The sequence below is a fragment of the Ictalurus furcatus genome, chromosome 24 (assembly GCF_023375685.1).
Source record: "Ictalurus furcatus strain D&B chromosome 24, Billie_1.0, whole genome shotgun sequence".
Taxonomy (NCBI): Eukaryota; Metazoa; Chordata; class Actinopteri; order Siluriformes; family Ictaluridae; genus Ictalurus; species Ictalurus furcatus.
The window spans coordinates 4570012-4687511 of record NC_071278.1 but is presented as its reverse complement, the minus strand read 5'-3'; the positions used below and the strand labels follow the sequence as shown (position 1 = coordinate 4687511).

General features: G+C 39.4%; 5 protein-coding genes across 9 annotated transcripts in view; 1 reads left to right on the top strand and 4 right to left on the bottom strand.

Moving 5' to 3' along the window:
• zgc:63863 (uncharacterized protein LOC393372 homolog) overlaps nt 1-15138 on the bottom strand; it is a 31305-nt gene extending 16167 nt beyond the window's left edge. Inside the window, exons 1-6 of the mRNA XM_053612975.1 lie at nt 14943-15138; nt 12013-12198; nt 11806-11886; nt 10531-10717; nt 9215-9316; nt 3104-3245 (exon numbers count right to left, since the gene is read on the bottom strand). Of these exons, the coding sequence (XP_053468950.1) occupies nt 3104-3245; nt 9215-9316; nt 10531-10717; nt 11806-11886; nt 12013-12198; nt 14943-15006 (762 nt within the window). The 5' untranslated portion in view covers nt 15007-15138. The remainder of the gene's footprint in view (nt 1-3103; nt 3246-9214; nt 9317-10530; nt 10718-11805; nt 11887-12012; nt 12199-14942) is intronic.
• Nucleotides 15139-18766: 3628 nt separating this feature from the next.
• Nucleotides 18767-45121, top strand: dgat1a (diacylglycerol O-acyltransferase 1a). The gene is made up of 17 exons (XM_053612859.1): nt 18767-19073; nt 22132-22219; nt 30062-30102; nt 31750-31835; nt 33044-33096; nt 33215-33320; nt 34802-34930; nt 37262-37336; nt 38793-38896; nt 39869-39907; nt 39997-40038; nt 40694-40738; nt 42010-42122; nt 42563-42628; nt 42765-42852; nt 43749-43811; nt 43905-45121. The coding sequence occupies exons 1-17, from the start codon at nt 18865-18867 to the stop codon at nt 44070-44072; spliced, it is 1515 nt and encodes a 504-aa protein (XP_053468834.1). The 5' UTR covers nt 18767-18864; the 3' UTR covers nt 44073-45121.
• On the bottom strand, nt 40202-50170 carry cfap20 (cilia and flagella associated protein 20). 3 transcript variants are annotated; one of them, XR_008384559.1, is made up of 7 exons: nt 49664-50168; nt 48346-48425; nt 48151-48262; nt 47008-47196; nt 46127-46237; nt 41501-45368; nt 40202-41392 (listed from the first exon to the last, which is right to left on the bottom strand). XR_008384559.1 is itself a non-coding variant. In XM_053612860.1 (6 exons), exons 1-6 carry the CDS (start codon nt 49745-49747, stop codon nt 45787-45789), a joined length of 600 nt encoding a protein of 199 aa, XP_053468835.1. In that variant the 5' UTR covers nt 49748-50170; the 3' UTR covers nt 45520-45786. The 3 variants fall into 3 exon arrangements, 1 of the variants encoding a protein (XP_053468835.1); XR_008384558.1 differs by having other exon boundaries at nt 40202-41558; nt 42518-45368; XM_053612860.1 differs by lacking the exons at nt 40202-41392; nt 41501-45368 and adding an exon at nt 45520-45810 and having other exon boundaries at nt 49664-50170.
• A 1156-nt stretch (nt 50171-51326) lies between these two features.
• oxsm (3-oxoacyl-ACP synthase, mitochondrial) lies at nt 51327-54608 on the bottom strand. Its single transcript, XM_053612979.1, has 3 exons — nt 54321-54608; nt 52314-53339; nt 51327-51927 (listed from the first exon to the last, which is right to left on the bottom strand). The coding sequence occupies exons 2-3, from the start codon at nt 53306-53308 to the stop codon at nt 51525-51527; spliced, it is 1398 nt and encodes a 465-aa protein (XP_053468954.1). The 5' UTR covers nt 53309-53339; nt 54321-54608; the 3' UTR covers nt 51327-51524.
• A 2997-nt stretch (nt 54609-57605) lies between these two features.
• On the bottom strand, nt 57606-84498 carry LOC128600458 (hemicentin-1-like). 3 transcript variants are annotated; one of them, XM_053612976.1, is made up of 14 exons: nt 83491-84498; nt 81652-81744; nt 80326-80580; nt 79896-80225; nt 78666-78884; nt 77800-78033; nt 77361-77624; nt 71488-71751; nt 71052-71369; nt 70692-70925; nt 65140-65403; nt 62090-62425; nt 61701-61949; nt 57606-60443 (listed from the first exon to the last, which is right to left on the bottom strand). In XM_053612976.1, the coding sequence occupies exons 1-14, from the start codon at nt 83567-83569 to the stop codon at nt 60337-60339; spliced, it is 3246 nt and encodes a 1081-aa protein (XP_053468951.1). In that variant the 5' UTR covers nt 83570-84498; the 3' UTR covers nt 57606-60336. The 3 variants fall into 3 exon arrangements, with proteins under 3 accessions (XP_053468951.1, XP_053468952.1, XP_053468953.1); XM_053612977.1 differs by lacking the exon at nt 57606-60443 and having other exon boundaries at nt 61839-61949; nt 62112-62425; nt 83491-84496; XM_053612978.1 differs by lacking the exons at nt 57606-60443; nt 61701-61949; nt 62090-62425; nt 65140-65403 and adding an exon at nt 67224-68461 and having other exon boundaries at nt 83491-84490.
• Between the last annotated feature and the right edge of the window lie 33002 nt (nt 84499-117500).

The window sequence follows — 117500 nt, the reverse complement described above, 5'->3', positions numbered from 1 at the left end:
AGTGCACTTAGTCTGCGTGGTCTAGTCAGAGCGGCTCCTCTGAAGCCCTGCTGGTTTACCGCCAGCCCTCAGGGAGTTAAAGTAACCTAAAGAGGCAGGATGAACTACATTTCCTGCACGCTTTGTTATCCGCACTTCAAACGGCCCTGGCCCCCTTTCGGCTCACGCGCTGCTCTCTGGCAAGGCAGAGTCTTACGGCGAGGCGGGAAAGAGCGCCAGCTGAAGCAAGCGAGCACAAAACCCAGCCAGCCGCTTCCCTCAAACCTCCACTGAGTTCATTAGAGATGTTTAATTAACTCGTCTCACTACAACAAAGTGCCCTGGATTCATCCAAAACAGAAAAACCAACACAGACCTAGTACACGCACACACACACACACACACACACACACACACACACACACACACACCCTTTGCATCCTTTGTGTTTTTGTGATGAACCAAAAAACTTAACACAAATATATGTATTCTACACTCAGGTCAGCACATGATAATCAGCACACGAAAATCAGTATGCGATTATCAGCACGCGATTATCAGCACGCGATAATCATCACACGATAATCAGCACACGATAACCAGCACACGATAATCAGCACACGATAACCAGCACACGATAATCAGCACACGATAACCAGCACACGATAATCAGCACACGATAATCAGCACACGATAACCAGCACACGATAATCAGCACACGATAACCAGCACACGATAACCAGCACACGATAATCAGCACACGATAACCAGCACACAATAATCAGTATGCGATAATCAGCACACGATAACCAGCACACAATAATCAGTATGCGATAATCAGCACACGATAACCAGCACACGATAACCAGCACACGATAACCAGCACACGATAACCAGCACACAATAATCAGTATGCGATAATCAGCACACAATAACCAGTACACGAAAATCAGTATGCGATGATCAGCACACAATAACCAGCACACAATAATCAGTATGCGATGATCAGCACACAATAATCAGTATGCGATGATCAGCACACAATAACCAGTATGCGATAATCAGCACACAATAATCAGTACGCGATAATCAGTATGCGATAATCAGCACACAATAATCAGTATGCGAAAATCAGCACACAATAACCAGTACACGAAAATCAGTATGCGATAATCAGCACACAATAATCAGTATGCGAAAATCAGCACACAATAACCAGTACACGAAAATCAGTATGCGATGATCAGCACACAATAATCAGTATGCGAAAATCAGCACACAATAACCAGTACACGAAAATCAGTATGCGATAATCAGCACACAATAATCAGTATGCGAAAATCAGCACACAATAACCAGTACACGAAAATCAGTATGCGATGATCAGCACACAATAATCAGTATGCGATAATCAGCACACAATAATTAGTAAGGAACAATTAACCCCAGTCCGTTAAGTTATTAGAAAACAGTGCACACCCCGGGGTGGTAATGCGGCCATGACACGAAACAGGATTTTTTTTTTTTTATTACTCCAGAAAATACAACGAATAAATAAATAAATATTGCTACTTGTTCAGCAGCTCATCACACATGCTCTCTCACACTCTCTTTCTTCTCTTTCTCGCACTCTCGCTCCCTCCCCAGTAACTGCATATCAATGGCTGAAGCCTCTGCTTCTCCTCGTGGCCGCACTACCACCTCGGGTGCGCGTTATTTCTCTAATGGTCCAGCGTTGTTTGTTGTTAGATGCGTGCGCCGTGGTGGACGGTAGGCGAACTTTTCCGTTGGTTCAGTTCACTCGGCGAACTGATATGGAACTGTAATGCGGTCGAGACCTGACTGGAACTACTTTATCTGTGCATTTACTGAAAAATAATTGCACGCCTCAGAACGCCAGTCAGCCAATCAGAATCGAGAACTCAACAGTGCTGTGGTATAAGTGCACAATAGTCAGTGTGTCAGTTATTACTGCACATCCTAATGGAGCGAAAAGCCTTCATTATTCTGTTCATTATGTCCAGAAAACACTTCAGCAGCTTTCTCAGGGAAACCAATCACGGACTCGCTAATACAAACACTCTCACATATTCTCAATCTGAGAAACCACAAACAGGAAAGTTCACCATGTCACTTTGAATCTGCACGAGAGGGGGGGGGGGGGCGAGAGAGCGTGAGAGAGTAAGAGCGCACGAGAGAGAGAGCGAGAGAGTGCACGAGAGCGAGAGAGCACACGAGAGTGAGAGAGAGCGCGAGAGAGAGCGCGCACGAGAGAGTGAGAGAGATAGCGCACAAGAGAGAGAGAGAGAGAGAGCGCACGAGAGAGTGAGAGAGATAGCGCACAAGAGAGAGAGAGAGAGAGCGCACAAGAGAGTGAGAGAGATAGCGCACAAGAGAGAGAGAGAGAGCGCACAAGAGAGAGATAGCACAAGAGAGTGAGAAAGATAGCACACGAGAGAGAGAGAGAGAGAGCACAAGAGAGAGAGAGAGAGCACAAGAGAGTGAGAGAGATAGCACACAGAGAGAGAGAGCACAAGAGAGTGAGAGAGATAGCACACGAGAGAGAGAGCACAAGAGAGTGAGAGAGATAGCACACGAGAGAGAGTGAGAGAGATAGCACACGAGAGAGAGTGAGAGAGAGCGCACAAGAGAGAGAGAGAGAGAGCGCACAAGAGAGAGAGAGAGAGCGCACAAGAGAGAGAGAGAGCGCACAAGAGAGAGAGAGAGAGCGCACAAGAGAGAGAGAGAGAGAGCGCACAAGAGAGAGAGAGAGAGCGCACAAAAGAGAGAGCGCACGAGAGAGAGTGAACGAGAGAGAGAGCGCACGAGAGAGAGTGAACGAGAGAGAGAGCGCACGAGAGAGAGTGAACGAGAGAGAGAGCGCACGAGAGAGAGTGAACGAGAGAGAGAGCGCACGAGAGAGAGTGAACGAGAGAGAGAGCGCACGAGAGAGAGTGAACGAGAGAGAGAGCGCACGAGAGAGAGTGAACGAGAGAGAGAGCGCACGAGAGAGAGTGAACGAGAGAGAGAGCGCACGAGAGAGAGTGAACGAGAGAGAGAGCGCACGAGAGAGAGTGAACGAGAGAGAGAGAGAGAGGTTTCAGTATGCAGAAAGAGTTCTCACCACGGCAGCAAAGTAAATGGCCATGAGCGGATGGGAGGCCAGGAAGAAATCGTAGAGTCGCAGAACGTGCCGGAACTCCGAGAGGACATGACCGTACCATGTGATCAGCCAACTGAGGGCGAAGATGGTGCCGACCTCAGCTCTGTAACACACACACGAAGGAAGAAATCTTGATCACTCTCTCTCTCTCTCTCTCTCACACTCACTCACACACTCACTCACTCACTCACTCACTCACACACTCACACACTCACACACTCACACACACACACACACACAGATACCCAGCAAAAACTATATTTGACTAAATGAATGTTTCATGAATATAAGCTTACTTACTTATTTATTTATCTATTTATCTCTCTCTCTCTCTCGCTCGCTCTCTCTCTCTCTCTCTCTCTCTCAGGACAACTGTGTCTGGAGTTTAGACAGAATGGCATGAAAATTATCTAGATCTCAAACCCAAGAAATCTGGTCTGCTATGGTGCATCTAGTGACTGTATAAAGCTGCTGTGTGTGTGTGTGTGTGTGTGTGTGTGTGTGTGTGTGTGTGTGTGTGTGAGAGCACATTTCGCCGTTTTGTCAGGGTGACACTAGTTGAGCTGCACTGCCCGTGGCTATGGAGCCATGTAAACATTGTCAATGTGCAAGAAAATGGTTCTGCACATTGCTCTCTACATGGATGACGCAACAGCGGACCCGGGCGTCTCAGTCACGCGTGCTCTCCTCCTTAATCACGCTTCAGCGCTTCCGGCCTGCGGCTGCTGCGTCTCCTCTCCGACTCTGCAGTTAGCGGGCAGGACTTTCCACACAGCCTGCTTCCTGTCGTGCAGCAATAACAGACTCGCCATATTAAAACGAGAAGTGGATGACGACCATGAGCACAAACAGAGGCTAAATTTGACAATTTTATCGCTGTAGAGTTCTTTCGGCCAAATAAATCGTTTTTAGCAGCGCTGTTTGGGACGTTTTTACAGCAGGCCTAAATGCTCACAAATCATCTCACTGATCGCACAATTTTATCCACCACTTCTGCAGTTTTTACAACACTGGAAACAGCAGCTAAACCGTTGTACTCGTTTGTGTGTGTAATCAATGTGCGATTTCATTAGTGTCTATTACTTTCACATGAAGAGTTCCGAAAAAAAACCGCAAGCTCCTCCGAGTACCGATACAGAGTTTGCTTGATTTTGCGTTCATTTCTGCGTTCACAAAATGGTGACGTCCTGGAGGGACTGTAAATGGGAAGTAACGCGAGCTAACTGCGTTACGGGGACAAGCCGCTGGAAGGAGTCTCCAGTGTCAGCACTTTGTAAAAGTCAGAGGTTAAACCCTGAAGACAAGAAAGTCTTTTGTCTTTATGACCGAGGGCGACAAAAACAAGAGGATATTTTACAGACTTCGATAACATGAAATGTGGAGAAGATGGACAATGCAAGGGGGCACAGTGGCTTAGGGGTTGGCATGTTTGCCTCGCACCTCCAGGGTTGGGGGTTTGATTCCTGACTCCACCCTCTCGCCGTGTTCAGGGGTTTCCTCCGGGCACTCCGGTTTCCTCCCCCAGTCCAAAGACATGCGCTGTAGGCTGTCCAAATTGTCCGTAGTGTGTGAGAGTGTGTGATGGTGCCCCGTGATGGGTTGGCAGTCCGTCCAAGGTGTGCCCCGAGTTCCCTGGGATAGGCAACAGGCTCCCCGTGACCCTGTGTAGGATAAGCGGTGCAAAGGAAAGGAAAGAAGGATAAGTGGCGCAAACGCAAGGAAAGAAGGATACGTGGTGCAAAGGAAAGGAAAGACGGGTACGTGGAGGAAAGAAGGATAAGTGGTGCAAAGGAGGGAAGGGAAGGAAGGAAGTAAGGAAGGAAGGGAAGAAGGGAGGGAGGGAGGATGGAAGGATGGATGGATGAAGGAAGGAAGGATGGAAGGAAGGAAGGATAGAAGGATGGATGGCTGGAAGGAAGGAAGGATGGAAGGATGGATGGAAGGAAAGATGGATGGATTGAAGGATGGATGGAAGGATGGATGGATGGATTGGGCTCCTGAGTGGCAGAAAAGCATCACCAGGTGATCATGAGTTTGAATGCAGACGATGCTGAGAACCGGCTCAAATAATAATAAAAAATAATAATAATATAATAAAAATGGGGCGAGGTGCGAATGTTAGAAATCCATGATATAAGAATTCTATGATATTAATTGCTATAGTACAAGAGGAATAATACGTCTTTTTTGCAACGTAAACAACTTTTCCAACAACAGCATGCTCTCTCGTGTATCATTCCTTGCTTATAATCCCCACATATCATTCTGCTATAGTAAAACACCACATAATCCCGATATCACCTTTTTGTCCATATGGTGCATATTTAGTGCCCGTCAGCGCATGAAGGCTTTTCCTTACATGTCCTGAAAGTAAACAGAAAAAAAAGACGGGACATGCCACATATACGTTCTGAAAAATCTACTTAAACGCACCAAAGTGCTCTAAAGTTTTTAAACTTCCAGAGTTTGACTACACTGAGACTGAGCTTGTTAGCTTGGAAAGTGCCCTGAGCAACAGCACCTGAACGAGCTCAACCATTAAACCTGAAGAGCTGCAGTGCACTCGATGGAAATCCCAGGACACACACACACACACACATACAATATTTATCCCCAGTCTCTTATTTGCTCCATTTTAAATGACAAGCCATTAAAAACAACTTCCCTTTACATACAGGGCTGGGGAACAAGCGCGAGTCCTCTCACGCACACATTCTACAGCACAGCCTGCATCTCTTATGCATGAGGAATCGAATGCTAAGAGCACGAGGGTTTAAAAGCAAACAAAACATCACGGATGAAACAAACCGACATTTTCACTTCGTTTCAGCTTTGAGGCCGACTCTCGTCTTTTGCTGTAATGTCAAATAATGAAAAATAATTAGGAAATATTAGTAACGAAAAATAAATGTGTTGTTGGGTTCATTATTTCAAAAGTTAGGGCGTGCAAACTATTGCACGCGACTGCACCTCATGCAAACAGAGTCTCGAACGAACGTTACACGGTCAAGATTCGGATGAGTGCAGAATTTAAAAAGAGTTTGTGTCCTAGAGCTCACAGAATTGCACAAGTTTACAGAGTGTGAAGCTAATGTTGCGCTCTGCTGCCTCCTAATGGAGAGAATTACACATTGCACTCTTCTTAACGTCACTAAACTTGAAATTCCAGTTCTTAGGGTGTGTCCCAAAACTGTAACCAGCGCCTGATTGGTTCCTTAATCCTGCATCTGACCCGGAAATATATCGAAGTCTGACATATATATATGATGATTTTATATATATATATATATATATATATATATATATATATATATATATATATATATATATATATATAAAGAATTCTTAAGAATTTCACTTACAGAAGCAACAATAAATAATTCAATAAACAATGGGTATAAATAATAAAAAAAATCTTCACACACTGACTAGTCAAAAAATATGCCTTGCTTTAAATATAGAGAAATAATGAGAGGATTTTGTTTGGAATTTTTTATACAGTAAGGACACCACGTCACCAATAAATCACTTTAAAGTGCCACTTCTTCAGTGAGATTTGGTAAAAAAAATAAAATAAATAAAGCTTATTCTTGCTTCCTCCTGTCTTTGTTTACATTTCTCACACTTACTCCGTTTCCTCAGAGGAAGGATCTGAGAAGCGCAGATGGCATGAAGCGCAAAAAAAAAGCAAACGTGCTTAAAGAAATGTTAAAGAAACGAGCAGCACATGTTGACGCTGCATTCGTACAGAAGTGAGAAATGTTTTTCAAGCACGAGGCTTTTCCGATATCATTTCCATCCAGACGTTGAAAAAATGACCAGTTGAACCAGACATTTTTCATAAATACCTACCTGAAGTAACTTTTATGCTGCAAATGTAAACGAAAGGTCATATGTTGGATCTTCGAAGAGTTCGGGAGATCACGATGTGGCGATGCCACAGCCATCCATGGCTGGGAGACCAAAACTAGTCGTGCTCTCTGGGTGGGAGAGATGGCATACGTTCTCTCTCTCAACAATCAGAGTGACACTAGCCAATCATGGGCATCTCCAAGCTCATGTATGCGGAAGGGGGCGCATAACGCTTTCCTGAGAGTGTGTTACACTGTCCTGTGATGGAGCAGGAGTAGCAGTTGAAAATGATTGTGGTTGGCTAGCTTCAGATGTCTTGGAGGAAGCACATGATAGCCATAATCCTCCCTGGTTCATAGCTTCATAGCTATTATAACACAGAGGAAACCTAACTGGTGGGTGGGAATTGGTGGGGAAAATCTATGGGGGGAAAAACAAGTTGGAACTTCTAACCTTTAGATCGACTAAGGAGAAGAAAGAAAAAAGAAAAAAAAAAACACCCCCTCAGCTTGGAATTCCTACTCGGAAAGTTGGCAACATCTCCTCGACCTTGAAACGTACCACTTCTGGACAGTAAATGAGACTGAGAAACCGGGAAGCACAAACTCCTCTTTCCCGAAGACTCGGGGCACAAGGTGGGGGAGACCCTGGACGGGGCGCTATCCCATCGCAGGGCACAATCGCACACCCCTTCACACACACAACGGATAATTTAGAGACGCCAATCAGGCTAGGAGGAAACCGGAGTACCCGGAGGAAACCCCCAAAGCACGAGGAGAACATGCAAACTCCGCACAAACGTGGAAACGCCCTTGAACACTAGCACAGGAAGTGGAGCTTTTCGAACTGACATACAGTCTGAAAGACATGTTCGTAGAATCGCCTCCTTCTGATTGGTCGAACGTTGATGATCCACTCCGAGAAGACGTAATTTACTGACAGATGATGAAATGTGACAGGAACTTCGCCAAATCTAACCCAAAAAAAATAAAAATAAAAAAAAGTTCTGACTTAAAAATCGTTCTAAGAAAGCCTGTCGACTGGTTATTTATTCAAGTTTTTTTCCATGAACTTTCTTCGTCGAATATTTTTACATCGTGTCCCGCTTCCTAAAACGATCGACAAGACAATGGATGCTACGGCGCTGCAAACCGACCTTCACTCTTTGTACTCGTTTCAGCGAACTCTGAATGTCTTAAAAAAGTACGTGTTTATTCCGCTGCAGTTTGAGGTAAAGATTTCCTGTCAGGTGGAGATTTCTGAAAGAGATAAACACCAGTTCCGTATTTCAGAAGTCATCAATCTCGCACAGATAAGCAGCGGCCGTATTAAACCCGTACGCCTCGCGCATGTGAACTCTCCCGAACGTTCGCTCGATCTCCACCGGTAACATCGAAACGGCCAATGGTTTGATTTTGATCTGTTTTCGAGCTTAATTCAGAGACTAATGGGCTACTAATGGGTTTGAAAGATTTTCCTTGTGTGTAGGTTTCCGCATGCAAGCTGCCTGTGTAAAAAGCCTATCTAAATATATACCACTCTCATACTCTCTTTATGAAGAGAGAGAAAACAGAAGAGGATGGTGAGGGAACTAACCTGTTTCGTGGACGCACCACAACTTTAAATGTAGAGAGACAGAGAGGAAAAAAAAAAAAAAAAAAAGGACGTGTTATTTTTTTAAATACATATTATAAATATTTGTCATTGTCAGTAAAATTGTAGTGGTATGAGAAACTAATAGGAAAATAATGGACTTCATAGTTGGAAAGAGATCACACCACCCTGTCGTTGATTGTTTTTCTATAGCAGCATGTCCAAGTGTGTTTTACTCCTGACTTAAAGTGCTCCTAAACCATTACAAACAGTCTGGGTAGAATAACATGCTGTCTACTGCGTCTTATGGAGTAAGTGCATCTCTACAACTTTACCCTCATAAAGGCTCAAGAGATATAAATATGCATGATGTACAAACTGGAAACCCAGTTTATAGATCTAATCTCTAATCGCGTTAAAGCAAAGCGGACGTGATATTTTGTACGATTGCAAAGTCGCTCTGGATTTCTTTTTTTATTGTAGCACTGAGATGTGAATTTAATCTGATTAAAAAAAAAAAAAAAAGCTCTGAGTAGAGATTTTTTTTTTTTTTACACAGCCCCCAGTTTGTGAACTGCCGCTTTAAAATAAACCAACTTAACCCCATCCACCCCAAAGCAGTCATACCTCAGCATGAAGTCGTGTAGCTCGGGATCGACCTGCTCCAGAATGGGCATCAGGTAATTCAGGATGTGTTTGGTACTGTCCATGGTAGGGTCCATAAAGTCCCTGCACAGACACACGACACCACAGCAAAGTGTTAACGCTGATGTTTACGGGTCCAAACATCAGAAACTGTTTACAGTGGCTGAGTAACCGCATCGAACCTTATAAATCCTTATATATAAAGATTTGCTGCGGAGAAATAAAATAAAATTAAAAAACACGGACTGTCATCACTTTCTATAGCTGTTTTTTGTTAATATGGAAATAAATACACGGGTTTCTAATAGTTTTTTCCTTCCAAATACATTCAAAATGCAACTTATGTTGAAAACAAACCAAACCGTTTGTCTGCAGGATATATTTTAAGCCTTTAAGACTAATTTACACTTGCTGTAAACTACGTGTACACAAGATGGCCACCGCAGAATAACCTGCAGTCATTTACATTACCAATGTCAATAGTGGAGGTAGCATAGCAGCATGTGACTGTGTCCCCACCGATATAAATAAACTACAAACTAATCCTCCAGACACTCTATATTTTATATATTTATATACACACACACACACACACACACACACACACACACACTCAGTTCACTTCAGTCATTGCTGTGCTACTCTGTCAGTATGTTTTTCCTCACATGATCAAATGATTGATCTGACTAACGCTCTCTTCTGTGAAAACTCAACACTTCTCTCTGCAGAGAGACGGATAATCTATAGTGAAAACTTCCAAACCTGCTAGCAAATTCTTGACACTTAGAAAATACTTGATACTTTTGCACTTATTGTGCAAGAAAAGTGCCTGTTATAGGAACTTTTTCCATGACAAATTTGAAAACATTCTAAATCATAGCTATTTTTTTATTAGTTTATAAATAATAAAACAATTATGAAAACCCCCCCAACCCCCCAGGGCAAAACTGGCAGTGATCTCTGAGTGGGAGGGACGGCATTACCATCTCGCCCCGGTCAATCATAGAGACACTAGCCAATCACAGACATCTGTAACGCTCATGTGTGCGGAAGAGGGCAGATTGCGCTTTCCTTGGAGTGGGACGCAACATAAGCGGGAGTTTTAAATCATGTATCTCAGGAAGAAGCATGTGTTTGCCCCGCCCTCCCCAGTCACGTCATACAGGAGACCTGGCTGGTGAGAACTGGCAAGCGCAAACTGGGGACAAAACTGCGAAGAATCGACACTTATTCTTTGAGGGGGGAAAAAATGAACATTAAAAAGGACAACACCTTGTTACTCTGCAAAAGACACAAACCTGAGGTGATGATTGGACAGCTTCTCGACCATCGCGATGGCCATCCGCTCTCCTACCACCAGCAGGAAGGTGACCACTATATCGTGGTAGCCTTGGTAGTAGTGCAGCTGAGGGTTTCTTCTCAGAACGTCCAGGATGATGTCAATCAGCTGCTCCTGCAGCACCTCCCTCTCATCAGCCCGCATCCCTGACACACCGAGAACGAGAGAGACAGATGAGCTACAACCTGTCTCACATTCCAGATTTGGTAGCTGTACTGACCTATACATGATTATTCTGAGAGAAAAAGACTAGAGAACTATGAAATAGTTATGAGATTTTTATTTGGTCCTCTTGCATGGCTGATTGATTAATACATAGAATTATTCTTTGAGTCTTTTTAACCTCAAATCTACTCTGTCAGAACTTCTGGAAAAGTTTAATATGAATTCAGTTTGTGATATTACCAAAAAAAAAAAAAAAAAAAGAGACCCATATGACCACATATGATATGGAAATACCTTTTGATTCTTCATTTCCGACACACACACACACACACTAAAATCACACTCCTAACTTATTTAATGTCAATATTTATAAAAATGAAAAATGGTTCAATATGAATATATTTAATAGTAAATTTTCTTAGACCATCCATCCATCCATCTTCTACTGCTTAATCCTTTTCAGGGTCACGGGGAACCTGGAGCCTATCCCAGGGAGCATCGGGCATAAGGCGGGGTACACCCTGGACAGGGTGCCAATCCATCGCAGGGCACAATCACATACACACTCACACACCCATTCATACACTACGGACACTTTAGACACGCCAATCAGCCTACCATGCATGTATTTGGACTGGGGGAGGAAACCGGAGTACCCGGAGGAAACCCCCGCAGCACGGGGAGGACATGCAAACTCCACACACACAGGGCCACGGTGGGAATCGAACCCCCGACCCTGGAGGTGTGAGGCGAACGTGCTAACCACTAAGCCACCCCTTAGACTAATTAATATTAATTCTATATATTAAATCTTTTAATTATATTTCATAGCTTACGTGTTCTGGGAAAGCTCTCACTATTACAATAATGATGTAATTCCATATAGACAGGAAGTCGCTTTTGAGTATTTTGTGGTTTTCAGACCTCAGAATGACCTTCGCTTGCTATTCCCAAGTGTCTCAGACATTTCTAGACGTCCCGGTTACACGACAACTCGAAGACTTCGTCGAACGCGATCATGAGAAAAGGGATGAATCACATCGTCTGATCAAAAGCAGAGAAACGCTACCTCTCGGGAATCGGCGCATGGAGCGTCTGACGTCGAGAAGCACCTGGTTGTAGTCTTTGTGGTTCTCTCTGATATTTTTAGCTGTTTAAAAGAAAGGGAAATGATGAGAAACAGTAGGTGAGGAATACAGAACAAAGTGAAACAGATCCTTGTGTCTGACGTGTTTCAGTTCACTCATTCGGGCTCTTGTGTGTTATACACACTCACCAGGTTTGGCAGGAAGGTCAAACACGTTGACACTGAGGAGCTTGGGCCAAACTTTTCTTCGCACCTCGTCCGTCAACAAGCCTCCCTCACTGACAGCTGCACTCCGCAGGGTCTCGATGTCCACGGGGTCACTGTTCAGCGCCTGCTGGATGTCTACAAGCTTCTGCTTCTTCCACGACATGCGATCTGCCGACGGAAAAAGAAAATCTGAACTGAATGGCTAAAGGTTACATCTAATAGAACTGGACAGAGCTCGAACTTTTCTTATGCACAAGTAATGTTTGTGTAATGTGGCTTGGCTCATGAGCCTTGTTTCCAAATCGTGGCCATGTAGAAATATGTCGTGAAACTGACTAGACAATAAGGAATTATGTGCATTAAGTGCATTTTTGCAATTGGTGTAAATTATTATTATTTTAGTCTTCTGGAAAACATGTATATATTATATATCTTATGTAGGGATGTCACGAGGACCTATAATTCGGTACCAACATTGTTAAAACGTGACGGTACTTGTTTTTCTGCAGTAGCGTTGGTACCGCTTCTAATGAAGCTTGCAATTCTTCCGGAACTGAAGGGGGCAGCAAATACGCGCAAGTGTTTTAATCGGTCCACAAGTGGTGAAGAAGAAGAAGAACGCCTACAAGCACACGGGAACTACTACAGAATATGGTGACAAGTTTAGCTCCGCCCCGACTCGTTGAGAGGAAAGGTGGTAAGACTCAAATATGGAAATACTTCGCATTCGAGGCAGATGACGGCAAACATAGAATTGATGCTCTGAAGACGGTGTGCAGCCGATGCTATCGTTCATTTCAAACAAAGCGAGGAAACACCTGGAATTCCGCGAAGCACCTGAAAGACTGTCCCTATATTATGTTTGTTTGAGGCAGCTGGCATTGTTGGCATGAAACCAGCTAACGTTATGCTCCATGTAATGTTAGCGATAGCCAGTTATTTGTTAACGACGCTAACGCATTGCAATGTTATAAACTACCTCCGAATGGACCACCATGCATCGCCATTCAGCCCGTGTCCTGTCAGCAACATGTAGCCTAATGTCACTAATAATAATTCACATGTTCATGGTGTTAATAAATCGTTTTGGCCTGCCACCATATCAGAGAATTTAAACTAATGCTTGCATTCAGAGTATAAGGTGTGTGTGTGTGTGCGTGCGTTTAGGAGTGCAGCTTAGCACTTGTAGCCTCCACTGTTTTATTACTCATTGTTAGACAGGGTTTGATAACTAAAATATCCCCCCTCTCTCTCTCTCTCTTTTTGCCAGTATCAGCCAGAGGAGGATGTCCTCCAGGAGAGTTTTTAATTTTTAAAAAAATTTATTTTTAAACCACACCGTGGTATCGAGTATCATGTATTTTTGGTGGTATCGGTACCGACTCCTAGATTTTCGGTATCGTGACATCCCTAATTTCGATCACCTTCTTCCTCATCATCTCTGGGATTTCTTTCAACTTTGCCATAATGTGTTACTGAGTAAGACCTTTTAACCAATGTCATGCTGTTGAGAAAGTTCTATTTAAGCGCTGATGTGATTGAACAGGGTTCGCAGTAATCAGGCCTGGCTGTGTCTAGTCCAGCTGAACCCCATTAGGAATGCAGTTTCATAGATTTGGGGAATTAGTAACTCACAGCACTGTATATCACACACTGTATATTCTAGCATTCAATATGTCACTGGACTGATTCAAGTGAAGGTCATTACCACATCAGTGCATACCTAACACAAATAATGAAATTTCCCAATATTGATTTTTTTTAAAATAGTGAAAAATAGATTTCATGAGTATAGCACTGTTGAATCCTCAGCTCTGATTGGTCAGAAGGTGGTGAACAGTTTCCTATAACTGCAGCTCTGAAAGTAGTTCCGGTTGCTAGGCAAATCACAGGTTTATGTATATTAACACAGTCGTTGTAATAAGTTATTGCTTCTACAATATCATATGGCAGACATACCAGATAAACGGATTTAAAATGTATGTAATAATTAAAAGAGGTACCGGTTTCGTTGAGGAAACTCTTATTTATTGTTTATGGAAGGAGTCTTCAGTGCCGGTCGTGGATAAAAACCGTAACTTTAACCCTTCTGACGCTGGAAAGTCTTCAGTTTTGCAATTTCTTGATAACATGACAATGCGTGTTTTTAATTCAATTTTTTTTGGTCTTATTAACTTCGAGAGAGAGAGAGAAACACGACGCTGGTGAAGGAGCGACTGTTTATAGCTGCTATAACGGAAGTGATATCCTTGTTTCACAGGCGTTCCACATCAAATGTAACTATAAACGGATATAATCGCAATCACTGGAAACTTTCAGTGGTATAACAGGAATTATACACTCTGATCCATGCGGTTATGGGAAAATAAACAACATCCAGGTGGTAACAGTAACTCACACCACACACACACACACACACACAATTTTCTCACACCACCCAGTTATTGATCATTTTCTTTTAACAGCACTACCTCCAAGTGTATTATTCATTACGTCATGTTCTCCTGGACAATTATTTTTGGGCGTCAGTGGTTCAAATCCATATTTCTATGTCTTCATGGTATAAAATGCAACAAGTCTTGAAAGTTTTGGCACCGTGGCACACAGCCAAATGTTTCACAGGGGATCATTGATATTTAAACACTGTGCAAACGATAATCTCCAAGTATGATCATTGTAATGGTGTCTGTTTATGGTCAAAAGATTTGGAGATCGAGATCTCTCTCTCTCTCTCTCCCTCCCTCCCTCTCCCTCTCTCTGTGTGTGTGTGTGTCTCCACGTAGCTGGACACGTCAAGACCTCCTCCCTAGTTACATAACTTCCATGATTAGACTGAATTCATCACTGAACCTTATTCTAATATTCAATATTAGAATATTATAAATCATGTTAAACCCACCCATCCTGCTCACCTTCATGTCTGCCAGGTGTTGTTCTGCTCCCATTCAGCGGGTGGCGTTTTTTCACCTTTTTCATCTCTTTTAGCTCTAAAATATGTTACTAAATGATAACCATGTAGATCATTAAACTATTTCAACTCTGTAATTAAAATAAACTGCAATTTGTTCGAGTTCTCCACTCCGCTGGTAAAACAGTTCCGTTTCAACGCCGGTGGCTCAACCGAACATGATTGCAGGAATTGATTCCCCAGCGTTGAGCCTATTGGTTGACAGGCGTTAAAAGCTCGAATCCGATTGGTCGGTTTTCCGTGCGCTACTCCAGCAGGAGCGCTATAAACAAGGGAGCATGGTCGTGTTGCCAGGTTTGTAAGAAACCCTTTAAAAATCCTAAAGCTCACCCATTATTGTTTTGAAGCGTGCTTAATTTTGTTTTAGAGGTCTCATACAATAGATTTACACGCATCCGAGGTCAAAAAACACTTTAATGTGCTCATAATTTAAACTGCAGCATCAGCTTTTCCCCAGTGTCATAAACGACTCGTTAAATGATCCGTTCTAAAGGATTCATTCGTAACTCGTCCAGAGAGCATACTCTGCTCTGATTGGTCAGATGTCCCAGTCTGTTGTGATTGGTCTACCGCTGTCAGCGTGTTTCAAAAAGGAAATGCCCACTGCCATAACAAGTTTCAGCTCCATCGGAAAAAATTAAGACCAGAGGCGTGTTTTTTTTTGTTACAAACCTACGTAGGTTAGTACAGGAAGTAACTCTGGAATCACTAGCGAGTCATTTCAGCTGTTCAGAATCGGTTCCTTGTTTTGGGAGTCAGTAACTCTGTTTGTTGTGCACTTTGATTTGTGAAACTTTGCAGACTTTTTACATTCACAAACAGCTCTATAACACACTACATGAAAGGTAATATCTGAAAAACCATAATAGGTGCACTTTAATATTGTAAATAGATATACTGTGGTTACGATTAAAAATGTTGCATAAATAAAATCAGTGTAAACAAGAATATTTCAATATTCTAGAGTAAATTCATATCAAATAATTTCATATGAAATCTTAATAAATTAGTTTCTTTGACAGATATCCTATTATTTCATTAAGATAAGACTCTTTAACTTGACATAACTTTGTTGAAGGAGCTCTACGGGGAAAGTGCATATCATTTTTAATGCTGATTTGCTAAATATGGATTGTCTCACAGTAAAGTTGTATTCTACTGAGTAATTTTCAATAACAGTAGCAATGACAGCTGCAAGGCTTATATTAATGTACTTGTTCTCATACATTACAGTTTCTATAGTGTGTATGTACACGGTGACTTGTATAAACGATGATCCACGCAAACAGATTAAAAAAAACAACAAAAAAAACATGTTTAACTATAGATATGGTGAAGTTTTCTGTGACATGCTTTTTTTTAAGCATTTTTGGAAGGAGTCTCCAGTGTCAGTGTTTTGTAAGAGTCAAAGGTAAAGCTGTAACTGTTACATTTTTCCAAGTTTTCTGTTGTAGGAAAGTCTTCAGGATAGAAGAGTTTACACTTTCTTGTTTCTGGTGACATAGCAAGCTGCATTTTCCTTGCCTTATTAACTTCAAGAGCTAGTGAAGAGAGAAGCTGGTGAGGGAAAGATTGTTTATACAGTTGCAATCAAAATGATTCAACCCCCCATTGCAAATCAGGTTTATTGGCAAAATGTACAGACTTTCAGCTGTTTGAAATGAACAAATCAAACAAAAGCACTTGGAATAGTTCAACACAACGCATGCTTCAAGTGGTTTCCCCAAATTCAACTGAAAATGAATGAGAGAAAGACAGGGGAACGTGCGCGAGACAGACCGAGTGTCTGCGCGAGAGAGGCCGAGTGTGTCCGAAAGTGCGCGAGAGAAACCGAGTGTGTCCGAAAGTGCGCGCGAGAGACCGAGTGTGTCCGAAAGTGCGCGAGAGAAACCGAGTGTGTTCGAAAGTGCGCGAGAGACACCGAGTGTGTCCGCGAGCGGGAGAGAAAGTGCGCCAACTGCTCACACACTCGCTCATAAAGCCATACAAAGGAAACGCCGTGGAAAGACTGAAAGCTGGACTTATTAAATTGCCAATTGAAGGCAAGAAAATGTTTGCGCATGCTCTTTAACCGGTTCACACGCTCTGTAGTAGAGTGTGAGAGTCAGTTAGGTGTGTTCACGCATAGCAGCTGCTGTCTATGTGCGCGTGTCGTACCTGAAGGTGTACACTAGGGGGCAGTGTTACCATGCTGAAAAAGAACAATAGAAACCTTAATATAGATTTACTGGGTTTTAATGGTTATAATGGGAATTGTATTGGTTTTAATGGAAACTGTAATGGTCCCTGTGGGTCTCTACTGGTCATTTGTTGCCTTCGGTGGTATATTATGTCTAGTGGATACCATTATTGACCAATAATGGTAATGTGTATGGTTTTAATGGTTAGCTGATGGTTTGTAATGGTATTTGTAGTGGAAACATTAGAATTTTTGTGATTGTTTCTAGTGGGTTTTTTTTTCAGCAGGGACATAGTCCAAACATAAAGTTGTTTCACTGTAGCATGGAGAATGAATAAAAGAAGCAAAGCACAAGAAAAAGGGGTATTTTGTTTTTCATGTCACATTTGATCATTTGATGCAATATTACACTCAGATTTGTGTTTGTTTTCCATGCACCTCGTTCACCCTAGGTCTCCATCTCTCCCTCCAAGCATTCATTTTGCATAATTCATTCTTTTAAATGACGAACTTGGAGTATTACACTGCGCATGCACATCTTCTATTTAAGTCCATGCAGTAATATAATTCTGTCCTAAAGTCTGCTGCCCAGTCTGCATGGCAAGTCAAAGATATCTATTCAAAACAGAAACTCAGCTCCTTCCAAACAGCTCCTTCAATGTGTTGATGTAATTTCCACTGCAACAGGAAGTCAGGGCTGGACATATCGAGTGGCGCCTCCTGCTTTTTAAATAGCCAACAGTGTTTGGCTCACCTCACAACCCAGGCTAAGCCGTACTTCACAGAGTACCATGGACGTGAGTCAGAGCAATAACGATGCGTTGGATTCACTTGTGGAGGATTTTTCTCCACCTCCTTCACCTGTTCCAGAGGACCTCACAGAATCTTCTACCCATGGAGTCGGGCCGTATCAAATCGAGCCAAAAACAAAGGGTGACGGTTCTAATGAGGAGGCAGGTGGTCATTCAAGCCATTTCCTTCTGAATCAACTTAAATTTGGAATGAACCGTACGACCCAGGCTTGCTGATATGATTTCTCTCGCTCAACAATGGCAACTTCGGCAAGGTGATTTTTATAATGTTGGGTGCGGGACACTTCAGGTTCTAGAGAGCATTTGATTGGACAGAATATCTGATGAGATGCTGAAGTGCAGAATGATGTCATCAAAATTGTTGATCCCTATATTTACATTTATGGCATTTGGCAGACACCCTTATCCAGAGTGACTTACATTTATATCATTTTATACAACTGAGCAATTGAGGGTTAAGGGCCTTGCCCAAGGGCCCAACAGTGGTAGCTTGGCAGTGCTGGGGCTTGAACTCCTGATCTTCTGATCAGTAACCCAGTGCCTTTAACCACTGCATATCTTTTGGAGTACACAAGCTTATAGACAACCTGAAGGCTGACATGAACATACTAAAAGCCACAAAAGGTTTACAAAAATTTTGATTTCGAGGACTTAAATATCCTTCCTCCATCAGGCCACTCCCACTACTGATCTGTCGCGCACCATGTGCGGAGCATGGGCTTGCGTTGACCCAAGTGAACACACCCATCTCTCTCTTTTCTTCTTCCTTTTCTTAAACACGACTCACGGATCTCAAAGATGAGTTCCTGCATGAGAGTCTGACCCAGTCCTGCATCATTCACGATGTCTCGGTCAGCCCTGTCCTAGATGGAAACATGGGCGACAGGCGCGAGAGAGGCGCCGTGACGCGCAGGCGGAGAACCGTGACGATCTGCAGCGAAGCCGCAGCGGCGGGCGCGAGCTCGAAACGCACGGACAGGCGCGAGCAGAGCGGCGGTGACACCTCCCGCAACGCGATCGCCAGCTGCGAGCACGTGCACGAGACGGCCAAGAGCAAAGAGGATGGCCTTAAGGACAAGATCAGGTAAAGTCGGAGGTTAGATCGGATACAGAGAGTCCATTCGCTCCAGTCTCGCAGGTGATGAATAGTTAGTTGCATGTGCAGGAGCTCTGACAGTGCTCGTGGTTATAACATCAAGACGTGACATATAACAGCCATAAGTGATTATAATGCATATCAGAAGCAAATATTGATCACCAGCATTTATGATATTAATTGACTCATCTGATCAATACTTTAATTTTAATGCATATTTCTGATCTTGGTGTTTTCCCTGCTGTAAACTAACCCCCCCCCCCTCCCCCTCCCCAAAGTGTAATGAACTGATTATTAACTGATGGAAATAACCAGGTCTGGAATTAATACTCCTCTAATCAGAAGCTGGGATCAATATTTTAATGAGGTCCAATTTTCTCCTTTTATTTATTTATTTATTTGTTTGTTTGTTTTAATAAATCAAATTTGAGTTTAAGTATTTTTTTGCCATCTTCAAACCTTCAATCAGCCTTCATTTGTGAAAATATTGAACTATAATCAAAATCTGTTGTGTAAATCAGTTCCATAGCACTGTCATGTCCACTGACAACGACATTAAAGAGTATAGCTGATTACAGAGTCAACTTTGAGAACATGAAAACTCTTGCCTCTATCTGGCTTGATCTAACAGGAAGGACAGGATTCTTCACGTTACAGATATAATATCGCCTGATCTACATTATATGCTGATTTCTGAATGATGTCGTGTAATATTACGTCAATAATAGTTAACAACGGACTTTCCCATGCTCATAGTATGTTTTCAGTGAGTAAGGTCACAAAACTATTAATGTGTTTGTTGTAGCCAACTATGGGTTTGTCACTGGCAAATTTTTAGTGTCCTCATAAACACTCATATTTATATGTTCTCGCATGTACGTTTATATCATAGCTACACTTTATGGCTAAAAGTATGTGCACACCTGACCATCACACCCATATGTGCTTGTTGAAGATTTAGCCCTCCCTATAATAACCCCCACTCTTCTGGGAAGGCTTTCCACTAGATTTTGGAGCGTGGCCTCTCAAAGAGATTTTTTTTTTTTTCCCCATTTAACAACAAGAGCATTAGTGAGGTCAGGCCCTGATGTTGGGCGAGGAGGTCTGGGGTGCAGTCGGTGTTCCAGTTCATCCCAAAGGTGTTCAGTGGGGTTGAAGTCAGGCCACTCGCGTTCTTCCACACCATCCTTGGCAAACCGTGTCTTCATGGAGCTCACTTTATGCACAGGGGCATTGTCATGCTGGAACAGGTTGAGGCTTCTTGGTTCCAGTGAAAGAGAAATCACAATACTCCAGAATACAAAGACATTTTATACAACTGTGTGCTTCCAACATTGTGGCAACAGTTTGGGGAAGAACCACATGTGGGTGTGATGGTCAGGTGTCCACATACTTTTAGTCATGTCAGATGTTAGCCTGTAATATGTGATATGTTCGTTGCAAATCTCTCGACAAGAAATCAAAGGCTGGCAGTGTAGCGTCTCGGGGATGTAAGCTAGATAAAACATATAAAAGAGATACAAACATAAGGAGTGAGTAAATCTATGAGTACAACCAAAGTGTGTCCTCTGAGATCAGTTGAGATCAGATTGGGGTAGTCTCGCAAGGCAAATCGGTTACTGTATAATCAGGTTGTTGTTTTTGCCATGTTGAGTTTGATAATGTGAGGGGTTCGACACAAATCTTCCAAAACTCAAGGTCGGAATTTTAGTGTCCTTATAGATAATCACAGCCGTGTCTGAAGTGTCTAACGAAACACAACAATCCAATCATAGATCAGAACAGTTGACGGTTAAGCGCCTTGTTCAAAAGCATTCTTTTTAAGGCCATGGTTGTGTTAGGATTTAACCTCACAACTTTTTAGTAATAATCACAGAACCTTAATCACTGCCGCTGCATATCGTTTCTGGGCTTCTATTAAAACTGTAGACGTTAAGCTGCCTTCATGTGCTTGTTAGACCGAGATCTTTCCTATTTTTAAAGTTGTAATTATGACGTGCACTGCACCACTAACCCTATGGCCTAGTTGGTGAATACTTAAAATAAAATTGCGTCCAGAGAAATAAAGACCATCATTGTGTGAAGCTGGCTTTCCTTTCACATGAAGAAAGAGTAAATGCATGAATATTGAAAATTCTGGGCCAGGCTCTGGGTTACTGATCAGAAGGTCACGGGTTCAAGCCCCAGCACTGCCAAGATGCCACTGTTGGGCCCTTGAGCAAGGCTCTTAACCCTCTCTGCTCCAGGGGGCGCTGTATCATGGCATCACGTCTCACACTATATGACCGTGTGCTCTGACCCCAACCTCGTAACATGCTGGGATATGTGAAGAAATTTAAAAAAAAAAATTTTTATGTGACCTCAAGTTTTTATAGGTGACCAATAAATAAAGAAAAGAAAATGCGCATGGACAAAATTGGATTTAATTTCATCATATTTGATGAACTTATTAAAACATATTTATTAAAACAACTTAGCAATTCCCATTATTAAAACAACAGACTTCAGTGATTTCCACTATTTTATGTGGAAAGCCGGCATACAAGTGGTCCTGTTATTAAATATTTAATTGTATTATATAATAGTATAATAATTCCATAATAGTATATATACATAAACTATCAAAATGCTGTAAAATCTAAATAAGAGAGATTTGTTATGTTAGAAATAAACACAATGTAGCATGCCGTTATAGGAAATTCATTCAGGCATGTCCCCAAGTGTTTTATTCCTCTTTTACCACGGCGGTTTGATAATGATAACGATATTTATTTATTTAAAAAACTACATTATATTTACATTCAATGTTGTGGAACGTCCACAAAACAAGTTAGTTCCTGTTATCCTGAAAAACAACAACAACAACAACAACAACAACACAATATTTCATGCTACCAAGAACCTGCAAATTGCAAACATCACCATCCTTGAACAGTTGAACAATATCACAGCATGGCTTGTTGTTTTCACAGTAAAAATGTCATCTCCAATCGGGATTTTACGAATGTTCCACGCCTAAACCTTTTTGCCCTTGTTGTCTCTTCAGCTGCCATCGGCTCCAGGAGTCACTGCTCAGCTCGGAGAGCGGCTACAGCAACTACAGAGGAATCCTCAACTGGTGTGTGGTCATGCTGGTAAGAGCTCCATCATGGTCAACAAACCGTTTCAGCTTCAACGCAGACACAAAGGAAATGCTGCCGCACTGTTTCCCTTTTCTCATCTCTTTTAGATTAGTGTTCTGTTTAAGCAATATCACGTTGCTTTTATACAGCAGGTCTACAAACACGAAAGTAATTTTTAGGAAGTGAAATTTCAGACACAATACGGCCAAAAGTTCTGGCTCTGTTAGCAGAAATAGGTCTTGAAGAAGCCTCAGTCAGTTTATAGCATGTCGGCTAGCTCACGTTGGTTTGTACATTCACTTTAAAGGTGCTTCTGGTTCCCTTCTTCCTTTTCATCTTCATCTGATGATCTTTCATATTTTAAGTCAAAAGCTGTATTTCTTCTCAAATACATCTTATGGATGCATGCTGGAATGCATAATCAGTGATGTTCCTGGGGTTTGTGGGTATTTCAGGTCTTTCAATATCAAACACTCTCGCTCAGGTGACCCGGTTGTTGGGTTAACAGTCCCCGGCCTGCGTCCCAGCAACAGTAGACCAAGGGCCTGCCTTCTTACTCGAAAGCCAATGTGTGGCTCTCTCTGCGGCATCAGTAGTAGATTTCATGGCCCTCATTTTTTTCCAGTCCTATTATGCCTAGCTGGGTCAGGACTTTGCCTTGTGCCCGATGCTCCCTGGGATAGGGTCCAGGTTCCCCGTGATCCTGAAAAGGAGTAAGTGGTAGAAGATGGATGGATGGATGGATGGATGGGTCAGGACTTTACAGAATGAGTGGTCTGCAAAGCCTCGTCAGCCGACCTCTGTTGGTTCACAGCAAGTGTCCCAGTCCTATTCTTGGACTGCTCTACCAATTCCTGGTACTTGGCACGCTTCTTTTCATATGCCTCAAAATTAGTCCCATGTGCTTTATCAATCCACACATCCACTCAGTTGCACAACAAACAACTGAACTCTGGTCCACTAAGCGCTTGAGTTCTCGGTCCTCGTCATGTTTCAGTTTGTTAACGGTGAAAACACAGCTTTATGAAGGTCCACACCAAAATGTGCTTCTAGCATCGCGGTAACACTTCATTTCAGCTCTAATACAGTAAGCATTAAGTTCCAGTAAAGGCTTGCAGATCTAAACCAATAAGACCACAGGGAATGCTAATAACGCGGAAATGCGAAATTGCTAATAACACATTATACAGAAGTGTTTACTAACCGTTATTATCCTGCGATCTCCGGACTGGATATAAAACCACAGAGTCAAGAAGCGTTTAAGAGTGCGTTCTATAAAGGATCAATCACAGGGTTAGATGGGAGGAGACGCAGCACAAAACACAGCTTGATGCAGCTGGAAATTGCACTTGTAATGCTGCAGGAATGAACGTTTCACAAACTGCGCCTGTACCTGGCTACTAAATTCTCAGTGCAAACTGTAAACGCTGCCGTAAAGCCAAAGTCCTTTAATAAAATCAAATAAATTGAATAAAGGTGATTGAGTCAGAATGAGTGTGGATGGCATTAATATGGCTGATATGCTGATTTGATTAACGTGGTTTTAATGAAAAGACCGCTACGTACAGAATAATTTATTTCATATTATTAAAAATCGATATTTTTTATAAATGTTCTGACATGGGGGCACGGTGGCTTAGCACGTCTGTATAATAAAAAAAAAAACAGGCCCTGGACAAGCAGAATCAAGAGATGTCATTTCTCTAAATAGTTCTTGCAAGGTGCTGAAATGGCTTTGTATCACAGATCATTTTTTTTTGTATCATTTGTGTCATAAATTTGGGGAATTAGTAACTACGGGGGGGGGGGGGGGGCAAATACATTTTCACACAGGCCCAGTTGGTATTGGATAACTTTTTTTATTCAATACATAACATTATCACTCAAAAAAACAGTTTTGTGTTTACTCAGGTTGCCTCTGTTTTATCTTTGATATTGTTTTAATTTAGTATGAGATATACGCAAAAACAGAAGAAATCAGGGCGAATGCTTTTGCACAGCACTGTATGACGAAGAGAAGCACAGATTGTGCTTATCAGCAATGCAAATGCGGAGATGGCGTCACTCTGCTTTGCACGGTTATTGTGAGAACGTGAACTCGGTCATGAAAGGAGTGACTTGGATGAAGCAACAGTGACTTGGCTTTGTTCCACTGCTTGCCACATTCATCCGAGTCAAACAGACAACTTTCTTACCCTCTGTCTCTCCTCACCATCGAACTCACTCCTCACACTCCAGGAGTCGTCTTTATACAGTCGTACATCAGCCGTGTGCTTGTTTCTCTCACCCACGTTCTTATGATAGAAATTAAACTTGGCTTCCTATGCAACGAGACGGCTAATTTAAAAACATTTCCCATTATTGTGTAGTTAAATGCGTTGATGTATGAAAAGCAAAACCTGCAGCCAAATCCAACCTGATCACTGGTGTAATTTACTTCCCAGTATAAGTATTTAATCTGTGATGGATTATGCTGAAACAGGGTCTGGGGTGCTATGATTTAAAAATGGAATAATATAAAAAAAAAAAATAGTACATTCGTGTATATATGTATGTACAGTTGCAATCAAAATGATTCAACCCTCAGTGCAAATCAGGTTTATTGTCAAAATGTACAGATTTTCAGCTGTTTGCCAAGAACAAATCAAACAAAAGCAGTTGAAATAGTTCAACACAACGAATGCTTCAAGTGGTTTCCCCAAATTCAACTGAAAATGCAACTTATAATGACTTCTCCAGTCTCAAAATTATTCACCCCTTCATGGTAAGCATCTTTAGAACTTAGTAGAGCAAACTTTTGCTGTTATGACCTGCTGCAAATGAGATGCATAGCTTCTGGTAGCGTTCCTGAGGAATCTTAGTTCAGTCCTCATGAGCAATGGAGTCCAGTTCAGTAATATTCTTGGGTTTGCGTGCTGCAACCACCTTCTTCAAATCTCACCAGAGACTTTCTATGGGGTTCAAGTCAGGTGACTGTGATGGCCCTGTAGAATCTTCCAGGACTTCCTCTGCAACCAAGACTTGGTGGAATTTGAGGTATGCTTGGGATCATCGTCCTGTTGGAAGGTCCAATGACGCCCAAGCTTCAGCTCCCTCACAGACGGCATGAAGTTTTCTCCTAGGATTTCCTGATACTTCAATGAATCCATCTGGTTCAACTAATGAAGCCCTTGATTAGTTGCATCAGGTGTGCTTGAGACAACACCTGTTTTGCATATTTATGCTGTTGTGAGGGATTCTGTGGAGGGGGTTGAATAATTTTGAGACTGGAGAAGTCATTATAAGTTGGATTTTCAGTTGAATTTGGGAAAACCACTTGAAGCATTCGTTATGTTGAACTATATCAATTGAAAGAGTTCAACTGAATGTCTGTAAATTTTGACAATAAACCTGATTTGCAATGGGGGTTGTATAATTTTGATTGCAACTGTATGTATTTACTTATTTATTTATTTCCAAAACACTGGTGTCACCAGTCCATTGCTGGCCTCCATGCACACACATAACCACACCTAGGGGCAGTTTATCTTAATAATAATGAGTCGTTATTATTGAGTCTTTAGCCAGTTCACTTACTGGCATCTGACAGTGGGAGGAAACCTTAGAACCCGGAGGAAACCCACGTGAACAAGGGGTGAATGTATGTTGAAACTCAACACAGACAGTAAACTGGGGACCAAATCCTGGACCCTAGAGCTGTGAGATGGTAATGCTGCCTACTGTGCCACACCATGCCGCCCAAAACGATACCATTAGGAGCGAATATTTGCCAATGTGCTAATAATTTTACCACATAGGTTTTTAACAGACAATAATACAATAATCTTCTTGGAAAAAAATTGCCTTTGAGTGGAAAGATACCCAGTACTAGAAACTCAATGCTGCAATCTGTTAGCGTACTGGCATCATACTAAAGCTACACAGCCTTAAACATCGAAGACCATCATTTTATATGAGTTGCTTGGAGAATTGTTTTGTCCGTAGGTTCCAGGACCTTTTATCTCCTTGGCGACTCATTGGATCATAATACACTTGGTGTCCTGGGACTTCCTGCTTTACAAATTAGCACCCAGGGTCCTCACCCTCACCCCCACTCTTTACCTTTTACCCTGTTCTCTCACCCACTGACCTCTGGACACACTCACATGGAGCAACTGGCTCTGGTTCAGCCTTCTGAACATGCTGTCTATGCATGTCGACCGTGGTGTCCGTGCCGGTCTATCCAGCAGTGACTAAAGATAGTCTACATAAACAAAAATGCAGCATATTTGAATGACTTCATCATTACCTTATCGACCTGAAATGTCTCTAGGTAAATTTGATTTATTTATGCACCCTAATCAAAACCCAACCTTTTCACTTTAATTCCGATGAATGAATTCTTGGAAGTATCACATGTTCCGTTTAAAAATAAACACCCATTTCTCCTGCAGCTCAGAGGAAAACTAGCGAGAGAGAGAGAGAGAGAGAGAGAGAGATCAAAAGACCATCAAAAGTCCTCTAGTGTCTTTTAGGGATTCGTGTTAGAATTTGGCTGAAAATATTCTAATCGGTAATTGAGCCGATTGCCCTCTATGCCAATGAGGTGTGGGGTCCACTAACCAATCAAGAATTCGCCAAATGGGAAAAACCATCCGGTTGAAACCCTGCGTGAAGAATTCTGTAAAAATCCAATTCTGGAAACACCTAAAACCACACTGACACCTCAGACCAGAACAACAAAGTCAAACAAATCAGATTAGACCAAATTACAATACAAATGAAACTAAACTATTGGGAAACCCACCTATTGGGAAACCCAAACACAACAACAGAGTAAAATGCAATGCTATTTGGCCCTAAAAAGACAGTACACCATGGCAGACTATCGGTACACAGTGACAGATAAAAAACCAAGAAGCCACTGACCCCTGTCATTGTATTTAAAAAAACATTGTTTAAAATCACGTGCTTGCTTTCGAGAATAACTTCTTGAGTATAAATCTATATAACTATATAAATATGTGTACCACAGAAATACATATATATATATATATATGTATTCCGCTGTTGAATTCTCAAATCTGATTGGTCAGAAGGAGTTGATAAATTTTCTATAACAGCAGCTCTGACAGTTGTTCTGTTCACCAAGCAAAAATGCGCTCGTTGTAATACACAACAATAAAGTATATGTAATGTGTAATAAATCCTTTCTATCATAGCAATGTACAATCTAAGTCTAATAATAAACATGTTAAAAAGTTTTATTTTTAATACGGTGAGTTTGATGTTTTCTGACATGGGAAAGTGTTCAGGACATAGGAGTTTGCAGGTTCTCTGTAACATGACTTTCTATAATCTTATTAACTTCAACAGAAGGGGAAAAAATAGAGGCTGATGAAGAAATGACCAGTTGCTACAACAGGAAGTGATACGTTTTGTAGATGTTCCAGATAGGGCTGGGTGATATGGACAAAAATCATATACCACAATATGGATAACTTCATATCTTGAAATGATCTATAATCACGATTTCTCTCAAATGGATGAAAAAAAGTTCTGTACAAAACAAAATGCATGTATTTGCGACCGCTTTTTGGTTATTCTTTGAACTAAACACCGGTGAAAGGCACTTTTTCTTTTCCCCTTTTATTTGGAAATGGCATTGAACAGGACTATCACAAATGAGAACAAGAAAAACGTAAAGCAGAGAAAACGGGAACAATATGAATACAAAATAGTATACAAATACAAAAAATTCCTCATCTTTTAGTTGCCTGTTCTGTGTCAGTGTGTTGTGAGGAGTTTCGCTCTGAGTCACACTCCTCCATGCTTGTTTTTGTTATAGCGCATTGCTAGTAGATCCTAGCGCCGACCTTAGTGACATAAATTGGCTGTCGAAAAGTGGATTTTGCGACGCTGGTGATATAGATGATATAGGAAAATATCTATCAACAGACTTTTTCTATCGTCTATACCCTCTCTCCTTCTGTCGAGCCACACATGATTTTATGGAGATGCCAGAGATCCTGACCCTTTCTGCACTCCGGACCTGCCCGATCCATCCTGATGTCCTACCTCTGGATGGAGCTCTCATCAACTGGAGACTACAGTCTGGAGATTGCTGAGGACGGTACCACTTGAAGTACCATGGGAATGGTTTTGGACCTGAATTCCACATGGACATTCTCGCTGTGGTTGCTGGGACTACGGTTGCTACTTTGGCCTTGGGACTGCAATTACCACATGCAGTTTTACACTCAGGTCTCCTTTAGTGAACAGTGGACTAGTTCAACAAACAGACTTCATATAAAACCATAATGAACTTTCTTTTACGTTCACACTATCCGTTGTTACCCAGATGAGGACGGGTTCCCTTCTGAGTCTGGTTCCTCTCAAGGTTTCTTTCTCATATCATCTTAGAGAGTTTTTCCTCGCCACCATCGCCACCGTCTCGCTCAATAGGGATAAATTCACACACTTAAAATCTCTATCCTATGTTTATATGTTTCTGTAAAGCTGCTTTGAGACAATACGCTATACAAATATTTTTCAACACACACACTTATCCAGCTTGAAACACACAGAGTTGTTTCCATCCCTTGGATTTTTGGTTTGACTCCGTCCAGGTACTAGAAACTGGATCACGTCTGACTCCACCCCCTGGACTTTTCGTTCTGCAGTGAGCGGTACTCGCTTGAGGTCGGGAAAATACCTCTCAAGTCTTCTGTACATCTGCGCTAAGAAGCAGTAGCTCGGACATATTTTTTGGGATGGAAACAGGTGCGAATATCCCAATGAGCTGGTGGATTTTAAAATGCCACACCCCATTTTTTGCCACTTTAACACAGCATGTTAACTGATGGTGGTGAAAATAGCAATAGATGGGAAAATTGACTTGTGGCCAAGCAATATAGCTGCCTTTGTAAAGGCAACATGGACGCATTTTGGTCAATGTTTGGACCAAAACAAGCATGAAAATCAAATCCCACTGGACTGGTGGATTTGAAAATGTCACACCTTCTTTTGCACTACTTAAATTTATGATGGTGAAATAGCAATCGGTGGGAAAACTCAGCTTGAGGCCAACCAGAAAAGCAACAAGTTGGTGTTACCTAGCAAACTGAAAAGGCAGGTCCATCAAATAATTGAGTTGCTGTTATTTGGTCATGGCTGCCATGTCAGTATCTGCCTACAGCGCTCTGAAGAGTGGTACTGTAGCAGCGCCAAAATAGGTCAGTGTGTCCAAATGCCCTTATTTGTGTCTGTGTGAATGACTTGTTGCTTAGTAACCATGCTTCTTTTTTGCCTTGCTGTAATAGTGCTGGGGGTGTTAAGAAGGTGTAGACAGCACTCCTGGCCATTACGGGTTACTTATTGTTTACGAATACATGAATATGTGAATATGTGCATGCAGATTCTTTATCTGGACAGGAAACGTGAGTAGGGCGCGAATGTGAGGCTTGCAGAGGGGCTCATTGTGGCAAAGTTCCTCCAGTGGAAAGCGTCCATATGAGCGTCGTTGTAATGAGGTCAGGCTGCAGTTTTGCAGCATGCTGTCTAAAACCAGTCACATTTTTATGTACTACATCTGTGATGCCAAAAAGTCGCATAAAACACAGTACACCATGATGTTTTCCAAGAGCTCAATTGTTAACACCCTTCTTTATTGACCTATAAAGGAATTTACTGGTAATCCAGTCTGGTATCTCATGGCTAAAGACTTTGATCCCCTGTGATAGCAGTTTTGTTTTGTTTTTACAACCCTATAGATCATGTGGTTAATGGTGATCATTGCGATACAAAAATCTTCCAATTATTAACTATAACATTGTCGAAACAGACAAATTGACACGTCTTTCTTTGTTTTTGAAGGTTTTGTCCAATGCACGCCTTTTCCTGGAGAACCTCATAAAGTAAGTGCATGGTACATGGTACCTTTTAGTATCTTGGTTATCTAAGTGTTACTTTCACAATACTGACAATGAGTCGCCTACATGCATTACACTGGATAAATTCAACACCAACAGAATCCAGGAAGAAGAGAAGTTAGCGCAAATGGTTAATGCATTAACCATTACAGGCTACAACAGCAGAAGACCACATTGATCCCACCGTAGATGTAGCTCATCCAGCTCAAGTTTCAATGTATTGTGTGTTTTGAGATGCTTTTCTGTTCGCCACAGTTGTAAAGAGTAGCTATTTGAGTTAGCATAGCTTTCCTGTCAGCTTGAACCAGTTTGGCCATTCTCCTCTGACCTCTCTCATCACCAAGGCGTAAATCACTGGATGTTTTGTTTGTTTGTTTGTTTTTGGGAGATTTTTTTTTGCACCATTCTGTGTAAAATCTAGAGACTGTTGTGCATAAATATTCCAGGAGATCAACAGTTTCCGAATTACTCAAACCAGACTAACTGGCACCAACAACATGATTTTATTCATTTCACTGCTGCCACATTATTGGCTGATTGGATAATTGCATGAATGAACAGGTGTACAGGTGTTATTAATAAAGTGGATGATTACTGTTTACACAGATGGGTGACATTAAAGGGGGGGGGGGCACGGGGGCTCTTTTTTGCTTTGGGGCATTTATATATTTTTGCTAGCACAGCTTAGCCACGCTCGTCCCCTTACAGAGAAGCATGATTGAAAAATCCGTGACCTTTATCCTGTGACGTAATATTCCTATCCTGATGGGAGCGGTCTCTTCCAAAGATGACCCCGCCCCCTTCCACAGGGCACAAGATTAAGTAGTAAATTTAACAAGTGTATAAAAAGATAAAGATGAGTATATGAGGTGTATAAAACAGATAAAGATGAAAATATGAAGATAAAAGAATAAAGATCAATAAAGAAGGGTATACGCTAAGTGTACTAAGGATATAACACGGTGCCGTTATCTGTATAGGTTTAGTGCTCGAAATATTCATATCTGCTTTCGTATTTGGACTCAAAGTGGAAGGATTAAGGAATAGTGACTCTCGTGTTAATATCATGTTAATGAACTTGGCATTTGTTCAGTGAGCAGGGTTGCCAGGTTCTGCGTATAAAATCTGCATATCTGCATATATAAGAAATGTGCACTACTGTGAACTTGTTTTCCACGGACAGACTGAAAAAAATGTCTACCTTTTCATACGCCTAAACAATGTGAGTCGGTTGAACAAAGTCTTTTTTCTCATAATTGCATTTTTTGACCGTGCAGTACACGGTTATAGAAGGGAATTATTTATATTCGTACTATTCAATGTCACCCAGATGAGGATGGATTCCCTTTGGAGTCTGCTTCCTTTCAAGGTTTCTTCCTCATGTCGTCTCATTCTGGGGTGTGAATATTTTCTGAAACCTGGCAACCGCATAGGATTTTGTGTCATCCTTTGTGTTCCCAGTCTTGCTGCACACCTAGTCTCAAGCTTCTTGTAAAAAAAAAAAAAAAAACAAAAAGAAAGAAAGAAAGAGTAATTTGTTTACTGTCCGTACCTGTGTTCGTATTCGTTTAGGACACTATGTCTGTTTGCTTCAGTGGTTTCATCATGTTTATTCTCTGTTCATCTGTACAGATATGGCATACTTGTGGACCCCATCCAGGTGGTCTCCCTCTTCTTGAAGGACCCATACAGCTGGCCCGCTGCATGCCTTATCATTGGTAATTGATAGTTTTTAGCTTATGATTTAGCAGTTACAGTTTGCAGACCTACTTTAGGCACAAAATCTGTTCATATTATACGTTTCTGTCACTATATATTTCACATCTACTCTTCTGTCATTATTCAGGCAAGAAAAAAGGCCATATTTTCATTCCCTCTTTATAATAGGCACAAAAACATTTTATTTCATTTCATTTCATTCCTCATTTAAACACAAAACCTACCATATTGTACTTTTTCAAAGGTTAATTTAGGCAAAAAAAAAAAAAAAACTATTCACATTTTGCTTTTCTGTTCTTATTTATGCATAAAACTTATTATATGTCACTCTTCTAGTCTTATTTAGTTACAAAACGTATCACATTTGTCTTTTTACTTTATTTATGAACCTAAAACATGTCAAAAACTGTCAATATTCCACTCTTCTGTCTTTACTTAGGACACGAAATGAACCTTGTCTCATTTCTGTTCTTATTTAGAGACGAAACCTAGTCACATTACAGGCTTTTACACCTCATGACAGGCTTTATGCTAAAGAAGGACAGAAAACTTAAAAAAAAATATCCATGACGTTTAGAATCGAAATCATAGAGAAAAGAGTGGAATATGGACTAAATGAAAAAGACAGAATCGGAGTACATCCAGAATAATGACGGAGGAGTAGAATCAGTGAGTGCGTTAATAAGATCAAGGAAAGGTGCCTATGTAAAGACAGGTTTAATAGATCGAATGCCTAAATAAGGACAGTGGAGAGAAATGTGTACAGGTTTGTGCCTATATAAAGGTAGAACGAGTACAATACGGACAGGTTTTATGCTAAAGAATGCAGAAAATCAAAACATGAATACATTTAATAGAACTTAAATGAAGAGAGAAGAGGACAGGTTTCGTGTTTTAATCAAAAAGACTTTGAAGAATCAGAGTACAATGAGTAAGTGCAGTCTTATCTCCTTATTTAAGTGCAATACTTTTTTGTCCTTTTGGCACTAAACTTCTCATATTTACGCCAAAGAAATGGTCATACTGTGATTTTCGCTTTTCAGTGTACATGCTTATATTATTCAGGCATGAAACCGGTCCATATATCATCCGTATATCCTTATTTAGGATATAAATAGATCATGAGCTGCGGTTTCCTAATCGATGTTTCCTGCTGTCGCACTACAGTAAGGTTGCGCGGGTCTGATTTGCGGATTTGTTCTTTCAGCATCTAACGCGTTTATCATGGCAGCTCTACACACGGAAAGACAGCTGGCGATGGTGAGAGTCGCACTGCACGAATGCTTCAGGAGAGTTTCGAACTAAAGTCAGCTGTATAAGTACGTAGTAATGATAATCGTATGCACAGATGTATTATATTTTCGTCACTTGCTTTCAGGGCAGAATCTCAGAGAGCACTGGGACGTTCCTTTACTGCATCAATCTCATGGCTGTTTTGTGCTTTCCATCAGCCACCGTCCACACACTGACCTCTATGACCCCAGGTACCGTTTCCTTCATATACGTACACAAGAGATGATCTGTTAATGCTGTAGGCCTCTGGACATATCTTAATCTGTATTGTAAAGTGTGTCACTCTGAGAACTGCCCGGTTTACACTTCCTCAGGAAGAGCACTTGTTTTACTCCAACACCATTTTGGGCTGTGATTAAAAGTTTCAAATCTATATTTCGGTCCAAACAGGATGCTGATCCGTGTCAGATTTTCTTAGAGCTGTGCGAACCGCTAATATTCTTAGATTAGATTTTTATATGTGGACCTTCTGATCCTAATTTTGAGAGCTGTAGCTGACCTCTAGAGCAAATAATCTTTGTTTAGGACATCTCCTTTCTTTCTTTCTTTCCCTCTCTCTCTCTTTCTTTCTTTTTTTTTTTCTCTAACACACGTAGCTATAAATGTACCAGCCTTAGCCTTAGCCTTAGCCTTGGAGTTTTGTTGGACTTTTGTATGGACTAAAGAAATAGCTTTCGGAAATATCTTTTCTTTGAAGCTTTTTCTTGGTTCGTTTACATTTCTCTCATTTCTCTTTAGCCTCTGCTGGATTTTATTCATTTGTGTCCTGCTTGATTTACAGATTTCTAAAATAGGTTTTTAAAAATCTGTAACATACACTCCTTGCGTAACATAAACTGCTTGTGGTACGGGCCATTTTTTTTAAAAAAATGACGGTTATTTAATTTGTTTGTTTGTTCGCTTGCGAATTCGTTCGTTTTTATTTACGTATAGTGCCCTCCACTAATATTGGCACCCTTGGTAAATATGAGCAAAGAAGGCTGTGAAAAATCCTCTTTATTGTTTTATTTTAGATAAAACTGTGTTGTGTTGGCAGCTGTTTGATATCCATGAGAGCAGAGTGTTTTTCTGAATTTTTTTTTAAACAAAAGATCAAAAAGTTCAACAATAAAGATAATTTTTCACAGCCTTCTTTGCTCATATTTACCAAGGGTGCCAAAAATTGTGGAGGGCACTGTAAGTATTTTTTTTATATAGGTATTTGATTGTTTGTTGGTTTATTTCTTCTTCCTTTTCTTTACTCTCTCTCTCTCTCTCTCTCTCTCTCTCTCTTAAGTGGCATTAATGTCTATTAAAAAATTATATATTTCTAACCAAGTGCTTTTTGTCCCCTAGTGGGTGGATTGGTGTATTTTAAATTTAATTTTTTGTAGATAATATATTTGGACTATGAAGGATTATGGACGGTATTGATTTGGAAAATGTGTCCATTCAGATTACGCACAATTACATGCACCAATGTGAAGCATCAAGACATTTAATTAATGAATTTTCATTAAATTTATTTAAATCTTTAAATTACTCTCATTAACAATGAGAATATTGTAGTTTTCGCTCTGTTGTTGTTATTATGCACTGGTTGAAATTTCCAACATTAACCTAATTGTACCCTGTGTGTGCACATGTGTGTGTGTGTGCGTGTGTGTGTGTGTGTGTGTGTGTGTGTTTGCAGTGGGTGGAATCATTGCACTATTAGTATACACAGTCCTCTTTCTGAAGCTCTACTCCTACAGGGATGTGAATAAATGGTGCCGGGAAATCAGACACGTCCAAGCCCGAAAACTGTCTCGCTCCAACTCCTGTGAGTACAAACATCACACACACTGCACACCGCACACGTCCGACTGCTGCGTGACTAGTTATATGAAATAAAATACTCGACTCGGTGTTCAACAATATGTTATTTGAAACTAAGAAATATCCTAATTTGATTGAAAAATGTCTCAATATCAGTGTTTATTTTTAATTATTTTCCCCCAAAGTGTTACAATTATTATTCTTTTTGCCTTTTAATGAGTTACACTGTTAGTGTCCATGTGATTGTAACTCCTTAAGAACACACTTTTTAAAATGAACATTAGTAAATAATAGAGATGCACCGATTCTAAATTTCTCAGCCGATACGATAACCGATCATTCAGAGCGATATCGGCCGATACCGATAACCGATACCGAGAGTTCTACCTTCTATATCTTCTTTTAAATGAATAATAATTAATTCCATAATTCTGAAAGATAAACTAAAACAAACATAAACAAATAAAAAACTTTATTCTCTCCATTTCAACAAGTTGTTTGACAGTAACTGGTCTCATAAACAAACACACATTAATTAACATGAACACATGGACTCAATTCTGAAGATTAAAGTAAGATTATTAACTTATTGAATGTTATTAATTCATATTAACATTGACTGAATTGTAAAAAAAAAAAAAAAAACCTCCTGTTAGTCTCACATTCACTCTCCACAAACACAAACATTTCTACTCCATCATTAACATCAAACTGGTCATATATAATATAAACCTTTTTATATATTAACATTAACTGTATATGAAATATACTACTCTACAAATATATTGTTCTGTGCAATATATATATATATATATATATATATATATATATATATATATATATATATATATATATATATATATATATATATATTTGTCAACTCATCTTCATTTAAATCTTTCAACAGTGTACTGGAGCTCTAATTCAGCGTGAGCAGAGCAGCAAAATAAAATAGACCCGACACCGAAACTCCCGCTTCACTGCTGCTCACTTCCGGTGTAAAAGTTGATCAGTGCAGAGATTACAGAGATTACAAACTGCAGTTTCGTCGTTCCACACAAGAGACATCGTCTTTACACACAGCACGAATCCGATGCGTTTTCCCGCCCTCTTTTGATCGACAGGATATAATCATCGGATGATACCGATTATTGGCCGATACATCGGTGCATCTCTAGTAAATAACAGTGGAATCTCTAACAAACAATACAAACAGAATATGGCATGTAATCCTACAGCACGGTTTCTCTGTTTGGGATGTTCACTGGCACATGATGCAATGTCTGTCTTTAACTGTGGCTGCATTCAGTAACGTCACACATGCAGCTAACGTTCCCTTGAATCTCTGCCTCTAAAGCTACAGAGAAGAACAACAACTTCGTCATCTTACTCAGTCTTTTGTTTTATAGTCTTTATTGGTTGTTGCCATTTTTGCACACTGGTATGGAGCTCGGTCTATGAATTTCTATTTCTGTTCATTTTTCTTTCATATAGTTCCTTTATAGTTTTTTGTTACATTTCTTTTGGTCTCTGCTGGATTTTAATGTGTGTTCTCATCTCCAATTTTTTTTTTTCGTGGGATTGAAAAAAATCTGCAATTCTGAAATATTTTTTACAAATATGGCACAATATGCATAAACAGTGCAGCTAGCCCCACCCCCAAGTACGATTACATTTCAGTTCCAAAACCCATACAACTCGTGGGGGGGGGGGGGGTAAATGATGGTACTGGCTGATAAAAAGGACAGTTTCAGTACTCGGAGCAGTGAAACAGACCCTACTGTGTCCCAGCCTGCATTTCCTCAAGGGAAAAGAGGTTTTGTTCTGTCCCAGGAACACCGGAGTCAGGTTAACGTTGTTCAGGCTGGAGTGGATAAACATGAGTGCGCTTTAATTGTTGACTCATTTAATCCAGCTGACCTGGAGTAACACGAGAAAAACTGGAGTGTGAAATAACAAGGCTTTCGTGTGTGTGTGTGTGTGTGTGTGTGTGTGTGTGTATTCAGTTTACTCTAGTTTACTCTGGGTATCTATGCTTTTGTTGACTTTTGCTGTGTGATATTCATCATTGATTATGCTGCCATCTGCTGGACTGCTATAATTGTAATGAAATGTTTTATAAAGAAGGCCAACATGTGACACTTTTAACATAGAGAAGATTATTACATCTGTTTTTTTTTTGTTGTTGTTCTTTTGGCAGCGTCTAATGTTAGATGATTAAGGTACTGACAGCTATACACCGCTCAGATCACAAGCTTCTGATTGCTTGATTCGGGAGATGTTTATTTCTTTTTTCTGACCCTTTGCTAATCTACTCTTCTGTCACCGGCTGCAGGTCCGTCTGTGCAGAGAGCCAACGGGAACGCGGCACACAGTCATGTGACCTACCCGGGCAATCTCACCCACAGAGGTAAGAGATCAGTAACTGTAAGAGATCAGACTCGGAGAGAGACAGTTAGGATCCAAGAACAGAGACACACACAGCATGAACGATCAGAAGTATTACAAGACCTCCTGCTGCATTCAGTTAAAACTCATAACTGTAGGAAATAGACTCGGAAAATACAAATAAAACGCTCCCTCGACTTCCTATTCGGATAAAGTCAGGATTCAGAGTCAAAACGACAGTAAACACGTGAGCCTTTCTTTACTTTTAACCGAGTTATACCGTATCTACACTACCGGTCAAAAGTTTGTGGACACTCGACTGAAATGTTTCTCATGATGTTAAAAATCTTTTGATCTGAAGGTGTGCGATTAAATGTGTGAAATCGGTGTCGTAGACAAAAATATAATCGTGCCGACGTATTCGTGTCTTTCATTAGAAAACGGACTTTTTATTTACATTTAAACGGACGACTCGGAGCGGAATATTCCGAAAAGCAGCCGATAAGAGTCCGGCGTCGGTGGGAACGCCTTTAATACTGTTTAAAAAGCATCTCGGGGAAATTCCTCAAGAGATCTGGTGAGAAAACGCCAAGAATACATTTCTGGAAATTCTAGGCAAAAAGCGTGTCTACTTTGAGGATGCTAAAATATTAAATTATTTTGATTTTGGATTTTTTTTTTTTATCACATCATAATTCCCATAGTTCCACTTGTGTTACTCCAGAGTTTTGATGACTTTATTATTATTATAAAATGTGGGGGAAACAATAAAATATAAAGTATATAAAATATAAAGAATGAGTGTTTCTAAACTTTTGACGGGTAGTGTATAAGTATCCGCTTTAGGTCACTCAACATACAGACATATTCGCTTGGGTTAGGGTTAGGGTTAGGGTTAACCCTATCATTAAGGGTTAGGGTTAACCCTAACACTGACTATACAGTTTGTGTGTTGAGGAGGCTGCATTGATGCTAACAAAAGACGAACATGGAGGCATCTATGCCCCCCCACCCACCCACCCCCACTTTGTAGCTTGAAGAATAATAATAATCATAATAATAATAATAATAATAATAAACTCTCTTTTATAGAGCGCCTTTAAAAGCAGCTTCTGAAAGCGCTGTACACAAAATAAGCAGTACACAGAAAAAAAGAAAAAATGTCTCTCTCTCTGTGTAGGTCATCTCTCTCTCTCTCTCTCTCTCTCTCTCTCTCTGTAGGTCATGTCTCTCTCTCTCTCTCTCTCTCTCTGTGTAGGTCATCTCTCTCTCTCTCTCTCTGTGTAGGTCATCTCTCTCTCTCTCTCTGTGTAGGTCATCTCTCTCTCTCTGTTTAGGTCATGTCTCTCTCTCTCTCTCTGTGTGTGTGTGTAGGTCGTCTCTCTCTCTCTCTATCTCTCTCTGTGTAGGTCATGTCTCTCTCTCTCTCTCTCATACCACTCTATTCATGTCCTGTCCCATTTCTCCTTTTTCGGTAGACATGTATTATTTCATTTTTGCCCCAACGCTGTGCTACGAGCTGAACTTCCCCCGGTCCCCACGGATACGGAAGCGCTTCCTGCTCAGGAGACTTTTTGAAATGGTGAGTTTGAATCGCAAATCCAACCAGACCTGACTGTGTGTATTCATCTGTTAAAAGTATCGTCTATAAACCATATACAGATATAAATGGTCCACACTTATATAGCACTTTTATCCAAAGCGCTTTACACTGTGTCTCATTCACCCATTCATATACACACACACACACACACACACACACACACCAATGGTAGCAGAGCTGCCATGCAAGGCGCTAACTTGCCATCGAGAGCTACTTGGGGTTCAGTGTCTTGCCCAAGGACACTTCGGTACGTGGAGTCACGTGGGCCGGGAATCGAACCACCAACCCTACGATTAGTGCACAACCCGCTCTACCACCTGATCCACAGCCGCCCCAAATACACCAAAATATAAGTGTTGGTAACATTTTCATATAAGGTGTATAAGCAAGTATTCGAAGGTTTACTCGATAGTTTATATTAACGATTCATTAAATATGGAATAAAACAGTGTCATGCTGTTATCGGGAAAATATCATGTCCTGCCGCTATGAAGTGGTGTGATGTGGCCAGAGTTGATGATTTTCCAACAGCGTGTCCCCAAGTGCTTTATTTCTAATACCAAAACGATTTTCCGATCATTTCCCTGTGAATGAACTGTTAGTATATCTATAATAAAACGCATCTTCATATAAACATAGTCATTGACCGAGTTATATATAGAACGTGAATCAACATCTCATCATCTTCGAACTAACGATCATCTATTTTTATATTTCTTAAAAGATCATAAACGATTAAATGCTTTCTTTCTTTTTTTTTTTAAATCATCATATTGATTATGAGCCTCACATTTGCTAACGTTTCACTAAGATTTACTCAAATTTTGAAGCCATAGTTAACTAGTTAACAACTTATTACTTGCTTATAAATAATTTATCACCAAATGACTGATCATTTGACACTTATAGGTCCAAAATACTCATGCCACACCATATCTGTTTTAATTACAGCTCTTTTTGATGCAGTTACAAGTCGGCTTGATACAGCAGGTACGTGTGGACAAACTCGGGCTCGTTTTTTTTCTCCATTTTTACTCATTTGTGTATTTCCTTTAACGTATAAATGATCGGTCTTCTAGTGGATGGTGCCGACTATCCAGAACTCCATGAAGCCTTTTCAGGTAAAGCTTTTGCATATAGTTGCATTCATTTGTTCTTAGGGGTTTTTTTTGTTTTTGTTTTTTTAATCCAACGTGTCTTATACATTAAATAAAATCCAATCTACGCATAATGCTGTTTAAAGGTAATGTTCTCAGAGTCACAATTGAACATGAACAAACCACAATCGGTCATAGACTGGTTTTAATGAATAAACACTTTACATTACAGTTCTGTTAACTAACATAATATACTGCATTAGTTATCATAATACTACAGTGTTGTTGAAATCATGCTTTTACGTTTACTTTTATGGCATTTGGCAACCGCCCTTATCCAGAGCGACTTCCATTTATCTCATTTATACATCTGAGCAGTTGAAGGTTAAGGGCCTTGCTCAAGGGCCCAATATTGGCTACAAACCCCCGAGCTACCACTGCCCTATCCAGTCCGTCAGTGCGTGACCAAACCCACTACATATTTGGCTTTATTAAAATGGTTTGCATTCATAGAAACTAAAAAAGGAAACCTAGAAAATGAAAGACTGTAGTATAAATAGTATAAGCACTGCTCAGAGAAACGCTTACTTGTTCTGTGTGGTTTTAAAAAAAAGAAATACAGCGTTTTGTGATATTTTGATGAATTTGAATAGATCTCCGTTTGGTTTTTTTGTCATAGGACATGGACTTGTCCAGGATGGTGGAGCGCCTCCTGAAGCTTGCTGTGAGTACAGGATACTTGTAATTGTCCTGTTCATATTTCCTTCTGTCCTCACTGTAAATGATATCATTCGGTACGTTTACATGAACAACAATAATCCGATATGAACCCGATTAAGAAACTAGCATGTAAACAGCGATTATTGATGACCTTAATCCGATTAAAGTCACACTCGAAGTAAACACAAATGGAATTAAGACATGTGGAGTATTCCTGTTTTAGCCGCGTCATTGACGTGCGTTACAGACACGTACACACCTTAATCACGCTATTAACATCGTGTGGGAGTTTTCACCGCATTCTATGACATGACACATAGACACACGGCAATGCTCAACCATTTGACGGCAAACAAGAGAGCGCGGCTGCGTCCCAAACCGCGTACTTACCTACAACAGTATATAATAGGAGATATACATGTATTTCATCTAATATATAGTAGGTAAGTATGCGGATTCGGACACAGCTCACGGCTTCAAGCAGTCGTCTATTTGCACGTATAGCACGACAAATAATTAACCGCACTTGAAGCTTTCGTGAAATTAAAACGGTACCATAACGAAGATGAACTGTACGTCGATACGTGAAATTCTGGAGGGAACGTCGGACGGCGTGGCGCGGGGACGTAATGACGTGTGCCGTTAATCCATGTATGTTCTATAACATGTAAAAGAGGAACATGAAAGGAGTATTCTAAAAGCGACTCATGTAAACACCTTAATCAGAATATCATCTTATTCGGAATAAGATCAATAATTAGATTACTGCTGTCCATGTAAACGTAGTCCGTGTCTCAATATCAGGCCAATATCAGCAGAAACTTCTGGATCGGATCAGAGGGAATTAAAGAATAAATCCAGTCACCGTATTATAACATGCTCTTTATTTCCATATATTTTAGGGGCATTTTACTTTTTTACATTTAAAAAAAAAATTGTTTTATGGAAACAGTTTTGTTTACATACTGATTTCGTTATATTTGGCATAAATAAGTATTGCACTGGAAGCACAGCGCTTTTTAAATAGCGTCATTTTGCACACATTTATGTTGTAATATTCAGATTTTTTCAAATAATAAAAATTTATATACATCATGTTGATGGCTATGAATTGTTCCCTGTAGGAGAGTAATGATGCCCGTCTTAGGTGTTTGAATAAACATTTTTTATTCTAAAGCTTAGTTAAAAAGGTTTGGATTGTGTTAGATTTTTTTTTTTTTAATAAAAAATCTCTCCTCCTCATCTCCTCATCAACCCGGTCCTCTTCTCCTACAGGTGCCTAATCATTTAATATGGCTCATCTTTTTTTACTGGTTATTCCACTCCTCCATGAACTTTGTCGCTGAACTGATGCAGTTTGGAGACCGAGAATTTTATCGAGACTGGTGGTGAGTATCGTACATGTTGTTGTTGTTCTAGACCATCTACCCATCCATTTACAGGTCCCTCATTAACCGCATCAAAGAAGCCATTTTTAACCCTTTGGTGTCTGGGTCATGAAAACGTGTTCGTCTTACAAGCCACACCACTACGACCCGTGCGTAAACTATGTCTGCCTTGTGCACTACATTGTAAACAAAACATAACATGTTCTGGCGGGGGGTGGAGCTAATTTCTGGGCCAGAAGAGCATAAACAAAAGCACTAGTGGAAATGAAGGCACTACTCAAGATCCTACTGCGAATGATAATACCGTGAATCACAGTTTTTCTAATGCAGCTTTAAAGTTAGACGATTATTACACGTCTAAACACACTTTTAAAAAAAAAAAATACAAGCTGCACCTTTAAGGTAATCCAAACTGCAGAGTTTGTTTCTTTTATTTGTAGGAACTCAGAAACAGTGCCATATTTCTGGTCAAACTGGAACATCCCTGTCCATAAATGGTGCCTGCGGTGAGTCCGAGCTACGTTCGGTTATTACGATTTCCCAGAGTGCATCAGATTTGGGGTTCAACAGCCTCGTTAATGTCAGTCACACATTTGTATTGCCTAATGAATCGGTTGCTTTCTGTTTCTTCTCTGCTCTCAGGCACTTTTATAAGCCCATGTTGAGAAGAGGTTTGAACAGGCTGACAGCTCAGATCGCCGTGTTTTTTCTCTCCGCTTTCTTTCACGAGGTGTTAACACTTAACACAATATAATTTCACGTATATGTCATAAAGGGTGGGTTGCACCAATAAGGATTACGCTTAAATCTAGATTAAACCAAGGTTTATATATTTCAAAATAAGCAGTCTTACATTTAAACCATCACGTTAATCCTGGATGTAATTTCACAATAAACCGGGACAGACTATAATCTTTTCATTTTCTCAACCTGTATGCGAATGAGCGGTTAATAACGGCAGTTGAATTTTTTTTTGTTTTTATTCAAAGTTTAAAGTTCACGATCCTTCTGTTTAAAGTTCACTGAACATCATTGCTGTTTATAGTTACACTGGAGAACTCAAGTATTTCCACGTTGATGAAATATCGTCAATGGCGAATCCGTCATGACGGAGAAAACGAATCGTAAATGGAGGTTTTAATCACGGGTTAGAATTCTAATCCCCTGATTTGTTAATCTGTGTTTAAAATTGAAGTGGTGCAACACAAGTCGATTTAAAATAAAGCCCAGATCAACAAATCCTAGATTAGCTCTAAACTGTGCCGAATTGAATCCTTATTGGTGCAACCCACCCAAAATCTCTGACAGTCTATGATCCTGATCATTAAAGATATTTGCGATCCTGCTAAATATCGCAAACGTATACAACAAAGAACGTTAAAGAAGGTACCTTTTGTTACAATTTTTTTACAATTTTCAAGTATGTATCATTTTAGACTTGTGGCACATTGAGCCATTTTAATGGTTTTCCTAGTGAGGTTATTTGTCTACAATTCAAATACAGTGCACGAATATAAAGTAAATAATTTGGAGCACTTTTTCCAAACTTTTAGAATTTGCCGTTTGACCGAATTGCGCATCCAAACGTCTGATTTTCAATATCCAGTTGTGTTTGTTCTGTCTCAGTACCTGGTGAGCGTGCCTCTGAAGATGTTCCGGCTTTGGGCGTTCATGGGAATGATGGCTCAGGTTAGTGTAGAATCCCTGGTTTTACGCTAATAAAGTCGCAGTACACACAAACCATTGACCAAGATAGCGTTTCTAATCGATTTTTGCTTTCAGATTCCGCTTGCCATGTTCGTGGGCCGCTTCCTGAGAGGTAACTACGGCAACGCAGCGGTGTGGATCTCTCTGATCATCGGTCAGCCCATTGCTGTGCTCATGTACGTCCATGATTACTATGTGCTTCATTATGGAAGTGCGACAGAAGGCGGGGCTTCACCACCATAAGCAATATGCTGAATTTAAAAACAAACAAACAAACAAAAAAAAAAAACAACCCCCAAACCGATTTTTCAACATTTTTAAGGATCCGAGCAAGAACGACGCTTACGTCATTACCACGAAGAGGCAAATCCTCTGCTAATGCACTTTATAAGCGCAGAGAGAGACAGATAAACAGACAGAAAAAGAAAGAGATATTGAGAAAGAAACAGGGAGGAGGGGGGGAGAGAGAAAGACATGGAGAGAGAGAGAGAGAGAGACACACACACTGCCCAAAGCAAAGCATCAGCATTAAATTGCCCTGAAGCTCACACACTCGAGCTTACACCATGACCATTTTTTCCCCTTCTTGCTTTTTGATTCTGTTTCATGAACATTCTATAAACAGTATACACACTTTGTGATATGTACACATACTGTTTCATTCAGCTTCTATATGTATAGTTTCGCTTCCTTTACATAGTAAAGCCATTTAGGTTTTTGCACTTTATCTACAACGCATGCGTTTCCAGAACCTCGCAGAGTTTCTTCATCAGTTATTATTTAGCAAATCATATACAAATTAATTACAATTCAAATGAATGTGTATTATTTGAGAGAGAGAAAAAAAAAAGATTGTAACAATTGTTTATCCTTAGAAACAGTGTTCTACATTTTAATTTCAGTTCAAATTTGAATGAATATGCTGTTGTAATTTCAAGTGACTGGACCAGTATTGAGGTACTTTCAAATCCTTTTGACCCAAAGATGTGAATTCCATGAATTACTTTGTAATAGACTTTCATTGAATGGCTGAAAGATGATATACAAATCAAAGTATTTCTATTCCAGACTTTTCCATGTAATTACATTTTTGATACAGATTTGGTTTTATAAGGAGGTTTATTTTAGTGACAGGTGCCAAAAAAAAAAAAAAAAAAAATCTATAAATCGCACAATTTCCGCCCACGACCTTTAACATAATGATGTACAGATCATTGCTACGTTCCTACGTACGTTCCGACGTATTGTGGCAGCTGACGTTCCGGATAAGAAAATAAAGCTGGTCAAGCCAATGATGTCTTTCATGTGTATCTCACACACACACACACACACACACATACAGTAATATAATATGTTACTTTTGTGGGTCTGAATGCTGAATTCACATTCTGGGCTGAATTCTCCGCTCACATTGTGCATATAAAACATACAACACAGGAAGAAAAAAAAAAACCTAAACTAAACAAGGCAAAGTCACATGACTGGAAATTTGGTGAGGGGGAAAAACTGCAGGAATCGAGGAAAGGTTCCACGTTACTGCTGTAAAAATAAAGGGGGGGGGGGGAGTTGAAAAAAAGGTGTTAGTAAGCTATAACAGATCTAAACTAAAGAAATGCAGTCTAACTGTTACTGGACTGAATTTCTGACTTTACACCAGTCTTTCTAACCACAGAGCTGTCCAATTCTCAATCCCGACTCGTCAAAAGGTGATTAAACAGCCTCGATAACAGCGGCATAAAAAGTATTCTAATATGGTATCGTTTCCATAGTAACAACTTACACGGAGGCTTGTATGGTAGACAATACACATAATCTAAGACTAATAATAAATGTCATGTAACAAAGAACAACATATAATCGCTGACATCGTGAAGTTTTCTGGGAGGACATGTTTGTGTCACATTTACGGAAGGAGTCTCCAGTGTCGGTGATTTTTAACAGTCTTTAGGACGGATTTTTAGACAGAGTAGTCTTTTTTAACCTAAACAGAGGGAAAGCTGATATATACACTTGCTGTACCATATAATAAGATAAGATAACTATAAACGGTTAAAAATTACAATGTGTCTTTTTTTTTTTAATCAATGTAAAATTGCAAATCTCCGGTGACTTGCTGTTGTATAAGAGCAATAAAACACTTCAGAGCATCCTGTTACAGGGAAATAATCGAATCCGGGGCGGTTAACGGCGACGTTAGACCACTCCGTCGTTGATGATTTTCCTGTAACGGCACGCCTCTGAGTGTTTTATTTCTTCCGTATCACGTATTGTGCTCGGTGTACAAAATAATAACTCACCTTTGCTTTGTTTTGTACCGGCAAATAGAGTTTAAACTCTGCCGGCAGCTCGTCCTCGGAGTACAGTCTATCGGAAAAGTACACTCTTCTTATGCGACAGTTCGCGTGGATCTGGAAGATGACCGGACCGTTCGTTAATACTCAGAACATAAACGTTAACATAACTGTTTTAATAATCGCAGGTAGGATTTGCTGATTCTTTTTTATACCACTGACAGAATTATTTCTCCTAATGGCAATAAACCTGATTTGTAATGAGGGCTGAATCATTTTGATTGCAGCTGTATAAAGCAAAGCAACTCAAACATCATACAAAAACGAAATTAATCAAATTATAGAAAGAAAAACAAAAATTCTAAATGAAATGCGAGGCCATTGTGTGGAACACAATGTAAAAACGTTTGTCTCGTAACAAATTTAAGACGGTATTACAGTAACACTTATTTCCAGCATCATATTAAATCAGCAGTCTGATGTAGAAGAAGTGCAAATGCTGGACGCAAGTCCCAGAATGCAATGCAGTGAAGTGATGTTACGACAGAGAGTCGGTTAGATAGAGATGTACTAGATGACGAGCGCGATGGCATTGAAGGGGGAATTAGACTGAAAGGATCTTTAGGCAGAGGTGAAGCGAGAGTTAGATGAAAGGCATTGTGGGTAATGAAGGAAAGGGTTAACTGTATAAGTGAAAACTGAGCAAAATGAAATGAAACACCAACTCAGAATTTCATTACAGAACCACCCCTGGACGCTACTGAAGATTACGTTAATGTTAAAGATGGGAATGCAAATGGATTTTTCTTTTAAGGACCTGCAGACAGTCTGTTCATTTAAGCGTTTGACTTCTAGCGAAGACGTTTTGTCCTAGGCTCAGTGCGCACCTGTACTCGCAGCGTCTCGATGTAGTTGGTGCCGTACGCTCTCCGTGTGAAGTCCGACAGGTTGAACTGGATCTGGTTCCAGCCGTCGTCCAGCCGCATGGGCATGGTGCAGATGAAGGGCTTCACCCGTGTGGTGCTCTGGTAGTTACTGGCTCGGAATCTCCGCCGCACGTTTTTATCATCCAATACCTGATGCAAGACAAAGGAGCAGCTCTGAGATACAACACCGTGCTCGGAGAAGAGCGCTCTGACATACAGGTCACTCCGTAGGTGTGTAATTACTGATTGTAACGCTTCTGCTGAAACGGAAAATAAGTCAGCTCTCTTTTCCCTCTATCTATTAAAGGAAATCTGTGTATGTGTGTGTGTGTGTGTGTGTGTGTGTGTGTGAGAGAGAGCGTGAGTGTGTATGTGTGTGAGAGAAAGAGAGAGAGAGAGTGTGTGTGTGTGTGAGAGAGAGAGAGCATGAGTGTGTGTGTGTGAGTGTGTGTGTGTGAGAGAGAGAGAGAGAGAGAGAGTGTGTGTGAGTGAGCGAGTGTGAGAGAGAGCATGAGTGTGTGTGAGTGTGAGAGAGAGGGAGTGTGTGTGTGTGAGAGAGAGAGAGAGAGAGAGAGTGTGTGTGTGAGAGAGAGAGTGTGTGTGTATGTGTGAGAGAGAGAGTGTGTGTGTGTGTGTGTGAGAGAGAGAGAGAGAGCATGAGTGTGTGTGTGAGAGTGTGTGAGAGAGAGAGGGAGTGTGTGTGAGAGAGAGAGAGTGTGTGTGAGAGAGAGAGAGTGTGAGTGTGTATGTGTGAGAGAGAGAGTGTGTGAGTGTGTGTGTGTGAGAGAGAGAGTGAGAGAGAGAGAGAGAGAGCGTGAGTGTGTGAGAGAGAGAGAGCGTGAGTGTGTATGTTTGAGAAAGAGAGTGTGTGTGTGTGTGTGAGAGAGAGAGTGTGTATATATATATATATATATATATATATATATATATATATATATATATATATATATATATATATAAAAGTGTGTGTGTGTGTGTATGTGTGCGAGCAAGCGAACATGCGTGCGTGTGTGTCTGTGTGTGTGTGAGAGAGAGAGAGAGAGAGAGAGAGAGAGAGAGAGTGTGAATGCGAGTGTGCGTGTCACTCCAGGGTGTCGTCCCTACCTGAACTTCAAATGTGAAATATTTCTTCAGATTCTTGATGATCATGACCAGGAAGGGGAGTTTGATGCCCAGGGTTTTCTTCGGATCTGCAGGACATGTGATGTAGGTCGTGCTGTGGAGGCGAGCGAGACAGTAATGAGGCAAATCTTAATGAATGAAGAGGAAACTGAGGTCCAGCTACATGTTCATGCTCACCTGACATTGGTTCCTTCCACCTCAAGCACTAACGACTGGATGTCGTTGTCCGTAATACGCTTTATATGGCCATTTCTCACCTGCAAGTAGAGTTTAATCAGCGTTATACCGAGTGTACCGGCTGAATGTAGACAGGTGATCTGAAATCTCAGTGTATAGTTCTGCAGCTGCTGGTCATCTCCTCTAAATGATTCACATCAGAATTTAGGCAACTGCCTGCAGTGATTGATAGACAGACAGACAAATACATATGGAGAAACCATTTCCAAAAGTTTGTGTACCCCTGATCATCACACCGATATCTCATTCCAGATTCAGTCCCCACTTTACTGCTATTAAGCTCTCAACTCTTCTGGGAAGGCGTTTCTCTAGATTTTGGAGCGTGGCTGTGGGGATTTGTGCTCATTCAGAGACAAGAGCATTAGTGAGATCAGGCACAGATGTCGGGTGAAGAGGTCTGGGGTGCAGTCGGGGTTCCAGTTCATCCCAATGGTGTTCAGTGGGGATGAGATCAGGGCTCTGTGCAGAACGCTCAAGTTCTTCCACTCCATCCTTGGCAAACTGTATCTTCATGGAGCTCTTTGGAGCATTGTCATGCTGGAACATGTGTGCTTCTCTTAGTTCCAGTGAAGGGAAATTGTAAAGCTACAGCATGCAGAGACATTCTGTACAAGTGTGTGCTTCCAACTTTGTGGCAACAGTTTGGGGGAAGAACCACATATGGGTGTGATAGTCAGGTGTCCACATACTTTTGCCCATATGGTGTAAATACATAGACAGACAGATAGATAGATAGTTACATAGATATACAGGCACATAGATAGATATACAGGTAGATAGATAGATAGATAGATAGAGAGATAGATAGAGATAGATAGATAGATGGATAGATAGAGATAGATGGATAGATAGATAGATAGACAGTCAGATAGATGGATGGGCAGACAGACAGACAGATAGATAGATAGATAGACAGACAGATGGACGGATGGATGGATAGATAGATAGATAGATAGATAGATAGATAGATAGTCAGTGCTTTGGCTTGATGCGTGTCCTGTAATGATTCACATTAGAATTTGAGAAATTGTGTGCATTCATTAGTAATCATTAGGTGTCTTATTAAGCTTACACACAGTTTGCAGTGTACCTGATGTACTAATCCAAGATTTGGACCTAACCAAAGTCTCCATCTTGCCATTTATTGCTCTTTTGCCACCTATCTTAATGAATACTTAATCATTTCAGACTAACTAAATGAACTAAATGAACTAAATGAACTAAATGACGGTTATTCGGTACATGAGCAGATGCTTACCTTTTTATCCCATATTTGTAGAGGTTTGCTCCCAATGCTGTACAAAATGGACAAGAAGCCGCTTTGAAATGTATTCTTAAACATAACTAAAAATTCTCAAAACCCAGCTTGATCTTTTTTATTTTTTTGTATTTTATAAAGCACACCGCGCTTCTGTTTACAGCGCTTCGCTCCTAGAAGCCTATGTTTGTGCCCTTAATAACTCCTCCGGGTAGCAACAGGTTCCCGAGCAAACGTTCCACAACAAAAGACAAAATATCTTATCCCTCAACAAATCGCCAAAGCTTTTCTATTTTGAAAGCTTCTTAACAAGGAATTTTGCCCAACACTAATTTCAGTATCCTCTTCTCTCGTTCTAGTTCTTTCCCAAGTCGTTATGTGTCACAAAATATTAGAGTTCCTTGAGAAATTAGTCAAAACGAGCGTTAACTCTCTCTATCGTCAGAACTCCACACTTGAGCAGCTTTTTTTTGTCTCCACTATTTTTGCGTTGCTAAGCAACACAATGCGACTCGTTGATCACACAGGAAGCTGCATGTGACGTTTGTCATAGCAACGTAAAACTGCATGTGACGCACCGCCCTTCTAGAAGTGGAACCGGACAATAAATATTTTATTTTACTATATATTTTTTAATTTTCCGTGTTAATAACGTAATTAGTAACTAATTAAGATATATTATTTTAAATTAATAATGAAATATTTGTCTTTTTAAAAAAGAGAAACATTAACATACAACATGAAAGCTGATTCAGTGTAGATTTTTGTATTTAATAATAATAATAATAATAAACCCTTCAGTTTAAGTGAGCTGTGAATTTGCTTATAACTACAATAAGTAGTTAATAATAAATATTACTACTAAAACAAAAGTAGTTCACAGTGATTATCATCATCAAATGTTGAAATAATTATATTTATTTAAATATTATTATTATTATTAAACAATACTGTCATAAATCCTCTATCCATCCATCCATCCATCCTTTATTATTTCATTATTTATACCTGAAACTGTCTCCAAATGTGTTGAATCATACATATAATTATTATATCTTTAATTCCGTGTCTTTTGATCCAGTATTGCATGTATCATTTGGGCATCAATTAATGAAGTGAAAAGTCAAATGTAAAAACACCCCTGATCATAAATGGGTTTCCTAAATTTATTATTATTATTATTATTATTATTATTATTATTATTATTATTATTATTTACTATTTTCTACAATTTAACAATACTATGAAGACACTATGAAGTAACTCATTTGGGCCAAGAACTGTGTTAAACAAATTTAAAACTACAGGATGTCCCAAAAGTCTTCATACATCGGGCAAATTAACACTTTTTAGCAAACTAAACAATAATTTGATTTACAAAATATACCTGACATGATTGCTATTTCTTTGTAAAACACATACAGAGTCGTCTCTCCCACTCATGATGAACCCGTGTTAACATATCTGGTCTTATGCATGTGATTTCTGGTCTTTATGCATGTCCATCTAAACCTCGTGACAGCTTCCCGAGCCGGTCAGGAGAATGATTTCAATATGTTATTCTTTTGTCAATTCTTAAAGGATATATATATATATATATATATATATATATATATATATATCTATATGCATGCTATATAGGAGTTTTTTTCTTAATCAGGCCAAGCTTTTCGCTGCTTCTCCTAAGCTCTACGTTTAACTTAGAAACAAAGTTGAACCGTAAGCCTTTATTTAAATGTATTTAATACAATGAAAATGATATCTTCAATCCACAGTAAGTGTGTCCAAAACCTTTGACTGGCTGTGAGGTGTAATGGAAGGAAGCACAGCTGACGGTTATCAGTGCAGCATTCATTAAATCTCACACATTGGCCAGACACAGAGATGCGTTCGTGCCTCCAAACCCAAACGAGTTAGTGAGTGCGACTCTCCTGCCTCCTGTCCTCCAGGGCTGGGCAGCACAGGGCACATAGTTCAGGTCAAACTCAGGCTCGGTTCGGTCCAGGTTCAGAGTCGGAGGCAGGATGGCGTGGTAGCACGCGAGGGCTGTGAACGCTGCCTCCAGAGCACCGGCTGCTCCCAGAAGATGCCCCGTGGCCCCTTTAGTTGAGGAAACAGCGAGAAGCTGCGAGTGCTGCTGGAAGAGTCTCTTTACTGCAGCGTTCTCTGCAGCGTCCCCCAGTGGCGTAGAGGTGGCATGGGCGTTCACATATGTCACGTCTGATGGAGACACGCCGGCGTCACGCAGAGCAGCTGACATGCACCTGTCGCAAAAAAAAAAAAAAACAGCACGTCCTGAAATGTTTTATTCCTCTTGCACCACAGCAACAGTATTTAATGAATTAGTTAATAAGACAAAAAGAAAAAAATGCAGCTGGATGTTGAGGAATCCAAAGTCCTCCATCCTTAAAGACTTTCCCATGTTGGAAATCGTGTTGTAGCTGTGAAATACGTGCTAATGTAAAGTCTAGTCTTTTTTCAAAAGCGTGGTTTATGCTTTAAATTTAGCAAATGGTCGTACTGGATATAAATAGTCTACCCTATAAGAATAAACAAGTTGTGACCCTCCGAAATACCAAATCAAGATGTTTCAAGAGGTTCCTTCATAAACACAGAATTTTTATATTTTATTTCGGGTTCACCACACTACCTGAAAGCTCCGTCTCCATCTGCAGAAGGGGCGGTGATGTGACTGGCGTCTCCCGAAAGTCCGTATCCTAGCACCTCAGCATAAACCCGGGCTCCTCTCTCTACGGCATGCTTATACTCCTCCAGTACCAGCATGGCTGCACCTTCGCCCATTACAAATCCTTCTCGCTGTGGGTGAAATGGTCGAGATGCCAGCTTGGGCTGTTCATTCCAGCTGGTACTCAGAGCCCGAGCCCGTGCAAAGCCCGCTATGGCCAGGGGGCTGACACATGCCTCGGTTCCGCCGGCAAGCATCACCGTGGCGTCTCCATGGATGATGAAGCGGGCGGCGTCTCCGATGGCGTGAGCCCCCGTGGTGCAGGCAGTGGACACCGCATGATTGGGTCCTTTCAGCTTGTGCTTGATGCTGATGTGACCGGCGGCCATGTTGACCAGGATGCGAGGGACGAAGAAGGGACTCACTTTGCTGTAGCCACGCGTCTGAAAAGCAGCAGCAGTGCTAGCGATCTCCTCCAAAGGCACCATGCCCATGCCTACAGCCACCCCTGCGCTCAGCTGCTCCTCGGGGCTTCTGGGATACCACCCACAGTCCTGCAGGGCCAGCTGAGCAGCGCCGAGGGCCATCACCGTGGCCTGAGACATGCTGTTTATCTCCCCACGTGAAGCAAACATTTCTTCTTTAAACTCTCCGTCACCTTGTCCTCGGGGAACCCGAGCCACTACTTTACATGGCACTGCTTTGTACTCGTCTGGGTCCAGGGACACTATCCCGCTCTCTCCAGAGATCAGACGCTCCCAGGGCAGACCCGTCCCCGTCCCCAGCGGACACACAAGTCCAATTCCAGTAATGACCACTCTCCGGAGACATCGTGTAGGGCTATGTTCACTGTTATGCCTCTCAAAAGTTTGCACACCCATGCAGGTCAGCACTCTGGTGTTGGACAGCACTCTGGTGAACTGCCTCACCGGCAGCTTCTGCCAACACGCCAAAGACATTTCTCACCTCTGAGACCCTGGAAGTTATAAACTAAACCAAAACATCATGATGTTAATATGTTGATCATATCTTCTTGCAACCTAAACTACAACACTGCATGAAATTAGAGGTCGACCGATTGAGCGTTTTTGGCGATTAATCAGCACCAATAACCGATTACTGGAACTATCGTTATTGGCAAAAATCCATTGCGGGAGTGGCTGAGAAGGGTCCGCTGTCATTAAACAGTAAGAGAGCGGCCCCTAGAGGTGAAATAAAAACTACCGCTGACCAATTTTGTTGTGTTATTTGAAGTGTTTTTTTTTTATTATTCCTTTTGGATGTCTCTATATTGATTTGTTATTTAGAGTGTTACTTTTTGGTTCGGTTTGGATGAATATCTTTTATTTACGTAAATATTTGTTGATAGTTAATATACATACTTATATATACTGTGTATGTAGTCGACGTCACTGGAAATCAGAGTCATCAGTGTCCCAATGTGTAGTGAGCCAGGATCCTTACCAGTGACCCAACTCGTGGGAGCTGATTGAGATTTATTTCTGTTTTTTGGACACCCATTAATATGAAGTTGAGCGTCTCGCTCTCTTTCTTTTTTACAGTGACAGCCATTCCATATATTTGAAATTGCTGATTTTTTCGCCCTCTTATTAAACATCATTGTTGTATTGCTTGTAATGTCGCCCTGTGACGTCAGTGCGGGACACAACTGCTCATTTCTCACAGGAATAACAATACAGCACCAGACAACAAATCAGCAGCAGAACCATCAAGCACACGACAATTATTTCACTATAAACATATTTAATGTGTTTCCGTATGAAGTTGTCCTTTAATAACCCACTGGGTCTGACAGTCAGTAAATTATATACCTAAAGTGTATTGATATAGTAACATTTATCCTTAAATAATGAATTACAGGTGTAAATAAAGTCTGTATTAACTACATACAAGCGCACTGTGAACTTAACCCTAGCATGTAGGAAACACTAAGATAACTCCTTTACTCACCTCATTGTATTTAGCACGGCTAACGTACAGTGAAACACACAGGCTGTGTCTCAATCCTCACACTGCTCTACTAAGTAGTAAGCGAGGGGTAGGGCACACCACTTATCGGGTACCCATGGTAACATCGCGCTATCGTTGCACGCTACACAGTGCACAGTATTTACTTTAGGACGGAACTGGTTGAAAGGCTTCCGGATAACAGAACCGTGGCGCAAAAGGACATAAAATAAAAGTCAACGTCAAAATAAAAGTCTCTGATCTGACGAGTAAAATGAATTTAAAAAAAGAAAGAAAATTACTAATTTAAAAATTAATGTTTATTTTGTCAGCTAAATTATTTTGTGGCAGCACATATTACATAATATATCTAGACTATACTAATACACACGATATTTCCTATTTTATATAGTGTTCATTGCGTGAGTAATTTTTTGCTTTTTAATTTTTTTTAAGTACATATGGGCCTTCCTTGCTCATATTTACCAAGGCTGCCAATATTAGTGGCAGACACTGTATGCCTATGATTATTGTATTATATTATTTATTATATTATACCATATTATACATTATTTAAATAACACTTTTTATTTTATGTACAAAATCTCAGTTATATTTAGCTCCAAAATATGTATTACAACCATTAGAGGTCTCTGTTGGTCTCTGTTAGTTCATAGATTGTTTTTCACTTACATAAACCGGCACTTCACTTTGACCCCCAGCAATGTGTTGGCCAAAAAAAATCCTTGCTGCAGCCAGGTTGCTATGACAACCCACCCTTTGCTCGAACACGACCAGACATTTTTTTTTTTTTTTTTTAGTAGGATCATTTTCAGCAAGTTTTTTTCAGTTTAAGGCTGTATGTAATCATGCAATTGCATCACACGACAGACTTATAGGCAAAACAAGCACACATTACATACTACTTTACACTTTACATACTACTTTTAAATGTAAAAAAGGGCACGACTGTGTTTCACATGTCTGTAAAGTTAAGTTAGACGTCGCCTGTAGGATTTGCAGCTCTGCTTGGCCTGTGACTCACAATAGAGCCGTTGGGGGCAAAGCCTACGAGAAGTTACAGCTGACGAAATACATGATCACTTCCACATGTTTTGTTCTCTGGTTTCATCTTACATTTCAACTCTGCTCCACATTTTGCTCCCCTATTCTCCTGGTGTAACAAATAAACTGAACATGATGTCCATAAATGCATGTGTTTTATATAATACATCTCCATTGACAAAGAAAATGTAAGCACTCTGGGAATTGTAAACATGTGGATGCATCAGAACAATGGAGACTATAAACAAGCTATTGATTGAAGTGTTGTAACCTCTCCTACGCATATCTATTTTATGCAGCATGTAATCCCATTTTTGTTGTACTTTGCAGTTCCAGTAGTGCATAAACAAGCTCCAGTCGGACTATGTGGCAGCCGGAGTTCATCCTAGAACCAGAAAATATGGTCTTATCACTTCTATATTAATAACAGTGCACTGGCTCCAAGTAAAATTTCACATTGATGATAAAATACTAATAATGGCCTAAAAATAAATAAATAAATAAATAAAAATTATGATCAACCACACCTACTTCGATCGAAAGGTGCAGGCAAAAATATTATACTTGGTCATTTCTTTTTTGAGGAAAATGATCCAATATTACATATTTGTGAGTGCAAAAATATGTGAGCCTCTAGGATTAACGGTTTAATTTGAAGGTGAAATTAGAGTCAGGTGATTTCAATCAATGGGATAACGATCAGGTGTGAGTGAGCGCCCTGTTTTATTTACAGAACAGCTATCTATCCGAGTCTGATCTTCACAACACATGTTTGTGGAAGTGTATCATGGCACGAACAAAGGAGATTTCTGAGGTCCTCAGAAAAAGGGTTGTTGATGTTCATCATGCTGGAAAAAAAACCCTCTCTAAATAGTTTGGACTCCACCAATCAAAAGTCAATGACAGATTGTGTACAAATGGAGGAAATTCAGGACCATTGCTATCCTTCCCAGGAGTGGTTACCCAAAAAGATCACTCAGTCCACCATCAGGAGAACACTGAACAACAGTGGTGTGCATGGCAGGGTTGAGAAAGAGAATGCCACTGCTCTCCAAAAATAACACTGCTGCCCATCTGCAGTTCAAATATCATGTGGACAAGCCAGAAGGCTAATGTGAAAATGTTTTGGGGATGGATGAGACCAAAATAGAACTTTCTGGTTTAAATGAGAAGCATTACATCTGGAGAAAGGAAAACACTACATTCCAGCATACTGTAAGAACCTTACCCCATCTGTGAAACATGGTGGTGGTAGTATCATGGTTTGGGCTTGTTTTGCTGCATCTGGCCCAGGACAGCTAGCCATCATTGATAGAACAATGAATTCTGAATTATATCAGCAAATTCTAAAGGAGAATGTCAGGACATCTGTCCGTGAACTGAATCTCAAGAGGAAGTGGGTCATGCAGCAAGACAGCGACTATAAGCACACAAGTCGTTCTACCAAAGAACGGTTAAAGAAGAATAAAGTTAATGTTTTGGAATGGCCGAGTCAAATTCCTGACCTTAATCCAATAGAAATGTTGTGGAAAGTCCTGAAGCAAGCAGTTCATGTGAGGAAACCCACCAACATCCCAGAGTTGAAGCTGTTCTGTACTGAGGAACGGGTTAAAATTCCTCCAAGCCGATGTGCAGGACTGATCAACAGTTACCCCGAACGTTTAGTTACAGTTATTACTGCACAAGGGGTTCACACCGGATACTGAACGCAAAGGTTCACTTACTTTTGCCACTCAGATATGTAATATTGGATCATTTTCCTCAATGAATAAATGACCAAGTATAATATGTTTGTATCATTTGCTTAATTGGGTTCTCTTTATCTATTTTTAAGACTTCAGAAAGTCCGATGTTGTTTTAGATCATATTTATGCAGAAATGTAAAAAAAAAATAATAATAAATAAATAAATATAAAAAATTCTAAAAGGTTCACAAACTTTCAAGCACCCTTGTAGGTGCCACTTGATACGATAAACCACACCAGTATTTGGTGGAATGCATTCACTAAACTATGACATCAATACAGGGAAAACAAATGAACCTAAACATAACTGCATACTGGAGTCCTTTTGACATTACAGCCCTAAACACACCAAGATTTGAGAATGTTTTGGTTCAGGACTTTATGGATCATTTCTTACATACAATCTGGTCTGGTTCCTGTTGTGTGGTTGTAAAGGCTACACTCATACATTTTAGACATGCACTGAAGCAACAGCAAGCCAAATTCCGTGATTATTTCCAGACTTAATGCTTTACTGTGGTATGTCTGGTATGGTATGTCGTTAGTCATCATGACTCTTGCAAAGAATCAGGTGCAAGTCAACTAACCAATCATTTGCAGAAACAAACGGCATTCAGTCTGTTATGATACTAGTCTCTAATGGAATAGTGTGCCATTTTTGCTAAAATAGTGCTCTACTTATAGTTATAACTATATTAAAAAAAATGTCTTATTATTAATGAATTTAATTTCTGCGTTTAGCCATTTTATGACTTTTTTTTCTTTTTCTTAATTTCCTTTTAACAGTCAAAAGCCATTTCCTCTTTATATGTCTTTTACAGATGTTTATTACACAATTGGAAATACTAAGTAGTAACAAGGAAAAATGGGGGACTTGTGAGATTGTGAGGAGTCGCAGCTGCTCCCGTGTTACATGTGGGGAGTCAAAGTGTGTCAAATAAGGAGTTATTTGGGAGGACAGGATGTGTGTCTTACCAAGCTGAGAGAAAAGTTATAAAAAGCCACATGAGAATTACTGTAGAGTATACTGCACGCAGGGTCAGTGTAAGACTGTGGGAATAGCTTTACTTACCGAGAGTGAATCAACTCACCTCGGAGAGATGTCACATGACTTTACATCAGTTGATCATAAGCAAAATGAAGAAATATACATTCTGACTGAAATACAAACAGAGCTAAACACAAACGTTGGCGTCACTGCCGGTATTAGTGCTAAACTATGAATGAGCCTTATCAGTCCATAAAACATATTTTTATTGGACTGTACACAATATGTCCTTGTGTTTGTGTGGGTTTCCGCTAATTCACTTTCATCTTCCAAATACATGTCAGCATGTGGACTGGTGAAGATAAATATCCTTTAGGCATGAATGAGTGTGAGTGAGTAAGACCTCCAAAAATGTGCTCAACTAAAAAGGCAGCCGATTTCGCGTCCATTATGGGAGCGAGGATTAAATATACCTTTTTTTTTATTATTTTTAAACTGCACTTGAATTTTAAAAACAAACGAGTGTGCTACATTTCCTCGAGACAGTTTTGTTCCACAGTGGAAATTTTTAAAAAAAATAATAATTAAATAATACCGAATTCCTTAACAACAAGAACAGTATTTTATTTATCAGAATATTTCAAATGAAACCGAATAACCAATTTACTACAGTAAAAGACTAAAAAAAAAAAAAAGAAGACTAAAAACGCACAAAAGACAATGCATTGTGAGCATGTTAATACTTTGATGTACCGTTGTGAGTTATTATTTCTATTCTAGTGCACGCCAAACATCTTTCTGTCTTTTAATGAACAGATAAAACCATAAAATACACTGCAATGTAAAAATAATAATAATAATAATAATAATTAAAAAAAACAACAAATAGAATCAAGTACTTTTCAGAAGTATTCACATCTTTTACATCTTAAGATTCACATCTTAAAGTGTGTTTTGCTGGGATTTGACACAATTATTACAAGGGGGAAAAAAATGAAATGAAAGAGCCACAAGGTAGGTATGTCTAATACACTGGCCAATACTGGCCAGTACACACACTTGTACCAGCAACACACACCACCATGTCAGTATCACTGCTGTGCTCGAAATTCCCAAGTAATATCTGCTAAGCGATGGTCTTATAGTGGTGCCGTACATAGCAGCAGATAGGCTACAGTCAGTAAATAAACGTACACTATAAAGTGCCCTGTGTGGAAGGTGTACTTGATTAAAAATAAGTACAATCTTTTGCAACCACATTAATATTTAGGCAAGATCTGGATTAAATATATTTGGATGGAAAAGATCCATAGTTGAATAGAAGGTTCCTTTACTTCTTAATACTTCAATAAGGAAAAGAAATGAGAAAAGAATTACAGTATGTTAAATACAGTGGAAGAGTTTCACTAAATGAGGTGCTATGAAAGGCTCAGCAGTGCAGACCTACGTAGAAGTGACTCACTTGCTGTGAAATAGCCAGAGAAATGAACGTATATCGAAACACAGGATAAATGACCACCGTATCTTTCTGCGACAGAACAAAAGTAATGAGTCACTAAGTGATGAATTCCCAGAGTGAGCCTACTAATGACAATGACTCAGGACAGCGTTTAGCGTTAACTCTTGGTTTATGCACACAGGATACAGAAGCTTGAAATTGAGATTAAGTGAGAAAGCTTGAGTAAAATCGAGGGCTTACACACTTACAGCAACTTTGGTTAAACAAGTCTGAAACCACACTAATATAATAATACACATCTAATAAATAATGACTTCAATACAAGATAAATAAAATTGAGTATTAAAGAATGAAACAAAAAACTAGGACACCGGACTCAAATGCTGCCGTTTACGAGGCTGCTGAGGCACATTCACAGTAAAAACATGGAGATATGGATCTACCTGCCCATACACTCTTTGAAAATAAGAAAAAACGGTTCCTCGAGGGTTCCTTGAGGGTTCTAGGAGTGATTGTCTGCTCTACTTGACGTTTTGTTCCCCCACAAAGGATCAAACCAAAAAGCCTTTAGGATGCTAGCTGGAAACTTCTTTCACTGAGAAGCTTTTCCATCCCTAACAGTGGTGCTTATTCGCATGATGAAACCACCAGTGTTGACTCAAACACAACCTAGTCGAATGATTGTCTCTGAAGTGGTAAATTCAGGTGATCATCCTATGAAAGTAAACGCTGAAATGCTTTGGTAAGAACATTTGCGAAGGCTCATTTCTTGATAGTCCTCGTTTTGACCGATACATAACCGACGATCATCACCACAGCCAGTCCGACAAAGGGTCCAACAATCGCCCAAAAAGTGGTACGATTTCCACCTGTCAGAGAAAAGTCATATTCATTATTATTACAGAAGCTGTCTTTTATTAATGCTGGTTGGTAAAGCCAGTCTAAAAGTAGCTTTTACATACGTAGCTGTTACATACGTATATACTTGGTGTTCTGATATCTGTTGAAATACAAACTATACAAAGCAATACAAAGCAAAGCGGCTTAAAATAAACCCAACTGAAAGCAGAGCTTAGTCACAAGTTTCCAAACAAGGTATGAGTCAGACTATGTGGGTGATGTATCTTGTCTGATTTGTGATGTGTTTACTGTAGCACCAGATGAAGCTGTTAAACCTGTAAAACCTTGACACGTTTATTATTTACTCCTTATACCACAGCACCGCTTAATGCTTCATTCTGATGGGTCAAAAGGCATTGTCAAAAGGCAGGGTCGTTTCTAGAACAGCAGCGTGGACAGTAGTTCCATCTGCAAGCTTTATGTTAATACACTCTTTCGAATAGGTCGTTGTTTCTATAGTAACAATACACAGAGAGAGAGATTTACACTTTCTGGTTTCTTGGTCACGTGAGAAGCTGCTTTTTTTGTGTGTCAAGAGAGAAAGAGGCTGGTGAGAGAAGGTTTTTTGGGATGTACTGTTATTCGAAAAGAATCAACTTTGGGGTGATCAACTTTGTCTTACCTTGCTTATGATTGCTTATGATTGATCATTTTCCTATAACGGCATGCCCGGTCTTGTTTTATTCTTCACTTAAACTCTCAAGAACTGTCAGCAGATCCAGACTTGCATTCTCTTTCATGACTACATACTGTGCCTTTTTCTTATTTGTTTTATTGTAATGACAAGATCATTCATAGTAATCACCGAACTGTATGCTTTAAGATCCGCTGTGGGTTAAAATTTCTCTTGACTTTTTGACCATTATTGTTTCTCTTTACTTTATATCTTTTTTAAAAAACTGGTGAATGGTCTGCACTTATATAGCGCTTTTATCCAAAGCGCTTTACAGTGTGTCTCATTCACCCATTCACACACACACACTCACACACCAATGGTAGCAGAGCTGCCATGCAAGGTGCTAACTTGCCATAGGGAGCAACTTGGGGTTCAGTGTCTCGCCCAAGGACACTTCGTGCATGTGGAATCACGTGGGCCGGAGATCGAACCACCAACCCTACGATTAGTAGACAACCCGCTCTACCACCTGATCCACAAACTAAAAATTCAATCCTCTAAACGCTCTGTAGGAAAAGAGAAACAGCACAGAACAATGTTTTCTACCCACCTCTAGGTTTAGCTTTAACAACGAACAGTTTGCTGACGCTGCCGATTCCATTCGACGCTGTGCAAGTGTAGTTCCCAGATCCCATAGATGATATGTTGAGGACTGGATGGCCTATATTAAATTCCTTCCCCAGATTTGTTGAGCTCCATGTATACCTCGGAGGAGGATTTGCCTTCACTGTGCAGTTCAATGCGACGACTTTGGTTGTCTCGTTGAAGATCTCTACTACGCTGGTGGCCTGTGGACGGTCTGAGGAAAGTAGAGACGTACTTCACAATTCCAGCAACAAAACATTTCATTCCAGAGGAATTGAAAGAAATTTAACTGAAGCTGTAGTAAATGATTGTGTGGCAGTTGCTGAGTTCTTAAGAGCTTAAGCAAAGACGTACAATGTACAGTAAGGCCAAGAACCTGTGATGCCACTTTGGAAGAAGCTTGAGTTCCAGCTTTCGTCCTGCTCAGTTTCAGCTCCGCCTCACACCTGTAGCGAACTCCATCATCAGCTCTGTTCAGGGATATGTGGAATCTGGTGGACTGATTCACTGGAGTCTTGGTGGAGTCAGAAAACGAGGTTTTTGCAACCAAATGTTGTCCTTTGTACCAGTTCACAGTTAGGAGGTCAACAGGAGCAACATTGTGAATGTCACACTGGAGTTCGTACTGTTTGCCTTCAATCAACGGCCCTGTGTGACCCACGGTGCTGATGGACACCTGGTCTGGAAACTCTGTCGAGTGTGAAAAAACCTTCATGTTAAACATTCTCCTGTCAGTACAATGCAGAAAAGATAACTCACTTATTGAAATGTACTGTCTCTAACCCTGACGTCTGGATGGATGTCATAGAACTGTGCATAAAACACAATTTCCTACTTAAACTAAGGTTATCACATTATCACATTATTTGATGTTTTACTTTGTGAATTTAATTTGTTTTTGAAAATATACACTCATTTCAAATCTCATGACTGCAACACACTCCAAAAAAAAGTTGGGACAGTCGACTGTTTAGCACTGTGTAACATCACCTTTTCTTTTAAGAACACTTATTAAGCGTTTGGACGCTAAGTGAAGACACCAGATGGTTAAGTTTAGCAAGCGGAATTTCCCCCCATTCATCCATTTCTTCAGCTGCACAACTGTACAGGCCTTCGTTGCCTTATTTTGCGCTTGATAATGCACCACACATTCTCAATCAGAGACAGGTCAGGACTGCAGCAGGCCATGCTAGCACCCGAACTCTCTGCTTACACAACCACGCTCTTGTAATCCGGGCAGAATGTGGTTTGGCGTTGTCCTGCTCTGGATGGCAGCGTATGTTGATCCAAAATGTGTACATATCTTTCTGCATTAATGCTGCCCTCACAGAAGTGCAAGTTACCCATGCCATTGGCACTGACACATCTGCATACCATGATAGACGCTGGCTTTTGGACCTGATGCTGATAACAGCTTGGATGGTCCTTTTTCTCTTTGGCCTGGAGAACACAATGGTTGTTTTCTCCAAAAACTATTTGAAATGTCGACTCGTCGGACCACAAAACACGATTCGACTGTGCTACTGTCCATCTCAGATGAGACCGAGCCCAGAGAAGTCTGCGGCGCTTCTGGACAGTGTTGATGTAGGGCTTCTGCTTTGCATAGTAAAGCCGTAACTTGCATCTGTGGATGCAGCGGCGAATACTGTCGAGTGTCAAAGGTTTACCAAAGTATTCCCGAGCCCATGTCAGGATCTCCATTACAGACTCAAGACGGTTTTTAAGACAGTGATGTCTGAGGGATCGGAGATCACATGCATTCAGAAGTGGTTTTCGGGATTTGACCGGATTATTTGAATATTTTAATTAAATTGTGCACTGTAGAAGGTGAAATACCCAAAATCCGACAGATTTGTCTTTGGGGAATGTTGTTCTCAAAGTGTTGGATTATTCACTGACGTATCTGTTGACAGATTGCCGAGCCTCGACCCGTCCTTGCTCTTGAAGGACTAGACCTTTTTTTGGAGGCTTCTTATATACTCTGATTAGACGATTACCTCACCTGTTTCACATCATCTTCTTATTTCAACTTCTCACGTCAATATTAGTCCTAAACTGCCCCTGTCCCAACTTGTTTGGAACGTGTTGCATGCATCAATTTCAAAATAAAAATTTCTCTACAAAACCTGTGCAGTTGATGAGGTAAAACATCAAATACCTTGTCTTTATAGGTTTTTTGTTTAAATACAAGTAAAGTACATTTACAAATCACTCCTCTTTGTTTTTATTAGCATTTTCCATACTGTCCCAACTTTTTCGGAATTTGGGTTGTAAATGATACTTATTGGGTAATGAATGTTCTTGTTTTTGTCACATCACCCAACCCTAATGTCAGATGTTCATTTGAATAACTGACAAAGAGGCTGTGCCTCAAACACACTCTTTTTTTTTTTCAGATTACATCACTATACAAAATAACAGCTGGTCTCACACTAACAACACATACTATCTGTGTATACACAGCACACTGCTTAAGACCACATAATTGCTTAAATCTTTTTTTTTTCATGATATCAATATAGTGATTGTCAGTATTTTTGAAAATTATTTTTATTTTATTAATAATTAACTTTTTGCTTTTATCTTTTTTAAACCGATTTTTAATTGCTGCATTTGTATTACAGTTGCAAACTCTGATTGCAGCTAATTATATTAACATTTCGTTTTTTAATTTTTATTTTTCCTCCTTTTCAGTGTTACAAATATGTTAAGAAGAGAAGTATCACTAAATTCAATTTCCAGGATGTTTTTAAAATGCAACACAGCTGTTTTGCTATTTTTTTTTGTTAGCAAATATATGTATATAATGATACATCTTGTGTATCACAGAAATGTCTTCAGGTAACTATATGGTCAGAAGTACGTGGACACCTGACTATCACACCCATACGTGAATGTTGAACATCTAATTCCAGATTTTGTCCCACTTTGCTGTTATAATAACCTCCACTCTTCTGGGAAGGCTTTCCACTAGATTTTGGAGCGTGGCTGTTGGGCTTTGTGTTCATTCAGCCACAAGAGCATTAGTGAGCTCAGGCACTGATGTCGGATGAGGAGGCCTGAGGTGCAGTGGGGTTGAGGTCAGGGCTCTGTGAGGGACACTCGAGTTCTTCCACTCCAACTTTGGCGAACCATGTCTCCATGGAGCTCGCTTTGTGCACGGAGGCATCGTCATGCTGGAACATCTTTGGGCCTCTTAGTTCCAGTGAAGGGATTATGTAATGCTACAGCACACAAAGACAGTCCATACAATTGTACATTTCCAACATTCTGGCAACTCTCTGCTGCAAGAACTACACATGAGTGTGATGGTCAGGTGTCCACATTTGGCCATATAGTGTATTATAGTTATATCTCGCACCCGATACTTTAGCTGTACAAAGATGTAAGAAAGACCTTCTTACTGTAAACAGTTACTGGGAGCTTGATTTGACACTGCCCTGCCAATGTGTTGACGAAACAAACAGGCTGTATTTCCCAGTGCACGAGGTTGTCCACCTTCCAGGTGATGAGCTGGACATCTTCCATCATGTCCACTGCTCCCTGAGACGCCTCCCAGCCCATGCCTGTGTGGTTGCTTGGAGTTGTAGTGGAACAATCCACCGAAGCTGAAGCTCCGTACTTCACCAGCAGTTCAGGGGGCTTGAGCACAAGCTTGCAACTGACATCTAGGAAGAGAATCAAAAGCACTGAATCATTCTTTTGATTTGAGTAAATAAGCTGTAATCATCGTACTAGCTGAAGTTTAGTCACATACTTTGGCAGTATCTGAACATGGCAAAGTGTTTTATTTCAGTTTATCCACTAATGGCAGTTAAATAAAGACGAATTAATCACGTTCAATGAAATCTCTAGATCTTTGGATTTAAGGACTTGTTTATTGTCCACTCTCGGGTTGTAACATGAACTTTTAATTAACAGTAATTATAAACTGTAATTATACTACACTAAATATCAGTGTTAGTATCAACTATTTAATATCAAATATATGTTGTGTGCTACAAGCGCCTATTTAGTATGGTGATTTACATTTTTCCCCCTAAGAAAGTTAAGTCTGAAAATTTTCTCAGTTGACTTATACCTATTTCTTAGTTAGATTATCTGATTGTAGAGTATTTAACTTAAGTCATTTCGTGAAGCTTAACCTAAAATGTGTTTAAGTGATTGAGGTGTTTGAAGAGTGTTCAAAAAATTAGGCCGTTTATTATGTAAGGAATAAAACACTTTTGGGTGTGCTGTTACAGGGAAATACAGTGCCTCCGGGATTTTGCGATCGCAGAAATGAACACAAAATCAAGCAAACGCCACAATATTTGGAGGAGATTACACATTTTTTTTCCAAATTACCGCAAATTTGGGCATTCGAATGCCCCTTTCGATTTATGTGCGTCGAACATGAGTACAGTTAAAAGGTCTCATTTACCAACAAACATCACAGAGTTTTTTTTAGCACCCTAAAATGGATTATTTTTCTATTTTTTTTCTATTATTTTTTGATCTGTTTATATGTATTGAAATTAGTATTGTGGAACAAAATAAGTTCATTCCTGTTACGTTGCTTGTTACCACAAAGCCCTCTGTCCTGAGGACTTCCCTGTGTCCGAAAACCTTAAGTTAGAACGCTGACACTGGAGATGATCTAACTGTGTTAAATAACAACACATTTTTAAATCCACTTATTATTATTCCTGAATTATGCGGCACATACTGCGGTTTCCATAGAAACAATAAGATAAGTGTTAGATAAGTGCATTGATATAAACCTCACTGTCGGAGGTGCTGTTATGGAAAATTATTCAACTCCTTCTGACTAATCAGCAGCACTGTAGTTTAAGACAACACTAACACCATTCTTACCTGACCACCTGACCTCGGAGTGGATAATATGGAATAAATAAATAAATAAATAAATAAATAAATAAATAAATATCTTGTATTTGGAAGACATTTTCATAATACAGAATATTACAAGGTTTGCTTACAAGGTTTAGGTGTGAAAACAAAACAACTGAAAAACGAACTGGTTCAATTACAAATTTATGTTAAAACTGACAAAACATTAAGCATTTAAGACACGAAACTGTTAGGAAGATTAAACATTCGGTACAAAAATCAGCTACATATTACCATATCTAACCCTGGAGGTGTTGGAGTGTTACAGAAAAAGTAATGACACCCGTGACATCTCAGAAAAGTGCTCTGTGACGTAATTCCTCATGGTATTGACATTATATCATATCGCCCAGCCCTAGCCTGACCTAACAGAAAGTTGCTAAGCTGATTATTTAATAACTGACTTCCCTGATATGGCTATTCTTTTCATTTCTTATATATAAACCTATAATTTCTTGACATCCTTTATATATATATATATATATATATATACAAGTTGTTCAATATAACTGATCATATTTAAACCATCTTTTCCATAAGGTGAACAAATGAAAGTGAATTTGCAAACAAACGGAAATGAGCACTGCTGCAGCTGTTATATAAAAAATTTTGGTTTAATTGTTCAATAAAAGCATTTACAAACAAAACAATCAATAAGCATGATATGTACAAATATAATTAAATAGATCTAAACAGTGCTGGAGCAGAAGACATGCTTATCATTAAAGGCACACAGTGTACACTGAACACAACGGCAGGAGGGAAAAGCTTCGAGTCGTTATCTGGGCTCGCTCAGCTTATCTCCTTGCTCCCGTATAAACAGTCATTAAGCAGTCATGTCCAGTGCCTTTCCTAGCACCGTTCTCAGCATTTTAACACTGATGATGGAGATTTTCCACTTTGTTGCAGCCGTTCCTTCGAAGTCGCACAAGACACTAGTCGCAAGTGCAATATTGTTTAGGACATTCAGAATTGAAATGATATTTTACATTTCTATATACATCAAGAATTTAACACAATTCAGTGTCGGCAGATGTACAGTGTGTGAGAATAAATATTTAGCTTTTTCTTTAAAAGGGTCAGTGTGTTTTCTAAGGCACTGCGTTCAAGGGGAGGGATAAAAGAACCCCATAAGCATTCATCATTGCATTAAAGTTAGCGCACGGTACACAGTTTAGCAGTGTTGTGAGCTAGTGGTTTATGTATAAACCACTATACAAAACAGTATATGGTGACGAATGGCAAAATAAAAGTCTCTGAATAGAAGACAGAGAGGTCTTCTAGAAACTGGCTTCAAAACCCGCAGTAGTTCTTTATTACTGACACAGTAAACAGTAATTCCATTCAAACGGGCTCCTCTGACACAGCACAAGATCCCTCATGGTGTAAGAGATGATATGCATGAATAAATGACATTGTAGCCTTGATATGTATGCCAGATGAAAAATTAGGTGATTTGTCAAATCCAAACGTGCCAGCTTTATAATCCCGGTGAGGTCCAGCGCTCCTGTGGGTATCCGTTATCCCAGAGTAATGGCGCTCCTCTCTTAGATCACTGTAACTGATCCATGACAGATCGTGCTGAGTGCCAGAGGTGTGTATAGTAGAAAACAAAATGACGAAAATCCTACACCATGATTTTCTTCATGGGAATCGTGCCGTCTTTGCCGTTCTGTGCCACGTTGCCGTTTTGAGCTTTGGGCTTGGCGCCCTCTACGGTGTAGCGGCCCATCTTGGTGTTTTTGTAGTAGATGGAGTAGATGCTGATGAAGAAGACTGAGATGATCACCACCACGAGTGCAACAAAACCTGCGATCAGGGGCAGGTAATCCTCTGTTTCGAGAAACACACCAAAACAAAAAAAAAAAAACAAACAAAAAAAAAAAAAACAACAAGAGTTGCAATTTCAGTGAGATTGAATTGATCTAAGCTATATCTGGATCAGTGTGCTTTTGAATAAACATCCCTCATCAAAAGTGAGCAATTAAAGTCCATTATGGATAAGCATGAAGCAGCGAGAAAGGAGGAGCTTAATGTATATACACTGGGAATAAATTTATCTTTGATAAAAAATCATTATGGTTTAACGCCCACCCACAGAAAATCGTACAATCAATATTCCAGTTTAAATGTGAAATGTGAAAGTACACAGCAGTCCCTCCAGGATTTCGCAAGTTCCCGATCGCAGAAATGAACGCAAAATCAAGCAAACGGCACCATAGTATAATATAGGAATTTTCCGCAGGTTTGGGCCGAGACGCGTCATGTGACATCATCACGCCACGCATTCAGCCAAAGCCATCTTCGATTCACGTGTGTGTCGAACATGAGTACGGCTAAAAGGTCTCATTTACCGACAAAAGTCACTGCGATTTCGCCAATTCAAAAAGTTTTCCGCAAGAAAGAAAGCACAAACAAATCCACACGTTACATCGCAAGGTTAAAAAAAAAAAAAAAAAAACGCAACAAAACTGAACATTTTTGGCCGCATCAATCCCAAAAAAAATCGTAGCGAAATCCTGTACGGACTGACATAGACTTTGGGGATGTAAGTCAGACCGTCTCGTGAAATCCCTGGCTGAACCAGCTCACTTTCACGCCTGTGCTCTAACTGGAACCACTAACATCTCAGTATCATACATTTTGAAAAAGATATCATTTCATAAGTCCAGCGTTTCGTCTTTTGGGATAAGAGATGATGATATAATGATAAAACATCAATATTGTGATAAATTACGTCACAAAACACTTCATCACTAATTTTATGACAAGGACAATGAGCAGTCTTTACAAGAACTTTTGTACCGATTGTTTGCTTAATTTTACGCCGTATTTATTGTTGTAGGTATTGAACGAAAATGCCATTAAAGCAACTTTGTCAGATATTGCGAGACATACTGTGTATCGTCAAAATGTCTCCAAATATAGTGATATAGTAATATTTTTTTCCCATATTGCTGACCACTATATGCCACGTTGATTGTTTAGAAAGCAAGACAGAAAGAGAAGGCGGAAGTAAAGCTGCATAAACAGATCGGCTTAATCTAAACACACATTATCCAGCTAATCAAAGAATATAGCATAACATAGAACAGTATTCTGTGATATCTTGTCCGAACAATATTACAAAATTGTTCAATTCCAATGTATTTTAGCATTAATAATCATTTTAAAACCTTAAATCTGAGTCCAGCAGAGATGCTGTATCACTGCATTATGGCTTCTCGGTAAAGTTGGTGCGAATGGTTTGATGGTCTGAAATTCAATTCTGCTGAACTAGAAGGCTGGAACAGAGTTTCTGAACGCAGTACGCGAAGCCACCTAGCCCATCCACGTCTGTTTTGTGCTCTAGGCTCTCAAACATGTCCGTGCTGTGATAACTGCACAATCCAATATCACAGTTCTGGCTAAATTACAGTAACTGCTTCATGGTGAGAAATCTAGAAGTTCTCGCCATGTGTTAAACAAATTCAGCTCCGAATCCCTTCATGCAACTTTCCTCCTGTGATAAATCGACATAACTTTCTTTTTGGGGTGTTGTTTAGCTGGGTAACACATGGCTGACTACAATCACCAACTGTCTTCCCAATGAGCAAAGAATCTGCAGGCGACGCCATTAAAATATAAACTACGTTGGCTAACTCTCTCTCTGTGTGTGTGTGTGTGTGTGTGTGTGTGTGTGTGTGTGCACTATCTAGGTTCTTTCCCAGCTCAATTTCAAGCCATATTACGCGTTGATTACAAAGTCCTGCTTATGTTATTTAACCCCCTAGGATATTTTGATATCCTGAAGCAGTATAACCCATCCCAAGCTCAGCTGACTTAGTCCTTCTGGTACTCCTGAGGGTCACTCGGAGCTCAGCCTTCCCAGGTAATAGTCTTCTAGAGAACGTTAGGAGCGGTCTATAGCTCTGTGCTTTAAAATACAAATCAAAACACACTTGTGTAAACTGGCCTATTCGTCATTATTGGGTCCTCACTGGCTACCTGTTCATCAGAACTCAATTAGAAACCAACAACCTGTGAAGTCATATATGAAGATATATGATAAGGGTATTATTACCTTTCTGGACTACCTGGACCACTCTGGTGTCACTCCCAACAGAATTGTTTGCAATGCAGGTGTATTCACCGCTGTTATCTTTCACTGTCAGGTTTCCACCTTCGAATCTATTGTTGTTTAAGATCCATGCGATAGAGGGCTCTGGATACCCACTGGCCTCACAAATAAGCACCACCGGATAGCCGTGAAAGACCGGGACCCGTTGTGGCAATTTATCCGTTATAGCCGGTTTGTCTAGAGCAGAACAACATGAAAGGAGTTGCATATGAATGGCATAGTGCAAATATATCATCTAAGATTACATCCTGAATTTTGACATTCTCAGAACAGCGAGAACGTCTTCTGTGAATCATTACTTACAATGAACAGCAATGTTGAGAGGATCTGATTTATTTTCACAAGGGCTTTGTGGTCCCAGTTTCAGCACTGTTTCACAACTGTACTGTTTTTTATTATCCTTTCTGCTTGGGGAGATCACGAGTGTCGTATTAATAGTAGCAAGATCCTTGGTCTCAAAAACCCTTTCACTTTTCACTAGATCTTGTCCTCTGTACCAGTTCACAGTGAGGAACTGAACAGGAGCGACATTCTGAATGTCACACTGGAGTGTATAGTTTTCGCCTTCAATCATCGGCTCTGCGTGACTCGAGGTGCTAATGGACACCTTGTCTGGACACTCTGAAAGGGAATATTAAAAAATTACAGATGGCAAATAAATGGTACATGATGAGATGCAAGTTGTATTGGAAAAGTAATAAACGACATAATAAAATAACACATAAGAAATCACACTTACTGTAAATGATAACATTTAAATCTTTTTGACAATCGTCAAGTCCCACAAAATGTCCAAGGCATGATGCTTTTCCACTCCAGCCCAGCATATCAGTGAACAAGTTAGAGTTAATTACCAAGGTGCTCTCATTAAGCACTTTGTCTGCATATTTCCAACTCAAGCTTGCATTAGGCACAGATGATTCACATGTCACATTATGAGAACTGCCATACGCCAACACTACAGGTTGCGGGTTGATAGAAAGTGGACATGTGGCCTTTGCACCTGCATTAAAAAAAAGACAAAAAATTGAAACCTGTATATCTTTTCTCCAGTTTCCACTGCCTGGATATTACACAAACACACAGAACATGAGCTCAGTCATAAAGCATGCACAGGAAGGAAAGCCCACTTATACCAAGAAAAAACCCGGTCCCAGAGCTTCCTTTACATTCTTAGCTGGGGTTATACGGCTTGCACTGCTCAGACCAACTCAACTATGTACTAAATATTGTATTTTATACAAATTTTTGAGGATTGAATGAACAATTACCAAGGTTTTGATTCTGTACACATCAAATTCCACTGATCTGTCTAGTAAAAAAAGTCTTTTGTGCTATTCAGACAAGCACGTGATACTGTGAACACGTCTTAGCAAATATGACTCCAATCAACTGGTCATTCGACTGGATATATGTAATGCAATAAAATGTATTTTAAAGGCTGAAATAAAAAAGAAACCACTTGTATAAATGTGTCGCCATGATCATATTGTACATGATCAATATCAAACACGTCAAAGACCAAAATTGCGTTTCCGATAATCTCCCATCAAGTCGCAAAGACTTTTGCCCATGTCTAAAGGACTACTTCTAAAAGACTTGAGAATGCAGTGCGTCCCCATTCACGGGCAGGATGGAAAAAAAAACTTAATCAAATTTAATAAGATTAATAAAACTTAATAAGATTAATAAAATCACAAGCAAAGTTTCACAACCAAATCAAATTTCTACCAACATGTATGATGTTATAAAATAACACGTAGAACTCAAAGGCAATGGCGATGCCGCCAACAAGTCTAGTATTTCTGGTTACTAATTCGTATGCCAGAAACAGCCTTAATAGTATACTTAGTAGTACTGAAGAAAAACTGTTCCGACCGTTTGACCTTGCTGTGACCTTGACCCTGTTTCTATGGTCATTACCTGGGAATGTTAAAAATCGTTTGGTTTACTTCATTTATTACATTATAATTACGTTAACAGCAGAAGAAACAATTGTTCCAACTGTTACAACACTCTCAGAAATAAAGGTACCAACTGTACTTTTCCTAGTCGCTGATGTGGTACCATCAAGCCTACATGATTTAATCGTTAATCTAATCTACTTTTTTGTTCAATTTCAAAAGGAATCAATGACTACTAACTGGTGTCAAAAGGGAATAGCACGATTAGTTGGATTTCCTTCAGTTTTATACTATAATTATGTTTACAGCATAAGAAACACGGGTTATAACTGTACCAATGGTAGCAAAGCTCAAATACTGTATTTTTCCTAGCTACTGGGGTAACGTTTGTAACTGTATTGTGCATCTTTTACCTGGGAAGGTACCTGTGATGTACCTTGAAGGAATGGTCCTTAAGGTCCAATTATGCACCTTGAATTATTTTTAAATGTATACTATATTCGTATTTTTTAAAACTATAATGCCATTGGTAGACACATAAAAGAAACATTAAACAGAAAGATGTTAGTCTCATTCAAAAAGAAAGGCAAAACGTGTTATAAATCATACGCTAATCTGTATCTGGTACGCTCTTAGAAATAAATGTATGAAATTTTTCCTTGTCTGTTGTGGAATCTGGCCAGGAGTGATCAATGCCACTGTTGACTAGAACTACGGATATATCCGAGGCTATACATCATCACGCCTCTGCGTCAGAGGTGCAGCTTTCTCTGCCTGAAGCTTTCAGAACAAAAAGTACTTTATAGGATGTGGGCGGTAGACAGGAAGACATTCCTGTCCCCAGTATCATAATGGTTTATATATAGCAGTCCCCGGTCTAACATCGATTTAACGAAACACCATGGAAGGTTTATAAACTGTACTCTAACGAGAAAAAGAAGTGGAGATGCAAATGATGGAGATGTTAAAAAGGGATAACGTCCTTCTGCATCAACTGCAATTTGTATATATGAGAACGAATTTTTTCCTCCAGCAATTTCAGGTCACACCCATTATTTCTCAAAATCTTGCAAAAACAAGGAGCATTCACATGGAACTATGGAACCATGCTAACAGTTACGCTAGAGATAACTGTACGTGACGTAATAATGCTCGAAAATGTTTTTTTCACACAAATATTTTGGGCAGGAGTGGACGAAAACTGCTTTAATAGACAATGAGAAGTGATGAGCTTGTAAATGGACGCAATGACGTCACAGTTGCATGTGTGTATGTAAATAAAAACAATAACAATAAAAAGTAAAAGTACACTACATTCACTTTTCCTGGTGAAAGTTACATACTGAAGGTATTAGGACTGGGTAAAAATTTAAATTTAGCGAAACGATATCGAGTCGGGAAATCCCCGAATCTTGACAGGAAGTGGATATTATCTGTAGCTCGCCTCTCGTCCTGAACACGTCGCCGTCTTTCACGTTTTCACTTTTATTTCTGAAACATGTTTTAAGTTGTTCACGAATTTCACTGTTGCACATTTACGTTTTTATTTTTATTTTAATTTTCTACAGTAATATACAGTGTGCAGTTTCCTTGTGTGCATCCTACGCACATATTTATGATTTCCTATTACAATGTTTGTTACTCAAAGTAAAAGTAAAAAGAAATTAAACATAATTGCGTGGGCAATTGTTCATGTAAATGTGTATTACAGTAATATATTGAAGCAAGAGGGTTTCAGTTACCAGCATATATATTAAAACATGGATATTCCATGTCTGCAAAACTAACATTTTAAATGAACTATTGAGAACTGAATCGACACTGAATCGAATCCATATAAATAAGAATCGACTCGAATCACCAAATTGGCAATACCCAGAACAACATTGGTACCTTTGTTTCTAACAGTTTAAACCTCTTTTTTTTTAATCTGTGTAAAAGTTCAACGCTACAGGAGTTCGTTTCAAATTAATGTAATACATCACTGGATTCATAACAAAGGTTTAATTCGGTGTTTAGTCAAAATAAACTGTACTTCTAGCTAAGAATTTGACACCTAATACTGTACATATCCAAGTTAGCGCTTATAAATACCTCATGGTGTATTTGTTTTTGTTTTTTTGGGGATTGATATCTTTCTAACTCGGAGTTTTGAACACTTTCACTGCTTTCGAGCTGGCAAAAACTTCCCTTTTGAACTTTTACAGCTACAGGAAAGGAGAGGAATGGAAAGAGAATCGCCCACCGTGGAGTTCACCGCGCAGCGTCAGCAGATCCAAAATGAGCCATGTGTAAAAGATCCGCTCCCTGAACACGGTGGCCATTTCCAACGCGCTTTACTCTCTTTCTGCGAAGTCGTGCGTTAACGTCCGGGCTTTCCGAGGTGCTCAGATACTATACAATACAATCTACCACAGCTCTCACAGTGTCTAAGGATTGTGGGAGGAAATCCAACCTGAGAATGAACAGCGTCCACTCTAGGACCGTACACAGGGTTGCCAGGTTGTTTTAAGTTTGTCCCCGACCACTCCATGAACCTCTAACATACTACTACCTCATCCAGAGGCAACCCTGACAATTGGAAACCCCACTTCTCCTCCTTTTCCACCTCCTCCTCCTTCTCCACCTCCTCCATCCCCCATTCTGACGTCAATGAATAAAAATTACCATTGGACATGTAACTTTAAACCAGGGGTATTTATCTAAAGTATGTGAAGGCATGAAGAGATTAGACTCAAGACTCTAATAACATGAGTGAATGGCGATGATAGTTACCTCTTAATGCTTAACCATTAGTGCATACTGTATGTCAATATATAAGACAATTTGAAGTCTTTATGTTTTAGCACTTTTGACTTTTAGCACCACAACACCAATAAAGGTGTGCACGTGATCGTTAAAGCGCACCTATTATGGTTTTGAAACGTGCCTAATTTTGTTTTAAAAGTTTTCATACAATAGATTTACATGCATCCAAGGTAAAAAATAATAATAATAATAATAAAAACACTTTAATGTGATTATAATTTAAATTGCAGCATCACCTTTTGTCACAAACGACTCGTTAAATGATCCGTTCTAAAGGATTCATTCGAAACCCCCCCTTTCAGAGAGCATACTCTGCTCTGATTCGTCAGACGTCCCAGTCTGTTGTGATTGGTCTACTGCTGTTAGTGAGTTTCAAAAAGGAAACGCCCACGACCGGCGGTTCGTGAGCAGCCAATGAAGACCAGAGGCGGGGTTTTTTTGTTACAAATCTACGTAGGTTTGTACAGGAAGTAAAGTCTGGAATCACTAACGACTCGTTTCAGCTGTTCAGAATCAGTTCATTGTTTTCGGAGTCAGTAACTCCGTTTGTCGTGCGCTTTGATTTTCGAAACTTTGCAAACTTTTTACATTCACAAACAGCTCTATAACACACTACATGAAAGGTAATAGGTGCACTTTAATATTTTAATTGTTTAATTGTTCCTTCCCAAATATAAATTTATACTATATATATTATATATCCACCCGTCCGTCCATCCATCCATTTATCCTGCACAGGGTCTCAGGGACCCTGGAGACTATCCCAGGGGACTCAAGACAGGGGACAGGGCACCAGCACATCGCAGGGCACAATCACACACACATTCACACACTACTGACAATTTAGACATACCCAATCACCCTACAACACATATCTTTGGACTGGGAGAGGAAAGTACCCTGAGTACCCGGAGGAAACCCCCGAAGCATGAGGAGAACATGCGAGTTCCGTGAAGGTGAGAACCCTGAAGGTGCAAGGCAAGCATGCTAACCACTAAGCCACCGTACCCGCCCCCCATACACATGTATTTTTAAAACCACCATGACACTAACAAGTATAATGAAGATAACGGAATAGTAGTCCCGTGTTAAAATCCATCCATCCCTCTTCTACCACTCATCCTTCTTCAGGGTCGCGGGGGAACCTGGAGCTAATCCCAGGGAGCATCCAGCACAAGGCGGGGTACATCCTGGACAGGGTGCCAGTCCATCACAGGGCACAATCACATACACTCACACACCCATTCATACACTACAGACACTTTAGACACGCCAATCAGCCTACCATGCATGTCTTTGGACTGGGGGAGGAAACCGGAGTACCCAGAGGAAGCCAGAGGAAGCCCCCGCAGCACGGGGAGAACATGCAAGCTCCGCACACACATGGCCCCAGCGGGAATCGAACCCCAGACCCTGGAAGTGTGAGGCGAACGGCGAACGTGAGGCGAACCACTAAGCCACCGTGAGCCCCCGTGTTAAAATGATCATTTTGTGTTAAAGTAAAAAACGCACACATTTCCGCAACTGTTTTGCCCCGACGCAAACCTCTAACTCTGAGACACTTTGGGAATAAACATGCACTACATCTTCCGTTTGTCTTGAAGATGCAATGTGTTTTATATGTCTATTTTATATTACTCTGATCGCTAATAACTCAGACACCGATATATATATATATATATATATATATTTTCTGCAGTTGTATTGGTAGAAAATGAAACCAGGTTGTAAAACCTGGAAAACTGAGTTGTAAAAAAGTATGAATATCAGATGAAGGTTAAATCTATTGGCATTTTTAGAACTTAGTTGCGATTAATTTGCAACTGTGTAATATTCATTGAATATTTGATCATATTTTGGATAATGTCACATACAGCTATAGAGAAACCTGAAGCCTTACCTTGAACATCAACTCTGACCGTTTTGTTCTTTATTCCCAAATCATTGGTGACAATGCACGTGTACGTGCCAATGTTTTCTCCATCAGCATTCGTTATGTGCAGCATAGACACGCCATCTTCGTCCACGATACGTACATTAGATGTCTGATGGTAGATCCATCTGTAGCTGGGCCGAGGGTTGGCATTAGAAGCGCACTTGAGCACCACATCTTTGCCAATAGATACATTTTCATTCTGCAGCTCTGAAATCTCCGAGGGTGGATCTGAGAAAAGACAAATGTCACAATCAGTCATTTCTAGTCACTGTTTTTCAAAATTAAACACATTTGCATCTTTGAAAACTAACTAAAAAAACTAAGTTTTTTTCTGTTAAGTGTACAAAAGGTCAAATCTTAATAAAAAAAAATAAATAAAAAATCAAATCCGTTGTACACTTACACCAGACCTCGATTTGTATTACATGACTGACGTTGGAGTATTTGTTGCTTGCTATTAGGGTGTAACTCCCTGCAGCATTCCTGTACATAGTTTGTGGGAACTCTGACAGGATGTCGTCTCCATCTTTATACCAATTCTCAGTAATCTGTGGAAAACCGTTAACCGTGCAGTTGGGTGTGAAATATGTATATTCTTGGACTATAAAATGGTGTCCACATGAAATTTCTGGTCCATCTGTAGCAAAGAAAAGAAAAGAAAAAGGTGAACGTGTATACAATGCTTTGCATAAGTATTCACCCCATTTAACGGTTCAACATTTCGTAGCATTACAACATGGAACTGAAATGAACTCCATTGGTATTACGTGCCATGAATCTACACAAAATAGTCCATAAGCCCATGTGCTTTCTGGTTTCCTGGTAGCGTGACAAGCTGTGTGTGTTGTTTTTTTTTTTTTTTGTCTTATTAATGTCAATATAAAGTCAAGGGAATAGCTGTTTATAGCTATTACACTGTATAAATATATACATAAATGATAGGAGGAACTAACTTTTACCAGCATTCCACAACATAAAATGAAATTATACGCTGATAAATAACATGTGTGGTTCTTTTATTAATAAAAAGCTGTAATTGTTGGAAAGTTGCAGTGGTATAAGGGGCATAAAACAGTTCAGGATGTGTTGTTATTGGAAAATAATCACCTTCAAGGTGGTAACAGTGACTCTGCTTAGCACTGGGCCACATCACATTATCACAGCACTGATTATTTTCCTATAACAGCACGCACCAGGTGTTTTATTCCTTACATATGTATACATGACTGCTTCTTTACACACATCCTAAACACACATACACAGACTTACATATCACTTCCACCTTCAGGGAAGTAACATTCTTGTTGATGATGATTTTGTACTCTCCACTTGAGTTCCTATTAAGTGGAGTGGCAGGGTCAATTACAGACTCCTCTCTCTTCCAGTGGATTTTAGGTAATGGTTTTCCTGTGACAATACAGTAGCCTGCCAGACTCGCTCCCTCATTCAGATGTACAACACCAGGACAGTTTGAAAGCTCAGGTCCAACTAGTGGATAAACAGGAAGAAAAGCAGATTAACTGTTACTCTTCCAGTACTTCACAAATGTTTAATTGTAGCACGCTACAGTTGTTTCATGGTAAAGTAACACAAAGTGATTCTATAGATGTAGCTTGCTACTAGTTCTTAGATCAATCAATCAAACACACATTTGAGCCATTGGGGAAAACTATTAGATCAAAACCAATTATGCTAACTGTAGTTAATTTGTGTTATTTCTCTCACCTTGCTAGTTAGATTTATTTGGGTTAAAATGTAACATAAGTTAGCTACCATTTTGAGTTTGGTTAGTTAGCTGCTGGTTAGTTAGCTACCTGGATCATTTTGCTAGCGCTTAAGACATGGCTTCAGGATGATTGCTCGTTTTGTTATTACTGTTAGTAAAAAAATCATTCAACTTTATTTTATTGACGTGTCTGTGTATGTATCTGTGATAAATAGGCTAAATATACGGTCACATCTTTGAAATTTGAGGAACATATTAACGGAGCTACTGAGAGATAGGACAAGGCAAACATGCATGTGTGCTAACTAATGAATGAATGATTTATCCACCCCTGAGGACAGTGATATTAAAGATTAGACCCAATTTAATCACTAAACAACACTTCTGTACTTCTACATATAAGGATATTTTCTGATTAACTCAAGAGAAAGTGAAGGAATGACTCTTTGCAGTTGTTGCAGCATCAGAAATAACAGGAGCGATGTTGTTTAGAGGACGTTCTGCAAAATTAAACGTAAATCTGAACTGATTAAAAATATGACGTGTCATTCTTTAATGAAAAAGTTGTGATTATTGGGGAGTTGCAATAAGAGGAATAATCACGCTGAGGCGGTAGAAGTAATGCCGCTTTGCATCTCGCTGCATCATCCCACCCCATCATTGATTATTTCCTATAACTGCACACCCTCATGTGTTCTATTTCTTACATATTGAAGATATTTATTACTCATGATGATGTGATGTTAAGTATTAATATGGGAAGGCAAACGTACAATACACTGCAATGTTGAGAGGATCTGATGTCACTTTAGGAGGAGGTTGAGGTCCTTCTGGTCCCAGATTCAGTTCTGCCTCACATCTGTACTGAACTCCATCATCATCTCTGCGCGGGGAGATCTGAAGTGTTGTGTTTTTATTAGCTGGAAATGGCCTCTTATCAGAAAAGATTTCTGCTTTCACTAGATGTTGTCCTTTGTACCAGTTCACAGTGAGGAGATGAACAGGAGCTACATTCTGAACATCACACTGGAGCTCGTACTCTCTGCCTTCAATCATCGGCCCTGTGTGATTCACGGTGCTGATGGACACCCGGTCTGGACGCTCTGTGGGGAAAGAATAGAAGTTTTCTTTGTATCATATATTGTATTCTGAACAGGGCATAAGTTATTATATCTCAAAGTCAACAGGTAAGATACGACTCACTGTAAATAGTAACTGAGGGCCCGAGTTCGCACTGCTGGGAGTTTACATTTATGTAGCAAATTGGTTTCATGTCCCAGTGCGTGAGGCTCTCTACCCTCCAGGTGATGTTCTGGACCTCTTGCATCATGTCTACTGCTCCCTGAGATGCCTCCCAGCCCATGCCTTTGTGGGCGATGGTTGTAGAACAGATAGCTGAGACTGAAGCTCCAAACTCCACCACTAATTTAACAGGCTGTATTTTAATGGGACAATCACCTGCCAAAACATATTACTGCATTTAAATCATTTTACTACTGATTGTGGAGAAAGATAATTGTACCATTGTTCATTTGAGTTTTGTTATGAGATCAGATTATAAATAGAATATGTGTAATCTCAAAGACAAGAAAAAAAAGAGTTGCATGTAGCCTTTTATAACATTTGGTTATCCACTATACTGGAATTGGTTGGTGTATAAATAAAGTTTCTCATGTGTTTAGCATTGCCTAAGTGTTTAATTGGTGAGATTTTAAAGCCTATGTGAACATCCTGAAATAAACATCTACATAATATTCAATTCAAGTATACACTATATTGTATAATTATGTTAGCTAGCATGCATAATATTAGCTATTATCTTTCAACTGAGCTGTGCTTTGGTAGCAAAATAATATAAACTTTTTATTTTTGTTACATAGCAACTGCTTTTTACACTTTGGCTAAACCTGTTCAGACCTGACACACCATTGCTGTACAGCAAATGTTTGATATAATGCTATGAATGTAGCTGTATTATAGCCGAATGACAGTAATTATGAATATTTTTGAAATATCAGAAGCCGTCTAATGTACAGACAACACAAACAGGAATGCATATAGCTATAAAAATGTAAGAATATGGTTGGATTTGTGTCCTATAAAATCAATTTTACAGCCACTCTGTCTTTTTACATGTTATTTTCAATCAGTCCACTGTAAAACAGATAAGGATATAAAATGGTGAAAGTATTCATGAATTAATCCATATTTATATTGTTTTTATTATGGTCTGAAGACATTCACATGGGGGAAACCTTACTGACTGTTTCAAATCACTGACACAGGAGACTCCTGCCAAATATCATAAATAAATGTCTCCTAAAAACATCACCATATTAACTATTAGCCTTAGATTATGTAGAGCTTCTGCTGTACAAGTTCCCTGTGAATCAGTTACTATAGACACTTTATTCTCTTCTAATGATCTATTTAAATGGAAACTGGATTTATTAAGCACCTTCTGACTAGTTAGAGAAAATATGGTCTGTTATATGTGTGTAAGGTCTAAAGCATCTCTGAAGCACTCACGGTGATCTGTAATGTTGAGAGGAGCTGATGTCACATTAGGAGCAGGTTGAGTGCTAGGTAGCTCAGGCTGCAGAGAGTTTGCAGCACATGTACCTGGGGGAAAAAAACAAACCTTGTGTATCAGGCACAGGCCCAGGAGGATCACAGTAGCCAGAATCGATTAGTGCGAATTCAATCATTAATGAAATGGCGCCCTCTCCTGGTAACATAACAGCATCTGGGCTTTCTGCTGACGTCCCATACGAATAACCCTAAAAGTTTGCATGGTCTTAAAACAGTTTATACCCAAATCTCAGTCTTGCTTCTGTGGATAATCTGACATGGATACTGTAGAATTATACCTAAGAACTGCTGCTGTAATCATAAAGACTGTCCTGTGCTCATGACAGGACTCTTACTCACAATCTGCTCATACTGAACAGCCTTTCAGCACAGCAGGGTTGTCACAGAGGGGAAGAAATTGCGAAACTGACTCCCAGGTCCCCAAAGTGGAAGAGTTTTAAAGAGCCCACACGCTTAAAAATAAAGGTTCTTGAAAGGTTCTTCAAAGTATAGTGTTCTTGAGTTGAGCTATATGCTTCTTTTGAGATTAAAGACGTTCGTTATGGTTCATTATAGTTTCTTCAGAGCAGTGTATTGGTTCTTCAAGGTATCATCCCTTAACAGGTTAAAGTAAACCCTATATGGTTCTTTCTGGGGACTGGAAAAGGTTCTCCTGACATCACTCTTAAAAACCTTACCATGATTCTTTAAAACATTAACTTTAATTTTTTTTTTTTTTTAACAGAACTTATTATAACATGGTTCCTTGTAGGAGTGCATGTGAAGAACCCTTTCTGGGTTCTTTCAAGCTCCAGTAAATAGATGGCTCTCTAAAGAACTGGAGAGTAGAAGGTTTTTTTGTGCAACCTAAAAGGGTTCTCCTATTTCTACTTCTAATTGGAACCTTTATTTTTAAGAGTGCGGAGTAAAACATTAGCATTTTTAAGAGATGTGAAGTTGGCCCACTGAGATTTGTAGAAGAAATGGGATGGTGGCCCAGAAATTCATGAAACGCCCCTACAGTCCTGTAAAATACAGTCTAGCACAGACACTTTCTTCACAAGATTCCAACTGTCGTCTGCATACACAGCTAAATTTCAGATTTTCCAGGTTGACCTACATCCCCAGCGTTGAACACCAACAGTGCTTGTTAACTATACACACTAGGCTGAATTAACAGTGTTTATCACACTGTGTAGAACTCCTAATGATACAGCATCCTGGGCATAAAAGAAGACTGTAGAAGCTTAATGTATACTAAAAACCCTGTAGGTGTTCATTAAACACTGTAAGACTTCATTCAGCTAAGTAAACAGTAGGAGTTAATGAAACCCTGTGCTTTTTGCTGTGATAGGTCCCATGCAAAAATAAATAAATAAATAAATAAATAAAATTACCCTACAACAAAGGGGGTTTTCTGATGATGTGAATCTAACCTTTAACATAAAAAAAAACAAAACAAAACTTTGATATGACCATTTAACACAAGGGGGAAAAAACACGAAATATGTTGAAAATACAACAATAAAACAAAACAATTTGAAATAAATAGAATAAATAAAATCAAAGTCTAAAAATTTTTTATATATGTTTATGGTTAAAAGAGGATTTGTAGAAATTCACAGCATTATAATTCATTCACAATGAGCACAATTAATGCTATGGTTTTAGTTCAAACACCAAATACAAATAATACATTAATTAACTTAATGATTTAATGAATGAATTAATACAGAGTTCAGGCGTCCTCTGAGATCTTGGATAGTTGTTCAAGTTCTAGAGGTGTCTCAGACTTACCAGGCATTTGTACCAGGCAAAAACACAATAAAGCAAGTAAAATCCCAAATAAGTCTCTTTGGCTCGTGTGGTCCAACATGTCTGTAGTCACTGTAGTAGAACTAGTCCTGTGTGTTACTTCAGAAAGCAGTGGTAACGTGCGTCTGGTGATGTGCGCTCCAGCTGTGCGCGCAAATGTCCGCGCTGGAGCGAGAGAGAGAAGAAGTATGTGTTGGTGAAGCGGTTGCCAGATTGAGAAAAATCCACCAATTCTCACCCTGTCTTCTCGGAAAGATTAAAAATATCCCAAGTGAGACACTGCTTTTTCATTCGCCAGTACTGTATGGCACTTCTGAGGTTGATGTAAAGCGTGGGATGGACTGAGGGGGTGTTGCCTCACTGCTATTCGATTATCTGAAACACTTCTAAATAATAAAATAAATAAATAAATAAAAAACCGTGTATCACACAAGAACTCTTACACTGATCAGCCTAATATCGTGTAGGTCCCCGCTTGTGTCACCAAAACAGCTCTGACCCGTCGAGGAATGGACTCCACAAGACCTCTGAAAGTGTGCTGTGGTATCTGGCACAAGGATGTTAGTAGCAGATCCTTTAAGTTCTGTAAGTTGGGAGGTGGGGTCTTCATGGATCGGACTTGTTTGTCCGGCACATCCCAGAGATGCTCGAACAGATTGAGATCTGGGGAATTTGGAGTCCAAGTCAACGACCTGGACTCTTTGTCATGTGTCAGTTTTTGCAGTGTGTCCGGGCGCATTATCCTGCTGAAAGAGACCACTGGAATTAGGGAATACTGTTGCCATGAAGGGGTGTAAATGGTCTGTAACAATGTTTAGGTAGGTGGTACAAAGGTCAAAGTAACTTCCACATGGATGCCAGGACTCAAGGTTTCCCAGCAGAACATTGCCTAGAGTATCACACTTCCTCCACCAGCTTGCCTTCTTCCCATAGTACATCCTGGTGCCATTTCTTCCCCGGGTAAGCGACACACACATACACCCGGCCGTCCACATGATGTAAATAAAACCATGATTCATCAGAATAGACCACCTTCTTCCATTGTTCCATGGTCCAGTTCTGATGCTCTCGTGCCCGTTGTAGGTGTTTTCAGTGGTGTACAGGACTCAGCATGGGCACTCTGACCGGTCTGACTGCATTCACTTTTTCAATTTGTTCTACAGTAGCTCTTCTGTGGGAGAAGACCAGACGGGCTAGCCTTTGCTCCACAAGCTTATCAGTGAGCCTTGGGCGCCCATGACCCGGTTCACCAGTAGTCCTTCCTAAAACTCCTATATTCCACTATATGGATGTGTCAGTGATGTCATTGGCAGTGTAAAGAACTTTTTGACAGTGCTAGCGCTAGCAAAGAAATTAGCAATGACAAAGTAGAATGTTTCAGCAATTATTATTATTATTATTATTATTATTATTATTATTTCACAAAGGTTACAAAGTACAATGTCACAAGTATGCATTTAATCTATTCTAGACAGAGCTACACTGATTAGCATAAATGATACGGCAAGCACTAAGGATCACAAGTGTCTGGTCATATGCCAGGCCTTCATGCTATTTCCCATCTCTTTCACTTTTAAAAGAAAATATCGTGACTACACAAAAATTACTGCAGCAAAAATGTTAGCTAGATGTTAATTCTGATTCATTCATGGGGATACCTGACAACACTTACTTTCAACATCATAATGGAAAAGTCCAACACCATTCTTTCCCCCCCCTTTTTTAGTGTGTTTCCTTACCACAGAAGTTATAGCTAGAAGCTAGCAGATGCTAATTTGGAAAAAAAAAAAATGTTAACAGTGTTTGGATTGAACAAACCACTCATTTTCAAGACCATTTACAAGTATGTACTTTGTAATACTATATTTTTAGATTAGCTTAGCGGATGTAATACAATTTTAAAACATTAGACTGATCTGAGCCACAGTTTTAATGTTACACAGTACTGTAAATCAGTACTTCCCCCTCAGCTATCATAATATCTCGCCTCTCCCACAGGTCTAAGGTCAGAGGCTGCTCCATTTATAAAAGCTAAGAGCTGCAACAAAACACAGAGTCTCTTACAAAATCTCAAAGGTACGACTCATCCCATGGAGTATATGAATGGCTTACTCATCATTGCTTGGATTACATGCTAAGGATTTTCGGAAAATCGGAATTTCCCAAGAATTTCCAGATCTGTTCACAGGGAATGAAGTGAAGTTTGTTTTTGGCAGTGAAGTGAAGCTTTTGTGTTTGTTCACCAGCGAGAAAGAATCCTCCCTAAGAGCCTTAATCATTCCAGGCATGCTTTAGATACCCCCCCCTCTACTCTCCTCTTCTTTATTCGCCCTTCACACTGGGATTTTTTATTCCCCTGTCTTTTCACTATCTTTCTTACAGTCGGATAGCCAAATTCCAACGAGAGCAGACTATTGTTTTGCTTTCCACCAACAAGCATGTTATTTCTAAAATTAAATGGGGCGATGAATAATTAAATCAAGCCTTATCCCAGTATTTCTCTAAAGGGCAGGAATATGACTTCGAATTTCCGTTTATTGTAAGTACCATGAATAACACACTGATTGCTGTAAATAAAGGAGCTTTCCATACCCCAGGAAGTCTCTAATAAAGTCCAGGTCAGGACATACACACCTCCAAGGACTTTCCAACGTTATCAGAAGCTGAGTCGTACAGATGAATGAAGCACTGAGGGAAAGTGAGTCTGATTCCTGTAAATCACAGAGCTTCCTATGCTGAGTAGGATAAAAAAAGAAAAAAGGTTCCTGTACACAAGAGTGAGGAATTTCAGCGTGGTGATGGCTCAAGGGTTCAGCGTGTTCAAGCTGCATCCTCTCCCTCAACACCGCTGTCAAGTCCAAATGATCTCACTAAGAGTTGGATATACAACTACCAGATGCACGCTTGCACACAGTAAATACAATGCAGCTGGACAACTGCATGAATGTAGCTGTTTTGCCTGTGTATTCTATTCATATCAGTTCAATTATGTATTTAATGCTTAATAAAACATGAATACAAACAAGCTTTAGCACTTCATCGTAATAAGGAGCCTGTGTGTAAGTATACAGAATATGACATTATGAAACAAATAAGTGTATAACAAAAAAGTCAGCATGTGAAAAATGGGCCGTTTCTCTGTAAATATTAGGAGCTTCATTATAGATCTGTGGCATCAAAGTGATATATTCATGACCGTAAACCTCATTTAGATTTGCAATATATTCAGCTACTTGTACGTAGATGTATTTTTGAACATTTCTCTTCTTCTCAGTTGTATATTATCGTATTATTTATTTTTAAAAAATCTGATTTAATGCTACATTATATTACAATTAAGAGCAAATGTTGCCTACAACGTGCGATCTGTTGAATCTTTCTGCATTTTTAATACAATCTGACGTTTTTCATCATGTTGAAATGTAACTTGCTTTTTGTAAAGAGGGTGAGCTAGACAAATTTTGTTACAGTGGTGGAAATCACAACCCACCATTATTAAAGTTACTATTTATTTATTGAGTTCTTATCGTAATTCGTGTGTTTGACTGGTCACCTGAATCGAATAGGCTTAATCTAATCCTCAATAACTGAAAAATAAGTACAACTATAAATAACGTCAACTTGAATCTCAATCGTTCAACGTAATGATTCATTCGTTTGAATACGATCGTGTTCTGTCAGTGGAAATTTCCGGAATAAAAGCTCTGTGGTTCCAAAACATAGCCGGTGTACCGTACGTATAATTGTCTGTTCGTATTCATATGGATTATGCTCATGAAATATTTGTGCTGTTCTGTAGAATTAATTTTACTGTAAATGAGTTGTGCAAAAGATTTGAGTACCTCTGATCTAGACGTAATTGAAAAACTCAAGTGCTCGAGTCCTACTCAAGTCAAATCTGGCAACCCACACTGCACAAGACAAAATGTGGAACTTTGTCTACTAATGCTTAAATGCCAAAAATAATGACCTATAAGGATAGCAGCTATCCTTGGAAAGTGGAAGTTTCTAAGGAAGCTAGAAAAGATTAGTCATTGCAGCAGAAATGCGTCAGGGTCATACACCAGAATCCAGCAAGTTCAGAAGGCAAGAAGCAGGGGAAGTGCGTTACGATCTTCTGTCATCATTATGTCACAGTACACAAGCACAGTATTCATTTTAAAAACAGTCTAACTATGTCTGCTTAATTGGGAATCTAAAGTCCGCAATTGGGTCCACACTTCCTCGCTCTTATAATTGTGCACCTTTCTTATTAATTTTTATCATAGTCAATGATTAATAACCCTTGTGTGGGCCTCAGGTCATATTGACCCATTTATTATATTTATATTTAATAAAAGAAAGACTATAGTACAAATATTTTTTTCCACCTGAATCTCAGAGGCCTTGGCTTATTTTCTGTGAGGAACATGTATAACAACAAACATTTTTTGAGCACACATCCTACACCACCGACACATTTATATCCCTTGTAAGGTAATAAATGGTAGAAAAGAAGCAAGAACCAAGCACAGCAGGTACATTTGTAATATACACACTGAAAGATTTTGTTCATCATGTGCCGTGTAGACAGACACGCATATTTGCAAGGCTGTAGCTGGGGAGTTCTTGGCCTCCTGAAAAAATATTGATGTGGACCCCACCGCCCTCCACCCACATCATATACGCTATCAGATATGGTCATGGAGGCCCACATCTACATATTATTTTAAAAGATTCATATCATATCACATTGACGCAGTCTATTTATTGTAACAGAACATGGTAATGTTAGAGTAAACACTTTTCCTTTCGAAAGTTAAATGTTTATTTAAATATGACATCAAAACAATGGCATTACGCCATCAATAACGTCTTACGAAACATTGTTTAAAGTCCTCAAGCAATGATTCAAGATAAACCAATGAAATAATAACAAAAGACCAGAAATGAATGAATTAGTAAGATAAAACTAAAGTAGCAACAATATCATGAAGTCTTTCCAGTCAGTCTGGTGTCTAACAGGTGAAGTAAACCTTAAATTACTCATTGTCTTCATTTTTACTGAAGATAATATGCTACTTTATTTGCTATATTATTAGATAAAGCCAATAAATGCGTCCATCCAAGAGAAGTGAGTCGTATTTGCGTTTTCTTGACAACATTGTTATCTTAAAACATATCACATCAGCAGCCGGCAGGTCTGTAATCCTCGTGATACGCAAATCCAATTTTTTTTTCTGCGAGTTATATAAACCAACTTTATTTACATAATAATAGCAGATAAACATGGGGACTTGGAGGAGAAGGTGTGTGTGTATGGGGGGGGGGCCTCTGGAAAACTTCTTTCACGAAATTGCATGTTTTTGTGGTTTTAATTAAACTCTCAGGCATACAAGCTGAAGCTGTAATATATATATACACTTCTACAACTGTAATATAAGTATTAATGGGTTTTGTGGGGCCCCTGGGCAGTGGGGGCCCCTATAATTGTCACCACCTTTCACCCCATTAGCGACGGCCCGGCATATTTGAATATTGTTTGTTCATTATTTTAGTTACTAGAATCTTGTTCATCTACTTTAGACATGAAAGCACACACACCGTTCTGTTTTATCTGAGGTTTTATATGTCAGAAGGATGTGATTCCTTTTATGAAGCGTAAATGAAAAAAAAAATAGAAAGACATGATTTATGCTATAAATGTGTTGATTGTGTTGACTCATTGCTTATATCACACAAAGACAGATGACTCTTTCATTGTTTTTAGTGATCTAGCAGAGATACATTTGAAATATTAAACAGATTGGTCATCAATATTGTTTGTAAAGAAGTCAGAGACCACATATACACTGGAATTGTGTAATATTTTCACGTACGCCTTGTTGTTTTAAACCTCCAATTTGCACACAATGGGCCATGGTGTTACAGGAAAATGATCCACTTTTACTTTCCATTTCCTCTCTTTTCCTAAAACAGCATGACTCAACGTTTTTCCCCCCGCTTGTCACACAGTAGCAGTTTCCCAAGGATTACTACTTTGATTTTTTTTTTAATGAACAGCATGCCAAGCTTTTTAACCATTTATAGTTGCTTTAAACGTTATGAAATGTCCATGAGACAAGTTAGTTCCTGTTATCACTTATTTTGTAACAACTATAAACAGTTGTTTCCTCACCGCTTGTCATGCTACTGAGAAACCAGAACACCTCTGAATACCCTGCTGAAAAAAATAGAAACCATCACAGAAATTCTAATGGTTTCCACTACAAATACTATTACAAACTATCACCTAACCATTAAAGCCAGTACCATTACCATTATTGGTCCTTAATGGTATCTACTAGCATGCCACCAATAGAAGGTAACAAATTACCAGTAGAGACCCACAGGGACCATTAAACTTTCCAATCAAATCAAAACAATTCCCGTCATGACCATTAAAACCATCGCAAATTCTATGCCGGTTTCTATTGTTTTTGTTTTTTTTCAGCAAGGTATCAATATCAAAACCTCACTATATTAATGATAATAGGTTTTGCTTTGTTAAATGACAGTACTATTATTTAAAGTACTATATTTTATTAGACTTAGTATCTACTACACAAGTCCCTGTGAATGAGCTGTCACTACAGAAACAATAAATATGACATCAGAGGTGCACGGTTTAATTAATAGTAGTAAGTTGATTATCAACCTTATGATAAACACCAATAATCAGATGAGATGTTAAGGGGATGACCCATGCACGAGAGAACTAACCAAAATCGTACAGTTAATTTTCTGTTAAGTTTCGTTAGTAAAACATCATGAGGCTGAAAAAACAAAGCAAATCCATTGAAGATATTACCAAATATTAGATGTGCCAGAATCCACACTGAAGAATAATAGACCAATGAGCTTAGCACAACAATCGATCTAGCAGACCACAGGAAATGGATGCCTGGGGAACAAATGCTTAAACAAAATGGAGGAAAAGTGTCAAAACTGCTGATAAATAAAGTAAATAAAGCAGCTTTCTTTGTGTGTGTCTGTCTCCACTTTCTCTTAAAACTAATGCTCATGAATTCTTACTTCCTGATTTAACCATATACCAGAGATCTACTTGAAAATCACAACTTGTGGGTATTGACTGAGTCCAGAGAGGAAAGAGGTGATTTTTCACTACTAATCAACTAGTGATCTATTTAATGCTTTTAATGATCAAGTGAAATGAGCAACAGTGGAACTGCTTTCATACATTCATTCATTCATTGAATTAGTGTTAACTTGCTCAGAACTACATTTAAATTCAGCAAGATACACAACATTAACATCTATTAACATCTACTTATGGCTGTCGATTGGCGGTTCGATTCCCGGCCCACGTGACTCCACATGCCGAAGTGTCCTTGGGCGAGACACTGAACCCCAAGTTGCTCCCGATGGCAAGTTAGCACCTTGCATGGCAGCTCTGCTACCACTGGTGTGTGTGAGTGTGTGTGAATGAGAACCAGTGTAAAGCGCTTTGTAGAACTGCTAAGGTTAAAAAAGCGAGATATAAGTGCGGACTGTTTGCCATTTATTTTACACTACATCAATACTTTTACTACAGAGCCAGCCATGTGGTGTGGAGCCACTCTTTTTTATGCATTTGTTCATAGATAAATTCCTGCATAGAAAATGGGTCTTAATCTGGCATTAATATGTACACTGTTCAGCTTGGATCTTTTATAATTGCACATTCTAACAGAATTCTTGGCTCAGGGAGTTGAGATGACGATCTCTGAAAGCATAAAGTGCCATTGCGACCAAAGACGGACGATTAGTTCTGGAGCTATGAGAAAAATTTAGACTTAAATCTCCGAGTGTGAGCTCTGACAAAAGGCTAAAATACCTCCAATAGGCGGAGAAAACGGTGTAAGATAAACAAACCTCGAGGCACAGCTAAAAAAAGATGCTAATGGACAGAGAGAAAAAATATATCCCTATTACCTCAAGCTCACTTTGAAGAATGTTTCTGTTTCTTTGAACCCATATAGATAAGCTGCATTTTGCTGAGTGCTGATGTAATCAGAGACTAGTAATTTTCTGTAATTGGATGCTTATCTTTGGGGGATTTTTAACATATAGTTTGACATAGAGAACTTATGTAAGAGAATTTAGCCCAGATTTCATTTGGATCACTGTACAATGTGACGAGTAATAACTCTTAGAAGACCTCTGTAATCACACAGTTAAAAACCGGCTTTACACATAGAGCTGTTTTTAAAAAAAAAGTAGATTACGATATAACATAGAAAAATTGCACCAACATGTAAAAACCCCCGCCACCTCATGTAAAACTTTCCAGATCCTCTATTGCCATAAAGAGAAGAAGCTTGAGCGCACAGAGGTTAACCAATATACAGCCACTGATATGGTTCAAGAACAGACAGGCGATGGTTCCGTTTCCTAAAAGTCTTAATTATAGATAGAAAACCATGAACCCAGCACATACTACCAAGACATTGCTCATGAACTAACGCACACCAGTCATTTGTGGGGGGAAAAGACAAGATAGTAAAATTGACAAAGTGGCATGGACATATTGGGCTGCAAGTGGAATTAGATCACTTGTCTTCAGTGGATTGTGAAACAAAGTCTTAAGTGCTCTGATTCAACCAAGGCAAATATGGACTCATGGAATTTTATATTACAATAGCTGAGTCATTTAACCACTGACAATGTTACCCAACATCTGAAATCTTTAGGCCAGAGAGTTCAGATAGTTTCCAAAAACTGTGTGTATTTCTCTGGTAATTGCAGTGCACTTACCATTCCATGTCCAGTTTTTTTTTTTTTTTTTTAGATGTGCAGTTGGAAAAGGAAGACAAGCGAATCAGGTGAATATATAGTATATTGAACTCATTTTAAGAATAGGAGAGTCATTCGTTCATTCATTCATCTTCAGTAAGCACTTTCTCTTGGTCAGGGTGGATTCAGAGCCGAATCTGAGAATACTGAGCATGAGGCAGGAATACAGTCCATTATAGCGTACCATGTACACACACATATTCATACACTCATTCACACCTACGGGTAATTTAGTATAGTTAGTCCACCCTATGGTATGATTTTAGGAGGTGAGAGGAGACCATACGAAACGCTGCACAAACAATAAGCCCAGTTTCAAAGATGTCAGGAAAAATGACAGCCAACAGTTAAACAAATAAGCTGCTCAGAGGATATGGAAAAAAGGAAGTACTAAAGCCAGTGTGTCAGCATCTAGATTCATAGAGAATATTTTGTTGTAGAGATACAAAGTTTGGAGATACAAAGAGAGATACAAAGTTTTGAACCAATTTATACTTTTTCTTTTTTCTTTCTTTTTTTTTTTTTTTTTTACAATATTAATTAAGGCTGTAGTCAAGAAAGCCACTGTATCCAAGACAAGAACAAAAGCCAAGATCAAATCAAGACTGTTCATTAAATGGGCTGAGGCAAAGTCCAAATATATTAAAACAAGTTTCATGAACATCGCTTTAGGGTTCAATCATACTTTTTTCTCAAATGATTTCTCAACATTTTACATCACCGTACATGACTTGGTGCTTTTTTTTTTTTTTTTTTTGTGTGTGTGTGTGTGTGTGTGTGTGTGTGTGCGTGCGTGTATGTGTGTGTGTGGAAAAGTTTAAGTTTAAGTTTAGCTCAGTCACAACAGAATTTCCAATGTTGAAAAAGTTCTGAAAAGTGTCACGTGATGTCGGATCACATGTTGGGGGTTAAGCATAGAGCATGAAAGCATTTTTTTTTTAATTTTTTTGAGATTGAAAATCATTCTTTGCCTGTATTCTAGCTTGGCAAAGTGGTGGTGGTCATATATATTACTGATAATTAGAAATCTAACCTAGACTAGTTAGTTAGGCAATACTAGGTAGAATTGGTAAGAGCATTGTTATGGTTCGTGTGTTATTGTGGTGCCAACGTTTTTTTTTCACATCAGCACAAAAGGTTTGTGTGTGTGTGTGTGTGTGTGTGTGTGTGTGTGTGTGTGTGTGTGTGTGGAAAAGTTTAAGTTTAAGTTTAGCTCAGTCACAACAGAATTTCCAATGTTGAAAAAGTTCTGAAAAGTGTCACGTGATGTCGGATCACATGTTGGGGGTTAAGCATAGAGCATGAAAGCATTTACCAAAAAAAAAAAAAATTAAATAAAAACATAGCGGACACAGTGCTGGTGAAAATTGTCTTGAGTGACTATAAAGAGATTTGCATGTGTGTTAAGTTGAAAATCATTCTTTGCCTGTATTCTAGCTTGGCAAAGTGGTGGTGGTCATATATATTACTGATAATTAGAAATCTAACCTAGACTAGTTAGTTAGGCAATACTAGGTAGAATTGGTAAGAGCATTGTTATGGTTCGTGTGTTATTGTGGTGCCAACGTTTTTTTTTCACATCAGCACAAAAGGTTTGTGTGTGTGTGTGTGTGTGTGTGTGTGTGTGTGTGTGTGTGTGTGTGTGTGTGTGTGTGGAAAAGTTTAAGTTTAAGTTTAGCTCAGTCACAACAGAATTTCCAATGTTGAAAAAGTTCTGAAAAGTGTCACGTGATGTCGGATCACATGTTGGGGGTTAAGCATAGAGCATGAAAGCATTTACCAAAAAAAAAAAAAAATTAAATAAAAACATAGCGGACACAGTGCTGGTGAAAATTGTCTTGAGTGACTATAAAGAGATTTGCATGTGTGTTAAGTTGAAAATCATTCTTTGCCTGTATTCTAGCTTGGCAAAGTGGTGGTGGTCATATATATTACTGATAATTAGAAATCTAACCTAGACTAGTTAGTTAGGCAATACTAGGTAGAATTGGTAAGAGCATTGTTATGGTTCGTGTGTTATTGTGGTGCCAACGTTTTTTTTTCACATCAGCACAAAAGGTTTGTGTGTGTGTGTGTGTGTGTGTGTGTGTGTGTGTGTGTGTGTGTGTGTGCGTGTGTGTGTGTGTGTGTTAAAGCAATGCCAAGTTTTGAACCTTTAGTCATAATTCTAAGTAAGTGCTACAGACAGCCTCTACGTTCCAACTTATCATTATGACGCAATGTTTCATGGAATCATATTGCTGTATTCTTGAAATAACATGCTGCCGGGACTTTCAGACTTTCAGTGTTGGTCCAGCCCAGAAAATACAAATCTTATATTTGAATACATAATACCAGATACTCTAGATGTAAAGATATAATAATAATCTTCAATTACTACAGATATATAATAAATAATCAAACGTAGTATTTTGTATGTAAAATATTTTATAGGAGGAACGGACCCATTTCATTGAACAGTAGTAGGTCATTCTTTACTTTTTGTGGTCACTGACTTTTTGTGAACTGTAAAAAAAAAAAAAAAAAAAAAAAAAAAAAAAAAAAATGAAGGTGGGGCGACAAACAGTGCAATCACGTTTACACACATATACAGTAAAATTTCTCCAAGTTCAAAGAAGGTTAGTTTTAAACAGTACCCTCTAGTAATGTTTTGAATTAAATGGGCAATTGTGTAATGTCCCCACAATGTAGACTCTAAGTAACATTGTGTTAAAGTTTGCTACAACTAAAAACAATGCAGTGATGTTTTTTGAATTTTTTTTTTTTTTTTAACTTTATTTTTATAAGCAACAAATTCCTTCGAGTGATCATATCGTTTTGAACTGCTGCTCATGCTGTGTCACAGCCAGGCCAGCGTATATAACACACTCAGTTGAAAGCACTATCTACCCTCTTCCACATACATAAACTCAGAGACTCAAGAGACTCAGTACTGGTTAATGTTGCTCTGATTGACAAGAAAGTGACTAACACCATCCATTCCGTCCAAACATCATGGCAAATGTAGCTCTCTTGGACTCCTGGTCAGGAATGGCAGCATTTGGAATTTCATCTCCATGAGTTAATATAATTTTCACAAACATTTATTTTCGTTCTGTAAGAAACCTTGCAAAAAAGAATGCTCCTACAATCACAGGCATTCAGAAAGCGTTTTTCCTAACCTGATACTCTTGGCTTGGAAATGATTAAAGACATACCTCTTGCTATCAATGGCATTCTGCTTAAAAACCAATTCTGAATCAAATCTCTACTTGTTTTCCTGCAAGGATATCTTGTGATAGGGTATCAAGTTCTAAGTTATGAGGAATATGTTAATGAGGACATGATTGATCTCCATCCTCTCGTTTTTATTTCCCCAAAGCTATTGTTCTGCATGCTATGTTGTTGCTGTGAAATTGGATCATGTTCTGATTGGCATTTCCTGCTGATTGTTAGTTAAAGTGGTATTTTCCCCTCACAGCAATTTGAGACAAACAATGACACTTAATGAATGAATGAATGAATGTGTATATGTGTGTGTGTGTGTGTGAGAGAGAGAGAGAGAGAGCGTGAGAGAGCGAGAGATAGAGACAGGAAATTCCCAGGATTTTTCAAATTAAATATTCATTTACTCTTACATACATGCCTTTTTATTTGAGATTGCACTTCATCGAGCAGCTATAAACCAATGATTATGAAACACAAAACCCAAAGCCCAAGAAAAACACATCTCTGCATGTGATTGGTAAAGGCCACTCTTGTTTGCGCTTAGGGCTACAGCAATGAGAGTCGTGTTTTGTTTTTCTCCTTATGAACCCACACCATGAGACTGTGAACTGCAGGGAACGGAATGTGTTGAGACAGCTGGACACTGGAGACAGCTCAAGGACAGGCTATTTCACCATATCAAACACCCACCAGAGTTAACACAGTAACCAATGTGTTATTTAGACTGAATAACGGCAGCAACATGCATGTGACAGGGCAGCCCAGAGGGTTGAAGGACAGTTTGTGATCCATGTGTACCAGTAATATGGACAGTTTCTGTCCAAGTTCTAAGCTGTGTCTCCATTTCCAGCTACTTTTGTTACACAAAATAATCATTTACCATTTTTATTTTTTTTATTATTATTATTATTTTTTATTATTATCTGAACATTTCATGGCTTCTGCTGGGGGAGTTAGCAAAATATGTACCTTGGAACGATACTGAAAGTGTTCAAGCACCCAAAACACATTACAATATTTTCACCACAACATTGTGCCACATTTGAGACATCCGAACTGATCCGTTCTTTTGTACAACCGAGCGCAAAAGTTTGTACACACCCAAGAAAATGAAGACAGTGCCGTTGAATTCTCAAATAGAACTGCTTGCAAGGTGTTAATTAATTTTTTATAACAGAAGCTCGGGCAGTAGTGCAGCTGCCAATCACAGATATATATATATATATATAAATGCACTCTTCTAATATGTTATAATTTCTATAGTAACACCATACAAAGGAACTTGTATGACAGAGCATAATCTAATGCTAGTAATTAATGGATTTTTAAACAATCAGTTGTTATTTAAGAAAGAACAAAGGAACATTGTTATGGTGAAGCTTTCTGAAAGGAGAAGTTTATTTTTGGATAGTTTCTTAGCGGTGACAAGTTGTGTTTTTGTTTTATTCCCTTCAAGATAGAGAGAGAAAGAGAGAGAGAAAAGAGAGGCTGGTGAGGGAATGACATGCGGCATATGTTAATAAATAAAAAATGATCATTAATAGCAAATTGCTATGGTATAAGAAGAATAAAATACCTCAGAATGCGCCATTAGGGAAAATAATCAACTGTAAGGTGGTAGCAGTGACTCAATTTCTTGTTTTATTCCTTATTTAATTCATAGTAACAAGTGTGTTAGGTTTCACAAATGGTCAACAAAAGGGGCAAATTGTGTATACATAAATATTAATAGTAAAAAATAGTTTAAAAAAAAGATCTTAGTTCAAAAAATGTTGCATCCCTCCGCCTGAGTGTGAAAATAGTAGCATGTGTGCTACTAGTAGCATGTAGCATGTGTGCGCACATTTATAATTTTCTCCCTCCTTTTCTATATCCTCGAAACAGTTTGATTTTGCTTTATATTTTGAATGGGATACTCTCACATTTTATTTTTATCGTCTTGGTGTTATATTGTATTGCTGATAAATTATAAAAATAGAGGTTTTCTGTCATGTAAACCAGAGAAGGAACTCTGAACTACAGTTCCCAGCAGCCACTGCATCACAGTCACATGACCACCTGCACCTGAAGCACTCCTGTATGTATATAGCCACAGTTTGCACTGCATTCTTTGTCTTATGTATGTCTTTCTTTGGTGTTGTTTTTGTTGCTGTGTTTAAGTCTCTGGTTTATGTTTAGTTTTGCCTCAAGGTCATAGTGTCTTTTTGTTTTTTGTTTAGTTCTTTATTAAACTTGAATAATTCTGCACTTGCATCCGTCTCCAACTTGAAATCGTGACATTTCCCATTTTCTGCTCACAGGAACCATAAGGAGTGCGCATAACTGTTTATCTTGGTTGTCCATTCAGCTGTGATTGCATTTCCTAGAAAAAGTTAGATTTCCAGGTACCACATTGTTCTTATCACAAAATCCCCCTCTATTTTCATGGGGGAAAAGATGTGGTCTGATCTTGTAACACACACTATTAACACTACTGGTGTTTACTTTCGATTTCATTTTCATCTTTAACCTCTCCCAGATGTGTTTATCAGTGTGAATGAAAGATTAAAGCAATGCAAAACTCCCAGTGAGCACTTTTGTTATTAAATGACCATTTACCCATAATCCCCATGTGGGCTCAGTGTAAGTGGAACATGCTGATTCTTCTGCTTTTCGGTGTATTCTTGAAATAACATGCTGCAGGGCCTTTTTTCCCCTCATTTTTTTATCCTTTCCTTTTTTTTGTTCTTGCTTTTAATGACCTCAGAGCGGTCCAGACTGGTTTTGCAAACAACTGGGCACACAAAAGCAAGCTTGCAGAGATGTCACATGATTTCTCATAAGTACCCCTCTCTCAGGCTGGACTCGAGTCATGGGAAATTTCCCCCCTTAAACCCCCTCTACGCTAGAGAAAAAAATCCCTTCAGACAGGGACAAAAAGAGAGAAGTGGCGTGATGAGGGAAGAAAAGACAGGTGACAAAGCACAGGGTTTCATCAGAACTGTGAACAGAAAAACAAATTCTAGCGCAGACTAACTCAAGCAACAGCACGCTAACTGTTGATTTACAGTAGAATCCAATAACACACATTTCCACTTTATTTTGACACTCCCTTCATAGACAGTTACGTGTCTTCATAGATATACATGTCATGTGAAGCGATGATGTACCATCTTGTTTTGGTCTGAAGTCAGAGAGGTCTATAGAAGCTGAGCATTAAAATAACTCAGTACTTTTAATACTGACTCTAAAGTATATTTAAAAGCTTTTGTACTGTGACTCAAGTGAAAAATGTAAATAAAAGGCATGTCCTTTTACTCAAATATCATTTTAACGAAGGTATCTCTACTATCAAGTACATGATTTATATACTTTGTGATGTAATGATAGCTATTGCTAAGACTATTTATGTCTTTCAGAAAAATATATGAAAGTATTAGGCAATATATGTGTGTGTATGTGTGTGTGTGTATATATGTGTGTGTGTATATATATATATATATATATATATATATATATATATATATATATATATATATATAATTTGATTTTTTTTATCTGATTGACTCCCAATATTTTTAAACATAATCTAATATCCAAAATCAAGGTTTATGGGCAATTGTCAGGGTAGCAATGGACATTTATGTGAAACATTTTTGTAACCACTTCCATGATTTTTTGTGTCAAAGGTATTGGTAAATTATAAATAATGACTTTTTTTTTTCCCAGAGAGATAAATTTGTGTGTTACCAACATAGATTGCCGGCCTGATGGTGGAAGAAATTAGCAAAACCTTCAAGAAATTATAAGTGAATTTTACTGTATTCTTCCAGTGTTTGACTCTTTGACACTGTGTTTGACTCTTTTAAGACTTTCTGTCATGTCTGTATCAAATTCTAATACTTTTATGCTTGTATTTACATCAACTGTTACATCTGACAATCTTATGCCACACCACAAAAGTTTCACATCACATGAGAGCTTCCTCATTCAGAAATACTTTACCAAAACATTTCCAGTTGTTTATTTAACAAAGCCTTGCCTTGCTCTGTTTGTTATATATCTCGTTACATATTCTGGTGATTTTGAATCTCCGACCGTTTATCTTGTTTGCTGGTGTTGTTATATATGGGGTTCTTATTTTGTGTTTTGTCTGTGATTTAGTTTCACATTCTACTAATTAAACTCTGCGCTTGGAGCATACACTCATGTTCTGTGATTATAAAAAGTTGCATTTTTAAAACTGCTCTTAGTCATCCATTAACTGAGGTTGAAGTAAATGGTCTTTCGATTCCTTTCCAAATTCAGAGAAACGTATGAAAGTTTTTGTTAAAGATAGTAAACTTTGAGATCTCATTGAAAAATGTTGGAGTATTTCTTTAACGTGGGTAAACGGCTGAGTTTTATGGTGACTAATAAAGGATATTACCAGTTACAGTATATAAAATGTTTTTCACAAAGTTTTCGCAACATGACCGTGTAGAAATGAGTCACTTTACGTGTGTCCCCACTTCCTCTGTGACGCGTCAGTGAGGCACATTTAAAATGAATATTAATGCTGTTGAATGCTGCTGAAATTCTCTCTAGCTTTAGAGAAGCTCTAAAATCGACTGGAATCATGTAAGCATCAATTTACAAGATGTCACCACAGGGTTTTTTGTTTTTTTTTAAATTACAGTGCTTCCCTAGAAAATGAGCAGAAATAACTACATAAAAAGAATAACAGATGAAGTAAGAGATATTATATTGAGCTCAAACATACAAGGACATTTTTAAGGTGGGGTTTGTTTGTTTTTTCGTACAAAAAGTTGAACATTTTTTTTCTATAAAATACTGGTTTCCAAATTATCAGTACTCTTACAATTAATATTTCGTGATATTAGGAGAGAATAACAGCACTAGGCCTCTGGCTGTAGAGGGATCTGCATATATGGCCAAAAGCTGAATTTCCTGTGAGAGGCAACCAGGATTTGCCATGAAAAATTCAAGTAAATAGCAGAATTTGTAATAGTATCAATCTTCACAAGGGCTCCTGAATCAACAGCCACTAAATGTCACTGATCCACCTACATATTTTACAGTGGTGTATCAGGTGCTTTTTCTTGTGCAGTCCCTTTTTTTTTGTTGTTGCCAAACATTCTGATGGAGTGCACAACCAATAAGTTACAATGGTGTTTGGTGAAGCTCTTGATGTTCTGAAGAACGTATCTGCAATGCTTCCAAACAGCTTATTGTTATGACAGTGCTGTTTAACAGTTGATTTTAAAACTTGACACCACTAAATGTGGTCTCTTCACTGTGTGGGTGGACAATGTGCTCTTGGGTCCAGTTTCTAACTGTTTCACATGTGTCAGACTTTTTGTCATGGCACTAATTAATAGTGTTTTGTAACTCCTTGTATATATTTATATCCATTACCTGATTTGTGCAGGTCAACAACCGTTTGATATATGTGTTCACCTTCATATTTATACCCCAAGTAAACAGGATATGGTTAAAGGTAATAATAGAGTACCAGGGGACTGAAAGCAAATGAAAAATAACATAATGTTTTGTCAAGATATAGTTGTCAGTGCATAGAAAATCAAAGTCCAAAAGAATGATGATCAACAGAGAAATGTAAATAGGCTTGGCAGAGCTATCTAAAATAAACAGAGCTAAACCGTGCTGGAAAAAATATGCACGCAAACAAAAGGCTCAGTAACATCACCGGATCATTATGGGGAATTATGCTGATTGAGAGTAGGTGGTTGTGAATAGCGGTTCTGGGAACTAGATAGATCAGGAAATCTTCTGATGGGTCATGGGACTGGGTTTGTCTTCTATTGTTTGCCTGAGGATTGTGGGAATTGGAGTTTGTGTCAGCACATAGTGTTGAGTAAGAGGTGAGACGGATGCAAATGCAGTTAGGGCTTTTATTAGAATGGCAGGCAGACAAATCTAAAACATGAATCCAAATCAAGAACGGGAAACCGGCAGAGGTCAGGTGATCAGCAAACAGCAATATCAGGGGGTATCCAAAATACACAAAACAGACGACAGAACGAGATCGAGAACCGGGATATATCAACGCAGAACAAAACGGCTTGGTAAAGTCGGATGGGTACACACCGAACAAGACTTCACCCAGGACAAACACACATGAGGATTTAAATACACACACTAATCAAAGGTCAAACTGAAAACAAGTGAGGGTAATCAGGAAACACGATGGAGACAACCAATGACAGGACATGGACGGACACCCGACATGAATCAAGACAAAACACACATGGCAAAGTATATTAACACATTACACAGAAGCTGCAGACTGCTCATGCGCACTGAACGCCTATGCTTGCAGCGCTGTGCGCAAGGAAGAAATATGTGGACCCCCCACCAACACACACACACACACACAAACACACACACACACACACACATAAACACTCCGCCCTGGCCATCCAGCCCCCTCGGTAAAATGTCAAGGTCCAGAGACATCCATTGTCTGACATGATGACTTTTTCCAGACAAGCTGGGGAGCACATATGAGGCATATCAGCAGGAAGCAAGCCTTGGGTCTTCGACTTGTGACAGGTCTGGGACAAACTCGCTGGGGTCAAGTGGTGGGGCTGGGTTAGGTTCACCAGGGTCAGATGGCGACGTGCAGGAGCAGGATGTGGGAGGCCCCGCCATCAGCTACAGGCAGAAGCAGGACTTGGGAGGCTGTGCCGTTTGCCTCTGGCTAAAGTTTGGTAGTGGAGGCCGCTCTGATGGCCTCTGGAGGAAGTGACACATGGAGTAGGCACGGCATTTTTCAAGAATGACAATTTGTTTGCTTTTATTTAAAATACTCCTTCAGGGTATTAATAATTTCCGAGAAAATACTATTGTTTGAGTGGGAATTGTTAATCATTGTGTATAATGTTTATTGTACACAATCATTTCTCTGTGATAGGTGCCAATAATTTTGTAGGGCACTCTGTGTATTTTCAATATGCAGCAAATCCCTGCATTACTTCACCACCCCCAACGTACATATTCTGTTTTTCTACATCAGTAACTTCATCTATCTGCTAATCATCAGAGCCATCCTTCTGACATGAGTGTATTAGAGCAAGGGAAAACATTCAAATATCCAGGAAGAGGGTCCTTTGAAACCAGACTTAATGAATTGTGTGATACACTCTTAAAACATGTGTCGTGTTCATTTTTAACACACCTGCGTGTCTAGAATGCTAACTTACCTGTGGTCATTTGGTTTCCTTACCTCAGGACTCCACGGACACGATCAAAAGGTCAAAGCAACAAGCATTCACTTTGAGGCGAGTTCAGAGTTGGATGAAGACATGAGCAGTGCTCAGTGCTTGGGCAATAATTTAAACATGTTGTGTTTTTTTCTTCTTTTTTTTTAAATAACACATTTATTGGATAATTTAACACAACAAGTGTTGAAATATTAATAACATAAAAAGTGTGTAGGATATTAACACATCCTTTCTGAGAGTGTAGATGAAGTGAAAGTTTTTTCTTGTAGTGTACAGAATGTAAGGGGGAACTCGAACATGACTCGTTCACTCTGGTGTACAGATTATTTCCAGAAATCACGTGGCTTCTCTGAAGGCATGCTGCTGTGTGCTCAGTTTACTCCACAGCCACTCCAATGATCTTGAAAATCTACTCTGGGAAAAGGAGTGTGTAACTAATTGGGAACGGAAAGTAAACCCTTATTACCCTTATCATCAGGGCCACACAGAAGTTAAATACGTTTCAATCAGGGAAAGTAAGTTTATCTTTTAAAATGTAAAACAAAGTAACTGAAAACAAAATACTACGTTTTATGACTGTTTGGCTTTGTTTCGGTTTTTATTTTGACTTTCAGTTCCAGTTTCATTGTTCATACACTCCACAAGATAAACAGATTTTTCCTGTGGACATGAACAGCAATGCCACACTCTAATGGACAGCAGAGACAATATTCATTAGGGAGTAGAAAAAAAAAAAAAGCAGTAAGTGACTTCTGAGCTGTAGTCAATTACTGCCTTTATCACAGAAGAAACAACACCACAGCTCTGTTTATGACACTGTTCATTTGTAAAATACCCAAGTGAACACTGTACTCCCATATTTGGATAAAATCTATTCACGCTTACCATCTGTACACCTGTACCAACATGGTAGGTCAGGCTGATTCTTCAAATCTGGCCCTCGAGGTCTACTGTCCTGTAGAGTTTACTTCCAATATGAAACTCGCATTTTTTACAGCAGAATACTACTATAGAGGACTTATTTCTGTGAAAATTTCAGGTTCGTATCTGGTCCCCGACCAGAGATATTCAACCCGAAAGTGAGGGGAATTTTTAAAAAAATTGCACTTTCTTGCCTCCATTAAAGATGTAAAAATAAGAGAAATCTCAAACCTAAAATGTTCTGCATGTATTCAATACGTGTCTAGGTATAACAAAAAAAAATTAAGACTGTGACCCGAAACCTTTCCATTATAAATTGACCCTAAAAGTGGAACTGTGAGTAATCTTGAGCATTACATTTGGACTTTAGTGCAAAATATTGTAATGCGTTCTAGAGATCGGATTTTGCTCCAAGGAGCTAGGCCCATCCTGAGCCGAGATATTCAGGTTTCCGTAAACAGCTGTGTAACCAAAATTTGTTGTGTGCCATGACACAACGGTGACTCTCGCAGTTAAAACCAAGTTTTTAAAAAATTGTGTAAAAAAAAAACCTAATGGTTTTGCAGTGAATATACATTGAGGTAATCACTCAAAACATTGTTTTTAGCTCAATCAAAAATGGTCAAGCAACCTGCATTGGACCACATGAGATGGAATGACCCTTGTGGTATTTTGCTCAGATTCTCATTACACAAAATTTGATCCTAGATCATTACAAATGGGACAGATCCAGAGGTAATAAACCACATAACTTCTAGAACAGTTCAAACCTGATCTTGATAGGAGTGGTGAAATATAAATTTGACATATACATACTGTATGTATTTACCGGATGCAAAGAAACCAAGCAATTTAAACAGTGTTTTCAGGCAAGTGGAGACGTACACAGGTTAAATAATAGAACAACGAGGTTTATTAGAAAAGAAAAAAACAAATAAACGTCATGCGAACAAAGCTTAAAGCTAGTTAATAAATGAAAAATTGTCATTTTTCGCAAAATACTGTGGCATATGAGGAATAAAGCACTTCAGGATGTGTTGTTATTTAGAAAATAACCAACTTCAGGTGGTAATAATAATGCTGCTTCAGGTTGCATCACAAACACCTTGCCGTTGATTATATTCCTATAACAACATGTCCTGTCATTTTTTATTCTTTACTTGTTAAGTTTTGTAATTAGATCAGTAACAAATACTGTAGCAGCACTGTGCACTGATGTTAACTTGTGGGTATTTATTCTTGCCAAAAAAAAAGATAAAAGGTTTGATATTTTCTGTCCTCCGGCTGCAGATATACAATATAACTGCAGCGCGCATACAGTATCCGAGTATCAAGATAACAGTAGCACGATAGAGAAAGAACACAAGAGCAGTGTTATTTTCTAACATTCTTGTTAAATATCAAACAGTTCAATTACAATGAAGTCTGAATAGAATCAAACAGCCAGATTACAAGTAGCGATTGTTGCCAGATTGGGAAGAATTAAGCTAGAAACACATTAAGCTAGAAAACGATGCTTGTTTTGTACAGATTCCTCAAAACAAATTTAAAAAACCATCTATTTATTTTAATACATATTACAGACTCAGATGAAGCAACATACGCAGCAAGGCACTAAGTAAGAAGAGATTACTTTTCAAGCTTTTACATCCTTCCCCTTTCCTCACTTGGACTCCTCCGTGCGAGCAGAGTAATTTGGGGAGGAGGGGCTTGGCTGGGTCCTGATTTCTTTCAGCCTGAAAGACTCCCTTACCTCATTACTTGGCAACGTTCCTCCAAAGAAACAGATGTGTGAGAAGGTATTATGTGATTAATGTATTATAAAACTCCATATCTGAATCATTTTATGTGGCTTGTATCCTGAGTGTATCCTGATCAGATTTGAACCATGTGCAATTACACTCGAAACCAAAGCAGTCTCAGTTGGCTGAAATCCCAGCTGAGCAGCTGCATGCTTTTACAGATGAGTCGTATGAACTTTATGTATTATGCTAGAAAGATTTATGAAATATACTGGACTTTCCACATTTAGGGCCTGTGGTTTCATCTTTGCTATGATTCCCCCCACCCCCTCATGAATAATTATTTTCCTCATGTGATCACATATTGGGCACATGATGTCACATTTATTTTAGGTGCAATTTGAAACGGTCTTTATTGTCATTCCTCCCACCCCAAGCAGATTTCTAGAGTTCCCCCAAAATTATGGTGCTGCACTTAACAGGAAATGATGTCAGGCAAAAGGATGAGTAACACAGTGTGACATAAAAAAATACAACACAGTTAATAGACTATGATTTAATAAACTTTACACTATACAGTAAAACATCCAGTAAACAATAGACACACAGTACTATTGATAGTGTTCAGGGAATATCGTAACATTGTGAAATATGTCTTCGTATGTTTACTTTTCACGTGATCTCAAATCACATGTAAACACAAAAAACAAAACTTATGATCACATGAAATGTAATGGTTTTTTTTTTGTAAGGGCTTTGTTTATATACAAATCAGCTCATTTCATTCTAACACTAACACCAAGTGTCATTAGTTTTAGTTGGTTTATTAATAATATGGTTGCGGCATCAAAAATGTAGAATTTTTGCACCATTTTCAATGTCACTAACAAATGTCAGTTGTCAAATGTGGCTTGGAGACGCATATGCATTTAACGCTCATATAAAATATGGCTAAAATGTGGTATAATTGAATTTAAATCTGTTGTAAATGTGCCTTGGTGGTTTTATGCTTTCGTTTTTGTTCAAGGCGCGTGATTGTACCAGTTGCAAGCTGATCTTGGCACACACACACACACACATGTTCAGAGGCCTTCAGAACAGTGGTGTAGTTCAAGGACTCCTCCTAGTGGATAACAGCTCTCCCAAGACCTATACTTTCTTCACAACCTTTTCTTCTCTTCTCTGTCCTCCTCCTCTCCCTTCCCCTGCTTCTCTCACTGTAGACGACTTCGCCACTTTCTTTTCCAATAAGGTTACACCTATCCCTTCTCACCTTCTTCAGTCCATCTCTCTCACACTATTACCTGCACTCACACACATCTTTAACACATCCCTCTCCACCAGGACATTCCCTACCTCATTTACACAGGCCCGGGTTACCCCACTTAACCCTACTGCAGTTCACAACTACAGACCTGTCTCTCATCTCCCTTTTCTGACCAAAACCCTTGAAAAAACTGTTTATAAACTAATCTCCACTTTTCTCACACAGAACAACCTCCTGGACACAAAGCAGTCTGGCTCCCAAAGCAGTCACTCCATGGAGACTACTCTGCTTTCCATCACTGAAGCCTTACGACTAGCAAGATCAACCTCAAGATCATCTGTCCTGATCCTACTCGACCTTTCCACTGCCCTTGACACTGTGAATCATCAGATCCACCTGTCAACTCTCTCCAGCCTCGGCGTCACTGGAACGGCTCTGCGCTGGATTGAATCCTATCTCTCAGACAGAGCCTTCAAGATATTGTGGAGGGGAGGGATTTCTGAAACTCAACAACTCACAACTGGGGTTCTCCAGGGGTCAGTTCTGGGTCCACTGCTCTTTTCTATTTATACTACATCACTGGCACCTACGATTGAGTCTCATAGCACCCTCTACCTCAACACTCTCCTTGAAGTTTATGTTCCCTCACGCAACCTGCAATCAGTTAATGACCGACGCCTAATAGTCCCTACTCATAGAGGCTACGAGGTTCCTTTCCAGAAACTTCAAACTGACTGTCCCTTAATGGTAGAATGAACTTCCAACCTCAATCAAGACAGCAGAATCTCTCACTATCTTCAAAAAACGGCTAAAGACCCACCTCTTCCGTGAACACTTGCCCCTCCCCCTTATATTACTTTGCTTCTCTAGAACTCAATTAAAATTCTTGCATAGTAACACTACTTGTATCGTTCTCCACTTGATATATCGCTTTGCTTGTATTTTCTTATTTGCACGCAGCTTTGGATAAAAGCATCTGCTAAATGAAGAAATGTAATATATGTATTTAGTTGGTAACCCATTCACCCATTCATACACTCACATACCCTCACACACCAATGGTAGCAGAGCTGCCATGCAAGGTGCTAGCTTGCCATCGGGAGCAACTTGGGGTTCAGTGTCTTGCCCAAAGACACTTCGGCATGTAGAGACACGTGGGCCGGGAATCGAACCACCAACCCTACGATTAATGGACAACATGCTCTATACCACTGGATTAAAGTAAAACCAATCACATTGGGGTTTTTTTTATATGTTGTACAAGTTCTCTGCATCTTAGGTTTAAATTTTAAACCTACTGTTGACTTACAAGACTTTTAAATACAAGTATTTACCACGCAAGTCTGAAGGGAAAATAATCAGCAATGGAGTGTAGTGATGCACACTTACTGTTTTTAAAAAAAAATATTTTTCAGTAACTGCACTTCCTGAACTGTTTTATTCCTCTTATACCACAACAATCTGACAACAACAACCATTATTTCTTATTTATTAAAGAGCGATACATTATACATTTAACCATTTACAGTTACATTTCATGTAGTGCAACATCAGTTAGTTAAGTTTGTTCACGGTCTGTCAGAATACTCGATTCTGGTTGGCTGGAAGGTGTGCATTCAAACCGTATAATGCACAGACGCAGGTAATTCACACACACACAATCTCTCTCTCTCTGTCTCTCTCTCTTTCTCTTCTCTCTCTCTCTCACAACTATTTACTATAATTCATTCAAATAAATGTAATCTTATTGCACTACTTTATCTCTGTGTATGATTTAGAGCAGCCAGTATTCTAGCTCTAAAGGTCTGGATATTTAAAAAAATAAATAAATAAATAAATAATAATAATAAAAATAATAATAATAATAATAATTTTTATCCTTTCAGTCAAAGTTTTAACTTGTCAATGCTGTCAAGGGACCATTGTATAAGCGGGATAATCCACGGCTAGATTTAATGCACTGTTGGGTAGTTCTTTGCCTCCATGTTGTGCATTAAAATTGCGATAGCTAGCCATGGTTTATCCTTTACATCATATCAGCTATAAACAGTCATTCCCTCACCACCTTGCTCACAGTAAAGCACAAAGCCCTCTGTCATGAAGAGCTTCCTGTTTGGTAAAACTTACTGGATGTTACAAAGTGCTGACACAGGAGACCCTGTGCATAAATGTTAAATGTCTGCTTCGAGAAAGCTTCATCATATCAACAATTATGTGTTCTTCTTTGATAAATAAAACGTTTAAAAAATATATCTGTTCATTATTAGGCTTAGATTATTGTCAAGTATCTGCTATACAGGTGTCTGTTTAAGTTGTTACGATAGAAACAATTAAGTATTAGAACTGAACTATTGTCAGAGATGCTGTTATAGAAAATTAATCAACACCTTCTGATCAACATAATCTGAACATTCAACAGCATCGCTGTAGAACGGACATATCCTCTGCAAGTAACATCACACAGCACAAGATGGCAGTCTCATAGCAAAAGAGCATCATCCAGCTGCAGTCTAACTGCTGAAAACTGGCTCCCGGATTACATGGCTCCTTCTTCGCTGAAACCCGAGCTCTGTGCCGTTTGAAATGTTTGGCTGGTGCTGACAGATGGCCCGTCCAGTCAGGATCAGGCTGATCCGAGCAGCCAGTAGTTTCCAGTTTCTTGCGGATTTGGGAAACTAAACCACAGAAACCTCAGGAAGCCATTTTGAGGGTGAGCATGTGGCAAGGCTCACACGGCTCTGAGTAAACTGAGCTACTGCTATGCTCTCTGATGTGGAGGGCTCATGTTCCTGCAGCCCACCTTAGAGATGGAATGCGCTTGAAATTTCACTTCTATCCTAACTAGCACGTCAGGTTTTATGTCAAGCCATCGTATTAATCAAAGGGTAATCTTCCTTTCTACAGTCTAAGAATGAACCGGATAAGAGTTTGGCACAAACTCTAAAGCACTGGCTAATTGTTTAATGTACGTACCAAGATTAACTAGATGCTAGACAGGTTCTAGCAATTAAGCAGGTAAATCTGCTGTCCAAACGCAAAAGAAGTGGGTCGTTTCTTGGTGTTAAAAGATGGTACCAGGTACCAGGATGGTTGTTCTCAATTTCACTGCCCTCAAAAAATATAAATGACATAATAAAGTACCTTATAAATGTATAATTATTTGGAGTAACAAGGTGGTAAGCAGAAACATGCGTAACATTAAATTTCACTGTAATACAACATGTTTAAGCAATGAACTACAAAAAAAATGGGACCAACAGGCTTGGGCCACATACTTGATTAATCTTATAGGGGCCTGTTAAAGGAGGGGATACTAATTAAACAACAGATGCTAGATGTGCCTAGGTGCTAAACTACAGCCAATAAAAACAATAAATGACAGTGGGGTAGTGGGTGGTGCATACCCCTGACCAACCCCCCAGTCCCCCCCCTCCCCACACCACCACCACCACCACCAATATACCATTTGCCAACTTTTTTTTTAAATTAAAGAACAATGCATCTAGCTTTTTTTTTTATCCACATCCACTCTGTTTCTGTTATCACTTACATTATAGCAGCGCCGGTCCTTTTCTTTCTTTTTGAAAGGAATAATGCAAAAAAAAAAAAAAAACCAATGCAGCTTGTCATTTTGTATCAGAGAAACTATAATATATAAATATCTCCTTGTTTTAAAAATCTGTTTACGTGGAACGTCCGTCATACAGTTTTAAAATAATTGCTAGTATCCACCTTTTTCCTGAACCTGGAAGTCTCGCCTGGCTCAAACCAGAAGCCTGAGTCATATTAGCATATGTTCCCAGCTGGTATTGTGATGTTAAACTTGTGAAAATGGCTAAAAATTGCATATGGCTCCACTTTACAGTGTCGCAGTGACCGTCTTTTGACTGTACCTCACTTGTCAAAGTTTAATGACAGGGTGGATGACATGAAGCTATGACCCAAGGTTAGCTACCTTTATTTAATTAACTACTTTGGTCGTTAAGTTATTGATAGCGAAGAACTCAGACATGACAAAAGCACAGAAGCATATAATTACCTACACGGCAATAAAATAGGCCAGGTTTTGTACAGGTCTTGTGTGATCTTCTGTGCTCTTATCATTTTGTGTGTAAAAAGCCCTCCAAACTCCTGCTCTTTGGGAGGTATTTTAACTTCATCGCTGCAAGCCATGCTCGTTTCCTCTCGTCAGTCTTTGGCATAGAATACAAGGCATACAGCGCTGGACATGGACATTCTTTTCGGGTTTTGCTGCTGCTCGAAACAAGTATTTTCCATGAATTTCTAAAGCTTATTGCTGTTGTTGTGGCAGCCAACATCAGCACAGCTTGACCCTGAGCTCATTATTATTCTTATTAACACTCAAAAAGTCTCTGTTTAATTAATTCAGTTTTTTTTTTTTTATAGAGACCGAAACAGGATAAAAGTACAACGGGACATAGAAGCCATCATGGCGGCGCTCATTGGTTAATTGGGGGGGGTGGGAGGCATTGTTTGATTTGCAGGCAGCACTACTGTCAGAGCTGCTGTCGTAGAAAATTAATCAACACCTTCTCATCAGTCAGAATTGAGAGGTACTATGCTATTATAAGAATAAAGCAGGAAACACTGACAGTATAAAAGTTGCCAGCGAGCAACACCTCTAATTCTGCTGCTTCTGTTTGAAGATGATATTATGAGAAGCATCCTGCAGGGCCTTTTGGTTCATGCGGTAATAAGTGAAACTGTTAGCTGTGATGAAAGGTAAATCTCTGATAACAGGATGTTAGTCATGAAAGTCTGTAGACCACCGGGCCAACGTGTTGTGATACAGTTGGTCTCAAACGTTTCGTTTTTACTTCATAAGCATGTTAAGCAAATAAGAGAAATATTATGTTCGAGTTTTGAGAGCAAGGACATAGTAGGTCTCGGTTCATTTATTGCATGTATTAATTATAATACATGCAATGTGATTTTGTGTGTGTGTGTGTGTGTGTGTGTGTGTGTGTGTGTGTGTGTGTGTGTGCGTGCGTGAATTCGTTTTATTAGCCCACACATATAAAAGGTTTCCGGGGTGAGATTATGCCACTGCAGTTTGTCAGTGTGCCCTGATATAAGCTGTTTAAACAAACTTTGTTTTTTTTTATGGATGATGCTAAAGGTCTATCAATCATAGAACAAAAATCTGTGCTCGGTTTGTGTACATCACTGTGCTGATATATGATGATCCACTTTAAAGTAAGTTCAAACTAATATCTGTGCTGTCATTCTAATAACATTTGTGCTTCTGATGCTTTCAACAATTTGGCTTTAAGCATGATCATTCCTTGAATTAGCACTGTTGAATTCTCGAATCTGATTGGTGGGATGGTGTTGATTGATTTTCTGTAAAAATAGCTCTGACAGGTAGTGCTCCAAGGCAAATGACAGGTTTATATTAATGTTCGAATATGTTATATGTTTTTCTAGACCTTTTTCAGGGACCTGCTTAAAACCTGTTCCACATAAACATGTTTTTAAAAAGTGCTGATATGGAGGAGTTTTATATGAGAGGGTCTTTATTTAGCAGGTGGAATGTGTCTCCAGTGTCAGCATTTTGTAACAATTAAGTAAAATTAGTAAATTAAAGTAAAGTTACATTTACATTTATAGTTACATTTCATATGCGGGATATCTCCAGGCCAATTCTGGTTTCTTAGTAATATGATAAGCTGTATTTTTGTTTTATTAATGTCAAAAGAGAACAAAAGATGAACTGGTAAATGAAGAGTTTGATTTGTTTGTCTATATAGCTGCTATAATATAAGTGACTAAAGGAACTAACTCAATTTTGCGGATGTGTCACAACATTAAAAGGATAGTTCACCCAAAAAATTAAAGTTCTGTCATTAATTACTCACCCTTATGTCGTTCCATCTTGGGAACACAAATGAAGACATTTTTAATGAAACCTGGGAGATGTCTGTCCCTCCATTTACAGTCTAGTAACCAAAACTTTCAAGCTCCAAAACGTTCATAAAGGCATCGTAAAAGTAATCCATGCAACTCCAGTGGTTTGATCCCAATTTTATGAAGTGATGCAAATGTTTTGTGCGCTCAAAACCCCCCCCCAAAATTCAGTCTTTAGTCACAAAATATCTTCACTTCCGCATAGATCTAGATCTCCACGCCACATGCATGGCGTGCTGACACGAGAGCGGACAAAAAATTGCCACTCTGTCAAAATCTGCAGCCAGTGAAAGGCTTAGGGGTTTGGTATGACATGAAAGTGAGTAATTGATGACAGAAATGTCATTTTTGGGGTGAATTATCCTTTTAATATAACGGTAAAGAGATTTTTAAAAAGCATGACGTGTCGTTCCGTAATAAAGAAAAAATAACGTTGGCAAATTCGACGTGGTAGAAGAGAAATAAAATACATCAGGAGTTGATGTTACACGAAAATAACCCAGTTCATGGTGGTAACAGTAACTCAGAATGGCGTCTGGCAAATCACACCACCCTGTTGTAAACAATTATAAGTGCTTCATTCCGTACATAGCAAATTTAGCCACATTTTATATTAATCAAGAAAATCTTAGAGGATCTTAGAGGAAATTCCAACTGAATCTCAATGTGTTTTATGAACATGTTCAAAACTACTGGCGCCAGTAACATTACCAGACGAAGTGTAGCATTAAATCGGACTAAGTGTTTACTTCCTTTCAAGCTTCACATCTGCATGCTGTAATTGTGGATGACTAGCTGTGTCTGAATATCCTAAACATGTGAATCCACTGTGTTTTACCACTTTAAACATAAAGGAGGGCTATCTTTCTATCGTGGAGTGGTATAATTCTAGCATGTTTGTTTTGGGTTAGATCCAACCTATGCGCACGTGTTATAGACGTACACATTCTCACAGAGGCGCTCCATCCTCTGGCTGTTCCCATTCCTGATTTGGACTCCAGAACTCATGCCCCTTCACCCGTGACTGCGTTTCTAGCCAACGCAGTTTTTATTTTTAATGTAATTTAACCCTGATGCCCTAGATATGCCCATTTCTTTGACTTGAGACAAGAATACTTTTAATGAGTCTCAGTAGTTTTGTCCATTGAGATACCAGGTTATGCAAAAAGCAAGGCTTTTTCATCATTATTTCATTATTTTTTAGTTCGAGGTTCTTTTGCTTCCCCAAAGCCCTCACCCTCCTCTCTGTCTGTATTTCGTTACATTTTTTCTCATCTTTTTTTCCAATGCTGCCATCTCATATTCTGTCTCTGTCTCTTTCCCTTTGGTCTTCCTCCTTTCACATCCTCTCCCTTTTTCTAATTGTCACATTTTCTGTCTCACTTCCCCCCACTTCATCTTCTCACCCCTCTCTCAATCTGTCTCTCACCCTGTCTCCTTTTTCATCCCGCTCTGCTTCGCTCTGTATTAAAGAGCTGCTTGTAGCCAGTGTGGCTGTTTTTCTCTTCCAAACTTCCAGATTGCAGCCCACCCTCCACTTTCCCTGTGAGAACTTCATGTCTCAGACATTTAAGTCTCAGAGGGGAGTTTTGAAGTCAGTCCAGTGCTGCACTACACTCGCTCCCCCAGAGGAGGACTCAGCTTGGTTCTCACTATAGCAAAAAAAAAAGCACAGAGTGCCATGTAGATGCCACCCAGTTGTGGACAAAAGATGGATCAGCTTGCGGCTGTGGCCAATTAAAAGTGCTTATATAAAGCCTCTGACCTCTGGAGCTGGAGGAACAGGAGTCAAGAGGATAGAGTCAAAGCCCTGAAAACTGAGCCGCTGGAGTCTAAATGCTCCTTCGTTTCCTCTCCTGCTGGATTTAACAACAGCTTTGCTTCACCGGTCCTAAAGCCTTAATAAAACAAACAAGGCCACATAAGTACCATGATTTCCCATGATAATTGCTTTCAGGGATCATCAATACATACATAACAGTCAAGCCATTTAACAGCTAAGCATATAGAATAAATGTTCAACCAGATGGACCAGAAAGCTACGCATGAATTCCTTTGACCTTCAGTAATACTGATTGGAGATCAGTGGCTGAGGAATGGATGTGTAAAGACAGTGTAAAAGAGGGGGGAAAGAGAATAGGAGGTAGGGGTTATATACTGAAGTCTTCCCCCTTCAGAGGCCCTTGGGTCTGGTTAAGGCTACTAAGAGAGGGGCAGTTTTAGTGTTGGGCAAGGCCAGTTAATACAGCATCTGGAAAGCATTAGTCTGTTGCTGCCCAGGGGTGAGAGCGAAGAAGGACGGGGGTTCAGGGCGGGGGTACTGTGTTGGGGACTTGCCTGCCATTAGAGGGCCTGCATGTTTTGTGCATGTATAGTATGTTTGTGCAACGGGCTTCATGACCATCCAAACTCAGATGGGAACATGCCCCACTAGCTTTTCTTAGCTCTGTGATTTAAGCATTTTCCTAAGTAAGAAGTTTAAGGTCAACTCTAGTTTAAGTTTGGTTTCAGTGAATTTCTCTGATCAGAACGAGTGCCACAATAGAACAGCCATTCCAGAAACAAAGCATTGCTGTAGTTCCTGGAGGATACTATAGATACGCCATTCTGACACTGCTTTGTGTGTTACCTTGCACTCGTCTATGTGTACACCCTCAGGTGGTGATTGATACTATAGGAAAGAAAAGACAGTTTGTTTGACTTAGCTGGAAATAAATATTGCCAATGCTGCCTTTAAATATACAATAATATCTTTACCACAAAAGACCTAAAGCAAATGGGGCATTGCAGAGACCGTATGGCGTGATATGATATTTGTAGTGTCCGCAGGTTAGAAAGAAGACTGTTATCCACTCGTGTCCCACTCAGACAGAAATTAAGTTGTACTGTTGCTACTCCAGCACGGCAAGCACCAAAGATAGCATACACTGGTACTTGTCCGCCCAGTGGAAATCCAGGCATACATGACTACAACAATGTTTTTTCTGTATTTTGGATGGTCGGCAATCTGTGTTAACTGTGGAGCTTTCCAAATCCACAAAAAACATGCAGTAAACATATGGTGTGTCATAACCTCTAAATGACTTGCTTTGATTAACAAGAAAAATCCAATCGCAATCATATCCTAACATGCCTTTCTTTCAGGTACAAACGATTCATGCTTGGCAGAAAGCTTCATACAGTATACTCGCACCTGACTTCTGGCATCCAATCCTGTTTTAAATCATGCTGCCTACTTCTGCACAGTCATGCCTTGCACAGCAGTCCTTGGGACTTGCAGAGCATCACCCACTAACCTAAGAACTGGAGCACATCATATGTAGACCATCTGTAGTTGCAAAACCACAACTTTCTTATGATACCACAAAGAGATCATGGCATAGTGCCCTCACAGACTTGTCAAAAGGCAGTAATGAAGGCAGCATTGCAGAAGATGAATGAATAGTGCATGTTCTGAATTGCCAGTACCCATTTCTGTAGCTCTACAAGACAATAAAATGATAACAAAAGATACATTTTAGCATAGGTTTGCCCTCATATCTATCTGACTAGGCTCCTCTGGAGTCACAGGAAACGACCCCTATATTTAGACTTGCCTCCCCGCACAAAGCCAGCTGGTGATTAAGTTTGTTGAGGTCTGCTGCTGTAATAGAAATTGTTGATGAATTTGTTGTTGTTGGTTTAGAAATATCTGCAACAAGCTGACCACCATTGTGGGTAAAGTTTGTCCTCCCTTGCAGTATCCATATTAAAGGCTAATTATACCTTAGATTAAAGGCTTTGGCTTGAATCCTTGGACGGTTTACAAATACTTGTAAAGATCTAAATGGACATTGGTCACAGACCATAAGCCTCTTTTGTCTATTTTAGGTCAGCTATGCCACTACTATTAGGCAAGTTGCCGGACACTTGTTCTGTCAATTTATTGTCATAACATTGAGTATGGCCACTCAATTGATCACAAAAAAGATGCACTGTGCTATTAATCCTAGGGGAATGAAGAAAAAGGAGAAAACTCAAAAGATAGATTCTGCTTCAATACCTGAGAACTGAATAAACTAGCAAAGAGACAATCATGGGTTTCGACCAAAATCCTGGAAGTTACTGCCTATTGGTGGCCTGGATATGTGGACAGTGAGGACCAAGATGCAAGAAATGATATGTGGTGGCCAAGACTATAAGTTAGCTCTAAATTTGGCTTTCTAGCAAGCAAGCTACATAACTGATATTCCAACCAGGTGGCTATGGGCTAGTCTGCTGCAAAAAGAGAGTGGTTTATGCAATCAGGCACAAAATAACAAAGTATCCAAGTTGAAAAAGCCAGATGGTGTAAATTACGTCAATTCCTTATATTATGCCCCTTTGCATCTGTGTATTGTTTTTGTGGAATAAATCATTTAATGACTCATGTTTGCATCCTCTTCATAGGTTATTGTTACATGACACCCCAATGTTTATGCCAATATTCCTACATTCACATGTTGGAGTGTATATACTGTACATGTCCACATACTGTATGTGTAGAGTATGAGTGGGTTTGTGCAAGATGCCTGAGAGTCAGTATGTGTGTGAAAGAGATAAAGAGTTCCACCAAGCTGAGAAAGAGTGTGCGTTTGTAGTACTGCAGTACTGTAGGACTCTTTGTTCATTAACGTTGTTTGAGGACTGGCCTTTGCAGTCTCAGGCAGGAAGTTATGATTGGCACCCTTGGCAACAGATTCCTACCATCTGGCTCATGGAGTCTAACAACATGGCTTTGTGTGTGCAAGTCGCATGCAAGTCACAAAGGCCAGACGCAGACTCTAAATGCCGGGAGCTCTTCCTTCTAACCTAAGACATTAGACCAGCTGCAGCTGGCCAACTACACAAGTTACTCACAGCAGCACC

Coding starts and splice junctions, on each gene's coding strand:
- dgat1a (XM_053612859.1), top strand. CDS start 18,865: ATGGGCGACAGGCGCGAGAGAGGCGCCGTGACGCGCAGGCGGAGAACC. Junction 31,836..33,043: donor CGCTGCATGCCTTATCATTG/GTAATTGATAGT, acceptor TTGTTCTTTCAG/CATCTAACGCGTTTATCATG. Junction 39,908..39,996: donor AAGTCGGCTTGATACAGCAG/GTACGTGTGGAC, acceptor TCGGTCTTCTAG/TGGATGGTGCCGACTATCCA.
- cfap20 (XM_053612860.1), bottom strand. CDS start 49,747: ATGTTTAAGAATACATTTCAAAGCGGCTTCTTGTCCATTTTGTACAGC. Junction 46,238..47,007: donor TCGAGACGCTGCGAGTACAG/GTGCGCACTGAG, acceptor GTCATCTTCCAG/ATCCACGCGAACTGTCGCAT. Junction 45,811..46,126: donor CGGTACAAAACAAAGCAAAG/GTGAGTTATTAT, acceptor CCCTCTGTTTAG/GTTAAAAAAGACTACTCTGT.
- LOC128600458 (XM_053612976.1), bottom strand. CDS start 83,569: ATGTTGGACCACACGAGCCAAAGAGACTTATTTGGGATTTTACTTGCT. Junction 70,926..71,051: donor TCTCAACATTGCTGTTCATT/GTAAGTAATGAT, acceptor GTTCTGCTCTAG/ACAAACCGGCTATAACGGAT. Junction 60,444..61,700: donor TGTTAAAGCTAAACCTAGAG/GTGGGTAGAAAA, acceptor TTTCTCTGACAG/GTGGAAATCGTACCACTTTT.
- oxsm (XM_053612979.1), bottom strand. CDS start 53,308: ATGTCTTTGGCGTGTTGGCAGAAGCTGCCGGTGAGGCAGTTCACCAGA. Junction 51,928..52,313: donor GATGGAGACGGAGCTTTCAG/GTAGTGTGGTGA, acceptor TTTTTGCGACAG/GTGCATGTCAGCTGCTCTGC.